The sequence below is a fragment of the Lipophrys pholis genome (assembly GCF_963383615.2).
Source record: "Lipophrys pholis genome assembly, chromosome: 15".
Taxonomy (NCBI): Eukaryota; Metazoa; Chordata; class Actinopteri; order Blenniiformes; family Blenniidae; genus Lipophrys; species Lipophrys pholis.
The window spans coordinates 27605762-27728354 of NC_137642.1; the positions used below are offsets into that span (position 1 = coordinate 27605762).

Genomic DNA, 122593 nt, shown 5'->3' on the forward strand with positions numbered 1-122593 from the left:
CTGAAGTCCTCCTCCTCAGAACGAGAGGCGGTGTCCTCTCCAAAAGACGACCCACGAGCCGGCAGAACTGGGTCTGTTGAGATGGATCTCATCCATTCTCCCTCCCCGGCCAGATCCTCCAGCCTAGAGCCACTCGGCAAACCCAAAGCTGCTGCCTCGGACTACGAGGGATTTCTGGATCAGCAGGAGCTCGAGGCTCTGAAGAGGGCACAGCAGCTTCGCGGTCTAACCAAGTCCATGAGGAGTTCTTCACCCACCACCCCTCCCAGAGCTCCCATTGGATCTCTGCCTGCTCACTACCTGCACCCGACACCACCGCTCAACTGGCCACTGGCTCTCAGCGCCGACATCTCCCTTCCTCAGCCCTCCACCTCCACCAGCCCGGGCGTTACAGCTCCTCTTGCACCTCATCCACCTCAGAAGAGACTAGGACCTCCTCCAGGTCCTCCACCTGGTCCTCCACCTGGTCCTCCTCCCCAGCGTCGTCTTGGACCTCCTCCTTTTGCTCCTCCAACCGCTCATTCAGTCTTGCCCTTTATTGGAGGATCTTCTTCACCCACCAGCTCTGGTCCGCTGCAGCCTCTTGCAACATCCACGCTGACTTTGCCTACATCGTCGATACCAGTGACTTCCAGTCCGGCTAATTGTGGCTCGGCCATCTCCACGACAGTGGCCCGATGTCTGAAGGTCATAGAGACGGTCAAATCTCTTGCGGCACAACCGTCAGGCAAACCTGCTAAATCGGTCCAGTTCAGTTTACCGACGGAGACCTCGCTGTCCCCCAGTCCTCTGACCTCTGAGACAGACGACGACGTGAAGGCCAAGCAGAAGGAGAAGGTACGACCGCTTCCTCTTCTTCTTCCAAGGAGGCTTCCTGTTACTGTTTTGGCGTTTGGTTGAGGATTTGTTAGTCGTCCCTCCACATTCTCCACGACCGCCGACCTGGTCTTCACACAGCGGTCGTTCCTTTTGTGTTGCAGCTGGATCGGTACAATCAGAGGATACTGGAAAAAAGGGAGCAGCAGTACAAAGAGATGCTCTCCCGAAGGAAACGAGGCGAGAAGATCCCGGACGCGTTGCTTACCTGTGCAGGTATCGGTCAATTCAGTCTTTCAAATTCAACTAACTGTCAGACTTTTACCTCCAGGGTTTCATAAAGGTTTTCTTCCTTTCTGACGGTGTCACAGTTTTCTTTCTCATTCACCTCAACAGGAACGTTGAGCCGAGTTAATGTTTGTTTCTTCTTCACATTAGAAGTCCAGGCGTAAGAACAAAGCCCAGAACTTCTGCATGGTGGCATGAAGGAAGTTCTCGTCAGGTTTATCAGCCTCACGGAGGATTTCTTTAAGATATCTGCTGCTTTAGCAGGAGGAGGCTTCAGCCCGTTTGTCGGTCTGTCCTCTCTAGACCACCGGAAGTCTTTACTTCAGTAGGTCTTCCTTGGCGGACGTTTGTCTCCCAGCGTGCTCGCTATAGCTAATGCTACAACTCGCAGACTTTAAGGCCTTTTCCCCATGTCGAAGTAATTTTGCAGCATTTACAAGCTTAGTAGTTTCTCCTGACCACTGGTTCCACTCGGCGATCAAGAAAAGAAGCCGACTGAAGTTTCATCTCCACACAGTAACGTCTTTCTTTTTTCCCCATATCATTTCTTCTCTGATATCTAGTGTTGGTTGAACTGGTCCAGCTGAGTCCAGAAAGCTTAAGACGAGGGGTGTCAAACTCGCCACGTACAGCGTAAAAGTAGAGATTTACTGACCAACGTCGCTCATCTTCTGGGTCGCTGCCGTGTTCTGTTCACTTTCTCTAGTTCTGCTGCTACTCTTTACAGTAGCAGTGCGACACCCAGTGGTCACGTATAAAATTGCATTGAAAAATAGTTAATGTTTTGTTAGTGGTCTTTAAATCTTACGAAGTTTGTTTTACAGTCCAGATTTAACCGTCTTGGTAGCCATGTTTGACACCCCTGTTTTAAATAGTGAAGATGATTAAAGGTTCATTGGTAATCTTGGAGTTTTACTGACACAACCCTGCTTAGTATGAGAGGTTTGTTCACTTTTTTTTTTTCTCTAATAAAACAAAGTTAATGAGTTTATTTTGTTCATCGATGAGTTTTAAACTGGTCCTTCAGCTTCAGCTCGGTTACACTCTGCGGTCACTGGACCTGTGAGCTACTAGCTCAGAATAACCTGGTACTGCTGAGTACTGAGTACTTGCTGCAGTTTGATCTCATCTGGGCCCAAGACTCACTTTTCTCTTTGTTTTGGTGCCCAAAACAAAACATCATGAAAATGCACTTTTAAATAATCAGCTATAAACGAGCTGAACTTTCCTCTGCAAAGCAAAGCACAGGGTAAAAACCCTGGTTCATGTTCTGCAGCTGGTTTTCACAAAACCCACGAGCCACTGTGATGTTGTAATCTAATATCACTGCTCTTTGAGTGAAAACGTGCAAGAAATGTTTAATACTTCTACTTGCACACCGACTTCAGACTGGAATATCAATCATAAGAAAATACAAAATGTTGTGGGGAAGAAAACCTGCAGATTGAGTAAAAATCAACCGAAGGAGGAACACTGGATCCAGTTAAGGAAGGAGCTGAACTCACGACGCTGACCGCTGAGTGTAAACGCTGTACGCTGTTTCAGCTAGCCGCGTCTGATCGGGTATGAAATAAAAATGCTCCCAACAAGTTGTGATGTTGTGAAACAACGTGAAGAGGAACGTCCGCTCAGACTTGATGCGTGTTGTCTCCAACGTACGATGGAATCTGCTCACACACACAGTAGGAGGTGGTTCTGATCAGGCTTCAGGGGTCCGGGACTTAGACCACCTCATTGATCAGGATGAATTCTGGAGTCCGGGACTTACCTCCACTTTCACTTAAGTATTTTATTCTCCAGACGTTTTTGTCACGCTGCTCAGGGTAAGTCACGTCTCTTCAGTTTCCCCGAACCCTCCGTGATATCCAGGCTGGTGTTTAGAAACGACTCCATGGTTCTCCGGCTCCTCGTTAGCCAGTTCAAACCCAGCTACGGTTATGAAGACGATTGCAGTTCACGTTTCCTCGATCTGTTTAGGATTAAGTGGGAATGCCAAGAAGACGCAGAGTCTCGGCTGAAATGTTTGAGCGTCACTCTGAAGCTTCAGGTTCAACCTTGAGGTCGTCCCTCGTTTCCTGGACAGATGACCACTTCCTGTTTTCAGTCTTTCCACACGGCTACTCTCGTGGGACCTGCTAGCATATTAGCAAGAACCTGTTTTAAACAGGAACTAAAATGAGATTTTATTGTAGCTAGCGCGACAGCTTTACCACAGCTAACATGAATGCTAATCTGTGATTTGTTCTTTGAAGAGTTGATGGGGAGGGCACGGTGCACTGTCAGCGATTTTATAAACTGCTTTATTCAACCTACGGTCTTTGAATGCCATGAGTCTTTATTTAAATTTAGTTGCAGTCATCTTGCTAATGTTAGCGGGAACAATGCTTATCTTCAGTTTTAATGCAAGCGAGCAGTTTTACCTGTGGTGCAGTAGTTTCTGAGTTTACGTTTATCTTTGTAATAGCAAACGATCACCTTAATTAGGTAGTTTAAACGGCTGACTGTGTCCTAGCACTCAACTAGCCAGTGATGCTAATGTTTGTGGATATGATGCTTTGTTTGATATTTTTTTTAACATTTCAAATGTCTGCTGTATGTTTTACTTGTGATGCAGCAGCTTGTCTGAGCTGCTTGTATGAATTAGCCTAAAGAGTTTAAAAGTTTTGAGTTTGTCTCTGAGCTGTTCACTTGTCTGATGCCTGTGTCGTACCGCGAGGCTAAAGCAGAGACGTTCTTTCAACTGTTTTGAATCTTTTCACTTTTGTTTTTGTCCTTATTGGACTCTTGAACCTGTTTTCGACCCTGCGACCTCCATCGTCCGGTAAAGTCGGTCGTCTTGCCTTCTCGTCGCTAACCAGGCATCGGAATGAGTCCGGTTTGAGACGTAGCAGAGCTTCAGCGTGGAGTTCCTCAGGGAACAGAAACCAAGTGTCACTCATAACGAAGGCGCAGTGGTTAGCGTTCTCGCTGTGTTGCCTGGGTTTCCTCCGGGTCCTCCACTTTCCTCCCACGATCCAACAAACTTAATTTCCCTCTTGATGTCGGACCTGAGATTCTGAGTCAAACATCGAACCACTCGACTTCTGATTTAGTTTCAAATCGCCTTCTGGGAAGTTCAGTTTCTAAGTCTCTCTGTGAGGAAACGCTGAAGCATCAAAGATCAGATCACCTTCACCCACATTCAGCATCGCTTAGCCTGTTTGGAGCGCTGGTCAACGGGAGCGCGGGTCAACGGGAGAGCGGTTCAAAGGGAGCGCGGATCAACGTGAGCGCGGGTCAACGTGAGCGCGGTTCAAAGGGAGCGCGGGTCAAAGGGAGCGCGGGTCAACGTGAGCGCGGGTCAAAGGGAGCGCGGGTCAAAGTGAGCGCAGGTCAACGTGAGCGCAGTTCAAAGGGAGCGCGGGTCAACGTGAGCGCAGTTCAAAGGGAGCGCGGGTCAACGTGAGCGCGGTTCAAAGGGAGCGCGGGTCAAAGTGAGCGCGGGTCAAAGTGAGCGCAGGTCAACGTGAGCGCGGTTCAAAGGGAGCGCGGGTCAACGTGAGCGCAGTTCAAAGGGAGCGCGGGTCAACGTGAGCGCAGTTCAAAGGGAGCGCGGGTCAACGGGAGCGCCCAGCCGGCTGCTTTCTGTTCCCTGAATGAAGCGCTGAACTCCACGAGGCTCGGCAGATGAACATGAAGAACAAATAGTTTTAGAAATAAAATAACTTCAGTTTTATAGTTTAGTGTTTCTTCTTTTTGCACGTTTAGATGAACCTTTAGCTGTATTTATTAGCCTGTTAGCTCGGGACCCGAAGCGCTCGTGTAGCTGAGCCGTTTGATCGGAAAATGGTGAGAAGCTTTAACGTGAAAGTGTAATGTGAGCTGAAGGTAGGTGGTCATTTTTAACTCCAACATTCTGAAGAGTTTCTTTGCTGTAAGAAGTTTTGAATTCTTGGTGTTTTGTCCTCTGTAGGCTTGATGTTAGAACTCTGGGTGATCAATCCATCAGAAAGCAAAGCTTTGAGGGTTGTCAAGCAGCTTATCACTTTAGTCATTTAAATAGTGTCTGATGTAGCGAGCTAGCTAACTTTAGCCACATGTTCAACCAATACGAGAAGCTTTAGTTCAGCTCTGAGTTACAGACGAAGAAAAAGCTTCTGATAATTGTGATTTTTCAGGCTGTAATGTTGTAAAGTTCAGATTCCAGAAAGATCTGCTGTTTTCCAGCTCGGACTTCCTGTCTGAGCTTTGGTTTTCACTAGTGATGATTGAAGCTGGTTCCGTGGTCCGAATCAGCAGGTCTTTGTGGAACCAGCCTGAGGTTCAGGAAACAGCTCGAGGTCCCCACCCTGACTCACAGACCATTTTGTCCACATTCACAGGGAAGTCTGCCAGCAGCGAACCCAAGAACGTTTGGATCTGTGGTCACTCGCTGGTGTACTGGGCCGAGTCTCGCGCCAAGTCTCCGGAGGTAGGTATGCAGCTGGGCATGGATCCCAGCCGGGTGACCATCTGGTGGAAGGGGACTCAGGGCATGACGTGGTCCCAGCTGCTGCCCCAGCTCCACCAGCTGAAGGTCACCTGGCCCAATCCAGACGTCCTCATCGTGCACCTGGGTGGGAACGACCTGAGCACCGACAGCCCCACCGACCTGCTGGCCTCCGTCAAGAAGGACCTGACCTCAATGCGAAGCATCTTCCCTCAGTGCGTCCTCATCTGGTCCAACATCCTCCCCCGGAGGGTGTGGCGCCACTCGACGGACAACCACGAGGTGGACCTGGTCCGCACTACGGTCAACCGCCGCATCCAGAACATCATCTCGGAGCTGGGTGGCACCTCACTGACCCACGACAACATCCGCTGTGGCGCCAACACGGGTCTGTACCGCGCCGACGGGGTGCACCTGTCGCCCAAAGGACTCGACCTGTTCAACCTCAACCTGCAGGACTTCCTGGAGAAGTGGGACCTGGAGGCCAGCGCCTCCCCTGAGGGGAGCTGAGGCCGGCGCCTCCCCGTCCCCTTGCCCACTTCAGGGCTCATTGTGCTTTTCTTTGTAGTTTCAGCTCCGACAGACGTCGGAAAGCTCTAGGAAAAAACCCTGAAAACGTTTCCTGTGAGTTCTTTGAGAAGGTAAAAGTCCTCGTCAGTCATTTCTGTGAAGACGTCTTTACTTTGTGCTTCTGATCAATAAAAAGTTCTTCAGTCTCATGCCTCCACCTGTTGGCTGAATCAATGATTGGTGTGTGGAACTCAGTAAGGATGCAGAGGAAGGAGAATCTGACTGCTGCAGTTCTAATGAAGAAGTGGAACCTGATTAAAAAAACATTTAGAGTTTTCATCTGGAGTTTACCAGATTTTCACCCGGCGTTCTTCACTTATTGCTCGTTTAGTTTTGTTGGGTTTATTGCAGAAGAGCAATGACCTAATGAGTTCGTGTGGAACCGCAACATGTCTTCAAACATTATTTCAACTGTAATGTTTAATATTGTTTCCATATTTACAACCATAGGTTCTCCCTGCTGTTCTGATCTATTCAAACAATCCAGAAATAAATCAAGCTGAATATGTAAAGGCCAGTGAAGAACCGCTCGGTTCTCTTGTTCCGCCACAGAACGCTCTGCTCCTCTTCTTCTGCTCCTCTTCCTCTTGGTGTTCTCAGTTTTTTACATTCTCGTGGCGTTGTTGACACCTGCCATGAAGCCACACCTTTGTTCCAGATTAGATGTTTATCAGTGGCTGAGAAGCTCCAGCAGAACTCCGGAGTCCTGGACTAGGAACCAGGATCAACATATCCAGGATCTCTCTGGTTCCTGGTTAACTGATCCAGAAACTTTGGATCCTGATCACCGTTCCTACCAAGCAGGTTATCAACTCACTAGTTCAACCCAGACCTACGTGTTCACGTTCACATGAAAAGGGGCGGAGCTTGCAGTGTCTGACCAATCACACACAGAGAAATTCTGTAGAACAGTTTACAGATTACTGAAGAAGCAGTTATTCTCTGAGATTATGAAGAATTCAAACACATCCAGCAGCTCAAAGCAACACTGCTGCTGCAGCCAAAGCCAGAACCTTCCTGACTTGTTAATGCCGACTTGGTGAGATTAGAGCAGATTAATTCATGGGACAATAGAAAGGGACTCACCTTCACTTCATTCCAGCAGAAACGATTCGGGCTGAACTTCCTCACTGCTCTTTTAATTAATATTTTCCATTCAGTTGTTTTGAGGCTGAGTTTCTCTTGTGTTTTGTGTTGGAATATTAATTCATCACCGTGACGACAGGACTAGTTCTGGTTCTATAAATTCATGTTTCTGCAGTTCTGTCAATTGTGATCATTAACCTCATTATTCCAGATTAACCCTCGTGGAGATAAACAGACCTGGAACAAGTCAAGAACAAAAACATCTTCCAAAGCCTCAGTGACCAGGATTTATTTTATTATGTCAAAAAGAAAGCTGTAAATGAATTTCTCTTCTCTCCGCTGCAGCTCGGCATTGAACCCACGCACCAGTCACCATCATTTAAGAATGGGTGGGTCATTTTCCAAGAAATCTGATAGGTCAGGAAGCGGAGCTCTGATCACTTATCCAGAACGTAACCTGCTCCGGAGCGGGTTAGACTTTCAGCGTCAGTTATTATCGTGGAAAACCCATTGTTAATCCTTGAAGTTACCTCGATAAGAGAAAATCCAGCATCATAGTACAGGCCTCATGTCCAGTTTGAGAAGCTCCTGGGCCAGTGAGAGCATGCAGTTGTTCATCACTGAGTTTTTGCAGGAGGAATGCAGCAACTGGGGGATGAAGAGAATTGAAGTGTTCATGGTGATAGTTGACCATCAGAAGGAAGATCTCCAGGTGAGAAACAGAGAATCCTGGATCAGCCATTAGAACATAAATGCAGTGCTTTCTGCATTATGAAAACATCTTGATAAAATGTCTTGAAAAATAAAAACAAATAGAAACAACTCTAGTGTGGAAGAACATTTATTATCCCTGTCCAATCCCGGCCCACAACCTGTGAGCTTGTTCCTCTGCTTTTAGGCAGTTGTTCCCTGACTGTCCAGCAGGGGGCAGCGGTTGTTCCCTGACTGTCCAGCAGGGGGCGGCGATGGTTTTCCGGCTGTCCAGCAAGGGGCCGCTGTTCTCCAGCTGTCCAAGCAAGGGGCAGCGGTTGTTCTCCAGCCGTCCAGCAGGGGGCGGCGATTGTTCTCCAGCCATCCAGCAAGGGGTCGCAGTTGTTCCCCGGCCGTCCAGCAGGGGGCAGCCGTTGTTCCGGTTGCTCGCTGCAGAGTCTTGCCGCAGAAGAAGCGCTGTGGTGTTAGCTTCTCTCCGGGCTTCGTTCAAACCTTCAAACCGGACAAAGAGCTCCAGAAGCCGGCCTGCGTGCTCCCCGCCGCGGCGTTCCGCTCTCCGCTCCGTCTGCGGGCCTCCCGGCGAACTCTGCCGGACGAGGATGTACCGCGGCCGGCCTCCGCCAAGAGGCGGCTACCCGCCGCCGTTCGTGGGCCGTCCGCCACCTCCGAGGCCTTTCCAGGCACCGGGCTACCGGCACGACCGCGGCCGGCCCAGGCCGCCCTACCGCCCCGGCTTCCACGACCACGGCCCCTCGGACACCTACCGCCGCTCCCCGCCGCGCAGGAGGTACCCGTCCCCGGGAGCCGGCGGCCACCGGGCCGGAGACTACCGGTCCGGAGCTCCGGTCAGAGAGGTGAGCCAGCCCGGGAAGAGCGGGTATGTGGGGGTCTGTTTGTATGAACTCTGTTGTGCTCCATCAGATGCGTGGATTGCTTGTTTCCACTGGGTTTTGAACTTTGACCGAAATATTTTGTTTATAATAATAAACTTTTCTAATGTCTGTGTTGTTAAATACCCATGTGTAGTTTAATGTGTGTATTTGTGGTTTAATGTGTGTATTTGTGGTTCACATGAGGATCGCTCTCCGTTTGGATTAAATCTCATTTCAATGAATTCACAGATTCATGTTTCTCAGATGGTACAATGAGATTCTGCTGGAACCAGCAGTTGATAAACATGATCAGTGAGATCAATGAGGTGATTATTAATGATCACATGAAGAAAAGAGATCTTTTTCATCCTTTTACATTTTCTCTGAGTATTTTTATTAATGCTGTTGTTCCAATGTTTACAGACAAGTTCCAGTTTAATCCAAAATACACGAAAGAACATGTGTAGTTTATTTACTCCTGTTAGTGACGGTTGTACTCGTTTGTTAATTCCTGCGGTGAAAATATGAAATCTGATCTCGCCTTTTCCATTTAGAGTGAGCTTTGAGTTTGGAAAACTTATTTTCTTTCACAGAGGTCGCCCTCGCCTCGCAGTGCCATTCCCATCGACCACAACCTGGTCATCACCGTCGGCAACGAGCTGACCGGCCCACCAGGCCCCGCCGCATCACGTCACCTCGACAGGTAAACAAAAGTGTCATCCCGTCACAGTAACACTGTCACAGTAACCGTCACCTGTCAACAACTGGAGGCGTGTTTTTACCATATATGGTTAATTGGAGGTGTGTCTGAAGGCAAATGATCCCAGAAGTGAACGAGCACGTTGACTAAGGGGCCTTTTACATTGGATATAATTTGGAGACCGGGTCAAACCATCTGTAAAATGTCACGCAGTTACACCAGCTGCTGGTTTGGGGGCGCTGTTGCCCAACACAAACACTGACCAGAGAGGAAGTAACGAAGAAACACGGCTCATTGATTGGTCCGGACCGAAACTGGAAGTCCCGTCTGCCCGCAAGATCTTTTCCAAGTTTTTCTTTCTGCGACTGCTTCTTCTGATTCGCTGTTTGTTTACTACCCAGAATGCATTGCACACGTCACGTCCTCCCCTGTCCTCTCACCCCACCCTCTAGAAAGATTTCTTGTAAAGGAACCACTTCTTCGCTACACCACGTCTGTGCATGAGACATTTTCCAGGACAAAACAAATGTTACAGGACTCCCGCTTTTTATTCCGCGTATTTTTCAGATTCGCGCTCCCAAAATGCAATGCGTTCCACGTCACGTCCCCTCAAACCTCACCCCGCCCGCTCAAAAGTCCATTTGAAAGAGGACCGACACCGGGGTTTTGAAGGGGACCAGATTCTGCTTGAAAAATCTGGAACCGAGTTTTGGGTGCGTTCACATTCCCCAAACGAAATGGACTTTCCCAGAAAGTCCCTGAAGAAAACTCTGGTCCATCAAACAGGGGAATGTGAACGAGCCCGAAGAACAAGTGGGATTTATCAACACTAACTATTTACTCATGTATTACTCACGAACGCATGTTTGATAAATACAGATTTAAAAAAAAAAATAATAATAATAATTCTAAACTGAATTCGTAGGGCAGAATTTAGGCCCTTGGTGTCTGACTCCTGGTCTGGTCTCTGGATTGGGCCTGTGACGATAACTAATTTTGCTAGACGATATGTTACCCTACTAATTATTGCTGATGAACAATATTATTGTCGAAACGCTTTTGCGACCAAATTAACCACAAATGTAATGATAATATATCTTAATAATGCAAGTATACCCTTTCAAATGCAATAAACTTTTTTCTCATTTATTACCATTGCAAATGGAAAGTCAGGAACTTTTAAATAATTAAAATAAATATAACAAACAACTGCACTTGAATAAAAATCGCAACCACAAACAATAAGATAGATTCTGCCTCAAGAAGCAAACCAACCAAATATAAAACCACACACACAAAACAATGAATAATATTAAATAATAGAACAAATTCATTTATTGATTATTGTCCCAGGCCTGCTCTAGGTTGTCAACGATTTGAGGCTGTAATAAAATGGTCCGTATATCCCGATCCTTCCACAGTCCGTCTCCATCAGACCAGGTTTCCCCAAAAACTGTTCCGGGTTTTAATGTAGCCACTGTTTTTTTTTTTATTGGCACGGTCTGGACCACTTGTCTTGAGGCTGAGTTTCCTCCATGTAAGTGTGTTTCGTGTTGGAATATTAATTCATCACCGTGACGACGGGAGTAGTTCTGCTTTTCGTAAATTCCTGTTTGTGCAGTTCTGTCAGCGTGAGCATTATTATTAAGCTCATTATTCCAGATCAACCCTCGTGGAGCCAAACAAACCTGGAACAAGTCAAGAACAAGAACATCCTTCAAAGCTCAGTGACCAGGATTTATTTTATTATGTCAAAAAGATTGTTCTAAATACTTTCTCCTCTCCGCTGCAGCTCAGCGCTGAACCCGTGCGCCAGTCACCATCATTTATTTTCTAAGAGATCTGATTGGTCAGGAGGCGGAGCTTTACACTGACTGTGATCTTATCCAGAACATATCCTGCTCCGGAGCAGGTTAGACGTTCAAAATCCGTTACCATGGTGATTTATCCTGGGAAGAAGTGAACCAGCGTCGTAGTACGGAAAACCAGAGTTAATCCTGAAGGTACCTCCATAAGAGTCAATCCAGCATCGTAGTCCAGGCCTCATATAATCAAATTGTCACTGGTCATTAATGTTTGACCTCTGGAGCTACGATAAACAGCTTGTGAATGACATCATCGTCCCTGTTACGTGTTTTCACCACAGCCTGTAACTGAATGTTCTGTTGTTACAGGGACTACCCTCCCCGACCCGAATACGAGCGCGGCCGAAGCAGGGGCCGCAGCCGAGGGCGGAGTCACAGTCGCAGTCCGGACCGGAGCCGGGCTAAGAGCCGTGGGCGGAGCAAGAGCCGGCCCCGCAGCCGCAGCTACAGTCCTGATCGCAGTCGGGCTAAGAGCCGGGGGCGGAGTCACAGTCGCAGTCCCGACCGCAGCAGAGCCAAGAGCCGGGGGCGGAGCAAGAGTCGCCCTCGCAGTAGATCCCGGTCCAGATCCAGAGGAAGGAGCAGGGGGAGGAGTCGCGGGCGCAGTAAGAGTCGGCCGAGGAGTCGGAGCCGGAGTCGAGGGCGCGGTCACAGCAGAAGCAGCAGCTCGAGTTCGAGCAGCTCGAGCAATGGCGCCGCTCCCAAGAAGTCCCGTAAAGGGTTTCGAGAGCTGGAGAAGGCTCGGCGGCAGAAGGAGCTGGAGGAGATGCTGAGTCTACCCACCAAATCCATTCTGAAGAAACGCAACAATTCCGAGGACTCGCCCTCAGTCCAGGTAGGACTGGACTCCTCAGTCTGTCAGGAGTACAGCATGTGTCAGATTGTCATAAACTGTTCAGGGGGTTCCTGCTAGTTTCAAGTCTCTCTGCTGTTCCTGTTTCAGAGCTCTGACTCTCCTCGAGGTCTCGACAGCTCCAACATGTCCCGCATGGCCGACCAGCTGCTGCAGGCCGTTAAAGGCATGGAGCCCCACATGGTGGCCTCCTTGCTGTCTGAGCTGGGCTCCGACCCTCAGATGGCCCACAACCCAGAAATTAAAGAGATACTCAACCTTCTGGGGGGTGCGGTACCAGGAGACCCCGTCCAAACCAAGGTAGAGAACGACATTGATGACGAGGAAAAGTTCTTGTACGGAGACTCTGAGGAACCCAAACCTACTGTGGCGCCGGAGTCGAGCCGCCACTTCAACCTGGACCAGTACTCAGACGTGACGGAGGACACTCTGTATGGGGAGCACCTGCCACAGAAGCCCACACAGATGTATGTTCCTCCGGGGCCATCGGCTTACCACCAGGCTGCTCCCTCCATGGCTGAACCAAGCTCCCGCTACGTCACCAGACCGACGGTCAGCCCCGACCAGAACGTCACGGTCCAGATGTCGAACGCTGCCTGTCCACCTGGCATGGAGCCTCTGGAGGAGAGCGAGCACCAGGCGCTGGAGGAGTATGAGAAGATCCAGGACCTGCTGAAGACCATTGGCCTGGACCTGGGTGTAGCAGACATCAGCAAGATGGCCGCCAGGACGAAGGAGCGTCTCCATGGAAACAAACCGGAACCCAAGACTCCCACCCGCCGCAGACGGTACTCCTCTGGGAGTTCGTCTGACAGCCGGCAGACTCGGGGTCGCAGGAGGCGGAGTCGCAGCGGCAGCTCCAGCAACAGCAGTGCGAGTGGCAGCCGGCGCCACGGCCGCAGCTGGAGCAGCGAGGACCGCGAAGACCGCAAGAAGACCACGGCGCCACCCAAAGCCCTGAAAGAGCGGCACGTCAAAGAGACCAAGGCTGAGCAGATTGAATCGAGGCCGCCACCGGGACCAGCCCAATCGAATGACCCCAACACTGCCGCCCCTCACGCAGGCGTACCCATCCCAACATACCCCCCCCCAAGTGTGCATGGCATGATCCCCCCCAACTTTCCACCACCCGCCTATGGCCAGTATGGGAACTACCTCCCCTACATGCACCAGCACTGGCCTCCTATCTACCCCCCTCCAGGCATGAACCTGCCTCCGCCGGCCACAGAGTTCCCTCCATCTGTACCCTACAGCAACCTGGTCCAGGAGCCTGGGGTCAAAGGTCAGCCTATGTTTGCTCACTTCATGCAGTGAGTGAATCAGTGTCGACGGCAGTTAGTTCATGCCTGATGGGTTTTTTGAATTTTTGAAGAGTTTTGTTCCGTTTCCAATGTTCAGGGTCAACGAAGGCTCACGACCAGGGGAAAGGAAAAGTTTCTGAGGCGGAGAAAGGAAAAGTTTCTGAGGCGGAGAACAACGAGAGCCAGAAACAGAAGGTGAGTTCTTCTGATTCTGGTTTCAGGTCTTTGTGAAAGATTCAGAGAGAAAACCTCCACAGCTGAATTGCTGCTTGGAGGAATGTAATGCTAGGCTAACAAGCAGCTACAACATGGTCACATGACTCCAGGACGTCTCGTCTTTTCATCTGAGAGGAACCGGTACATCTAAACGGTTCCAGGAAACCAGTCAAAGTCCAGGTATTGATGTGGAGTCTTTCCTCTGCAGGTTCTGGAGGAGCGGGAGAAGCTGAGGGAGGATCGTGAGATCCGAATGAAGAAGAAAGAGTATCTGATCAAAGAGCTGGAGCGGTTGAGGAAGCAGCAGGGTATGTAGTGAAGAGTGATTTCCTGTTTGTCACCGTCATGTCATGTTTGGGATGTGGCGGTGAGCTGTGGGTCGTGGCTTCCAGGTGAGCTCCTGAGAAAGAAGCGCCGGGAGAAGGACGGACACAAGGACCCTCTGCTGCAGGAGATCAACCGCCTGCAAGAGGACGTCATGACTCAGATCTCCAGCCTGCGGCGGGAGCACGAGGCCGCCGAAAAGAAACGCAGCGAGATCGACAAGGTGGCGCTGATCCTGGGCCTGAGCTTGTCTGACCGACCGCACAAGATTGCCAACCAGCCCGAAGTTCTGGATAGCCAGCCGGCGGAGAAGAAGAAACGGGAGGCAGAGAGGAGCCTGGAGGAGCAGCAGCAGCCAACGGCGAGCAGCTCCATCGCCAAGGTAACTGACCACCACCACATAGTCCAACAGCTGATCACAGCGTTTCCTTCAGACTGGCGTTAACGCAGCGTATCGTTAACGCAGCGTATCGTTAACGCAGCGTATCGGTCAGGTCCAGTAAGTCGAGGCTGTTGATTTAAAACTTGCCTTCAAGATCTGCTGCTTTCTTTAGCCTTGTGTTCACCATCCTGCGCCTGTTTTCACGTTTGCAGCTGAGCTCGATGACGCAGTCTGAGGAAAGACTCGTGTTCACAGTCGCTGCTCCGCCTCCAGCTCCGACTCCAGCTCCGACTCCGCTCCCTGAGCCCTTCGAATACTACGATGCAGGAAACCACTGGTGCCAAAACTGTAACGTCACCTCTGGTTCTATGTTTGACTATTTCACACACTTGCAGAGCAAATCACATCGAAAGGTTGGTCCCTCCACCTTCTTCTCTTCTCCACCTCCACCCTGACGCTCACACCTTCACTGTTTCTTCTGGCTCAGACTCTTGACCCGTACGACCGGCCGTGGGCCACAGAGCAGACCAAGAACCTGAAGGCGGCGTCGGAGCAGGAGAAGCTGACCAAACCAGCCAAAGGTACGGGAGCTCCGCCTCCACACCTCCTCCACCTCTGTCCTGTTGGCCGTCTCAGGGAAAACACTGATAGAGAGCACCTCACTTCCTGTGTGTTTTACTGTAGCAGTCACTTCCTGTCTGACCTCCTCCCGTCCTGTGTGTCTGCAGGTTCAGAGTTTCTTCTTCCTGTCAGAGGTTTCTTCTGTCTGCTGTGCCACCAGTTTTATGGCGACGCCATCTGTGCAGAGGATCACGTGACTTCTCACGCTCACAACGAGAAATATAAGGTAGAGTCACCTGACACACCACCAGGTGCTCACACACCTTCTGTCTGCTTCAACTCTACATAAACCCTCTGATCAGACTGGGAATGTTCCAGTTAACTAGAGGAATTAGTCTTGAAGCTTCAGGAATCCAGGTAGAAAAAGGATGAATTCTCTCACAGTGAGAAATTATCCAAACCATCTCCTGCTCAGGTTCTCCATTTTGTCACTCACGTATTTTCTCGGTTCTCCTCCAGAAACAGATGTATGAAAACCCACTGTACGAGCAAAGGAGGAACCTGGACCGCCAAGCCGGACTGTCGTCGGACACCAGCGGGAAGAAACGCAAGCGTGAAGACGACGAGAAGGGCGGCAAAGACGAGGAGAAATCCAAACACAAGAAGGAGAAAAAGGAGAAGAAAAAAGAGGAAGATGAGAAGCCCAAAGGGAAGGAGGGCGAGGAGGAGGAGGAGAAGGTCAAACAGAACAAGGAGGAGAACTTCAAAAACATGAACGCTCCAGAAGAGGAGAGCCCGTTCTACAGCAAGAAGAACGGGGACGACAAGTACAAGTACAGCAAGAAGGAGGACAAGTACCGGTACAGCCAGGAGAATGAGGAGCGAGCCGACCGGTACAGACACAACCGGGAGGACGACTACCGGCACCGTTACCGGAAGGACGAGGAGGACAAGTATAGATACAGTAAATATTCAGAGTCTAGATCCAAATACGAGAAAGAGCGGGATGAAGCAAAACTTAAGGCGGAGGAGGACTCTAAGAAATCTGGGCCCGTTAAACCAGCAAGCAAACCAGAGGCCAGCAAACCTGAACCAACACCACCAAAACCCTACGACCCCCCCAGGATCTTCTGTGGACCCAGTCCGGCCATGAGGGCCAAGCTGCGCAAGCAGAGCCTGGAGGCGGGAAAACCAGCACCAGCTGCCACTTCCTTTGGGAAGTTCATGTGGAGGAAGAAGGAGACGGTTCTGGAAAAGGAGGCGCAGAAAGTTGCTGCCGAGTTCATCAAGGACGAGGAGGCGGCGGCCAAGGAGCCGCCGCCCTCCACCGAAGATTCCTTTGCCAAGTCGATGGCTGTCGCTAAGGAGATTGCCCAAAAGCTTGCGGGGCAGCAGGGTGGGACGCTTCCCTGGGTTTCCAGCACCACCAACCGTGGACGGATCCGACCAAACCTCCCCAAACCAGCTGGAATACAGAACAAGCCCACCACTGCAGGGAAACTCGATCCCCTGAACACTTCCGTCTCCGTCACACTTCAGACCCCTGGCGTCCCCGGGGCCCCTCAGATGGGGGGCGGGACGTCTCCTGATGTGGTCTCAAATCCACCAAGTTTTCCAGCGATTGCTCATCCAGAGACATTTTGTCTGATGCCTCCGCCGCCGATGCCCAGACTTCCTAAAGCTGCTCCCATTCAGAAGAAGCCTGAACCAGAGGCCACCTTGACGAAAAGCCCCCTGCAAATGTTAGGACCACAACCTTCTGTCCAACCTTCTCCTCCGGTTTCTGGACCAACGACACCTGACGCAAAGCTTCTGACCACTAAAACCGCTCCAGCCCCCTCCGTCAAAGCCAAGGCACTGCCCATACAGGAGACCATGATCAGGATTGTGTCCGATGTGGCTGCTCCGGGAGTTCCGGAGGACGAGCAGACTCGTACGGTGTTCGTTAAGCCCCCACCTTTCATGAAAAAAAGTGAAGGACATCACAAGTTTGAAAAGTCCAAGTCAAACATGGCAGCAGCAAAAGCTCAGGACTTGCTTGGAGTCTTCTACAGGAGCATCGGTCAGTCTGGACCCCCGGTCACCAAACCGGCTGCAGACATCACCACTGACAAGAGCCGTCCTCTGTCAGACCCCCAACCGAACCTCCAAAAACATCCCCAACTACAGCCTGAATCATGTCCACAAACCAAGTCCCACCCGGTACCCCAACCACAGTGTGAACTAAAACCCCACACAGAGCCTAAACCAGAACCCAAACCAGAGTCTCTACCCAGGCTTGAATCACACCCCCTCCCAGAACCCAAACCAGAGTCTCTACCCAGGCCTGAATCACACCCCCTCCCAGAACCCAAACCAGAATCTCTACCCAGGCTTGAATCACAGCCCCACCCAGAACCTAAACCAGAACCCAAACCAGAGTCTCTACCCAGGCCTGAATCCCAGCCCCACCCAGAACCCAAACCAGAGTCTCTACCCAGGCCTGAATCACACCCCCTCCCAGAACCCAAACCAGAGTCTCTACCCAGGCCTGAATCATCACCCCGATCCCAGTCCGACCAGGAGCCTCAGACATGGTTCCAACCCCAAGCTGAGGTCCATCAAACTCCACATGGAGGCTTAAACGGTTCCCCCACAAGCCTCCTGACTCAGACAAATGTAGACCTCCAGATTTCTTCCGTCTGGTCGCTGCAGGCCAACGCCCCTCTGTTGGACCAACCGGACCAGTTTACGCCTCTCCAGGGCAAGGTTCAGAGCAGTCCTCCAGACCAGGCCTCCACTCCTCAGACTGAGTCCCTGCCCACATCGGCGCCTCAAGTCCAAACAGAGCTACACCTTGAGCCTGAACCAAATCATCCTGAGTCGACTCCAGAAAATGAACCCAGGCCGGGTCCTAAAACAAGAGCCAAGAAAACCCCTCCTGCTCCCCGCCCCACCCGACAAACCAGATCCCAAACCAGATATCAGACCCGGCAGCAGCGGCAACAGCAGCATCAATGCCCGTCAGAACCAGAACCTGAGTCGGTTTCAGAGGACTTGGACACGTCGGACCCGGGTTCAGAGTGCCAGCTGGAGCTGGTTCCGCCCAGCGAGGATCCGGAGCTAATGGAGATCACCGCGCAGACTCTTGGCCTCCCCGCTGACATGACCTCCCTGAACTTTGAATACACTTTTAACTTTGAGTAGTTTTCTTGTTTTTGAACCATTTGATGAGTCCACCATGTTCAGACCCCTCCCCCCACCCCCCACGGAGTCGCAGGCAGCTTAACGAGACGACTCCAGAACGTCCCCCGTCTCAGTCCACCAATCAAAAGTAGGATGTTCGGTTTGCGTTTCCCCTTCAGACCTTGCTGATAACTGGTTGAACTGTTTTCTCTGTTGATTTTGGTTAATAAATTCAGTTTTCAAGCAGAAGGTCAAAGGTCGTACACAGGATTTCCTGTTTGTTCCTGCAGGAGTGAAAAGACTACATGTCGTCTTTTGTTCAGCAGTCCTGTAAGATTCATCTCACTACACAAGCTTCAGCGCTAATTAGCAGCTAGCCGTGGAGATACAAGGAAAGTGGCGCCGTCCCCATGGCAACCTGTAGGCGTGTGAGAGAATAAAAGCCTGTGCAGCTCAGTTTGACCCAAACACAACACAAACTGCTGGACACCAATGAAAACCTTCTAGAAGGTTCTCACACACACACACAAGACCTCGGTGTGGTCAGCTTTAACACATCAGCAGCTTTTAGTGTACTTAGAGTACTGTTGTATAAGTAGACTCTTATTGTGTAGGAGCAGCTGTTATTTTGTGTGGGGTTACTTTTATATGAACTGTTGTTGAACAGACGATGGGTGAAAGAGGACAAAGAATGTTGTGGACCGTGGCGACCTTCAACCTGATGTCTTGCGGCAGTAATCCTGCTCGGTCCGAGAGGAACCGGCGCCCAGACGTTTGACGTGCGTGTTCTGCCGAGGGGCCAATGGGCCGAGGTGCCATCTGGGGGATTCTGACCGAACACCTCAGTCAGAATCCAACCTGGATGTGACCGTAGCGCCGCGGGACTTCAGTTGGTCTTTTGGAGCTGGGAAGCCGAGTAGTGAGGCGAGCCGCTCACAACGGGGATGGGCGTGGCCAGATGATGGCGCGCCAACCTGCCGTTCAGTCACTTACAGACGGCCTGATTCTGGGTCGGGTTTCGTACGCAGCAGAGCAGCTCCCTCACTGCCATCCGGCCAAAGTCAGGTTTTTTTGTTTATTTAGTTTGTTTTTTTTCCACTTTTTCTTGTCACGTTGTTATTGTGTCACTTCCTGTTTCCGAGTGGTTCTGTTAGTGGTCCTCCAGGGCAGAACTCAGACTTTCTCTCCAGTTTAGAACCGAGGTCAGATCAAGTCACTGCAGTAGGAGACTTTAACTTTCATGTAGATGTCGACGGCACATTTAGTTCATTATGACACACAGAAGGTGAATAAACACACTCATTATTCTAATCCGGGTCACTTCTGGTCCAGACATTGGTCATTGAACAGTTTGTCCTCTGGTGTCAGATCACTTCCTGATCACTTCCTGATCACGTTTCATTTACTTTAACTGGCTTTACGACGCCTGGGAAGAAATTAAAATACCTGAGATTCTGTCAGACGAGCTGCGACCAAATTCAAGGAAATAATCCGTCAGTATTGACTTTAGTTTCCTCTGGATCAATGGAAAGCAGCTGTCTTAGCATTAGCATTAGCATTAGCTCCATGGTAGAACCAACAACTGACAACATTAAAGCAGCGAACTTGAAATCTGGAAGAAGAAATGGAGTCGAACTCAAAGAGAAGTGCTTCGTTCTGCCTGGAGAGATGGTTTGTTCATCTATTAAAGACTGGAACTGTCTACTATTGATCGTTGATGGAAGAAAAGCAGAAGAACCCTGGGTTTCTCTTCAGCGCTGTAGCCAGACTGACAAACAGTGGCAGCTCTGTGGAACCTAGAACCCTTTACCTCTGAGCAGAATCACTAAACTTCAACCACTAAATTCTATTAGAGATCAAATTAAAGACACACTGTCCAAAGACGATCAATAACATCTTCAGATTGTCGGTAGAACCTGATTCCAGTTCTTCAGCCTCCATCCTGGAGAGTCTCTGAGTTCTTCATCGAACCAACATGTCTGTTAGATCCAATCCCCCCCGATTAGTGATCAATACTAGATCAGATCAACCTGATCAGTGATCAATACCAGATCAGATCAACCTCTCTTTGGGCCTTTAAGGTTGCCGTTTTCAAAAAGTATTGATCAGTTGTTTTAAGAGCCAAATCAATATCCAACGTTCCCTTTATTCCTGCTGCAGTCCATTGTTGGTCCAGCAGGAGGCAGTAGAGCTCCACTACACACTGTACACACTGTGTGTGTGTGTGTGTGTGTGTGTTCCTGAGGCCAACAGTTACTGTGAAGGTTGGACTTTGGGATTGTTTGTGTATAAAGAGTGGAGCTGAACGGAGTCAGAAACGTGGAGCCGGTCACTGTTGAAAAGGTTTTTATTTTTGCCTTCAGAATGTTTGTTTCACTACGACAAACTTCACATTGTGACGTATGTACAGCGAGCGAGCGGCTAACGGGAGCGCCGCCACGAAGCCGACACAGAAACTATCGGCAGGGTTTTGTTCTCCAGGCGAACACAATAAATTAACTTTCCTGCACTAACGGGTCTAAATAAAAAAAAAAAGTAGTAGCGCGCAGGCGAGTCTGGCCCCGCCCCCTTTATGGCTTCTCAAACTTTATTTACAAACTTGGACGCAGACGAAGAGCTGAAAGCTGCGAGACATCGGACAGTGAGCGGAAACGAGCCGAGCCGAGGAGGGAACAGTCTGTACAGCAGATGGAGGACGGTCCTGGTCCTGGTCCTGGTCCAAACTGATCTGACTTCACTGTGACAGGATCCAACCAGATCATCTGCTGCTGCAACTCAACACGAAGCGCCCTCCTGCTCAGCACTGAAGGGATGACTCAGCATTTCTGGAAATGACTCAGCAGATCTAAAGCGACTCAGCATCTCTGGAACGACAGCATTTTGGAAACGACTCGGCAGATCTAAAGCGACTCAGCATTTCTGGAATGACTCGGCATTTTGGAAAAGGCTCAGATCTAAAGCGACTCAGCATTTCTGGAATGACTCAGCAGATCTGAAGCGTCTGCTGTGCGGAGCCTCAGATCTGTCGTATGTCTCAGCGTCTGTTTGCATGTTTAGAATAGAAACACTAAGTTGACGCTGCGTAAGCCGAACTGACCAATCAGAACTGACCAATCAGAACTCAGGAGATTTCAGACGGACTCAAACTTCTTTTTACAGCAAAAGGAGAAAAAAGTGCAGTTTGAAGCTCGTTAGCAACAAAACCAGTTTAAAACTTCTTTTTTTTTTTTTTTTTTTACTTTTTTATCAAAACTGAACTTCGATACGTTTCATCAAATTAATTCTTAAAAATTAGAGTGTTCGATCTCGTGTGGCTGAACGCCACATTTTACATTTTACTCTGAATTTGTTGGATTTAACCACAAAAAAGGTCTATTCAATAAATAAAATTCCCACTTTCTGTTTGAAGCAGAAAAACATTTAAAAAAAAAAAGCAACAATTTTGATTGAAGTGAAAAAAAAGAAAACAAGCTGAATTTAATAAGTAAAAACTAGTAAAATAAAACTGAAACTTGGTTTCAGCAGTTTGTCACTAATGAGCCTCCGTACCACCACACACACACAGACAGACAGACACACACACACACACACACACACACACACACACACACACACAGAGAGATCGTTCTGAGACGTTCTCCACGATGATGCTCCGTGTTCCTGAAGTACCCGCAGGCTCCGCCCGCCCATGAAATGATTCTGTCACAAGGCGCAGCTGCTGATTGAACGAGAGCTGACGTGAAGGCGGAGCTCTCTTGGACGTGCGTCTCCTCTCGCACCGCCCCTGAACGCCTCAGGTCCGGAGGAAAATCTCCCCAACCAATCAGGAGGCTCGAACCCAAAGTCTCAGCCAATCAAGATGAGAACAAAAAGGTCAGAAGAGGATGTTTCCCATGATGCTCTCTGTGCGTCTCCTCGGCCGAATCCTGTTTACGGCGTCTCGTCCACACTATTGTTCTGTTTCTGAGGCTCCGCCTTATTAGGCCCCGTCTTCTGAGACTCCGCCCTCCTGGACTCCATCCTCTGAAGCTCCGCCCTCTGACTGCCAATGTTCTTATGGCTGCCGTCGCTCTTGGAAGATGAGGTCGTGACCTTCAGGCTCCTGCTGCCGCGGGTCTTCTCCTTGGCGGTGGCGTCCTGCGGCAGGGCAGGGCTCGAGTGCGCCCTCTGCAGTCCGCCGTCGTCAAACAGCCGCGACTCGAATGCGGAGAGGTCGTCAACACCGCTGGCCAGCTTCGCCCGCAGCAGCATGGCGTACGTCCCGTACCGAGTTTTCTATTGGACAAGAAGATGGTTAGTTCACTGACTGTAGGGAAATTCAGCCTCCGTTCTCTGAGGTCGGTTCAGTTTAGACATTAAAGCAGTGAACTTGAAAACTGGAAGAAGAAATGGAGTCGAACTCTAAGAGAAGTGCTTCGTTCTGCCCGGAGAGATGGTTTGTTCATCTATTAAAGACTGGAACTGTCTACTATTGATCGTTGATGGAAGAAAAGCAGAAGAACCCTGGGTTTCTCTTCAGCGCTGTAGCCAGACCGACAAACAGTGGCAGCTCTGTGGAACCTAGAACCCTTTACCTCTGAGCAGAATCACTAAACTTCAACCACTAAATTCTATTAGAGATCAAATTAAAGACACACTGTCCAAAGACGATCAATAACATCTTCAGGTTGTCGGTAGAACCTGATTCCAGTTCTTCAGCCTCCATCCTGGAGAGTCTCTGAGTTCTTCATCGAACCAACAACATGTCTGTTAGATCCAATCCCCCCCGATTAGTGATCAATACTAGATCAGATCAACCTGATCAGTGATCAATACCAGATAAGATCAACCTGATTAGTGATCAATACTAGATCAGATCAACCTGATTAGTGATCAATACCAGATCAGATCAACCTGATCAGTGATCAATACCAGATCAGATCAATGGGTTCTCGCCATATCAGAACATCCAACTACTGAAACACTAAATCAGGATTAAAGGTTCTGCACTGAACTGGATCAATCAGGTTAATCAGACGGGTTCCACTTCCTTCATGTTAACGACTCTTCAGCTCAGACTGAAGTTAAATCCGGAGTTCCTCAGTTCTCCGGTTGGTTCTCTGGTGAGTGCAGTTCCACAGATGGACCACCAGGGGGCAGCACAGTGTCTCCAGCTCTCCTCACCTCAAACTCCAGGTACTCCCGCCGCAGCTTGTGCTCCTCCTGTTCGCGACCTTTGACCTTCTTGTCGGGCGAGGTGGCGGCCAGCTCGGCCAGCTCCGAGGAAACGGCTCTGAAGCGACTTTCATGGGATTTGATCTGCTCGTCCTGTGGACACACACACACACACACACACAGAGAGTTACTGAGAAGTGGAGGGGGAGGAGGAGAGGTGGAGGAGAGGTGGAGGAGGAGTGGAGGACCTGGGACAGCTTGGTGTTTGATCCCGGTAAAAGCGGGCGGCTGAATCTCTTCTGAGAACCGATGGCAGCCGGGAATGGAGGAGCGGAGAACATGGCCGCCACCACATTGATGCGAGTGATCCAGGAGTGCATCTGCTCAGGGTTCCTGTGGGGGAAAACCGAGACCCCGTCACACCGAGACACCATGTTGAGTCACCATCGAGTCACGTGTTGAAAGTGTTGAGTCACGTGTTGAAACTGAAGTGTTGAATTACGTGCTGAAAGTAAAGTGCTGAGTCACGTGTTGAAAGTAAAGTGTTGAGTCACGTGTTGAAAGTGTTGAGTCACGTGTTGTGCCATGTGTTGAAAGTAAAGTGCTGAGTCACGTGTTGAAAGTAAAGTGTTGAGTCACATGTTGAAAGTGTTGAGTCACGTGTTGTGCCATGTGTTGAAAGTAAAGTGTTGAGTCACAGGTTGAGTCCCGTGTTGAAACTAAAGTATTGAGTCACGTGTTGAAAGTCAAGTGTTGAGTCACGTGTTGAAAGTGTTGAGTCACGTGTTGAAAGTAAAGTGTTGAGTCACGTGTTGAAAGTGTTGAGTCACGTGTTGAAAGTAAAGTGCTGAGTCAAGTGTTGAAAGTAAAGTGTTGAGTCACGTGTTGTGCCATGTGTTGAAAGTAAAGTGTTGAGTCACTTGTTGAGTAACAGGTTGAGTCCCGTGTTGAAACTAAAGTATTGAGTCACGTGTTGAAAGTAAAGTGCTGAGTCACGTGTTGAAAGTAAAGTGTTGAGTCATGTGTTGAGCCACGTGTTGAAAGTGTTGAGTCACGTGTTGAAAGTAAAGTATTGAGCCATGTGTTGAAAGTAAAGTGTTGAGCCATGTGTTGAAAGTAAAGTATTGAGTCACATGTTGAGTCACGTGTTGAAAGTGAAGTGTTGAGTCACTTGTTGAGTAACATGCTGAGTCACGTGTTGAAAGTAAAGTGTTGAGTCCCGTGTTGAAACTAAACTATTGAGTCACGTGTTGAAAGTAAAGTGTTGAGTCACGTGTTGAGTCACATGTTGAGTCACATGTTGAAAGTAAAGTGTTGAGTCACGTGTTGGTCCACTCACGGGGCCTGGAACAGGAAGACCCTCCAGTCTGCCGTCCTCAGGTAGAACACGTTGGGCCTCTTGCTGTAGTCGGCGGCTCTCATGGCCAGAGAGTGATGCACCGACACGGCGTTCTTCACGTCTTCCTCCGTCACCTCGCGCTCCGGCCGGTACTCCTCCTGCCAATCAGAGCAGGGTGCAGACAGAGGGGAGGAGCCTCTTTAAACCAATCACAGAGCAAGATGGGGAGGCGCCTCAGAGGGGAGGAGCCTCTTTAAACCAATCATAGATCAGCATCACTGCAGGAGGGCATGTCCACATCACCCCAGGACTTTGTAGTACACACTTCACTGTTCCACTGAGCTGTTCACACGTTTTGTGAACATCTACTGATGTTCTACTGATGTTCTCCATATGTTCCTCTGATGTGAGGAGACCAGGCTGATGAGGTTCTACTTACCTTCTGCAGGTAGAGAACCAGGCCCTTCAGCACACCGTAGAATGTCTTCCAGCCTCGTTTCCCCCGCGGAGCTGAAGAGAGCAGAGCATCATGGGAGATGACGAGTCATTGACGTGTCACCGGGAACACGTCAATAATTACGAGTCACTCGTAGCGCGCTAACGTCCGTGTGACTTTTGGAAGTGGGCGGGGCTTACTTCTCTTCCCGTCCGGGTCGGCGTGGACTTTGCGGACCAGAAAGCCGCTCTTGTACAGCTCGGCGTCCACCTGCTGGGCCACGCCCACCAGAAGGTTTCCACCAACCAGGCGTTTCATGGTGTGGGAGGCGGAGTCTGTGCGGGTGTCGGCCAGCTCAGTCATGGACTTCCTCAGCTCCTCTTCATCACTGTGGAGGATCAACAAGTGAGGAGGACCAATCAGAAAGCAGCTGCAGTCGGACCGGATTGGTCCAACACACACACACACACACACACACACACACACACTTAAACTCACATGGTCCACTGCAGCTTCTCGTTCTTGATGGAGCTGTAGAGGCTCTGCAGAGACACAAACATGTGTTACTGTGTGTGTGTGTGTGTGTGTGTTTTCCTATTGCCCCCTCCTTGCCCCAGCCGCCCCTTGTTGCCCCAGCTGTCTCCAGTTGCCCCCCTTTCTACCTTCTTCTTGTGCCTCTGGTGTTTAGGGGCGTCCTGAGTCTTCCCCAGAAGGTCGGGGAACGCCAGCGGTTTGAGGGAGCGAGAGCGAGGAGCTCGGGGGTACCTGAAGGGGTCCGAGTCCCGCGCCTCCCTCCCGCTCCTCACGGAGCACAGCGAGCGGGAGCGCACCCGGCCCGAGGAGTGAATACTGTTCACCCCAATCATCACCAGGAGGAGGGGGTGGCGGAGAGCTCGTCTTCTGTAGCTCCTTCTTTTTAGTTCCTCTGTAGCTCCTCCTTTTTTGTTCCTCTGTAGCTCCTCCTCTTTAGTTCCTCTTCTGTAGCTCCTCCTTTTTTGTTCCTCTGTAGCTCCTCCTCTTTAGTTCCTCTTCTGTTGCTCCTCCTTTTTTGTTCCTCTGTTGCTCCTCCTTTTTAGTTCCTATTCTGTAGCTCCTCCTTTTTAGTTCCTCTTCTGTTGCTCCTCCTTTTTTGTTCCTCTGTAGCTCCTCCTCTTTAGTTCCTCTTCTGTAGCTCCTCCTTTTTAGTTCCTCTGTAGCTCCTCTTTAGTTCCTCTTCTGTAGCTCCTCCTTTTTAGTTCCTCCTCTGTAGCTCCTCCTCTTTAGTTCCTCTGTAGCTCCTCCTCTTTATTAGAGGAGCACACACACACACACACACACACACACACTCACAGACAGACAGACAGACAGACAACGACGCGAGTGCGCTCATGCACACACACGCACACTTCAGCCTGTTTCCACGGCGACAGGCGTCTGTCCTGCAGCTTCTCCCGCTCTGTGTGAGGATCCTGAAGGCAGCGTCCTGCAGGAGGAGGCGATGGAGGAGGAGGAGGAGGAGGAGGAGGAGGAGGAGGAGGAGGAGGAGGAAGACCCCAATGCCCAAAATAAAGCTGCGTGACGGAGGAGGAGACGCATCAGCAGCCGACGAAGAATCCGATCGTCCAAAAAGGAAACGACGACGAACGGAGCAGAGCAAGCGAGGGAGGGAGAGACAAAAAGAGAGAGAGGGAAGGAGAGAGACAGAGAGAGGGGGGGGGGCAAAAAGAGAGAGAGAGAGAGCGAGAGAGACCCCAAAACTGACGTCACTTTCAACAGAGCCCCTCAAAGTGATGAAAAGGGGGGAGGAGAGAAAGAGAGGGAGGTAGAAGACTGTGGAGGAGAGTTTCTGCTGCAGGTGGTCTCCTCCTCCTCCTCCTCTTCCTCCTCCTCCTCCTCCTGCTGCTCGCTCTTTTTTCCCTCACTTTCTCAATGCGCATTTTCTCTCTGCAGCAGCCAATCACAGGCTGCGATGGTGGTTTGAGCCCGCCCCCTGATCAGCTTGGTGATGTCAATCGTCAGAGAATCACAGATCTGAATGTAAATTTATTATGGTGTGTGTGTGTGTGTGTGTGTGTGTGTGTGTGTGTGTGTGTGTGTGTGTGTGTGTGTGTGTGTTAGTTCGAACAGATGGACCAAACCTTCAACAGCTCTTTGGGAAAATCTTTGCCGTTGTTCAGTCCTTCAAGGTTGGAGATGAACTGATTGCAGGACATCCTCTTCCCCACATTCTGCAACACACACACACACACACACACACACACACACACACACACACACACACACACACACACACACACACACACACACACACACACACACACACACACACACACACACACACACACACACACACACACACACACACACACACACACAGTAAGGACTCTCTGATGGACAGCCAATCACATGACACAAAGTTTTTTAACATATCAGAGTGAGACTCACATTTCCATGGAGATCTGTGTTCAGCAACATGATAGCACACGTCAGGGTGTGGACGCTGTCTGAAGGACGACAGGTGAGACAGACAGGTGAGATCCAGACAGACAGACAGACAGGTGAGACAGACAGACAGGTAGACAGACAGACAGACAGGTAGACAGACAGACAGACTGATGAGACAGACAGACAGACAGACAGGTAGACAGACAGGTGTTGGTACCTTCAGTCTGGAGCCAGTCTGGGTTACACTGCCTGAACCTCCTGGAGAAATGAACCAAGACTCTCTCTCTCTCCTGAGTTTCTCCCATCAAGGCAAACTGTCTGAGGAACAGCCTGAAACACAGCAGCAGTTCACCTGGTTAACTCACCTGGTTAACTCTGAACTCACCTGGTTAACTCTGAACTCACCTGGGTTTAAATCCCTGAACTAATTACTACAGAACTAGTGTTTGTTTGGTGGAGAGGCTGTGGCTCAGTTGGTCGTCTCCCAGTTGGAAGGTTGCAGGTTTGATTCCCATCTCCACTAGCCCACATGCCGAAGTGTCTGAGCCTCAGACTGCCCCCAGTGGACGGACGAGGCGCCTTTTTACCATTTCATTGTGTGTCTGTTGTTGTTGTTGTTGTTGTTGTGTTACTGACCTGAGCGCCTGGTCGACCGTCTGACCGGTGAAGTTGAAGTTACACAGATACTCTTCTGCCACCATCTGGCTGAAGTCGTTACTGCACACACACACACACACACACACACACACACACACACACACACACACACACACACACACACACACACACACACACACACACACACACACACACACACACACACACAGTCAGTAATTTCCCATACATTACTGTCCACTCTAGTGACACACACACACACACACACACACACACACACACACACACACACACACACACACACACACACACACACGCGCACACACACACACACACACACACACACACACACACACACACACACACACACACACTGACTTTTTGCCCAGGTGGCGAGCCACGTCGGACTTCCTGAAGCCGTCCAGGCTGTAGAGGCGTTTGGCGAGCCGCTTGGCGGACTGCAGGTCGGCCTTCGTCCCGTTAGCTAGCGCGTCGTCGCTGCCGCCGGGCGCCAGACGCTGGGCTACGTCAGCCTGAGGGTAGATGAGCTCCGGAGGGTGATTCACTGGACGCTCCCTGAACACAACACACACACATCAGGCAGGTGCAAAGGGTATGCTAGCGAACATGCTGCCACACCATCTCCGACCAGCAGAGGGTGGAGCGAGTCACAGTGCAGCAGGGACAGACTGGAGGCGACAGACACTCCTCACAACACAGGCACAGCGCCAGAGAGTCAGGCCGAGGTCTGGTGACAGAATTCAAAGCTGTGACAGTTTTTTAGTGTTTGTGTTTGCAAGGTTTTCAGTCTCCTCCTCACACTCATCAAACTCATGGCTTACTCACATAATTGGAGTGTGCGTCACTCTTTGGGATCAAATATAAAACTTCTCTCATATATTTTACATCCTTCCAGGAGGAGGAGGAGGAGGATTAGGAGGAGCCTAACTCCAGACAAATGGACACGTGGACACCCCCGCTCTGTGTCCACATTGGTTTGCTCCAGAAACAGAAAACTTCAAAACAATGAGTCACCCAAAGGAAGAAAGACAGACGGAGCGAGAGAGAGAGAGAGAGAGAGAGAGAGAGAGAGAGAGAGAGAGAGAGAGAGAGAGAGAGAGAGAGAGAGAGAGAGAGAGAGAGACAGACGCAGGGTGTGTCACTCTGACAGTAACCACAACACAAACTTAACAAACCAACAAATCCACTGTAGAAACTCGATACTCAGAGTTCACTGTATGTGTGTGTGTGTGTGTGTGTGTGTGTGTGTGTGTGTGTGTGTGTGTGTGTGTGTGTGTGTGTTGAGGTAGCCTACAGAGGAGGTCTTGAGGAAGTCTAAATGCACGAGCTAAATAAACTAGAGCTACACTCGGTAGAGCGCAACCTTCGCCGCCACGTTTGTTTGCTAAACTGAGTTAGCATCGTGAGCATGATAGCCGCTAGCTCATATCGATGCTAACATCACTGCGTGAAACCTGACTTGTCGCTATGGGAACGGCTCAACTACCAGGATCGTCCGTAGATGATGACGAATCACCTCTGAAAATTTCATAAAACTCGTGTGAGTAGTTTCTGTGTTAAAGTTGGTAAAATATATACATAAAGAAACAATAAATAAATAAATACACGCAGACAAAAACAAACTTCCTGCCAAACTTTTGATGGCGAAGGAAATAAACAATCTGGAACTAAAAACCAAGGAGGAACTGATCTGATCCCAATGGAGGAGTAAGTGGAGATGTGTGTGAAGGTCCACACCTTCAGGATCCACCTCCAAACAACCAAACTCCACCTCCAACTGACCAAACTCCACCTCCAAACAACCAAACTCCACCTCCAACTGACCAGACTCCACCTCCAACCGACCAACCTCCACCTCCAACTGACCAAACTCCACTTCCAGCCAACCAAACTCCACCTCCAACTGACCAAACTCCACTTCCAGCCAACCAAACTCCACCTCCGACCGACCAAACTCCACCTCCAAACAACCAAACTCCACCTCCAACTGACCAGACTCCACCTCCAACCGACCAACCTCCACCTCCAACTGACCAAACTCCACTTCCAGCCAACCAAACTCCAACTGACCAAACTCCACTTCCAGCCAACCAAACTCCACCTCCGACCGACCAAACTCCACCTCCAACTGACCAAACTCCACTTCCAGCCAACCAAACTCCACCTCCAACTGACCAAACTCCACCTCCAATCAACTAAACTCCACCTCCAAACAACCAACCTCCACCGCCAAACCGACCAAACTCCACCTCCAACTGACCAAACTCCACCTCCAACTGACCAAACTCCACCTCCAACCGATCGAACTCCACCTCCAACTGAACAAAGTCCACCTTCAACCGACCAACCAAACTCCACCTACAACCAACCAAACTCCACCTCCAAACAACCAACCTCCACCGCCAAACCGACCAAACTCCACCTCCAACTGACCAAACTCCACCTCCAACCGATCGAACTCCACCTCCAACTGACCAAACTCCACCTCCAACTGACCAAACTCCACCTCCAACTGACCAAACTCCACCTCCAACCGATCGAACTCCACCTCCAACTGAACAAAGTCCACCTCCAACTGACCAACCAAACTCCACCTACAACCAACCAAACTCCACCTCCTATCGACCAACCGAACTCCACCTCCATCAGTTGGATTGACATGTTTGCCCCATGATGTTCTTGGCTCTTCCACCTTCACTGCACTTTGTCATGAGACCACTCACCTGTACACAGCCGGGTAGGGCGGGGCATACAGGTACCTGTCTTCCAGAGCCCCGCCCCCCCAGCACAGAAGGTAGCTCGCCATGGCGACGCGGCCACGCCCACTCGTTCAGTTCAGCCACCAATCACCGTCGTCAGGGCGTAGCCGTGGGAACCCAAGCGACATCTTCAAGGTGTCAGTCCGGTGACACTCTGATGTCCTCATTGCGCCTCCCTCCTCCTCCTCCTCCTCCTCCTCCTCCTCCTCCTCGCTTCTCCTCCTCACTGCTCCTTCCTCCTCCTCCTCCTCTCTCCTTGCTTCTCCTCCTCACTGCTCCTTCCTCCTCCTCTCTCCTCCTCACCGCTCCTTCTTCTATCTTCTCCTCCTCCTCTTTCCTCCTTCCTTCTCCTCTTCTCTTCTCCTCACTGCTCCTTCCTCCTCCTCCCTCCTCCTCCTCCTCTCTCTTCCTTGCTTCTCCTCCTCTCTCCTCCTCACTGCTCCTTCCTCCTCCTCCTCCTCTCTCTTCCTTGCTTCTCCTCCTCCTCCTCCTTCTCTCTTCCTTGCTTCTCCTCCTCTCTCCTCCTCACTGCTCCTTCCTCCTCCTCTCTCCTCCTCACCGCTCCTTCTTCTATCTTCTCCTCCTCCTCTTTCCTCCTTCCTTCTCCTCTTCTCTTCTCCTCTCTCCTCCTCCCCCTCCTCTCCTCCTCACTGCTCCTTCTCTCCTAAATGCTCCTTCCTCCTACTCCTCCTCCTCCTCCTCACTGCTCCTTCTCCTCCTCTCTTGTCCTCATTAGTCCTCCTCACTGCCCCTTCTCCTTTCTCCTCCTCCCTCCTCACTGCTCCTTCTCCTTGTCCTTCCTCTTCCTCCTTCTCCCTCCTCACTGCTCCTTGTCCTTCCTCTTCCTCCTCCTCACTACTCCTTGTCCTTCCTCTTCCTCCTCCTCACTGCTCCTGCTCCTTCCTCCTCCTCGGTCTGTAAAATCCTCAGCCGATTTCTTTCTCTCAGAAACTTTACTGCACTTTCTCTGTGTTCTGTCGGTGGATTGTCTCCTCCCTCCTCCTCCTCCTCCTCTTCCTCCTCCACGAGCCGGTTCCTCTCCGACTCTGAGGGGGAAGGAGGAGCAACTTTCCTCGCCCGTCTGACCCCCAGTGGCCCCTCCTCCTCCTCCTCCTCTCCTTCCTCTCTTTGTCTCCTCGTACCTTCCTCTCACTCTGTCCAGCTTCCTGGAAGTTTCTTTTTCTGTCTCAGCACAGAAAAACAAAGACAGCTGCAGAGATCCTCCAAGAGGATCTCCACCTAAACTCCACCTAAAACCACAGAAACCTCACAAACTCCACCTAAACCCCACAAACGCCACCTAAAACCACCAAACTGCACCTAAACGCACAGTAACTAACCACAAACTCAAGCAGAAACTCCACCTCCAGGCATCAACACTTCCCATAAACTCTCCAGACCGTCACCTCCACCCAGCCCAACTCCACAAACAGCCGGTGGAACCTTCTCAGTCAGACGGGACTTTGTGTCTCAGTCACAGGAAAATCAGTGCTTCCCCGACTCTCCTCAGGATGTCTGCTGCTCCACATTCATGCAGAGTTTCAGCTCCGATCTGAGATCTCAGGGGAACGCTCCCACCCCCACCCCTACCCCCACCCCTACCCCCACCCCCACCCACACCGCAGGTCACAGTTCAGAGGTCAGAGGTTAAGACAGCCACACAGCAGATGGACAAGATCTGCATGAAGAACGGGGAGGGGGAGGAGGACTCTGTGTGTGTGTGTGTGTGTGTGTGTGTGTGTGTGTGTGTGTGTGTGTGTGTGTGTGTGTGTGTGTGTGTGTGTGTGTGTGTGTGTGTGTGTGTGTGTGTGTGTAAGATGTTTACAGATGCTGCAGTGGTGGTGCCAAGTCATGGTTGTGACAGATGTGTCTGCTGAAGGTGATGAGCAGATTTCTGCTGACTCATGGCTCTGTCACAGCATGCCATCGGAGCTGAGTCGTCCTCTGTGTGGGAGTGAGTTTGGATGAAGCTGCGCCGCAGCTTCCTGAATAATCAGCAGCTGAGTCACAGTTAAACACAGGCTGTGTGACAGCAGAGCTGAGAGCTGAGCCGGAACTGACAGTGATGGCTGAAAATCTCTGAAGCAATGAACGAGCTCAGGGTCCAGCTGTTAGCCATCGGCTAAACATCGTGAATATAGAACGGCTGAAATGATGTCATGGTTACAGAGGCTGTAGTGCTTTTATTGTTATGGTTACAAAGGGTGTATTGATGGTGCTGAGTCATCTTTACAAAGGGTGGTAGTGATGGTGCTGAGTCGTAGTTACAGGTGATGTAGTGATGGTGCTGAGCCATGGTTACAGAAAATATAGTGATGGTGCTGTGTCATGGTTACAGAGGGTGTATTAATGGTGCTGAATCATGGGTACAGAGGGTGTATTGATGGTGCTGAGTCATGGTTACAAAGGGTGTATTAATGGTGCTGAGTCATCTTTACAAAGGGTGGTAGTGATGGTGCTGAGTCGTAGTTACAGGTGATGTAGTGATGGTGCTGAGCCATGGTTACAGAAAATATAGTGATGGTGCTGTGTCATGGTTACAGAGGGTCTATTGATGGTGCTGAGTCATGGCTAAAGAGGCTATAGTGATGGTGCTGAGTCTTGGTTACAATGGGTGTATTGATAGTGCAGAGTCATGGTTACAAAGGGTGTATTAATGGTGCTGAATCATGGGGATAGAGGGTGTAGTGATGGAGCTGAGTCATGACTACAGAGGATATAGTGAAGGTGCTGAGTCATGGCTACAGAGGATATAGTGATGGTGCTGAGTCATGGTTACAGAGGATATAGTGATGGTGCTGAGTCATGGTTACAGAGGGTATAGTGATAGTGACAGTCAGTGTCAGTGACAGTAAGCAGAGAAAACATGTCTGAGAAAACCAGTGAGTAACTGTCCTGTGCTGCAACCTGGTGGCAGATGTTGTTCACTGCAGGTGTTTTTTCTCTCTCTGTCACACACACACACACACACACACACACACTAACCTGGAGCTGCTGTGCAGCGCCGGCACTGAGCTGGCCTTCCTGAAACCATCTCTGAGGACGGGGCGACGCCACGCCTCCCTCTCTGACCTGGAGCGAGTCGGGGGGCCCGAGTCGTCCTGGGAGGCCCCTGGGGGCCCCGCCCCCCCGACACAGAGGCTGATCTCAGAGTGGGACGTGTCCAGGGGGCCGGATGGAGCGGGGTGGGACAGCGGGGCGAAGCTCAGCTCAATGATCTGCTTGGCACTCTCACAAATTTGACTCTGAACACAGAAAGACAACAGCAGGAAGCTGAGGAGGACAACTCTTCAAAATAAAACACACACGGACACTGACACACACAGACAGACTGCTAACAGCCACCACCTGGACTTAGCCTGGAAGCTATAGCAGTTAGCCTCGGTGCTAATTGCGTGAGCTTTAACCTGTTTTCAGCGCCTCAGAGGAAACCAGGACACTTTGGATGTGTACCAACAGTCCCTTCTATCTCCTAACAGTCCTTCCTATGTCCTAACAGTCCCTCCTATGTCCTAACAGTCCCTCCTATGTCCTAACAGTCCCTCCTATCTCTTAATAGTCCCTCCTAGCTACTTTCCTATCCACTTCTCCTTAACCCTGGAAGTATTTAAGTGGCGGCCATGATAAGGAGCGTTGGAATTCTCACTAATTCTCACTGCCTGATGTCACGTGACAGGAAGTGATGTCATCTTCCTCTGCAGCTCTGAAAACTTTAGCGTCTGGGCTCGGGACTCGGCCTGAAAGTCTGGACCCAGTCCACCGGCGCGATGTCCTACCTGGATCTCGGGCGTGAGCGTGGGCAGGTCGAAGGTAAAGACGGAGGTGGAGCCGGAGGTGAGCAGGTCCACGCTGTCCAGGCTGCTGTAGGAGGTTCCTTTGGCGCGGTGGGACTCCATAATGCTCTCGAAGTGTCGGCTGAAGGAGTCCAGATTGCTGTCAGATGGTCTGCGAGGGCTGCCCACCGAGATCGGAGACTTGAGACCCCCGTGGCAGTCGGACGAGGCCTCCAGAGACCTGCGGGGAGGAGAGTGGCAGAGATCAGCAGGAGGATCCTGGAGTCCAGCAGGGGCAGGAAGACCCCGACGTGGTCTCACCCTTTGAGCAGTAGGCCCAGAACCTCGGCCTCCTCCTTGGCAGCTCTCTGTCTCTGTTTGTCTCCCTGCATCCTGACGCTGGCCCAGCTCACCACTCCTTCTTCTTCTTCTTCCTCCTCCTCCTCATCCTCCTCCACCCCGTTCACCTCCTCCCCCCTGCTGGTCCGGCCTTTAGAGGATGAGTTGGCTGGACTGAAGCTGCGGTTACTGCTGAAGGCCGAGTCCGCCTCCTCAGCTGCCTCCGCCTCCGCCCGCATCACCTGCACCCAAAGAACCACAGGTTCAACATCCCAGACCAGCCGAGACCAGCAGAGACCAGCAGAGACCAGCAGAGACCAGCAGAGACCAACTCACCTCGTCCAGGTCCGTCTCCCGGTAGCAGCGTAGCGGCACGGCGTCCAGGTCTGTCTCAGAGTACTTGATGGTCCTCCGGATGATGCCTGTCCTGGGGTTGGCGTTTTGAGCGTTGGCGCTCAGCAGCTCCACTTCGATCTGCCGGATCTCGTGGTGGGACAGCTTCCGGCCCCCGCTGTCCCGCCCCCGCCTCTGATTGGCTGCCGTCAGACGGAGGGAGGAGGGAGGGGTGGGGCTGGGCGAGCTGCTGGTGGGCGGAGTCGCGGATGTAGTGTCTGCAGGAGGACAAAATTGTTCTGCTTAAAAGACTGAGGGCGTCCCACAAGGTCCAGTACCAGGACTTGTTCTGGTTTCATGTTTAATGAAGCTAAATTATGTTACCATGGCAACATCTAAAGCCAGTCTCCATGGAGACAACCTTCTCTATCGTATCGGCTCAATTCTGTCGCTACACTTTAGTTCATCACACCAAGGATTCAAACAAACTTTAATTTTTTCTTGTTTTTTCTTGTAAAAAGTGTGAGGAGGTGGTCTTGATGTGGACCTGTTCAATGTGAGGAGGTGGTCTTGATGTGGACCTAGCACTTGGCGCTAGCAGTAGTGTAGTGAGGGAGCTTACGCTAAGCTGCGTCTTCAGCTAATTGGCTTAGAGCTGCTGAGGTGGTGTTTACACCCGGAGAGGGCGGAATCGTCTGCGTACAGGCGGGTTTCAGGATGAGAGCTCAGAGTTTCCCAGAGGGACCCTGTAGACCCTCCAGAAAACTCCTCTGACTCAGATCACTGGGACCAGTTCTTCCTGGGTCACCAGCAGTCGCCCCCCCCATAACGCCGTGGTCAGAGCAGGAAGTGAAGTACCTCTGGAGCAGCGCTTCTCCTCCGTCGAACCTCCAAACAGAAACTCCCACTTGGCCCGAGCGATCCTCTGAGAGCGTGAAGGAGCGACGGAGGACTGCAGGAGCAAACAAACCTCCATGAACAGCCAGTCAGAAAGAAAGGAGGAGGAGGAGGAGGAGGTGGAGGTCTGGGAGGAGGAGGAGATCTGGGAGGAGCAGCTACAATCCTTCATATCCATCAAAACAATTGTTATTAGTTACTTTATTAGTCACTGCAGATGAAAAGTAACTAGTTACTTGGTGGACGTCCTTGTGCTCTATATTGTGGATTTTATCTGAAGTTACATCAGGAGGAGGAAGACGCTCTATAATCTGTCCAGACTTTGGACAATGCTAAGCTAACAGTTGTCTCAGCACCAATAGAGACTGTCAACTGGACCCGAGTAAGACATTACTTCAAAGTAATCTGTTACTAGCTTATTAGAGACAGTAGTAATTAGTTTGTAATCTAGTATTGACAACAATGGCAGCTGGGACTGTCACTGATGATGATGATGATGATGATGATGATGAAGACCCACATCAACATGTTCAGAAATCTTTCAGTTTATTGACCTCGTTATTGTGATGAAAAGACACGGGAGGAAGACGCCGCTTCTCTCTCAACTATTTATTGGAATCAAGGTCACACACACACACACACACACACACACACACACACACACACACACACACACACACACACACACACACACACACACACACACACACACACACACACACACACACACACACACACACACACACACACACACACACACACACACACACACTCACTCACACACACACTCACACACACACACTCACACACACTCTCCAACCTGCGTCCTGGGGCTGCCCTCTGTCTCGTGGCTGGACTGACTGGAGGTTTCGGGGGAGGGGCTGTGGTGCCGGTCGTCCAGGCTGCCCGTCACCCCGCTGGAGCTCTGGGACCAGGTCCCGGCCACCCTGCTGTGGTCCAGAGCGTCCTCTCTCTGGTCCGTGGCCCCGCTAACAACCGGACTCTGGTACTGGGAGGTCCTCCCTGCTCCGTGTCCTCCGTCCTGGCTGCCGTACTCCAGGCGGCGTGTGGGGAGGAGTCTGGATGGGTGCAGGTGGTGGTGGTCTCCATCCCGAGTTTGCCTGGCCTCCCTCCGCTCCTGCTGTCTGGAGGTCCAGCTCACAGCTGAAGCTTCTGCGTGGTGGTGGGACAGACCGGAGCAGTCCCTGGGCGGGCGGTCCAAGAGGTGCAGGTACGGCCTTTGGTCCACGCCGGGTGACTTGTGGTCTCCAGTGTACTGAGGTGGCTGGTGGCGGTGCAGCGTGGACACCTCCAGGGAGGCCGAGAAACGCTTCTGCCGTGGATCAAGCACCGGAGAATGAGAGCCGCCTGTGCGGTGCCGCGGAGCCAGTAGAGCTGGAGACGCCGGTGCCGAGACGCCTCTCTGGGAGAGCAGGGGAGAGATGCATCCTGGTTTAGTCTGAGGAGTGGATCTGTCAGAGCCAGAGCTCCTGCCTCCTGTCTGCAGGGGATCCGGAGAGCTTGGTGCATGCAGAGTCGCGTATGGTTGGGATTCTCTCAGGAAGGACCCTGTAGACTTTGGACTGTCAGACCTGAACGAGTCGGTGTGAGAAGAGGTTGGTGACGGAGTGCGTCTGTCAGCAAAAAGGCTGGACATTCTGGTAGCCTCCACGGCTAACTTACAAGCCAGCTCTGGATTTGAGGATGGAGAGACGCTTCTCCTGCCGGCGGTTGGACTTGTTCCATCGCCCAACCTCCTGCTGGAGTGAGACCACTTGCAGTGAGTGTTTCTGGATGAATCAAACTCGTCACTATTCATGTAGTGACCATCTGGAACGTTACGGCTGGAGATGGGGACGTTAGCATGATAGCCATTACTGACTCTGCTGCTCTTGTTGACTGAGGGAAAGGAGGCTGCTGGGACCCCGTGCTGGATGTCTGTAGGTCTGCCGGCAGGTAACGGTGGGTGAAACTTGTTGGTTGACCTTGGGCTCTCACCCCCCACACGTGGCCTCTGCTGGCCGGGGGAGTGAGGTGCTGAGGTCTTCGCGTGAGCTGGATGGCCGGTGTGGGCACACAGCTGGTCAGAAGCAGGACTTCTGGGTAATCCAGTCATTGAGCTGTGGCAGACTCCCCGGTCCAGCTCCAGTAGATGGGGCTTGGGCGGCAGAGTGCGGGCGGTGCGGGGAAGGACGGGCGACCCTCCCCAGGACCGGCAGCGAGGGTCCTGCTGCTGCCGAGGAAGAGTTGGACTGTAACTGTAACCTTCTGAACCGAAACCTGCGAATCTGCGCTTCAGTTCAGGGGATCCAAAATCATCCAACGTCCTGGAGGCTGCATCTCTGGTAACTGAATCCAAGGTGACTTTCTGCAGTGAGGGACAGTCCCTTGGGGACTGACTCCGGGACGGGCAGTGGTGACCATTGGACCACACTGGATCGCTCAGCCTCTTGCGGAGATGAGCCGGCAGCTGCCCCTCTATCTTGTTGAAGGAACGGTCGTATTCATTTTGGCAGGCAGAGGCACGACGCCCAGCCATGTTGTGAACATTTGATTTCTCGATGTAACCAAAGGACACCACAGACGTCTTCCCCTGCTCATCCTCAATCCCCTCCACCTCGTAGGGCCTGCGGGTGCGGGTTGGTGGAGAGGCGGCGTTCATCCCCCCAGAGGACGGAGATACCAGCACCTTTCGCTGATATGGATCCACATCGAGGGAAAAGGTGCGTCCAAGCGAGCCATGCCGGCCTGAACTGACAGTGCCCGGTGCAAGGACTTCAAGTAACTGATCGAAGCCGTCGGGCAACACGTTCTGTCGGTGGTACTGGGTGGGAGACCCCGTGGCATCTGGGTTCTGGAGGTGGAAGCTGACCGAGTGTCTGGAGGACTTTGAGGAGGGCAAGCTGTGGTTCCTGGACCCTGGGTGGTGCCGGCTGACCGGGGAGGCGGCGGGGCTGCGGTTCGGGCTGGAGTGGGTGGAGCTCCTCTGAGAGTGGGGGAGGACATCTGGACACTGAAGCACCAGGTGACTGGTGTCGTCGTCCCCCCTCCCCGACACCTTCCCCCCGTCCTCCGCCACAGAGCGCACCTCCACATACAGGTGCAGCACCTTACCGTCCTGAGACATGGCTCCTCGTTCAGAACCAGACAGCCAAGCTTTGGTGGACCTTTGCTGTTTGTGCAAACGGTCCTATACCCTCCTGGTAGCAAATGTATCAGAGGAGGGTCAGAGGAAGGACTGCAGGTCCAGGACCGTCCTCCATGGGTGCCTCATGTCTTAAACCTGCAGCAGAAACAGACGAATTGAGGATTAGATTACAGAGTTTCTCCTTCAGTCGTACAATCCAGAACCTTAGAAACCCTTCAGTCAGCTGTTTACTGGAACGTGTGCAGAACAATAGGAACCTCATAGCAGGACAAAACTAGTCCAAACTGATCCAGATCTATAGCAGAACCAGCCCCGACGCCACCAGTCTGGTATAAAGAAACAAACAGTCCAGAACTAAGATGACTGATCAGGTAGAACCAGGTCATAAACTATTTCAATAATCAGTCCAATCAGGACATCTAAACTCACCAAGTCGAGCTGAATCCAGGACAAAAGGTTTGTTCATTTGAAAAACAAATGTGATTGAAATAATTTGAAACTGAATGTTCAAGGTTTGATCCTGAATTAAAAACACTGTAATCAAAATAAAAACGAGTGCATTTTTTTCAACTCAAATCCAGTTTTGATTCGGCTCTGGAAATTTATTATTTATCTATTTTCATTTCTCACTCTTAAATCTTTTTTTTTTTTTTAATTTGTTATTTTTTTCAGTTGCAGGTTTTATATTTTCAGATTAGATTAATTTTATTCACATTCAAATCCCGTTTTGCAAATATTCCATGTTTCTAAGTTTAACTCCCCGTACTGGAAGAAACGATGTTTCCCGTCTGAAGGTGAAAAGAAAATCTAAAACCAGAAAGAAGGATATGAATGTGAAAAAAACTTAGGATCCTAATCTGAAAACATAAAATCTTCAACTGAAAAAAAAAAATAACACGTCAAATTAAAAATATATATTTGAGAGTGAAAAATTAAAATAATTCCAGAACTGAATCAAAATGAAATTCACGTTGAAAAAAAAAATTCTATTTTGAAAAAAAGTTATAAGATTCAAGATCAAACCTTGAACATTCAGTTTCAAATGATATTTTTTCAATCATATTGGTTTTCTGGTGAACAAACCTGGTCTGGACTGAGCTCCAGAACCAAACACTGAACTCCAGTCCATCCAGAACCACCGGGCTAAAGCCAGAACCAGACTAGAACCAGAACCGGATGAGAACCAGAACCATCACCAGTCCAACAAATCATGAAGACCTGGCAGGAAACCAGGACCCCTACATACGAGGACCCCTTCATACCAGGACCCCTACACACCAGGACCCTTGACCCGGGGGCCGGAGTCCTGGACAGTCTGGATCACTGCCACCAGAAACCAAGGAGCTCTTCATCCTTTATTCATCAGCAGGAACAAACACCACTACCCTCCTCCTCCTCCTCTTGCTCCTCCCCCACCTTCTGTTCCTCCTCCTCCTCGTGTGAGAAGAACAAGGTGAGGTAGCATATAGCAGGTAGCAGCAGGTAGCAGGCAGCAGGTAGTAGCGGGTAGTAGCGGGTAGTAGCGGGTAGTAGCGGGTAGTAGCGGGTAGTAGCGGGTAGTAGCAGGTAGCAGCAGGTAGCAGCAGGTAGCAGCAGATAGTAGCGGGTAGTAGCGGGTAGCAGGCAGCAGGTAGTAGCAGGTAGTAGCTAGTAGCAGTAGTAGCAGGTAGTAGCAGTAGTAGCGGGTAGTAGCATGTAGTAGCAGGTAGTAGTAGCGGGTAGCAGGCAGCAGGTAGCAGCAGGTAGTAGCAGGTAGTAGTAGGCAGCAGGTAGTAGCATGTAGCAGCATGTAGCAGCAGGTAGTAGTAGGTAGTAGTAGCGGGTAGCAGGCAGCAGGTAGCAGCAGGTAGTAGCAGGTAGCATGTAGCAGCATGTAGTAGTAGGCAGCAGGTAGTAGCAGGTAGTAGCAGGTAGTAGTAGGCAGCAGGTAGTAGCATGTAGTAGCAGGTAGTAGCAGGTAGTAGCAGGTAGTAGCAGGTAGTAGCAGGTAGTAGCAGGTAGTAGCATGTAGTAGCAGGTAGTAGCAGGTAGTAGCATGTCGTAGCAGGTAGTAGCAGGTAGTAGCGGGTAGCGGGTGGTCCAGAACCTTCTGGTGATGCTCTAATGACATGAGCCCCTCACTGCAACTTCTACCCACCTTGAATTATATTAACTAAGCAGTGATTTAAATACTTTCTCCTGGGATTAATAAAGTATTTTCTCCTCTTGAGGTACTTGGCCTCACTCCTGCCTCCTCTATTTCTGAAGTGATTACCGGACGGCCCAGGTCGCCAGCGGCCTCCAGCACGGCGGCGGCAGCATGTGGCTGCCAAGGTCTATAAATACAAGAGGAAAAGCAGCTTGGGGAGGTTCAGGTGAGACGACTGGAAGCACCTGGAGAGGAGTCCCTGGACCTCTGGGAGGAACCAGAACCACCGCTGATGTTTGAGGGTGTTGTCATGTTAAACTCTGAACTGTTCTCTTTACAGCCGGCGGATTGACACGATAACGAGCTTGGAGCCTCCGGGTTCAGCCGACTCGGCATAAAACACTTTAACCTCCTCAGAAGGTTTCCACTTTGAACCTGCTCGGCAGTTTTATCACAAACTTCTGTCAACCCAACTGAACTCACAGCAGGTGGGAGTTTTACCCCGAGGGAAACCGTCACATCGTCAAGAAAGAACTTTCTCAGGAACCAGAAGGAGCCGAGGACAGATCCCAGAGGGGACGCCACTTCGGGTCAACTCACACTGTGTGTAGTGAGTATCCATCAACTCACACTGTGTGTAGTGAGTATCCATCAACACACACTGTGTGTAGTGAGTATCCATCAACTCACACTGTGTGTAGTGAGTATCCATCAACTCACACTGTGTGTAGTGAGTATCCATCAACTCACACTGTGTGTAGTGAGTATCCATCAACACACACTGTGTGTAGTGAGTATCCATCAACACACACTGTGTGTAGTGAGTATCCATCAACTCACACTTCTAGAGGAACGGAGTTAACCTTAAATTCCTCTCAAGCATTTCAACCTCAATAGTTCAACACACAGACACACACCAGGAGAAGTACGTGTGTGTGTGTGTGTGTGTGTGTGTGTGTGTGTGTGTGTGTGTGTGTGTGTGTGTGTGATACTAATAAACACACAGACTGATAAGCACACAGTTAGCCCTACTTTTCTTGGACTCTGCTAATAGGATTCCCCCCCCCCTCCCCCCTCCTCCCCCCAACATGCAATGGTGCTTGCACACACACACACACACATAAAATCATTGGTATCTTACCTGCGTGTACTTGCGTCCTCGTCCTTGCGTTGCCGTGGTAACCACTCTCTCTCGATTACAGAGTAACCTGGATTGCTCTTCGCTCCCCCTCCTCGGTCTCTCTCTCTCTCTCGCTCTCTCTCTCTCTCTCTCTCTGAACACTTGTTGTCTGCAGTAGAGCCGGCTCATCGTGGATTTACCACAACACTCAGCTCCTCCTCTTCCTGCTCCTCAGCTCCTCCTCTTCCTGCTCCTCAGCTCCTCCTCTTCCTGCTCCTCTTATCACCAATCAGCTGATTGTCTTCCAGGCAGGCTGCCAGCCAATCAGGGGCTTCCCTGCCCTGTGCGCTCTTGCCAATCAGACGCAGCCATGCCAGGACATCAGAGGCCACCAACCAATCAGGGACATCCTCATTGGACCGCGACGAGCTCAGAGACGCCAATAGAGCGGCACAGTTCCAAAGAAGTTGGGATGGTGAGTAAAATGTAAACAAATAAAGTGACGGCAGGTTGACCACAGACTGGATGTATTGATTAACATCCAGATTATAGAGCATCTTCCTCCACTAACATCCAGATTATAGAGCATCTTCCTCCTCTAACTTCCAGATTATAGAGCATCTTCCTCCACTAACATCCAGATTATAGAGCATCTTCCTCCTCTAACTTCCAGATTATAGAGCATCTTCCTCCACTAACATCCAGATTATAGAGCATCTTCCTCCTCTAACATTCACATTATAGAGCATCTTCCTCCACTAACATTCACATTATAGAGCATCTTCCCCTCTCACTTCCAGATTATAGAGCGTCTCCCTCCTCAAACATTAAGATTATAGAGCATCTTCCTCCTCTAACAGTCACATCATAGAGCATCTCCCTCTTCTAACTTCCAGATTATAGAGCATCTTCCCCCCACTAACATCCAGATTATAGAGCACCTTCCTCCTCTAACATTCAAATTATAGAGCGTCTTCCTCCTTGAACATCCAGATTATAGAGCACCACCCCTTCTAACATCTAGATTATAGAGCATCTTCCTCCACTTTCATTCAGATTATAAAACATCTCCCTCTAACATCCAGATTATAGAGCATCTTCCTCCACTAACATCCAGATTATCGGGCATCACTCATTTTACAGAAGTAACTCTAATAACTGTCTACTAACTGTACTAAACATAGGAATGTAACTTTATCAAGTAACTTTACTTTTTTATTGCAGTTACTTATACTACTACTATTACACTACTTTTAAAAGAATTACCGAGTGAATTAATCTGATGGTAAGTAAGAGCTGGTTCCTCAACTAATATTTGGTGAAATTACTTATTGTAGAATAACTAGTGACTGTAATGAATTATCAGGGACACACGTTTGTGACTAACTAGTAAAGTAGTAACACTAACTTTTAGTATTTGTAACAAGAGTTTCTTTCCAAGTAACTTTCCTTACTTTTTAATCAAAGTAACTCCAATGTGTTTCCACGTAGTAACTTAAAATCAAGTACTTATTTTAGAAATGTAGATTTAAGTTTGTACTCGAATACAACCTGTCAATCACCCCTGAGTGACGCAATGACGTCATCGCCCCAAAATTAACGCGATGACGTCAGCAACCTTGTTTTTACGGAACAATTTTATGTTCTTTCAGTTTTTTGGCTTTAAACTTCCCTTTGAACTCTACGCGTTACACGTTACACTACCCAAGTCCACCGTGACATTATGTCGAAGTGACGGAGTCGTTTAATCCTGGTTTTTAACAGAAAGTCGTGTTTTGGCCGCTCTGCTGCGGGCAGAGTCACCAGCCTGAACTCCTTTGAGAAAAGCTGGATTTTAACACTGCTCTTGCTCTCTATCACCAGACGAATCACGTTCATTGACCAACTCTAGCTTTTGAACCTCGGCGGCGTGTGTTCTGATCTTCGGCCGTCTCATCGTGTCGCTCAGCGGTGTGAAATGAGCCGCTTTCCCCCGGAGAGTCGCGGTGCTCCGGGCGGCGCTCGGCGCGGCGCTCCGCGGCTGGACTCGGTGGAGGTGACGCGGAGGCGAAGGAAAGAACAACATTTACCACAAGAGGTTTCACTTTGGTGAAGTTCTGTCCCAGCCGGAGAGACGAGAAAGCCCCTCTGCACTGAGTCGTACTTTAAATATTATTCTGACGCGCTGGGTCGTTAGTTAAAACCACTGTTCTTTAAAATCTGCACTTTTTTCAAAGAGTTTCTTAGAGCGAGCACTCACCTCCAGGGGAGGGATGAAGCCGGTTAGAAACCAGCGGGGCTCTGCAGCGGCTCCGACCCGGACCCGGAGACGCCGGCTGAGGTCATGTAACGGTAACGGAGACGGCAACGGTAACGGTGGAGTACTGAGATGGGGCTGGATGAGAGGGGCTGCATGTCGGAGACAGAGAGGCTGCAGCCCGGGGGGAGCAGGTCGCTCCCTGCTGGTCCTGGTCCTGGTCCTGGTCCTGGGTCTGCTGCTGGTCCTGGTTCTCTTCTTCTTCCTCCTCCCTCTACTCCTTCTCCTCCTCCTGCCCCAAAGCTTTTAATTTATCTGCTTTACAGCAGCTCTTTCACATTTTAGTTCATCTTCTCCATGGTGACTCTAGCTTCCGCATCCGTGCTGTGACGCCACAGTGACGTCAGACGCGCCCTCCAAAAACAAAAGAATTTTTAGAAAAAAAATCAAATACACACAGAAGTCACGTGATGTTGATTCATTCAGTGTAATTGGTCTGAGGTGTCTTTTCTTCTCCCCTGTGGTTGTGTAATGTCTGTGTTTGACCAGGAATCGTTTTATTTTATTAAACAAAACAATAAACTCGACTTGATTTAAAAAATCTATATGAAAACAAAAAAACTAGTGAACGATTGGAAAAGTTAATTTCTGTCTCCAGAGGTCAGATCCAGATGTTTACAGTCTCCAGAGGTCGGATCCATACAGTTTCCCATTTCACCATCTTCAGATGTGTTTAATCTGAGTGGAAGTTCTCCCAGTTGATGCTGGACATCTGAATTTACCTTATTGGGGATGAATAAAGTACTTAGCTCTATCTATCTATCTATCTATCTATCTATCTATCTATCTATCTATCTATCTATCTATCTATCTACCTATCTATCTATCTATCTTGGACTCAGGTAATTGGAGTTTGATAACAGCCAACAGTCAAATATTCTGATTACATTTCTGCTTATTTGGAACCTGAAATACTTCTCAGTAAAACTGAAGAAACCTGAGATCAAGACTTACTTATGTAAGTTGTGATTATAGTATTGTTAATGTAATATCCTTCAATATCACCTGTAAACATTTAAAGTGATTCAGTACATTAAACGACATAAAGTTGGTGTAATACCAGCTCAGTACACTGGGTGGCAGCAGTGACTCTGTTCCTGGGTGGCACAGAGAATCAACGCACCCTCTGCTGGTACAAAGTGGTATTACCGGCTTAGTGGCTCCAGGAGAGTCTGCTCTGCTTACTTTGAATCATAATAGAAAACTTTCTCTGAAGTTTTTCTCTGAATTAAGGAGAAATGTTTGGTAATTTTTTTCAGAGTCCTTCTGTTTGCTTAAATCTTCACGAGTTACTTCCACAGGTTTGTTATATTTTAGAAGCAAAATTAGGTTTTGTGGGAATAAAGGGAGAATTTATTTGTTTCATTTCACATTGTTCCTGTTTTTCATTTCATTTTCGGTGTGATAATTTATAAATCTGCAGTCTGTCCGATACATGTAATGCTCAACCTGGGAGTTAGGGGGCAGTACTGAGTCACTACTGACTGTTTTACTGCTGGAGAGACATGATGTCCCCTCTAGTGGTAGAAGGTCGTATTATAGATTGAGACGAGCTGGTACTTGATTGCACCTTTAAGATTATTGTTACCTATATAAGTCATCCGGTGAGGTAGGGGGCAGTAGTGAGTCAGTGCCTGTGATTGAGAATTTCATCCTGTTTACAAATCAATTTGCAGGGCTAGCTGGTACAGGTACACACAACACGTATACATTAAAGGACGAGTTATTTTTACCCTTCAACTCCCACATTAAACATCTGAGAGACAAATTACTTTTTTACTTTTACATTTTTACATCACGATGAAGTACTCGCTGCTTTTTTTTATCTCATAAAGTAACTTTTCCTTTTTTTTTCTTAAATGTAACTGCAAACTGTAATCAGCTGCTGCAGTATTTGTCAGCAATCGGCAGATAGAATGAAGGCAAAACGAACAACATTGAGAATCTGCTTTTATTTTATTTTGAAAATTATAAACATGGTTAACATGAAGGAGGCGTCCCACAAAGATCTGTTGATGGTCCGGAATTACATCAAGGTAAGGCACCTGGCGTGTGCGTGTGCGTGTGTGTGTGTGTGTTAGTGTGTGAGTGTGTGTGTGTGTGTGTGTGTGTGTGTGTGTTAGTGTGTGAGTGTGTGTGTGTGTGTGCGTGTGTGTGTGTGTGTTAGTGTGTGAGTGTGTGTGTGTGTGTGTGTGTGTGTGTGTGTGTGTGTGTGTGTGTGTGTGTGTGTGTGTCAGTGCTCTGTCTGCTTCATGTCCCACCAGCTCTTCCACACCAGCAGGTTGCGACTCTTTCCGAGAGCGACGAGGAACCGAGGGAGCTGGTAGCCGTTGAACTGGCCGACGCCATCGTTCCATCCCATCGCCATCAGCATGGTGACGTTACCTAGCAACCAACCACAGACCAGATGAAGGACATCCATCTCAGGACCGGCGGGGAGACCCGGCCTCGCCACGTTACCTGTACGATAAGTCGTCAGCTCTCTGCCACACGCGCCGTTGATGATGTTGGTGACGGCGACCACGGCGTGCAGAGCAGCGTGGTACGCCATCTTGGGCTCGTTCACGTTAGCGCAGTCGCCGGCGGCGAAGACGTTGGAGAAACCCTCCACCTGCATGTGCTGGTTGACCTGCAGGGCGCCGTTCTCCGCCATGCTGGAACCTGAGGGAACACAAGGTGGCGTTAGCAGGAGCCGTCAGACCGCCGCAGCCGCCGCGACCACAGAGGAGCTAAAGTCTCCTCAGGCGGATTCCGCAGGAACAACGAGACGCCGTGTTCTCGTTCCCTCTGGAGGCTCGTGAACCAGTCAGCAGGTCTGGAGGAGGTTCCGGTCCGATTCAGTGACCAGTTCTTCAAACCAGCCTTTGTTCTCTCAGATACACCGAGACGAAGCGACCAAACACCGGGGGGAGTGTTTCCCACTCTGAGGTTGGACTGGTTCAGACCGGTTTAGAGCTGGCCTCGAGACGGCTGTAGGTCCAGGACCGGGTTCACGGTGGTCCTGGACCTGTTTGGGCTCCTGGTTTCGACCCTGGTCCAGGTCCAGGTTGGTGTTTAGAAATAGTTTTTGAGCTCTGGTGGTTTGACCTTTTGCTCTTGAAACACATCTTGAACCCCCCGTTAAGAACTGACCCTTGGTTCTGGACACTTCCTGGTTCTGGACACTTCCTAGTTCTGGACACTTCCTGGTTCTGGACACTTCCTCGGTTCTGGACACTTCCTGGTTTTGACCAGGACCAAGACCAAGACCAGGACCAGAGACCAGCAGAGCAACAGGAAGCTGCTTTCCTGCCACGCCCCCTGGGGGGACGAGACTGCGACTGTCATCGTCGTCCAGCTCGTCGACACAAGACAAGACGGAACTCTGACAGAACGTGAGACAAACTGTGACAAATGTATTTAATTGGTGGAACACCGGCCGTTACCTGGTGGTGGTCTGGAGTCCAGGTGCTAGAGTGGAGGTTTCACACAGCAGAGAACCAAGACCTGATTCTGGTCTGGTTGAGACCGTCTGACCAGTTTAGTGTCCAACTACTTCCTGGACTGGTCCCATGCTGGTTTGTAGTGTGTGTGTGTGTGTGTGTGTGTGTGTGTGTGTGTGTGTACTGACTGAGTGTGGACTGGTAGGCCGAGGTGTTGATCCGGAGTCCGGTGCAGGAGATGATCAGGTCTGTAGTGAGTCTGGTTCCGGTCTCAGTGAAGACCTGCATGTCCTTCTGGGTGGAGTTGAGCTGCAGCTGATGGAGGTCACACACCTTCTCTCCTGTAACACAAACACAGGGTCATGAAACCGGGTCAGGCGGACCTGCCTGAGTCCTGCAGTTCTTCCCGGGTCGCTGGTTTTCTGCCCGGGTCCCTCGGTCCTACCCAGCAGCAGCTCCACTCCTTTCTCCAGCAGGACCTTCTTGGCCTGGTCTCGGACACCTGGCAGCAGTTCTGCGTCCCCCAGGTCGGTTCTGGGATGGATGAGGACTACCTGGGGTGGCGAAAGGTCAGAGGTCAGAGGTCAGCCTGGCTCGGGCCCCTGGGTCTGAGTAGGGTTACCTTCTTGGTGGGGAACGCCGTCTTGACCTCAGCAGCCATCTCCACCCCGGTGGACCCGCCCCCCACCACGAGCACCGAGTCGGCGGCCTGGACCTGCACACACAAGGGGGGGTCAGACAAGCCGGACCAGCACTGGGGCTTCAGACCCCCCGCCGGCCCGGTCCAGACCTCACTGATGAAGTCCTCGTACTTCTGAATGGCCGTCTGATGAGAAGAAACCGTGTTGAACTTCCCAGGGAATGGCCCGTCGGTCCCGGTGCAGAGGACCAGGTGAGAGTACCGGATCTCCTGCACAGAACCGGGTCAGGGACAAGGATCACCTCCAGGCGGCCAATCAGCTGCTGCCTGCGGTTACCATGGAAACCCCCCCATACTCACACACACACAGACACACACAGCTTCCTCACCTGCCCCCCCTGAAGGACGACCGTCTGGCTCTCCAGGTCCACTCGCTCTACGCGACCCTGAACAAAGTCCTCTCCGAACGTCCCGGCGTACCGGATGAAGGTCCTCCGGGCGAAGCCTGGCCACAGGTCAGAGGTCAGGGGTCAAAGGTCAGGGGTCAGGGGTCAGGCTGCAGTGTGGCGGCGTTACCGGGCTGTACAGACGCTCGCAGTGCGCCCACGTTGTGATGAAAAGCGTCTCTCATGTCAATCAGAGTGAATTTAACTTGGTGGGATTTAAGGTGCTGAGCTGCTGCGATTCCTGCGAATCCTCCGCCGACGACCACGACGTGGAGGTCCTGGAGCTCCGAGGACACCTGGGAACCCATCTGGGAGGGGAGGGGAGGGGACACCTTATTTCATCACAGATACTTTTGATATTTTAATCAGGTTTTTGAATTTTTGAATTAAAATTATTAGAGCTCTTTTCCACTGAGACACTTTTCTTCATCTCCTGCAGAGAAATAAACAAACCATCAGTCTGATCGGTGGAACCGGAGGTGGACTCACCTCTGCTCCTCTGCTCCTCTCTGCTCCTCTGCTCCTCTCTGCTCCTCTTCCTCTCTGCTCCTCCTCCTCTCTGCTCCTCCTCCTCCTCTCTGCTCTCTCTCTCTGCTCCTCCTCTCTGCTCCTCTGCTCCTCTCTGCTCCTCTGCTCCTCTCTGCTCCTCTGCTCCTCTGCTCCTCTCTGCTCCTCTCTGCTCCTCTCTGCTCCTCTGCTCCTCTCTGCTCCTCTTCCTCTCTGCTCCTCCTCCTCCTCTCTGCTCTCTCTCTCTGCTCCTCCTCTCTGCTCCTCTTCCTCTCTGCTCCTCCTCCTCCTCTCTGCTCTCTCTCTCTGCTCCTCCTCTTTGCTCCTCTTCCTCTCTTTGCTCCTCTTCCTCTCTGCGCCCTCTCTCTCCTCTTCTTCCTCTCAGCTCCTCTGCTCCTCTTCCTCCCTCTCTCTGCTCCTCCTCTCTGCTCCTCCTCCTCTGCTCCCTCTCTTTGCTCCTCTTCCTCTCTGCTCCCTCTCTGCTCTCTCTCTCTGCTCCTCCTCCTCTCTGCTCCCTCTCTTTGCTCCTCTTCCTCTCTGCTCCCTCTCTCTCCTCTTCTTCCTCTCTGCTCCCTCTCTTTGCTCCTCTTCCTCTCTGCTCCCTCTCTCTCCTCTTCTTCCTCTCTGCTCCTCCTCCTCTTCCTCTCTGCTCCTCTCTGGTTCTGTTCTGTCACCGTGTTGTTCAACTCCTCGTGTTATTTCCTCCTCCTGACGTCACCAATTCTCATCCAATCCCAGCGCGACCCCCCGAGGGGCGGGTGCTCCTGATGCCTTCGCGTTCTGTCGGAGTTTCAATATAAGATTAGATAAACCTTTATTGGTCTCCAGGAGGGAAACTGCTGAGTCACGGTGAAAAGACACACAGAGAAACGTTCAAAACAACAGAAGGAATTAAAGAAAAGTTTCTTCTGAAGTTCTAAAGTTCTAGAGTGGAAGAGAAAGCAGCAGAATGTTATGGACAACATACAGTTAATGTCTGTGATGGACTGGACACCTGTCCTCACCTGTCCTCACCTGTCCTCGTCCATAGTTAGCTGGGATTGGCTGCAGCGCCCTGCGACCCTGACCAGGATAAAGTGATTTGGATGGAGTTTGTTACACACACACGCACACACACACACACACACACACACACACACACACACACACACACACACACACACACACACACACACACGGCTGCTTCGCTCCTGCGAAAACTTTAACTTGTTGTTTTATTTCCTGGTTATAGAGAACATCTCAAGAACCTCCACTGTCCCACTGAGATGTTCTCCAAATGTTCTCCAGATGTGAGGAGAACAGAAGAGTTCAGATGTTCTAACAGCAGGAGACGATTAGTGAAAACATAAAAAAAACATAAATCATTTCCTTCCACGTCACGTCGTGTTGGTCTGTTGACAGGAAATCCAATAAAACACGTTTGTGTTTTTAATGTGACAAAATGTAGAAATGTTCAAAGGGGATAAATACTTTAAAAAGATACTCTGGAAAGAGAAAGTACTTGAGTACTTTGACTCACTGTGGACCGAAGTGTTGAATGTGAAGTTTGTTCGGTTGTTCTGTTCACGTTTTAACTCACAGTCACGATATACAAACTTTAAAGTTCTCCTATCCTCCAGATGTTCTCCTCCTCCTCCTGTTCTCCTTCTCCTCCTCCTCCTCCTCCTCCTCCTGTTCTCCTCCTCCTCCTGGTCTGGTCGGTCCAGAAACCTTCAGTATTCTAAGTTTCTAGCTCCTCCTTGATTTTCCTCCATTTCAATATTGGATCATAGGAGCTGCATTCAGAATCTGCTGTGTCTGTGTGAGCTGGACTGGCTCCGCCCACACATGCCCATCTTGGGAAGAGGAGGAAGTACTTCCTCTCGTGGTGCCATGTGCCAGAGCAGAGCTGCCTAATTGTGGGAGGAGTCAAAGGGAGGGCCTACCTTGATTGGGATTGGCTAAACCCCCGATGACACTATATAGGGTTTGATCTCTGATTGGCTGGTTGGAGCAACACACTTTTTAAAACCTGAAACAAGCCAGGGACAGAGAGGACAGACTGTCTTCACTTCTGGGACGTCAGTCCAGGTATGGGGACGATTAGTACTGTTGAAAAACATTTAGGAAGTGGATTTTATATACGTAATATGACCCCTGTAAGTAAGAGTCCTGCTGTTACTCGGATACTTTTTCTGAGGTGAGAGACAAGAACCACACAACAGGTTGATGGTAAACGTGTGACCGAAGGACCAATCAGAGCCTTTGTTTCGTAGGAAGCTGTAAACAGTTTTATTGTTGTGACATCAGAGCAGCAGGACCAATCAGCAGCGCCGTAGCTACATTCATCATTGAACACGTGACGTCAGTGCGTGTGTGAGGGGGCGGGGTCACATCTCGGTCTCAGCCAATAAGCTCTCACCTACACCTGACGTCAGCAGCACCATCTGGGGGGCGGGGTCTGTGGGTCAGAGAGACACCAATCAGCTTCGGCCCGCCGGGAGCCAATCACAGCGCAGAAGCAGACTTAAAGGAGCTGCTTCTAAACACCCGCTAGCCGCTTCCTGTGTTTGTGCTAAGAAACACGTGGAACGGTCCGTCCGAGGCTCGTCAGTAAAACGTTCTGTTCTACTCTATTTACACTTGAATCAGAAAAAGCTTCAGTGTTTCCTCCGCGTTCGATCGTAAAGGAAAGTTCTGGTAAAGACGAGATGAAAACAAAACAATAAGAAACCTGAGAAATAAAACACGTTTTACTCGTTTAACTCGAAGATTTTAGTTTTCTAGCAGGTTCAGTTCAGATCCGGGGTAGGGTTGCCATGGTGATGACCAGGAACCCGGCAGGTGAGGTTGAACTCACTTTAAAGAGGCGGATCCAAACCCACACAGACTGGAGGAAAGTTGTGAGAGTCCAGTTTCATCGATATGATAAAACGAACGGATCAGCTCGTTTCTCGAACCTTCACAGGAAGCTCGTTAAAACGCTTTACTTTGAAGAGTAAATGTGTGACTGAGGAACTTCCTGTGGTCACTTCCTACAGACACAAGGTGACGTGGCATCGCCAAAGAAAGCAGATTAAATAGATTAACACCGTGTAAGTCGGTCCACAACGCTCCGGTTCTGTACTGGCGGATCTTCAGAACCACAGAAGAAGAACCGGCCGTCCATTAATACGGATTAATAAGAACTGCAGTCACAACTACAAACAACACAAACCTCCTACTGTCACCAGGACGTCTAAACACCACACAGGACCGAACTGGACCAGGTCCGCCAGGTCTACAGGGACCGCACTGGACCAGGTCCACTAGGTCTACATGACCGGACTGGACCTGGTCCACCAGGTCCACAGGAACCGGACTGGAACTGGTCCACCAGGTCTACAGAGACAGGAAGGGTGGGGGTGAGGACGGGGGACAGAGGCAGCGTTCAGCCCTTACTGCTGTGGGGGAGCCAGGCCAGGGGCTGGTACTTGTCTCTGATTGGTTGGTACTTGTCTCTGATTGGTTGGTACTTGTCTCTGATTGGCTGCAATGCGCTGCTGGAGGTGGGGCCTGGGAGCATGAGGGGCGGGGCCTCACGATCCTCGTCCTCCTCCCCCTCAGACAGCAGGTCACAGATCTGCTGCTGCAGCTCCGGAGTCACGTCGTTCTCCGTCAGAACCAGAACCTTCAGGCTGGTCGGGTAGTTCTCAACCATGTCCAGAAAAACCTGAGGACACCAACAGAACCACAAACCAGAATCAGAACCAGTACCGTGTCCAAGTCAAGAATCAAACTCTAACCAGAACCAAGTCTCCACTAGGAGGCACCAGAACCTCCAGTACCTTTAGAACAGTTACCTGGTAGCACGGGGACTCACCTGACCAGACTGGTTGGTCAGTCCGGTTCCTTCCAGGTCCAACACTTCCAGAGTTCTGCTGGACGCAACGGCAACCGCTAGCATCCCCGCGATCTGGTCACCTGGAGAACGTCAGAACCATTAGAACCATCAGAACCCTGTTGTGTGGCCGTGGTGTTCCTGTGGATGTGTTGCCATGGTTACCGAGGGGGTTGTAGTCCAGGTTGAGCACACGCAGCTGCGAGCTGTGAGCCACGGCGATGGCGAGTCGCGCCCAGCCCTTGGAGCTGATTCCTGGGTTGGCGCTCAGCGTGAGCTCCCTCAGACCTGCAACCCAAACCAACCATTAGTCACCCTGGACCTCCGCCAGGACCCGCCCTCCGGGACCAGGTCACACCTGAGCTGTGGGAAACCTGCGTGAGGAGAAACCTCAGGGACAGCGTTGAAGACACTGAAGGGTTAAAGACCAGAACATTGGCCGGCTGCCAACAGGTGAGCCGGAGACTTCAGGTCACCCGAGTCCTCTGACACCCTCGCTGAAGCGCCGCCCTCAGACTCATGAATTATTCAAATGGGTCTCATTTTGTTTCTACTGCGGAACTGTGTGTGTGTGTGTGTGTGTGTGTGTGTGTGTGTGTGTGTGTGTGTGTGGTGGGGGGGGGGAGGTACAAAACTCTGCGATCAGGTGGTTTTCAAGTGGTGCTCGCAGGGAGTCTGTTTTGAAAATGGGTGGATTCAGTTGACCTCCAGTTGACCTCCAGTTGACCTCCAGGACCCCGACATGACAGTGTTTCTCTTCCAAGCTGTAATCTTTGTTTTTGTTGCCACATTTTTTAGCAAAGTTTCAGCGTGACGTCTTCCAGACTGAAGAAGATTCTAGGTGGTCTTCAAGGCTCTATGTGGAGCTCTAGGTGGAGCTCTGGGTGGTCTGTGTGGACCTCTGTGTGGAGCGTACCTGACTTGGCTCCGTCCGGCGGCAGCATCCCACAGATCAGACCCAGAGCCTGGTCTCCCAGCATGCAGTCCCCCAGGTCCAGGCAGACCAGCGTCGGGTGGGAGGTCAGGGCGGCGTTCAGGGTCACCAGGCCGGCGTCCAGCAGGGGGCTGCCATGGAGGCTGGAGGACAAGTACGTCAGACCACGTGGTTACCTGCCGGCAGCGGCCAATCAGAGGCCAGTGTTCAGGCGTGTACTCACAACAGGGTTTGCAGGGAGCGGTTGGCCTTCAGGGCGTCCGCCAGGTGTCGCGTGCGGCTGATTCCGGAGACCACGCCCAGGTTGAGGTTGAGCTGAGCGAGTGAGCGGGACTCCGCCACGCTGCGGCAGACCCGGCTGAAGTCGCGGTCGGACAGCTGGCAGCCGCGGACGGACAGCAGCCGCACGCTGTCCTCCTTCAGGCTCTCGCAGATGTCCTGGACCTCGGCTGCCGACAGCAACTCACCTGTGATCTGGATGGAGGCCGGCAGCATCCTGGAACACCTGGAACCCTGCAGGGAAACAGCTGCAGCCTTAGAGACGCTCTGCCCTCTGCTGGTACACGCCAGTACTGCTGGTCGGGAACGGTACCTGGTCCAGGTGAGCTGTGGAACCTGATCCGGGTCAGGTTCCTGTTTAGACCACTGTTCTGAGGTCAGACATGACAGCACACCTGAGCCAACCGTTGACCAGCGACGTCATCCTGTAGCGAAGTTAAACCGATTACCTGATCGATGATGGATCGGCTCACGCGGGCAGGAGGCTCGGGACCGCTGACGTCATCGTTAGCCGCAGGCCACGCACCGGTTCCGACCCGCCACGGCGGACATCGGGAGGACCGAGCGAACCGGGACCAGCGGCGGAGAGGCGGGGGGTCGGTGTCCTGCAGCCGGCTGCAGCTCCGTCTGGCGGTCGGTGCGGCGCCGCGAGCCCCGGTGTGTTTCTGCAGGTGACCGTTACTACGAGATCCAGAGAGGGGCGAGGACAGAGCGCTCACTCCCGACCGAACTCCCGACACCAAACTCTCATTGCTCACTCTCATAATTAATATTAATATTATTGTCGCGATTAATAAACAATATGAGGAGCTCGGATAACTGATAAATGTCAATAACTGGTGACGTGAGTAATAAAACGTGTACTCTCCCAGAAATATTTAATGTTTCATTTGTTGTTTTCAGGTTTATTGCGTCACATATTTCCGACGGAGCCTCACTTCGTGTCATTAGACGATCTTTACAAGTTCTGCTTCATTTCCGGTCGAGCCTCTTTCATCCTCTCGGATAAGTGTTGCCATGGAAACAAAAAGCTCCATTTACTGTCTCAAGTTTCTGTTTGTGGAAACAAACAAACACCTCTAAAAATTAAGAATTATTCCAACACACACACACACACACACACACACACACACACACACACACACACTCTGAAGTGCTCACAAACATACACGCGGTTCCACGCATAAATAAACACATTAATAAATACACGTTTTCTTTTTAACAGAACTTTATTTGTTAAAATTGCATGATTTAGTTGAATTCTCTACTGCCCAACTTCTGTTTAAAGCTAATAAAAATGTGCTACCTGCAAGAATACAAATGCTTTTTGCACGCACAGAAGGGGGATATAACCTGAGGGGGTGTGGGGGGGGGGGGGGGGGGGGGTTAAACCTGAGGGGTGGATATAACCTGAGGGGTGGATATAACCTGAGGGGGTGTGATAACTTTAAGGTTCAAGCAGTGTCTTCCACTACGAAAAGTATGTGTGTGTCTGTATGTGGAGTTAAACTCTGGAACAAAATGGGAGTAGAGCACAAACAATGTCCAAATATTCATCAGTTCAAATCAAGATATAAAAAAATGGTATGGTCCAAATACCAGAAGGAGGAAATGGGTACTTGAACTGATGAATACAAAGTGATGTATACTTTAATACTTTAATGGTCAGATCTAGCTAATGATGAAGTCTGTTGTTGTTATTACTATTATACTATTGCAGTTGTTATTATTGTTATTATTGTTGTTGGTATCATTATTTTTATCATTATGGTTGTTATTATTGTAAGAGGATATAACATGTAATTCAGTTAACAAGAAATAACTAAGTGATTATATTGTATTAGTAATATCTTACATTATCTAACAGACTATATGTCATGGCTGTTTTTGTTGTTGTTTTATTTTCTGTTTTATTTTAACAGTGTTATTGTAGCAGCCACATTATCATTATTATTTAAGTTAATGAACAGGGGTGGGAGTTAATAAGCTTGTCTTCTTCCCGCTCCTTTTCGAGCTCGAGTGTTGATTTTATTTTTTCTTTTGTTGTATTTTTTTCTGGCTTTTATGCCTGTGTTGTGTAGCTCGAAATAAATTTGGAAATGAATGAATGAATTGAACAAAGAAGGTACAATTCTTCAAACACACTATGCGCTCACAATAATGTATAAAATTCAACATTTTAACTTCTATATGATAAAAGGGTTGTCAACCTTTTAAATAGAAAGCACAAATTAAATATATGAATTGAGAGGAAACAAGATAAATGCAAAGGGGGCAAAGGTAGTCATTGTTCTTTTTTGGAAAGGATTTGATGAATTTAATGTTTTTTTTGCGTGTTCATAATATTCAATATTCTAAGGTGTTCTTCAAATTCAATAAATAACTTAAACAGGCAGATTTTTATTTCTTTAGCTTCTTTAACAATCAAACACAACCAAAAGAAAAAACTCTAACAGACACGAATAACACAAGCATATGACAGGTAATTCTAAAGTTTTTTTAAAAATATTTTCAACATGATCTAATAAAAATGTAAAAATGACCAGGCGAGCAAAGGGTCTCAATATTCTTTATGTAAAAGTTCTTTAAATAGTTTACTGTTTATTTTTTTGTGTGTTTATGTTACGTAGTGTTTTAATGTGTTCCTTAAATTCAATATAGCACTTAACAAAATTAGGGTTTACCTTTGCCAAACGGCATTTGTTAATGTGAAATTTTCCAATTAGAATTGTGAAATCAACTATGAATGCTTTGTCTTTATTTTTGTAATCATGATATTCAATTACATTTTTACAATCAATTTCTTTATATAATTGTATATATATATATATATATATATGTAATTCCCAATTTTAGCCCATAGGGTAGTTGAATAAGAACGTTCACGTTGTTTTATTCTGAAAAGTTTGCATAGTGACGCTGCCGTTACGTGACGTATGCGGAACTGTCAGTGCAGCAGCTGCAGCTAGCAGCGGCTAACGGCTAACTGCAGCAGCTCTGCGCGGGCAGACGGACAGGTGAGGACGGGGACAGGTAAGACTGCGCACCGGTGGCCGGTTGGTCACCGGATAGATCAACACTCAACCGTAAAGTAGCGGCTGTCAGCCTCGTTAGCTGTTAGCCTCGGAGCTGCTCTCCGTCCGTGCTCCTCGGCGAGGTACCCGGATGTCAGTCAGACCGGGAATCGAACCCACGACCAGGGGGGGCTGGGATAGGGTCAGCTCCGGTCCGGTTCGGTGCAGTCAGGCCCGGTTCGGTCAGTTGCGGATAGCTAGCAGAACTTGCAGTACCGCGATGACGTCAGTGAAGTAAACTTATTACGAAACAGAAATTTTCAGTGAAATTTCTCTCTGGCAGTATTTCTCCATTTGATGTGTACATTATCATCTATCTGCCCCCCAGTACTGCCCCTCACAGGGTTTCTGCCCCTCAGTATTGCCCCACAGTGTTTCTACCCCCCACAGTGTTTCTGCTCCTCAGTACTGCCCCTCAGTATTGCCCCACAGTGTTTCTACCCCCCACAGGGTTTCTGCCCCTCAGTATTGCCCCTCACAGTGTTTCTGCCCCTCACTGTGTTTCTGCCCCCCACAGTGTTTCTGCTCCTCAGTGTTTCTACCCCTCACAGTGTTTCTGCTCCTCAGTACTGCCCCTCACTGTGTTTCTGCCCCTCACAGTGTTTCTGCTCCTCAGTACTGCCCCTCAGTGTTTCTGCCCCTCAGTGTTTCTACCCCTCACAGTGTTTCTGCTCCTCAGTACTGCCCCTCAGTGTTTCTGCCCCTCAGTGTTTCTACCCCTCACAGTGTTTCTGCCCCTCACAGTGTTTCTGCTCCTCAGTACTACCCCCCACAGTGTTTCTGCCCCTCACTGTGTTTCTGCCCCTCAGTATTGACCCTCACAGGGTTTCTGCCCCTCACTGTGTTTCTGCCCCTCAGTACTGCCCCTCCTTGGATGGAAGTGAAGAGCCGTGTGATGGGACCAGAACGAGTCTTGCCGAGCTCCGAGGACGAGCTGGGGGAGGAGGAGCGTCCAGCAGAGGCGGGGCTGGCGCCAGCAGGAGGCGCCATATGGCCCGGCGGGGAGGCGGGGGAGGACGGGGGAGGCATGGAGGTGGATGGAGAGGAGGAGGAAGAGGAAGAGGAGGAGGTGGTGAACAGTGGAGGTTACTACTACCAGCCTCTGAACCAGGAGCCCAGCGAGCAGCAGGAGGAGGTGGGGGAGGAGGAGAGGGGGGAGGAGCCTTCTCACACTGACTCGCTGCAGGAGGTGCAACACAGGATAGAGGTGAGATCCCCCCAGATACAGGTGACTTCACCTGCCACCGCCTCCGTCTGTGTCTCACCCGTCTGTATCTCACAGGTGATGGGGCTCCACCTCCCAGAAGCTCCGCCTCCAGACAGCGATGACGAGGACGACCCCGAAGTGGCAGCAGCTCAGCGGAGCCGAGTGTCCATACCGATGGATGCAGGTGAGTCTTCCTGAGCAACGCTGTGATGTCACGTCCAGGTGTGGCGACGTCACGTCCAGGTGTGGCGACACGCCGAGTGACGTCACCTCCGGGATTGGCTGACCTCTTTCTGCCCCTCCCACAGACCACGTGGAGCTGGTGAAGAGGACGATGGCGGCCGTGGCGTTGCCGTCTCTGGGCGTGCCGCCGTGGGCGCGGGAGATCTCCGACGACCAGTGGAAAGACATGGTGCAGCACACGCTGGAGAGCCGGCAGAGCGCCGCGGCGCCACGCCTCCCGCGCCGCTCCAACGTTCCCTGAAGGCGCCACGGCAACGTCACTGGGACTTGAATTCACTGCTTATGACCCTGAACTCACCGCGGCGCCTCACATTCTGAACACCTGGCAGACCGTCCCTGAACGCCTCATTTGTTTCGACGCCGCGTCTGAGAATCAACAGATTAGTTACTCGTCACCAAATTGGATGCGCCTGAAAAAGTCGTCCCCCCCCACAAAAGATGGAAGTCTTAACTCTTCACCCGAGTTCTCTGCTGGACCAACTGACTCTGACCTCACCTCTGGCGTTCGGCTTCTCACCCGTGTGAATGTGGACCAAGCAGACTTCCTGTGGACTGAAAGTGTTGAACGTGTGAATCGTGATGTGGATTAGAACGTTCCAGGAGACTCTCACCTGTGTGAGGTCGACATGGCCGCACAGGTGAAGAACATCGTTTACTCTCCGCATGAATTATTGTGTTTGTCATCAACTAATAAAATCTTTTTGGAAAAGGCTTCTCACCTGCGTGAGTCCTGCTTTTTAGAGAGAGAGTTAAGCCCCACCCACTCCGACCTCTGCATACTTCAAGATAAGAGCCGTAGTTTCTGTGGCGTTCAATTAAAACATGAAATTAAATCTTCAAATGTGAGAGAATCAGATGCTGCAGGAACTTTCCTTGTACTTTTATTTTTTCTCTGTACATGAACATTTTTACAAAATCCGACGGGACTTGGTGGTTCTGGACCTGAATAAAGGTTATTTACAGGATGAAGCAGTCTGTCCAGCGACCTCTGGGGGGGCGGGGCCTATTCACTATTCAAACGGCCATCCCTTTTGATTGACAACACGATGCAAAGTACAGGTGGAAGTGAAAGGGGGCGTGTCCTGAATGTAGAGGGCGTGTCCTGAATGTAGAGGGCGTGTCCTGAATGTAGAGGGCGTGGCCACGAGTCCAAAAATAAAATGTAAACTGTCGAGTTCAGAGAAACGAGTAAAAATAGCGGATCTGTTCTGATTTCATCAAACTTTTTCCAAAAGAAGCTTTTCAAAGTTTCTAGTTTCTGAATGTTTAACAAAAAAAAGAAAAGAATGAAAAACACTTTTGACCACTGAGAGTCCAGAGCAGGAGACCACGACCAGCCGCAGCCCCTCCCCCGACTCTGGTTCTGCAGGTTCCCCCTCCCCCGACTCTGGTTCTGCAGGTTCCCCCCTCCTCTGACTCTGGTTCTGCAGGTTCCCCCTCCTCTGACTCTGGTTCTGCAGGTTCCCCCTCCCCCGACTCTGGTTCTGCAGGTTCCTTCCATATAAAGCAGTTCTTTATTCCTCCTGTTGGTTTTTCTCAGTAACATTCAGGCGACTGTTGGATTTGAAGCCACAAAATTAAAGTTGGCTTGATTAACGAAAAGAAAATGAATGAAGGCGACCAATCAGATCGCAGACTGAAACAACCAGCCTTCATTAAACAGCAACGAGGATGGAGTGATGAGAGGGAGGATGGAGTGATGAGAGAGAGGATGGAGTGATGAGAGAGGATGGAGTGATGAGGGAGAGGATGGAGTGATGAGAGAGAGGATGGAGTGATGAGAGGGAGGATGGAGTGATGAGAGGATGGAGTGATGAGGGAGGATGGAGTGATGAGAGGAAGGATGGAGTGATGAGAGAGAGGATGGAGTGATGAGAGGGAGGATGGAGTGATGAGAGAGAGGATGGAGTGATGAGAGAGGATGGAGTGATGAGAGAGAGGATGGAGTGGTGAGAGAGAGGATGGAGTGATGAGGGAGAGGATGGAGTGGTGAGAGAGGATGGAGTGATGAGGGAGAGGATGGAGTGGTGAGAGAGGATGGAGTGATGAGAGGGAGGATGGAGTGATGAGAGAGGATGGAGTGATGAGAGAGAGGATGGAGTGATGAGAGAGGATGGAGTGATGAGAGAGGATGGAGTGATGAGAGAGAGGATGGAGTGATGAGAGAGGATGGAGTGGTGACGGCGCCCTCAGCTGGGGGTGAAAAAGTAACTGATTGAGGGAAAAGCTGACATCTGATTGGACGAGCACAATGACCACGCCTCCTCTGAAGCTGCCTCAGCTGCAGATCCAGGCTGACAGCCGATTGGTTGAGTCAGCTGCAGGTGGGCGGGGCTCCGGCTGTGGTGGTCCGTTCAGGTGTTGGACTGAGGACGTGGACTCGGGAAGTCTGCTTCAACATTCAAACGCCACTCTAAAGGTGAGGCGGCAGGGCCTGGTGGGGGCGGGGCCCAGCCTGATGGAGGGGCGGGGCCTGTCAGTCCTGTGCCGGAGAGGTGTGACGGAGACATGAAGCAGATGTCCAATCACAGTGGAGACACAGAGCGGACGGACGAGCTTCTAGTGTCCTACGTGTGGTGGGCCGGCGCCCCGGGGAGGGGGGGGGGGGGGGGGGGGGGGGGTGCGGTGTGGCCAGGACGGGGTCGCAGTCAGGCTGGGGACGGACCGCCCCCCGCCGGTCAGAGTGCCTCCTGATTGGCTGTCAGGTACTCCTCAGCTCTCTTATGAGCCTCCAGAGCTTTGATGGTGTAGACGTCCTGCGGCAGCTCCGACTTCTTCCTCACTAGAACCTTCTCCTTCTTCAGGTCCTTCAGACCCTGAACACACACACACACACACACACACACACACACACACACACACACACACACACACACACACACACACACACACACACACACACACACACACACACACACACACACACACACACACACACACACACACACACACAGTAAAATAACTGAAATCAAGGTTTCTTCTGACACAACGAAACAGCAGATTCCTCTAAAAGGCTGCTTGTGTGTGTGTGTGTGTGTGTGTGTGTGTGTGTGTGTGTGTGTGTGTGTGTGTGTGTGTGTGTGTGTGTGTGTGTGTGTGTGTGTGTACCTGTGAGGCCTCGCTCTCCACAGTCTTTTTCAGCAGTTGAATGTCTTCAGCTGTCGGAGTCTCAGTTTCCATAGAGTAAACAGCCACCGAGCTGTCAGTGTACAACATGTACTGCAAACAGACAGGTCGGTACCAGAGGTCAGTACCAGAGGTCGGTACCACAGACAGGTCGGTACCAGAGGTCAGTACCAGAGTTCAGTACCACAGACAGGTCGGGACCAGAGTTCAGTGCCACAGACAGCATGCAGTAATGTGAACAACGTGAGCAGGACTGACCTCTTCTTGTGGGTGGAGTCCAGGGCGAAGTGGGTGGAGCTTGTTACTCTGAAAACAAACAGGTGGGGGGGGTCAGACAGGAAGATGCTCCTGATGCTGTGGCAGGTGATCAGCTATTCTGATACACACACTATTGTTGCCATGGTAACATGTACCTGTGGGTTCTGACGGGCCAAGTCCTCGATCTTATGCCAGATCTCCTCCCTCTCCTTCAGCTTGTACTTCTCTCTACAGAGATAGAGAGAGAGAGAGAGAGAGAGAGAGAGAGAGAGAGAGACAGCGTGAGAGAGAGAATGAGAGAGAGACAGCGAGATAGAGAGAGAGAGAGAGAGAGAGACAGCGTGAGAGAGAGAATGAGAGAGAGACAGCGAGATAGAGAGAGATAGAGAGCGAGAGCGAGAGCGAGAGAGAGAGAGAGAGAGATAGTATTAGTCAGTACGCAGGTTGATGTTGCAGCGACTCAGTGAAACTTCAGTTACTTTTGCTTCTCAGCCTTGTACTGCTGAGTGCAGTCGTCAAACAGCTTCTGGTTCATCTCCATGAAGAGTTTCAGGGCGTTGTAGATCAGCCCGTGGATGGTCCTGAGGAGGAGCAGGGGGGGGGGGGGGGGGGGGGGGGGGGAGGAGGAGGAGGGAGGGGGGAGGAGGAGGAGGAGGAGGGAGGGGGGAGGGGGAGGGGGAGGGGGGAGGGGGAGGGGGAGGGGGAGGAGGAGTTTGTAACAATCTGAGGACAAAGTAAATCATTCAAGGCTTCAAGAGTGTGTGTCAGTGTGTGTGTGTGTGTGTGTGTGTGTGTGTGTGTGTGTGTGTGTCAGAGTGTCTCACTTGTTCCAGTGGCTCTTGGAGTTCTTGTAAAGAGCAGGAAACATGATTGGGAGAATCTTAGCAGCGTTGTCACTGATCAGACTCATGATGTACTCGTTGTTCCAGTAGTATAGAGCTCGTTCTGCTACCTGGAACACAGCACCTCTTCATCATCATCACCACCACCACTTCCATCATCATCATCATCATCTCCATCACCACAGGTCTAATATAAAGGAAGTGATGGAACATCTCCACCATCACACTCAGAGGCTGGGCTCAGGTCCAGGTCAGGGGTCAGGTCCAGTACCAGTACCAGTACCGGCTCAGGTCCAGTACCTGGAAGTGGGGGCTGGACACACACTTGGCCAGTTGTCTGAACAGCGGCTCTTGGACTTTGACGAACTCTGTCGGCTCGATGACATCCAGGATCTCCTCCAGCTCGTTGAGGAACATCACCTCCTTGGGACTGTGGGTCTTTGGCCAGAACTTCAGCAGGCCCACGATCACCTGCAGAGGTCAGAGGTCACAACGCTCAGCCAGGGTTGTCATGACAACAAAGGAGGCAACTCCTCGGCGGTGCTCACCGGCTCCGTCAGGCTGCTGTCCTTCTCCAGGAACTGGACCACACAGTACGCCAGCTGGGGGGGTGGGGGGGACAAGGACAGGGGTCAGAGAGTTGGGGAGGGGGTACAGGGGGGGTGGGGGCAGAAAGTGGAGCAGCACTGACCTGGGGGTATAAAGTTGTGGGGGGGGGGGGGTTACTGACCTGGGGGTGGTAGACACTCAGAGACTTGACTTTATGCAGCGGCAGTAGAACTCGGATCAGAAACATCTTGTGTTCTTCTTTCAGCGGCAGAGCGAAGCCGTTAATGATGCTGGAGAGAGAGAGCGGTCAGAGTGTGTGTGTGTGTGTGTGTGTGTGTGTGTGTGTGTGTGTGTGTGTGTGTGTGTGTGTGTGTGTGTTAGAGAGCGTTACCTTCCCAGGATCTCCAGCAGTTCAGCGATCCCGTTGTGATGTTCAGTCTCGTAGATAAACCTGAAGAACAAACACACAGACTGATCTGGTTCTGGTTCTGGTTCAGGTTCTGGTTCTGGTTCTGGTTCTGCTCTGACCTGTAGAAGATGTTGTTGATCTGGCGTCGGATGTAGGCTCTGAGTCCCAGGAACTTTCCGTAGATCCGGTGCAGGATGGTCTTGAGGAAGTCCCTCTCTCGGGGGTCTTCACTGTCGAACAGCTCCAGCAGCTGAAACACAGCCCGGCGTCAGAGACGCGCCCAGAGGCCCCCCCCCTCCTGCTCCACCCTTACCCCGCCCGGCCCGGCCCTCCAGCAGGGGGCGTCTTACCGACAGGACAAACTTTTGGTCGATGTACTTTTTGGCGACGTTTGGCTGGAAGTCCGGAGACTCGAGGAAACGGAGGAAGAACTCGTAGACCAGCTGAGGACACAAACAGAGTGGGTGAGACGGCGGCGGCGCAGTGGATCAGCGTGAAGACCGTACTGTGCGGCTGCCAGCGACCTGCAGGTGAGGCCAGGCCGCCTCCAGCGTGGGCTCGTCCTCCTCGGGGTCGAACTCCGCTCCGGTGGGGTTGGAGGACGGGGGCAGGGTCCGGAACAGGTTGATGGAGAACTGGAGCGATAAGATCAGCTGATGAGCGACGCCAGGCTAACCGTGCTGACTAGGCTAACCGTGCTAACTGAGCTATCTGAGCTATCTGTGGGCTCCTCACCATGAAGACGGCCTCGGGGTAGATGGACTCCGTCACCACGTCGCTGTTGTGTGTGATGTACTCCACCATCTCGTTAAGCCCCGCCCTCTTCACCTCCTTGTACTTCAGGTCGCTGAGCGGGTCGCTCACAAAGTCAAACAGCACGCAGCATTGACGCAACTTCTGCACAAAGAGCTCCTCCCGGTCCACCGGGGGCGCATCTGGGGGGGGGGGGTAACAGGTGAGTTACAGGTGAGTAACTGATGAGTTACAGGTGAGTCGCAGGAGGAGTTCAGAGCACCTTTGAGTGCCGGGAGTTTCTGCAGCTCTCTGTTCTTGGTCAGGCTGAAGCGAGAGGAACTCTGGCGTCGCTCCTTCTTCACCAGCTGAGGTCCTCCGGAGTATTTGATCTTATTGAGCTGAGTGGGAGGAGGCGTGCTGTTACTGGGACGCTTACTGCCACTCTGCTGCTGCTGGGCCTGCACACACACACACACACACACACACACACACACACACACACACACACACACACACACACACACACACACACACACACACACACACACACACACACACACACACACACACACACACACACACACACACACACACACACACACACACACACACACACACACACACACACACACACTTTCAGAAAACCTTCTTGACTTGAACAGCTTTTTGTGCCTAAATGTCACATAGCCTCACTGGTTGGTCTTGGTGGTGATGACATCATTAGAAGCCAGGTTACATTTTAAAAGAAATACTGTGTGTGTGTGTGTGTGTGTGTGTGTGTGTGTGTGTGTGTGTGTGTGTGTGTGCAGAGTGTGTGCGGCCCCTGACCTCCTCAGAGTTCTCCGAGGTTCCATCCTTGCTGCTGTTCTTCGTGCCGCTTTTGGCAGATTTGGTCGATTCCTGCAGGGAAAGAGGAAAACACGAGTCAGCATGCTAACATGCTAGCGCATCAACAATGCTAACACCATCACGGCGTCATTCCTGGTCGGAGGAGCCAATCACAGGTGTCGCAGCCTCTCCTCAGGCGTTCTCTGAGGGAGCAGTGATGGAGGAAACTCGCTGCTGTGATTCTATGGAGCTTGTTGGGCCTGTAGGAGACGCCGTGTCCTCCACACTGCAGCTGTTCTCCACACTGCAGCTGTTCTCCACACTGCAGCTGTTCTCCAGCTGTTCTCCACACTGCAGCTGTTCTCCACACTGCAGCTGTTCTCCAGCTGTTCTCCACACTGTCGCTGTTCTCCAGCTGTTCTCCACACTGTCGCTGTTCTCCACACTGCAGCTGTCCTCCACACTGCAGCTGTTCTCCACACTGTCGCTGTTCTCCACACTGCAGCTGTTCTCCATACTGCAGCTGTTCTCCACACTGCAGCTGTTCTCCAGCTGTTCTCCACACTGTAGCTGTTCTCCAGCTGTTCTCCACACTGTAGCTGTTCTCCACACTGCAGCTGTTCTCCACACTGCAGCTGTTCTCAAGGTGTTCGCCACACTGCAGCTGTTCTCCAGCTGTTCACATTGCAGCTGTTCTCCAGGAACACTGAAGAAACCAATAATCTGGAAACTCAAGTGAGCCAGCAAAAGGATCATCTGCAGAACTTGATCCGCATTTAAGAGGTAAACAGTGTTTTCACACACTGTCCATATTCATGTTCCCATGAGGAAGGTTCTCAGAGACGGACACCAGCAAAGAACTTGTGTTGGAAACAAACAATCCGTCTGTTCTTTGAAAGAAACAGGCACTTATATGTGCAGTTGTAGAACCAGAAACACCACGAATCTCCACAAACAGGAACCAGACCAGCACCCGACAAGTCGACAGTTCAGCCACCTCATCGGTCATCAGTTCCACTGGGTTCAGCTGGGTTCTCGGTGACGTGGTACCGTGGCTCTTAAGCTGGAACTTATATGAAGACCAGAACGAGTCCACCATGGTGAAAACCACCAGACGGAGCAGCCGGGTCAGGTCCCAGGGTTCTGGCTGCAGGTGGGAAAGTTCTCATCAAGAAGCACCAGAAGAGTCAAACGTCCGCCGGCTCCTTGTGTTTCCTCCTGTTTGACCTCCTGACCCCGACGCAGCAGGTCCAGCCTCCTCACTCCATCCTACTGCTGGAAATCAGATTTGCTGCTTTTATTTGATGGTATCTTACTTCGGTTTGAAACTGGAGAAGTGGCTCGAACCAGTGACCCTCTGCTCCCGCAGCGGGACTCGAACCAGTGACCCTCTGCTCCGGGCGTGTTGGAATGTCTTTCCACCGGGACCTCCTGCAGCAGTTCAACCTCCTCGGTTCCTCCCCCGGGCTCGGCCACCGCTGCCGCTCCGTGAGCCGTCACGTTTAATGAGTCACCGCGGGCTGCAGCGGCTCCGGGACCCGCCGGGCGGCTCTCCGGAGGAGGGTGGATAATTGAGGCGCTCCGGCGGCGGCTCGTCCCGGTGCTCCTGCTCACCGCAGCTCGCTGCAGGGTTACGGGAGTCTCCCCGGACCGACACCAGCCCCGGTACCCAGCCAACCACAGAACCGGAGCGTGTACCGTGAGGACTGGGTGCAGGGGGCCGGTGTGCGGCTCGTGGAGCGGAGACACGCGGAGGAGACGCCCGTCAAGCCGCTTGCGGCTCCGCGGTGAGCCGTTAGCGGGGCCTGGGCGCTCCGCTAGCCGCTAGCAGGGAGCAGCTCCATCCCGCCTCGAGCCGCCCGCTCCTGGGCAGCACGCCCCCCTTCACGCCCTCACCGCCGCGCCGCGACCGCCACTCACCTTCTCCTTCTTGGTTTTGTTCGGCATCTTGTCCGCGTTGCAGGGTTTTCCCCACGGAGGCTCCGTGATATTCCTCCCCGGGACTCGGACGCTGTCACTCGGTCTGCCTCTGCTCCCTGCGCCCGTCCCCGATCCTCGCGATCTGATTGGCTGCAGGCCTGCGCGTCTGCCAAGTGACGCCTCGAAGGATTTTTCTGATTGGCTGAGAGAGAATTTAATGTTGAAGGCGAGGCTGCGGGGAGGCGAGGCAGCGCGCGAATCTTCCCAGCAACAAAAACATCTCCAACCTGAGGATACCGGGCCGAACCGAGCCGTACCAAGGTACACCGAGCCGTACTGGGCCATACCGGCTGAACCAGACTCTCCAGCATCTTCCTCCCTATTGAAGTAACTTCAGCTTTCTCCCATTAACTAAAGTCATTTACACACAATGACTCAATCCAACACTTCAAGATTGTTTTTTATTCATTTCAATCACATTTACAATCTTTACTGGTGCAGTCACATGACCTCCCAGGGCTTGTGTTGTTTTTACATTAGAAACTGGACTCTTTGATTCATCGTCAGATTAAATGTGATTCAGACTGTAAACAATCAAATAAAGTCGACAAAGGAAACAAAAAAACAGTTAAAACAAAGTAAAATATAAATTATTTGAAAACGGCTGAAAACAAGATGATATGAACAGAAATATGGTGCCACTTGGTTTTCTGACTAACTCTTCATTAGAAACTTTCTTCACGCCTTAGATCGAGCCTCAGGGTTCCTCTTGCTCACACACCGACGCCCCCTGCTGGCTGCAGGAGAACAAGCCCCGCCTCTGAGGGAAAGCTCCTCACTGATTGGCTACTGGCCGCTCCTCTTCCTCTTCCATTGGTTGGCTGCCAAAGCCACTGTCTACCGTGACCTCTGATTGGACAGAAAGACACACACCAGGTGAGTGTGCTGTGTGAAGGTGAGGAATGTGTATTATCGTGTGTGTGTAATACTGAACGTGTAGTACTGATTGTGTGTATTACTGATGGGGTGTGTATTACTGATTGTGTGTGTGTTACTGATGGTGAGTGTGTTACCTGTGTTGTGTTTGTCTTCTCTCAGTTGTGTGTTCCTCAGTAATCGGACTCCTTCTGTCAGACCGAGAGACTGAAGCGCTTCAACCAAACCTTCGACTGGACCTCTACCCAGCTACACAAACACACACACACAATTATTGCGTTACTTGGAGTAAATGTATGTGGCGCTGACGCATGGTGTTGAGTGGTAGTTGTGTTACCTGGTAGTGGTGCAGCAGGCGCTCACAGGGGGCGGGGCTCTCCTGGTACAGGTGTGTCAGAGTCATCATTCCCAGTTTGTCGGCCAGTTTCTTCCAGGAGACTTTTTCCACACTGAGAACCTCCAAGAGCCGAGAGAGAGTGTCTTCATCCAGAACGGAGCTGCTGCTGCCTTCTATACACACACACACACACACACACACACACACACACACACACACACACACACACACACACACACACACACACACACACACACACACACACACACACACACACACACACACACACACACACACACACACACACACACACACACACACACACACACACACACACACACACACACACACACACACACACACACACACACAGTCAGATTTCACAGTAAGATGTTCTCCGTTCCTATAAAAGCAGTGTGACTGTAGTGGCATTCTTCCTCCTAGTGACCACCAGGAGGCAGCAGAATACAGCCTCCTGATTGGTTCGCCTGTGGAAACGGTCCAAACAAAGAGCCAGAACACAGAGGTTCTACCCGCTGTGTGTGTGTGTGTGTGTGTGTGTGTGTGTGTGTGTGTGTGTGTGTGTGTGTGTGTGTGTGTGTGTGTGTGTGTGTGTGTGTGTGTGTGTGTGTGTGTGTGTGTCTCACCCTGCTCATTGCTGGCTTTGATCTTTTTGCTGGTGTGACGACTCGACTTTGGACTGCAGATCAGCAGGTTCCTCACCTGGGGGAGGGGGAAATTGAGTCAAAATGGACAAAGTAACCTCTGTCAGTTGCTTTTCTTGTCCCGGTCTGTTACCTTCTGACACTTGGCGAGCTCCAGGGGCGTGTGGCCTCCGGCCGGCCTCTTCCGTGAGACGATGGGCGGGGAGGCGGCGTCTTGCTCCTCCTGCTCCTCGTCTGAGGAGGAGCTGAAGAAGAGCGGCTCATCGTTCTCCATGTTTTTGTCTGCACCTGGGAACCGGAGCACAGTGAGTCACCTGGGGACAGCTCTGTGTGTGTGTGTGTGTGTGTGTGTGTGTGTGTGTGTGTGCCTCTCACCTGCAGCGATGAGCATGGAGCAGAGGGTTGGGGATCCCAGACTGGCTGCCAGGTGCAGTGGAGTGTTTCCACTGAATGTGCAGGAGTTCACATCAGCTTTCAGCTGTAAACAAAACAAACTACTGTTAAATTAGGCCCCGCCCCCTTTACCCTGTCCCCCCCCCCCCTGCTCCTCAGATCACCAACCCCCCTTTATCCAGAAGCCCCGCCTCTTACTCGGAGGCTCCGCCCCCCTGTGCCTCACCTCTGTTATCAGCGTGCAGGCCACCTTGAAGAGGTTTTCTCTGACAGACAGATGGAGGGCGGTGTTTCCACTCTTCTGCTCAGGTGCATTTATCTTGGCTCCGCCTTCAACCAGCAGGCGGAGGCAGCGCTCGCCGTCCCTCCTCACCGCGAGGTGCAGAGGGTGGAGGCCTGGCGGTGAGACGGCGGGTCAGTTTGTTTCAGAGGGTCTCACCTGCACGGCCGGCCCGGCCTTAGAGGCGTCTGCTCACCGTGGAAGTCCGGCGTGTTGACCAGGTGGGCGTGGCGTTCGCCCAGGTGAGCCAGCAGGAGGCGGAGCGTCGTGTGGTCTCCGGCCGACGCAGCCAGGTGGAGGGCGCTGCGGCCATCTTTGTCTGGCACGGTGGGGTCAGCCCCCGCCCGCATCAGAACCTCCACCACCTTTACCTGCCTGGTGATCACCGCCAGGTGGAGAGGAGTCTGTGGAAGGGGCGGAGTCAGTGTCACCTGGGGCTCAATGAGGTGAACTAGTTAATTCAACATGTGTTGTAAACTGGACTTCCTGTCAATGACTGCTGGACATGGTTACTGGTGTTGACAGGACTAGTTAAACAGTGGCCTGTACCATGAAGCTGAATTTTCTCTTATCGAGATAACTTCAGGATTAACTCTGGTTTTCTGTACTACGACGCTCACTGAAAGTCTAACCTGCTCTGGAGCAGGATATGTTCTAGATAAGAGGTCAGAGCTCCGCCTCCTGACCAATCAGATCCCTTGGAAAATGACCCGCCCATTCTTACATGATGGTGATTGGTACACAGGTTCAGCTCTGAGGTGCAGCGGAGAGGAGAAATTTAGAACGATCTTTTTGACATAATAAAATTAATCCTGGTCTCTGAGGCTCTGAAGGATGTTTTTGTTCTTGGAATAATGAGGTTCATGATCACACCTGACAGAACTGCAGAAACATGAATTTATAGAACCAGAACTAGTCCTGTCGTCACGCTCAGATGCTGCAAACTCCGCCCCTTTCACGTGAACGCGTCTGGGTTGAACGAGCGAGTTGATAACCTGCTTGGTAGTAACGGTGATCAGGATCCTGCACATCTCGATAGGTTAACCCAGGAAACACAGAGATCCTGGATATGTTGATGTGTTGACTAGTTAGGCTGGTGTTGACAGGACTAGTTAGGCTGGTGTTGACAGGACTAGTTAAGTTGGTGTTGATAGGATTAGTTAGGCTGGTGTTGACAGGACTAGTTAGGCTGGTTACCTGCTGCAGGTGGTTGCTGGTGTTCAGCACGCCGTGCTGCTGGCTGCTGAGCATCGTGTGGATCAGCTGCTGGATGACGGCGGTCTGCTGGTGGATGATGGCGAGGTGTAGCGGTCTGGAACCACAAACCACAGCGTTGTCATGGCGACGCGAGGCTCAGCCCCCGCGCTGCTGACAGGAAGGTGGACTCACGTGTCTCCGTTGGCGTCCTGGATGCTGCAGAGGTGCCTCTGGAGTGCCAGAAGGACCCGGGCGTCTCCGGTGCTGCAGTACTGCAGCAGGGCGGCGGCGGCGTGCCGGGCGCCCAGCGAGGCTCTGCTGCCGAGGCTGGCGGCTGGAGGCGGAGACAGACGAACGACGTTTGGCACGGAAACTTGGGAGGACGGATCAGAACCGGCGCCAGCCTGTGGATTCTCACCGAGCCGAACCAGCTGCTGCTGCACGGCCAAACTGCCCCGTCCCCCCGGTGGGCCGGCGTTCTGCTGGGGGGTGGAGCTTGAGAGCTGCGCCCCGCCCCCGCCCCCACCCCCAAAGCCTGTGAAGTCTCCGGTGTAGAACACTCCGTTTCCCCCTCCACTTCCTGCTCCGCCCACTCCGTTCATCTGCTGGAACAGAAACCCTGACGGAGGAGAAAGTTTAAAACGTAAACACAGAGCCACATCTGTGCTCGTTCACCTCCTCCTCCACCTTCGCCTCCCTCCGCCTGTTCCCCACCTCCTGCTCACCTCCTCCTCCTCCTCCTCCAGCTCCTCCTCCGAACCCCCCGGCTCCTCCTCCTCCTCCTCCTCTCCAGTACTCATTGTGAGGCAGCGGCTTCTGCTTCTTCCTCATCACCTCCTCTTTGTCTGAAACACAGCAGATGAACAGGACCTGAAGGAACCACAGACCGTGTGTGTGTGTGTGTGTGTGTGTGTGTGTGTGTGTGTGTGTGTGTGTGTGTGTGTGTGTGTGTGTGTGTGTGTGTGTGTGTGTGTGTGTGTGTCTCACCTTGGACCTGGGGGAAGTAGGTGAACTGTTTGGGGTCGCTGCTGTCTCCAGCCTTCTTCCTCCTCAGCTGCAGGAAGACGGTGACGGGCCGCTCGATCTCTGTGCTGTGATAGGCCGGCGTCTTGAAGACGATGGCGTACTGAGGAGAGACGAGGGGGAGGAGCCACGTTAACTCTCGACCACCGTGACTCTACGGGAGGCGGACCCTCAGACCCAGAATCAATCAGAGACCTGCTTGTGGACGTCAGTGGGTGAGAAGTCCCCAAACGCCTCCCAGCACGCCTCGTCATCCTCTTCATAGAAACGGATCTCGATGTCGTCTGCGGAACACAGAGGCATGATGGGACGTCAGACGGACTGACGGCGAGCCCGCGTCCACCCTCTGGAGGACCGCCCTCCCTCACCTTTCTGGACTTTGTCACAGAGCAGGAAGATCTCGTCTCCTCCGAGCACTGAGCCGCACGTCTTGTCCAGCCGAGAGATCTTCAGGTTGGAGGCGTTCGGCGACTCTGGAGAGATGACAGCAGACGAGTTAGTGGGCGTGGCCGGGGAGGGAGGCGGAGCCTGCTTCTCCTCAGGGGGGACTCACTGCTGTCGTAGATGGGGTTGGACACCACAGGTTTCAGCGCTCGGGTGAAGGCGCCGTTGCTGTCCTGCAGGTAGGCGGTGAACTTCAGCCTGACGATGTTCAGGTCCATCACCTTCCCCAGCTCCTTGGCCTCCTTCTGGATGGAGCCGTCCTCCGTATCTGCAGGGGGCAGCGTTTCACCCTCAGTTCATGTCCTGTGGCCTGGACTACCAAGCTGGAGTTTCTCTTATCGAGATAACTTCAGGATTAACTCTGGTTTTCTGTACTACGACGCTCGCTCACTTCTCACCAGGAGAAATCACCATGGTAACTGACGCTGAGAGTCTAACCTGCTCCGGAGCAGGATATGTTCTAGATAAGAGGTCAGAGCTCCGCCTCCTGACCAATCAGATCTCTTGGAAATCACCCTGCCCATTCTTAAATGATGGTGATTGGTGGGCAGGTTCAGCGCTGAGCTGCAGCGGAGAGGAGAAATTTAGAACGATCTTTTTGACATAATAAAATAAATCCTGGTCTCTGAGGCTCTGAAGGATGTTTTAGTTCTTGACTTGTTCCAGGTCTGTTAATCTCCACGAGGATTAATCTGGAATAATGAGGTTCATGATCACACCTGACAGAACTGCAGAACCATGAATTTATAGAACCAGAACTAATCCTGTCGTCACGGTGATGAATTAATATTCCAACACAAAACACAAGAGAAGTTCAGCCTGAAACGTTTCTGCTGGAATGAAGTGAAACTGATTGATCAGCAGACCTGCTGTCCGTTTATATCACTGATTAATTAATCTGCTCTAATCTCACCAAGTCGGCATTAACAAGTCAGGAAGGTTCTGGCTTTGGCTGCAGCAGCAGTGTTGCTTTGAGCTGCTGGATGTGTTGGAATTCTTCATAATCTCAGAGATTAACTGATCCTTCAGTAATCTGTAAACTGCTCTACAGAGTTTCTCTGTGTCTGATTGGTCAGACGCTGCAAGCTCCGCCCCCTTTCACGTGAACGTGCACAAGTAGGTCTGGATTGAACTAGTGAGTTCCAGGAAACACAGAGAGATCCTGGATATGTTGATCACGGTTCGTAGTACAGGCCTCTGGTTACCTGTCAGGATCAGCTCTGGTTACCGGTCAGGTGTGGTTACCTGTCAGGTGTGGTTACCTGTCAGGTTCAGGTGTGCTCCTTTCTGTCTCTGCCGTTCTTCTCTCAGCCTTCGAGTTAAAACCTCTACGACTCCTTTCTTGGTGACGTGAAGAATCCCCAGATTACTGAAACTGCAGCACAAATATTATCTGTTTTCATTTTGTTTCTGCTGTGTGTGTGTGTGTGTGTGTGTGTGTGTGTGTGTGTGTGTGTGTGTGTGTGTGTGTGTGTGTGTGTGTGTGTGTGTGTGTGTGTGTGCGTGCGTGTGCATGCTGCGGTGTGATTGGTCACTGACGAGGCGGTCAGGTCGTTGGGGCCGATGTCCATGGAGCAGGTTCCGCTCTCGTTGCAGTTGCGTCCCACCAGGCTGTGAGCGTGGACCCTGGGGGGGTCGGAGTGGGTCACCAGCTGGACCTCCACCCGGGCGTGGCCCACGTAGTTATTGATCTGAGGCACCCGGAGAAACAACAACACGCTGATATTCACATGTTATGGTCTTTATTTTGCTTCTCGGGCTGAACCTTCTGACTCCTCCTCCTTCACACGACGAGCAGAACTTCTGATTTTACGCTTTATGGTTCAGTCTGTCTAGGCTGTGTTGGGGGGGGTCAGGTTGTGTTGGGGGGGTTAGGTTGTTGTGTTGGGGGGGTCAGGCTGTGTTGGGGGGGTTAGGATGTTGTGTTGGGGGGGTCAGGTTGTTGTGTTGGGGGGGTCAGGCTGTGTTGGGAGGGTTAGGTTGTTGTGTTGGGGGGGTCAGGCTGTGTTGGGGGGGTCAGGGTGTGTTGGGGGGGTCAGGCTGTGTTGGGGGGGTCAGGGTGTGTTGGGGGGGGTTAAGCTTTGTTGGGGGGGGTTAGAACAGGATATAAATAGTAGAATGGTCCAGTTGTACTGCAGTTCTTTGTTCTATTTGCACATACGTCAATAGGAACGATTAGAGAACCGAAGTTCACAGGTTCAAATCCCACAGCTGACGGTTAGCACTGTGTGTCCCTGAGCATGACCTTTGACCCCCGGCTGCTCCCTTCAACGCTTCAAAACTCAACGCGTGGTTATTTTGTTGCACACCTTCACCGTCGGGTAGGTTCTCCGGTTCTTCTCACTGGAGGCCCCCGGGAGCCCGCCGTGAGACGGACCCTCACACTCATAACGGAAACGAAAGCCCCTCTGAAACACACACACACACACACACACACACACACACACACACAGGATATGTCACTTCTTCTGACGTCACTCTCAGAGTGAGCGTGAGGATGAACTCACTGAGTGAGTCAGTGAGAATGTGAGGGGAGGTCAGAACAGGAAGTGTTGGGTCGGTTCTCACCTGTTTGGGCTCCTCGATGATCTGGACGTATGGCCCGTGAGCTGCAACACAAACAACCTTCCCTCAGTTTTCCCGGTTTCCTCCCAGATCTCTGATCACATGACTTCCAGACAGAAAAGTCGAACAGGAAGTGTTTGTCACTGTGGAGCGGCCGTGGTTGGTTTGTGTGAGGACATGCTTTTATTTTCTAGCAGTCCTCAGGAAGACGTCGACTAATGGTGCTTTTCCACCAGTACCTCCTCGGCCCTCCTCGCCTCTACACGGTCGTTTTCCATTACAATCTAGTTCGTGGGCGGAGTCACCGGGGATTTTCCCCGTCGTGCACAAGTGATGAACTCCCGATATGATGCGGAGCGAACATCCATTGGATTTCAGCATTAGTTTATATATTTATTAATAATATTACAAAACGTGGACCGATACGATGGTGCTTCACTGTCCGGTGTTTTGGTTTCCCTGGTGCCCCTGTTAACTGGTGACTTCTGCCACCAGCTGTGAGCAGATGTTTAACTGATGTTAAAACAAGACAAACAAACACTACGATACTTTAATGGAAAGGAGGTTATACAGCGTTCTCCAGGACGGCTTCGGGTTCTGGTCGGGTTTTTTTAAACATCTGCTGTGAAAAGGAGACGCTGGAGGAAGAAGGTCACCAGTTAACAGGGAAACCAGTTAATCTGGAACACTGGTGGTATCCGTGGCTGGGAGACCTCCTGATACTGGTAGCGTGTCGCTGAATCCTCTGGTCGCCACCAGACAACGAAACCTCTTGATTTCCGAGCGTCTCTCTGGTTCTGATCGGGTTTAAAAATGGCGGCTGAACAGGACGCCCTCTGACTCGCCGGCCAATCAGCAGCTGCGGTCTGCCAGCGTCACATCGTCTACTGGCCTCAGCTCGTGTCGAGTCGAGGAGGGACTAGTGGACAAGCGCCATTATGTGTCCCCAGTCAGGAGAAACTAGGCGAAGCAGGTTTTAGTTCCTACCTCGTCACCTGAGAATCAAACTGAACACCTGGCTCACGCACGTCTTTGAAATCAGACGTTAAAACACTTTCATCTGCTCGGGCAACGTTTTTCTGTCGTTTCCTTCTTCTGTGAATCATCTGGTGTCTGGATGGACTAGTTAGCATGTTAGCATGTTAGCATGTGCTACCTGTCTCGGGTATGTAGGGCTCAGTCTTGATGTCCACGGGAGGAATGTAATCATACGGCATCAAGTTCAGCTGCAGCTGAAAGACGAAGAGGAGGAGGAGGAGGATGTTATTTCTATTCAGGTCATGCAGACATTCATACAGCTGGTGTGTGTTTCTCACACACACACACACACACACACACACACACACACACACACACACACCAGTACAGATCTATAACGTCATAGTGATCCGTACGTCCACAGGGTTTACATCTTTGTGTTGAGAAATGAATTAAACGGGTGAAAACTGGAATAAAGTTAAAGAAGAAGCACATAAAAAGAAAACCAGCTTCATTAATCCAGGAAACAGAAGACATTTAATAGAAAAACAAACTAATTTCTCTTCTGTTTAGTTTTATTGTGAAGGTCTTTAAGAGTAAGAAAAGGAGAAAACTCACCTCATTGTCATACATGTTGATGAACTGAGTCTCACTCATCCTGTAAACACACACACACACACACACACACACACACAGTCAGTAACTGTGTTCAACGTGCTGTACTTTCTTTTCTTTTCCCCACCTCTCTCTGTAATCCCCCCCCCCCTTCTAGTTTTCAGTCACTTCCTGGAAGTTGTGAGTTGAGGAAATCCCCCAGAATCCCCAGCAGCGGGCGCGCGGGAGGAGGGGGGGGGGGGGGGGGTGCGTGCTAGACACGATGACGTCATCGCGCTGGAGTTAAAGAGACACAGGACTCAAAAAACAAAAAAGCCTTCAGACTAATTTCACAATTTAAATAAAGAGTTAAAAGGACCAAAAAAAAAATACAGTCACAGATTCAATCAAATTCTAACAAAACGTAAACAACAAAAGGAGAAAAGAGCAGAGAGAGCAGCCAATCAGGACGCAGCACTCAAGCACACCCACTGGAAACAGAAGCCAGTTGGACGGAGAACCGTCCTCCAGACTTTCCCTCCAGTTTAGAACCGAGGTCAGATCAAGTCACTCCAGTAGGAGACTTTAACTTTCATGTAGATGTCGACGTCACATTTAGTTCATTATGACACACAGAAGGTGAATAAACACACTCATTATTCTAATCCGGGTCACTTCTGGTCCAAACATTGGTCATTGAACAGTTTGTCCTCTGGTGTCAGATCACTTCCTGATCACTTCCTGATCACGTTTCATTTACTTTAACTGGCTTTACGACGCCGGGGAAGAAATTAAAATACCTGAGATTCTGTCAGACGAGCTGCGACCAAATACAAGGAAATAATCCGTCAGTATTGACTTTAGTTTCCTCTGGATCAATGGAAAGCAGCTGTCTTAGCATTAGCATTAGCATTAGCTCCATGGTAGAACCAACAACTGACAACATTAAAGCAGTAAACTTGAAAACTGGAAGAAGAAATGGAGTCGAACTCTAAGAGAAGTGCTTCGTTCTGCCTGGAGAGATGGTTTGTTCATCTATTAAAGACTGGAACTGTCTACTATTGATCGTTGATGGAAGAAAAGCAGAAGAACCCTGGGTTTCTCTTCAGCGCTGTAGCCAGACTGACAAACAGTGGCAGCTCTGTGGAACCTAGAACCCTTTACCTCTGAGCAGAATCACTAAACTTCAACCACTAAATTCTATTAGAGATCAAATTAAAGACACACTGTCCAAAGACGATCAATAACATCTTCAGGTTGTCGGTAGAACCTGATTCCAGTTCTTCAGCCTCCATCCTGGAGAGTCTCTGAGTTCTTCATCGAACCAACAACATGTCTGTTAGATCCAATCCCCTCCGATTAGTGATCAATACTAGATCAGATCAACCTGATCAGTGATCAATACCAGATCAGATCAATGGGTTCTCGCCATATCAGAACCTCCAACTACAGACACTGAACCACTAAATCAGGATTAAAGGTTCTGCACTGAACTGGATCAATCAGGTTGATCAGACGGGTTCCACTTCCTTCATGTTAACGACTCTTCAGCTCAGACTGAAGTTTAATCTGGAGTTCCTCTGGGTTCTGTCCTGGGACCTCTACCCTTCACGTTCTACCTGCTTCCTGTCGGAATATTCCACGTGGTTCTCCGGCAGCAGGCAGAACCACAGAACGTCTCCTAAACGTCAGATTCTGTTAAAAAAAATGTCCTGCGGAGGTGAAAAGCTCCGGATTTCCGAGTTTTTTTCAGGAACCTTTGGTTTGTTTGCGATGACTCTGCAGTTTGTGGACGTACCTCAGAGCTCCAGCCATGACTCAGCACACTGGTGGGAGGATGAGGGTGACTTGGTGAGGATGGTGATGATGGAGGGAGTCTTATCTTCCTCCTGAAGAGACTTCCTGCAGACGCAAGCAGTTCATCTCAGCTTCGTCTCATCAACTCCTTTCAAAAACTCTCGCACTCGTTTCTACGACGTCTTTCAGTGGAAGTGAAAACCTCCGTTATGTTTCGGGCGTCTGTTTCCACGACAACGGTGGTCGGAGCCGCTGAAAACGCGACAAAACAGCGCCAACCCGTGGGCGGCCCAACATGCTGCCCACACTGTGTTCAGTGTCGCTGCCGTTGTCATGGAAACGGACTTCATTCTCAAACAGTTGTGTGAAACTTTTCTGAAACACAAAAACTAAATGTTGTCGTGGAAACGAGGCCCGAGCAGGAGCAGCTAGCTTAGCTTAGCACAGGACAATAAGAGCATGAGAGGAATTTTCTTCAGGTAAACAACCTCAGATCTCCTCACCTCCTGACCTCCTCACCCTCAGACCTCTTCACCCCCAGACCTCCTCACCTCAGGACCTCCAGACTTCCTCACCTCCAGACCTCCTCACCTCCTGACCTCCCCACCTCCTCACCTCCAGACCTCCTCACCTCCTGACCTCCTCACCTCCAGACCTCCTCACCTCCAGACCTCCCCACCTCCAGACCTCCCCACCTCCTCACCTCCAGACCTCCCCACCTCCAGACCTCCCCACCTCCTCACCTCCAGACCTCCTCACCCCCAGAACTCCAAACCTTCAGACTTCCTCACCCCCAGACCTCCTCACCTCCTGACCTCCTCACCTCCAGACTTCCTCACCCCAGACCTCCTCACCTCCTCACCTCCAGACTTCCTCACCCCCAGACCTCCTCACCTCCTCACCTCCAGACCTCCTCACCTCCAGACTTCCTCACCCCAGACCTCCTCACCTCCAGACTTCCTCACCTCCAGACTTCCTCACCCCCAGACCTCCTCACCTCCAGACTTCCTCACCCCCAGACCTCCTCACCTCCTCACCCCCAGACCTCCTCACCTCCAGACTTCCTCACCCCCAGACCTCCTCACCTCCAGACTTCCTCACCTCCAGACCTCCTCACCTCCAGACTTCCTCACCTCCAGACCTCCTCACCTCCAGACTTCCTCACCCCCAGACCTCCTCACCTCCAGACTTCCTCACCCCCAGACCTCCTCACCTCCTCACCCCCAGAACTCCAAACCTTCAGACCTCCTGACCTTTAACTCTGCTTTTTTCTTTCATCTTCACTAGTTTTATTTCCTACTTCCTCACTGACTCTTGTCACTGTAGAGATTCTTCTAAAATGTAAAGTGTTTACAAATAAATGATTATTAAGAATAAGAGAAACAACAACAACAAAAGACCTACACCCATTAGACCCACAACAGGGCCACAACCAGACCTAAAGGACCCACAACTAGACCTATAACTAGACCCACAACAAGATCACAACAAGATCACAACAAGACCTACAACGAGACCTAAATGACCCACAACAAGACCCAGAACAGGACCACAAGACCTACAACTAGACCCAGAACAAGACCACAATCAGACTCAAAACAGGACCCACAACAAGACCCCAAACTGGGTCTTACCTGGTCTACCTTCCGACGAGCTCCTGGTTCCGTCTGTTTCCCAGAAACTCTCCGGAGTCTGAATCGAAATGAAGCAACGAGGAGAAACGCTGCATCCGGAAGAGGCTCTTCACAATAAAACCTCCGGGCTCCTCAGTTGTTTCCGTTCGCTTCTCTTCACTTTTCAGTTAAAATGTTCACTTTTCCAGTACATTTCCCCTCCGACCCAACTCATTATTATTCACACCACACTGTAAATAATAGAAACATTAATTCCTTAAATCTATTTGGATTTAAAGTAAAATATTTTCTGACCTGACATAAACAATATGTTTGACTTCTGACAGACTTTTAAACAATGATTGGTTTTTTTGTTTTTTATTTTATTAGATTAAAAAACATGAATAAAACAAAGATACATCATTTCGCAAACATTCATGTATTCTAATAATGACGTGCAACAATACCTGACTGCTATAAAATGATTCGTTCCTGTCCGCTCTCATCAGATTCCTCTGGGATTAAAGCGTTTCTCCTCTGAAAACGATTCTTCTCTTCTTGAACTCATTTAATTCTGAAATCAAACTCTGGTAACCGGAAGTCCGGACGCCGCGCGGCGAAACGCGCCTGACGCTCTGGCAGCTGGTTGCCCCTGGATACCGCAGCTGTCAGTCAGAGCGGAAAGCCCCGGAGCTCGCGGGGAATTCCGGAGCCACGTGTCACAGGCAGGCCGCTGATTGGTGGAGAGGAAGCGCGCCAAGATTGACTGAAGGAAAAACTACTGAAGAAGAATAAGGGAAACTTCTTCATTTATGAACATGAAAGGAACATGTTGAGTGTGTCTGGTGATCTCCACATTACTCACTGGGATGTCCGTCTCTTTTTTTGTTTGCTTATCTTATTTCCTTATTTTTTTTCTACATGTTCAGAAATAAATGAAAATGAATTTAAATAAAATCTGAAAGTATGAAGAGATTTGTCACGGCATGGATGAAAATAAAAATAAATCCATAGTGAGGAACACTTCTAACATCAGTGAACAGCTCAGTGGAACATTAATGTGTGTGTGTAGCGCCTCCTGCAGGCCACTCGGGAAACTCATTCTGGAGTGAACGTGTTTTGTTTTCTGAATCTATTTGTTCTTTTTCCTTCTGGTTTGCATCATTGAAACAACATGGCGTCACCTCGGTCATGTTCTCAGATCTTTTATTTCTTGGTTACAAAAAGCACAAAGTACAAAGAGGTTGAGAGCAGACGGACGTCTCACTCCCCCCCACACACACACCAGCGGGGGGCGCCGCAGCTCTGTTTGCATAGTTTTTATTTTCCAGCATCAAAATAGAAAAAAAAAGACCCGACCCAAGAGCTGGAAGCTGATTGGCTGCCGACAGTCCTGAGAAACTTTGGTACATCCTAGTCATGTGCAAAGAGAAAGTGCAGAGGGCGGCGTTTCCATGGAAACGTAAAGCTGCGGTAAGACCACGTGAAGCAGAAGGTCATCAGGCACGACGGACACGTCAGAGGACAAGAGCACGAGGACGTCTCTTTATTCCCTTTACAAAAATAAATCAACTTCTGTTGCTGGTTTTTTCGCACCATTTTCCTCTTGAACCCTGAAGACAGACTCCGCCCCCCCCCCCCCCCCCCTCCCCCCACAGGGCGAGAGCGTCCTTCTACTTTTGTCCACTTGGTGTAAAAACAAACTTCATTTTTTGTTGCTTTCTTACATTCAACTCTTTTTCCTCAGACGAGGGCGAAGCAGCGACGCCATGAACCCAGAAGAAGCAACCGAGACGTAAACAGTCGGCTTCCTTTTTTTTTTTTTTTTTAAACGTAAACACCTGGTGACGATGAAGACGTGGCGCCGCCGGCCACGGCAGGAAGTAACAGGAAGATGAGACTGTGGCGGCGGCGGAGGCGGCGGCGGCGGCTCTACGTGAAGATGAGGCCGGCCTCGTTGTAAACCTTGAAGACCTTCTCGATGGCGTTGACGTACGCCGCCGTGCGCAGGTCCAGACCCAGCTGGTACTGGTTGGCTGTTCGCATGATTTGCTGCAGGAGAGGAGGAACGTTCAGTGTGTATGTATGTATGTATGTATGTGTGTGTGTATGTGTATGTATGTATGTATGTATGTGTGTGTGTATGTATGTATGTATGTATGTGTGTATGTATGTATGTATGTATGTATGTGTGTGTGTTACCCTGGCAGAGCGCTCCATGGTGTAGGCCAGGCCGGAGTGAACAATGTCTTTCTCAGACGCTCCCTGAAACAAACACAAAAGGACGAGTCGTCAAACACCACCGCTACGCGAGTTTCCGGAAGTATCCAAGTATTCCAGAACAGAAACTACAAAGTACTTAGAGTAATGCAGAGTACTCACAGAGATTCGGGCCTGGAACTCGGAGGTGGGGACGACAGGAATGGCTCCGCCATGTTTCCCGAACTTACTCTCCAAACTCTCCTGAACCGACACTGAAACACCGCGGCAGTACTCAGTAACTAGTAACCACACCCTCACTACAGGGTCAAGTACTCACTCAGACAGTAACTAGAAAGTACTCACTCAGCAGGTGGTAGTTGGAGTCGCGCTCGTACTTGAAGGTGAGTCGACCGTAGCTCACATGGTTCAGGTTCTTCAGCCACTCGAAGTAGGAGACGGTGACTCCGCCGGCGTTCAGGTACAAGTCCTGAGGAGGAGGAGGGGGAGGTCAACACCACCACCAGGAGGAGGAGGTCACCCCAACCACCAGGAGGAGGAGGTCACCACCACCAAGAGGAGGAGGAGGTCAACACCACCAAGAGGAGGAGGAGGTCACCCCAACCACCAGGAGGAGGAGGGGGAGGTCAACACCACCACCAGGAGGAGGAGGTCAACCCAACCACCAGGAGGAGGAGGTCACCCCAACCACCAGGAGAAGGAGGTCACCACCACCAGGAGGAGGCTCGTGGACTTCAGGGGCTCACTGACCGGGATCACCATGATGTTCCTGTCCAGGAAGATGCGGTCGGCCTCTGGAGTCGTTGGTCCGTTTGCTCCTTCTGCAATGATCTGAGGAGAGAGACGGAGGCTCAGCGGGGAGTCGCCAGTCAGGAACCAGTACGGGTTCAGGTCCAGGGTTTAGGTTCAGGGTTCAGGGTTCATACTTTGGCCTTCACTTTGTGTGCGTTGCTTTTGGTCAGCTGCATCTCCCCGGCGGCTGGGATCAGGATGTCACACTCCGCCTCCAAGATACTTCCTTCGTACGGCGACGCACCGGGGAAACCTAGGATGGTCCCGTTGGCCTGGAGACGCAAAACAACCAGAGACCATCCCCGTTAGCTAACCAGCTCCGTTAGCTAACCAACTCCGTTAGCTAACCAGCTTGCACTAACCAGTTTAAACTCCTCCAGCTCTTTGGGGTCGATGCCGTTGGCGTTCCAGATGTTTCCGTCCAGTTCTCCCACTCCGACACACTTGGCTCCAAAACGATGGAGGTAGCGCATCGTGTGGAGACCCACGTTACCGAATCCCTGAGACAAAGGGGACAGACCAGTTAGAGGAGGAGGGGGGGCCAGGGTGGCCAGCAGGACCAGGAGGATCAGGAGGACCTGGATCACGAAGGTCTTGTCCTGGAACCCGGGATTCAAGCCCAGTTGGCTCATGAATGCCGCCTCGTTGATGAAGTTCTCGATGCCGTGGAAGACTCCGCGGCCGGTGGCCGAGATGCGCCCGTGGATTCCTCCCTGACTGATGGGCTTCCCGGTGACACAGGCGGAGGCGTTCATGTCCTGAGGAGAGGCAGGGGTCAGGGGTAGAGGACAGAGGTCAGGGGTCAGGGGTAGAGGTCAAGGGTCATGGGTAGAGGTCAGAGGTCAGGGGTCAGAGGTCAGCGCTGCTCCAAACACTCACGTAGTGACCCATGGTGGTGGAGAAGGTGTCAGCGATCCAGGACATCTCCCTCTCACCGGTACTCATGTCGGGAGCAGGAACGTCGATCCCAGGGCCTGAGGGGTCGACACCACACTAACTAACTCACTAACTAACTAATAACTGCTGAGAATGACTGAAACTCATGAACCTTCAAAATGTGAAACTTTCAAACAAACGGATTCACTGACCGATGAATCCTTTCTTTGACAACTCGATGGTCAACCTGCGAGTGATCTTCTCCAACTCCCCATCCTGGAAACACAGAGGAGGAGTCAGAGGAGAGGAGGAGTCAGAACAGAGAGGAGGAGGAGTCAGAGGAGAGGAGGAGTCAGAACAGAGAGGAGGAGGAGTCAGAACAGAGAGGAGGAGGAGTCAGAACAGAGAGGAGGAGTCCGAACAGAGAGGAGGAGTCCGGAAAGAGGAGGAGTCAGAGGAGAGAGGAGGAGTCAGAACAGAGAGGAGGAGTCAGAAGAGAGAGGAGGAGTCCGAAGAGAGAGGAGGAGTCCGAACAGAGAGGAGGAGTCCGAACAGAGAGGAGGAGTCCGAACAGAGAGGAGGAGTCAGAGGAGAGAGGAGGAGTCCGAACAGAGAGGAGGAGTCCGAACAGAGAGGAGGAGTCCGAACAGAGAGGAGGAGTCAGAACAGAGAGGAGGAGTCAGAACAGAGAGGAGGAGTCAGAACAGAGAGGAGGAGTCAGAACAGAGAGGAGGAGACCGAACCGAGACGAGGAGTCAGAGGAGAGAGGAGGAGTCCGAACAGAGAGGAGGAGTCAGAGGAGAGAGGAGGAGTCAGAGGAGGAGTCTTGAACCATGAAGGAGCTGAAGACACTTACTGAGTATTTCTTTGGGTTGATCTTCACCCCAGCTTTAGCTCCACCAAACGGAACGTCTGAAACACAGACACAGACACAGACACGTTACATCCAGACACTAATAGTATAAACATGTACTCTCAGTCTGGTTCTGGTCCAGACCCATAGTGTGGGTCCTGGTTCCGGTCCAGACTCACCCACTACGGCACACTTGTACGTCATGAGTGAAGCCAGAGCCTTGACCTCGTCCAGACAAACGTCAGTGCTGTAACGGATTCCTGAAAGACAGAGAACAGTGTTTAGGCCCCGCCCCCTCCATTGACTGACACTGCTGTTACCAGGACAGCCAGAGCTAACCAGCTAACCAGCTAACACTAGCCAGGTAATGCTAACACTAGCCAGAGGGGGGAAGGTGACGTTAACGTTAGCACAATGTAGAACTAGTCACATACAGACAGGATGATGGAGAACTACAGTAACTAGTAACATAGTTCTCTCTGTGCATGTGTGTGTGTGTGTGTGGTCCTCTATGGACACAAAAACATATGACGACATCCCACATTAACTAGAGAGAGAGAGAGAGAGACAGACAGAGAGAGAGAGAGAGAGAGAGACAGACAGAGAGAGCGAGAGAGAGAGAGAGAGAAAGAGCGAGACGGAGAGAGAGAGAGAGAGCGAGAGAGCGAGAGAGAGAGAGAGAGAGAGAGAGAGTTAGTCAGTACGCAGGTTGACGTTGCAGCGACTCAGTGTGTGTAGGAGTAAAGCAGCATTCCTCCAGAGGGAGGAGTCCTCATTACATCAAACAGTACTGCAGTAAACAAGTACAGCCAGACGGAGTCTGTCTAGGATAAATGTAAGAATGAAAAATTATCTCAGATCAGGAAAATTTTATTTGAACATTTGATTGACTGCCCGGTTACTTTCTAACTGAATTCTAGTATAAGCTGTTTACTGCTGAAGTATTTTGCTTTTATTGTTGTGATTTTTTGTTGTCAGATGTTTCACATCTGATTTGACAGTTTGTGAAGTTAATACATTTTATATTACCATAAACCTCTCTTATGCTTCATAGTTTTGCAAATAAACAATAACTTTTAGAGTAGTTAGGTATTTTCATCAAACTTTACTTCAGTCAAGTAAAAACTGCATGATTACTGGACCAGTGTCCGGCAAAAGATTTGGGCATTTCGCGATCCCTGCAACTACCACCGACATCATCTCCAACTACCACCGCCATCATCTCCAACTACCACCGCCATCATCTCCAACTACCACCGACATCAGAGATGATATTACATTAGACATTAGAGATGATATCATCTGACATCATCTCTAACTAGCACTCACATCATCTAACTACCACTGACATCTCCAACTACCACTGACATCATCTCTAACGACCACTCACATAATCTCTAACTACCACCGACATCATCTCTAACGACCACTGACATCATCTCGAACTACCACTGACATCACATCTAACTACTACTGACATCATCTCCAACTACCACCGACATCATCTCCAACTACCACCGACATAATTTCTAACTACCACTCACATAATCTCCAACTACCACTAACTTCATCTCCAACTACCACTAACTTCATCTCCAACTACCACCGACATCATCTCCAACTACCACCGACATCATCTCCAACTACCACCGACATCATCTCCAACTACCACCGACATCATCTCTAACTTCCAGTGACATCCTCTCCAACTACCACCGACATAATTTCTAACTACCACTCACATAATCTCCAACTACCACTCACATCATCTCCAACTACCACTAACTTCATCTCCAACTACCACTAACTTCATCTCCAACTACCACCAACATCATCTCCGACTACCACCGACATCATCTCCAACTACCACTCACATCATCTCCAACTACCACTAATTTCATCTCCAACTACCACCGACATCATCTCCAACTACCACTGACATAATCTCCAACTACCACTGACATAATCTCTAACTTCCACTAACTTCATCTCCAACTACCACTGACATCCTCTCTAACTACCACTCACATCATCTTTAGCTACCACTGACATCATTTCTAACTACCACTGACATCATCTCTAACTACCACCTGAACCTTAACCAGTTCTACGAGGGTCAGTGTCACATGTTAACCAGCTTAACTCAGGAAAGTGAACCTGCCACATATTAACCAAGTCAACATGGGTGAGTTAAACTGACAAATACAGCTGTAATTTCTTGGGTAGTTACTGCATTAACCAGGTAGTTACTGAAGTGACTGGGGTAGTTACTGGATCAAACAGGTAGTTACTGGAGTAACCTGGTACCAGATGTTTCTGATTTGTGGAAACTATGATTTGACTCAAAAACAAACAAACAGAATCCGCACTTTGTATCCTGACCTTGGACCGCAGAGGCAGGATGTGTGTTCCAGTTCTAACCTCCCCTGCGTTTGTTCTGGGTTCTATGGCACCGACATTCTCTTGCAGGGGGGGGGGGGGGGAGCCGCTGCGGGGTGTGGGTCCACTGGTTCTGGGTTCTCTGGTTTTTGTGGTACTCACCGCCCTTGCAGGGGGTCCGGTGCTGGCTGTGCTGCGCCCGGTACGCCTCGATCACCTCCCACTCGCCGCTGTCCCTCTTGATGGGGAAGTTGAGGCTCAGGACGTGGTTACACGGTTTGATGATTCGCAGAATTCCGCGGACGCGGCTCCGCCTCTGCTCCGGAGTCTCCCGGGTCTTCTGCTCATCCACCAGCTTGTCCTCCACGATGGCGGCGCCGCGGTCGAAGAATCCCTCCACCATGTTGAAGAAGTTGGGGTCGTCGTCCCGGTCCACGGCCTGGCTGTAGCCGCGGCCCCGCAGGGAAGCCGCCGCTGCGGGCAGCGCGGAGTCCGCGGCGGAGGCAAGGGCGCCGCCCGCCCCCCTGCCGAGGCGCTCTCCCAGGTATCGGTACATGGCTTGGGGCGGTGAGTGAGAGCGAGCCGGGCTGCGGTGGAGGCTTGTCGGGGGAAGACGAGGAAATGCTGCGGGGGCTCCGCTCCACTCGGGCGGCTCCGCCTCCCACCTCCCGCCCCGAACCGCGCCCGTCGAGCGACAAACCGCACCCGCGGCGCCGCCTCGTTAGCTTAGGCGCGCTACGCATCCGTATGAACGGGTGGAAAACGAGTCAGAAACGCGTTTAAAGGCGTCCAAAGCTCACAGACTCACACCGGGCGCACACATGCGTCTCATTGGGAGGAAAACATCCCGTAAACCGACGTTTAAACTAACTTTCTTACAAGTTTGCAGCCTGTGCCGCTAACGTCAAGTTAGCTCCACTGGAGGTACACATCCGGTTTGAACGGTAAAGACAAGCTCTCCTTAAAAATAAAGGAAGAAACAGTTTTCATTGTTAGGAAGGTTTATACATAATTATGACGTTTATAAAAAGTATCATATATTGTTATATTGGAGTTTAGTACAGGTATAAACACTGTAGAGGTCGGGCTTTCTCAGTTTCTGCCCCCAGCTCTTATTTTACTGTCGGTTTTTACTGGAAAGCACTTTGGTCACCTTTAGTGTTGTAAGGGGCTTTACAAACAAATGATTGATTGTGTAGGGGCCTTTTTCCTTTTTGGCTCTAGTCTTTCCTCCGAGGTTGTGTCTTGTTACCTCTGATATGTCCCCCCACCGGGGTCACACCACCCTACGTGAATCAGTTTTCTATGTGTGTGTGTGTCGGCTGTTTACGCATTGGAAACAAACATGGCTGAGAACTCTCATTCTGATCGAACACGAGTAACCTCAGTAACTTTCATGCACTCAGCATTTAGCACTTAGCATTGAACTATGGACAGAATTTTACTGTGAAGACAAACTGACCGTTCTTCACTTTGTGGTGCTTTTATTGTGAAAATCTTGGGTGTGTTTCACTTCCTCAGCATGTGTGCCCAGCGGAGGATCCACGTCTTCCTGGGGGCCCCGCCTCCCCCCTCCAGCCCCTCCTCTGGCCTCCCCTCTGGCCCCACCTCCGAGCCCGAATCTGGGCCCACAGCCACATGGAGACACTTGCAACTCATCTGGAGGGATGGGCGACTCACACCTGCAGCAGGTGAGGCATTCAGGCACCCCCCCCAACCCCAACCCCAACCCCACCCCAAACTCAATGAAAGACTGAACTGGTGACGTAGTTCCAGAGGAATTTCCTGTGGTCCTCTGGTCTCTCTTGAACTCTGAAAATGAAAACTCAAAGCCAAATAACTTCCCTACATTTTCAGGCCTGTCGGGGCTTCAGGCCTTCAGAGAGGCCGAGAGAACAGAAGTAGAGGGCACCCATCAAAACCAAGATCTTCTCCCAAACCCAGGAGCTGATCCAGAACCGGGACCTGAAGCAGGGCAGGATGGACCGGACATGTCTGACACTGAAGAGGAGGCTCAGTGCTCCACTTCACTGCACCACTACCTGGACAGCTGTTTCCCCACAGCCCATCCTGCACCTGCACCAGGACCAGGACAAACACCTGGATCTGGACCTCAGGCCGAGGACCAGCCACCTTCAGTGGTGGCTCCGCCCTCCACTCACAGTCACTACCTCACCACCTGGACTCTGAGTCAGGTCCTCATCCTGAGAGGCCGCCATGGTGACCAATCAGCGTCCAGCCCTGAGAAAACCCCGCCCAAAGGTCCCCTCTGGCCTCCGTCCGTCTCATCGGGGACGCCGGAGCTCTTCAGTCAGTCCTCCCCGTCACTGGGACCCTCTGCCGAGCTCTTCAGCGAGTCCTGCTCCTCCCCGTGGGTGGAGGAAGGAGGCGTCGTCCTCCAAGTCACCACAGAGGGCGTCCTCTGCTCGCAGGAATCCAAGACCGTCCAGGAGTCCCCCACCAAGTCCCCCACCAGATCCCCCAGCAGCAAGAAGTCTCGACTCTCTGAGGAGTCCAGGATTGGCGCTCCTGGAGGCCCCGCCTCCTCGGCCCGGATCCACAGTATTCTCACTCTCCTGCCCCGGTGCAACAGACTGGGGGAGCGGTACTCCGTCCTGGTGGCGGTGGTTCATCCCTGTCACCTGAAGGAGGTCAAGGTGAGTCTAGATGACTCGGTTCTTTGTTTCTTCCAAAATGAGATAAATCTGACCGCGGAGAGGCTGACAGGCGAGCTCGCTGCTGTCTGATTGGCTGCTGAGCTGCAGGTGAAGTCCGGGCCGTCGGCGGGGACCTTTGTTCCTCTGGCGTCCATCGTGGTGGTGGACCAATCAGGCGTGGACCGGAAGGTAGTGCTGTGGCGCCGGGCGGCGTTCTGGGCAGTGACCGTGAGTCCTGGAGATGTTGTGTTCATCACAGGTACGAAACATCGCAAACAAGACAACGCTTCTGCAGAGAGGCTGGACCGGGTCGGTCTGGATCGGGTCGGTCCAGATCAGTTCGGTTAATTTGGTGACATTTGGAACAACAATGCTTCACTGTGTGATTGTGATGTTTTTGTGTCTTTGTTGCTGCGACTGTTATTATTGTCGTCACTTTAATACCATAATTGTCGTTATTGTCATTGTTGTTTTTATCCTTGTTATTGTTGTTTTTATCCTTGTTGTTGTTTTTAACCTTGTTGTTGTTGTTTTTAACCTTGTTGTTGTCGTTGTTGTAGGGCTGCAGGTGACCGAGGACCGGTGGAGAGGAGAGACATTGCTCCAGTCGACCTTCAGCAGCAAACTGCTCAACCTGGGTCATGTCGCAAGCTCCGCCTCCCGGCCAGGTGACCCGCACAACTCGGACCAATCAGCAGCCAGCCGTGCTCAGGTGTGTTTACCTGTAACCCTTCTCTCTCAGTGACTCAGGTGGACTCTCGCTCGCTCTCGTCGCTATGTGACTTTGTCAGAGAGCGGCGCCCCCTGCTGGCCTCCCTGGTCCCGCCCCCTCCCCAGGACCCGGCGCGCCTACCCTACGCCCCCCTGAGGTCACTGCGGGTCAACACGCTGGTCCACGCTCTGCTGCGAGTCACACACACACACCTCTGCTCGGGTGAGTCCGGGACATGCCCACGGGGGGGAGGGGGTGGTGGGGGGGGGGCGGGGTCTGCACCTGTACAGTCAGCAAAGTTTCTAGGTTTCATCAGGTGAGCAGAGTCAGTGACGGAGGAAGTGAGTCAGTGACGGAGGAAGTGAGTCAGTGACGGAGGAAGTGAGTCTGTGACGGAGAAAGTGAGTCAGTGACGGAGGAAGTCAGTCGATCAGTTTACTGGGGTTCAGTTCAGTGAACCGGTTCAGTTGATTTGATCTGGATTATAGTTCGAGTTTAGCAGAATTTAGTTTAGTTGAACTTTAGTTTAGGTTGGTGTTGTTGTTAACCAGGAAGTGTGTGTGTGTGTGTGTGTGTGTGTGTGTGTGTGTGTGTGTGTGTGTGTGTGTGTGTGTGTGTGTGTGTGTGTGTGTGTGTGTGTGTGTGTGTGTGTGTGTCCAGAGTGGCGTGGTGAGGTGGAGTCCTACAGCCGCTCGGCTCTGAGGATGAACGTGGTTGTTACAGTGGAGCAGGCAGATGGTCAGCAGGGGGCGCTGCTGCTGTGGGGGGCTGCAGTGGACTGGGTGCCTCGGTTCAACAGAGACAGAAGTACGGACACACACACACACACACACACTCTGTAGACCATGTGTGACCTGTGTACACAACAGCAGTGTTACGTCTATTTTGGATCTGACCTCTGTTTGACCTCCGTCTTCTCCAGACACCGTGTGGGACTTCCACCTGCTCCTGGTGAGAGACTCCGTGACCTCTGACCTCCCGGAGCTGCACTCTACCCCCTGGAGCTGGGTCAGAGCCGTGGAGCCCTCGGAGCGCCGGGCACAGGACTTCCTGCGGCCGCGACGTCGCCCGTCCGAGCCAGAGGGCGCCTTGGAGCTGGACCTGGACACACTGCTGTCCCAGAAGTACAGTGGTGGGGTTCCTCAGGACCCGCCTGTCTCTGACCTCTGACCTCTGAGAACCTGACCTGAGAACTCTTCTCTCTCCAGGTGAGGTGGAGCTCCACCTGCAGGTCCTCGCCTTCCACTTCCAGGACGCTCCGTCTTCCCACAATGCACCTCAGCTGGTGATGGACAGCTTCACGGCGCCGGACGCCATCGTGGCGGTGCTGAGCGGCGACATCACATACACGGGCTGCGGCCGCTGCGCCGCCGAGCTCGACACCGACGCCAATGGCATCTATTGCCCCTGCTACCCCTGTCTGCCCCACACCGCCGTGCGGCGCTACTACAGGTGCACATCTGTGTGTGTGTGTGTGTGTGTGTGTGTGTGCACATTAAAAATTGTTGTTTCACTCGGTGTGTGTGTGTGTGTGTTTTAGACCTGCCGTGTTGACAGTGAGGGGGCGGAGCCTCTCTCAGGTGAGTCTTCATGTTCCCCCTGAGCCGCTACAGATGATCCTCTCGGCTCCTCCTGATAAACTACACAGAACTACAGGTAATCTTAAAGAATTACTAACATACTCTGCATGTAGTCCTTCCTGATGACACCAGGTGGCGCTCAGCCCCTCTTGCTCCTGATGACCAGTTGTTGTGAGGTTTTGTCATCTTGATGGTGTAAAAACCTCACCAGTGGGCAGTGCCTCTCGAAGTGTCCAGCAGGAGGCGCCGCAGGTTGAACAGGTTCTCTGTGTCTCAGCTCCGGGTTCCAGCCTGATGAACATCCAGCTGGCGGCCGATCGGCTCGGTTCCCTCCTCTCCCTCCCCCGGAGGACCTTCGCCGTCAGAGCGCAGAGCCACTTCCTGTTGGACGAGAACAAAGCCGCCGTCCATCAGGAGTTCACACTGCTGCACCTGCAGCTGCCAGAGGGGGCGCTGTGACCTGGTCAGGAGTGACGTATTGATAGACAAATGCACGATTTCCAGCTGATGTGTGTGTGCTGATAACACACACACACTGTCCTCATGTAAACAACAGATGTACAAAAATATAAATGTTTTAAAAAGTGTGCATTTCCTCCTGTGTGTGTGTGTGTGTGTGTGTGTGTGTGTGTGTGTGTGTGTGTGTGTGTGTGTGTGTGTGTGTGTGTGTGTGTGTGTGTGTGTGTGTGTGTGTGTGTGTGTGTGTGTGTGTGTGTGTGTGTGTGTGTGTGTGTGTGTGTGTGTGTGTGTGTGTGTGTGTGTGTGTGTGTGTGTGTGTGTGTGTGTGTGTTGGGGTTCCGTGACGAGCCCAGACCACCTGAAGAACATCATTCTGGACTTAACGAGACACAAGTTAGGAGAACATCCGTTAAAGATCACACATTCCAGAACACTTCAATTCTTTATTATTTTCACAACATGTTACGGCTTCATGTCATCAGTTTAAAAAAAAGAAATAACCTGGCGATTCAAAGAAAACTTCAAAAGAAACCTGTAACGGTCCAACGAGAACAATTTACTGATAAATAATGGAACCGAGCTGAAACTCAGGAGTCGGGCGGTGGTTAGCTTAGCACGCTCTGAGGTCGGGGGGGGGGGGGGGGGGGGGGGGGCGCGATTCTTCGTTTGAGGTCGACTGTGTGACCTTGAGGCCACGCCTCCCCTGGAGCAGACGACGTTGGCGGGAAACCGCGAGCAGGAAACGAAGAATAAAGTGTCGATGTTTGAAAAAAAAAACTCATTTTCTGGACGTTTCTTCAGCAACGTCCATCAAGTCGCTCATCAGATCTGCAGAGGAAAACATTTTGATTAAAGTTTGTCCTTCATGTTTAATCCAAAGAGCTGGAACATTTATCATCATCACACACTGTGTGTGTGTGTGTGTGTGTGTGTGTGTGTGTGTGTGTGTGTGTGTGTGTGTGTTCACGCTGATGATGGAATCACTTGCTCATGCTACTTATAGTGACACGGTTCATGTTGCTGTCACACAGAGTTAGCGGCGGGTTAACGGTGACCGCTGAGTTAGCAGCGGGTTAACGGTGACCGCTGAGTTAGCGGCGGGTTAACGGCGAGCTCGGAGACAGACGATGAGAGGACACCAAGTTCTCGTTTCTCCACGAGGAGGTCAGCTGGAAGGAAACTGCTCCTCACACGTACCTCCATCATTCAGAGAGAGCTGCTGTCCTCCTCCTCCTCCTCCTCCTCCTCCTCCCATGTACTGGCCACCTCCTCCTCCTCCTCCTGCACCTCCTGGTTCGTGCCACATCCCCTGGAACCCGCTGGACTTCTCCTTCCCATCATCATCGTCATCGTCGTCTTTATTGAAGATTCTGGAGAAGAAGCCTTTGTCGTCGTCATCATCGTCCTTTTGACCTCCTCCAAAGGAGAAACCTCCTCCTCCCTTCTTCTTCTTCCTCTTCTCCTCCTCCTCCTCCTCATCATCCTTGTTAAACAGTTTGGAGAAGAAGCCTCCTTTGTCATCGTCTTTATCTTTGTCCTTGTCTTTGTCTTCAACACCCAGAGCTCCCTTCACTGCGTCCTCCACCATGTCTCCTGCAAAACACACACACTTTGCATTTATGCTTATATCTGCAATGATTTCATGTAAACGAGTACACACACACACACACACACACACACACACACACACACACACACACACACACACACACACACACACACACACACACACACACACACACACACACACACACCCCTAGGAGGGTGGAGGTGAAACAGGAGTAGGAGGTGAGGGAGAAGGTGAGACAGGAGGAGGAGGTGAGGGTGGAGGTGAGACATGAGGGAGGAGGTGAGGGTGGAGGTGAGACATGAGGAGGAGGTGAGGGAGGAGGTGAGGGTGGAGGTGAGACAGGAGGAGGAGGTGAGGGAGGAGGTGAGGGTGGAGGTGAGACAGGGGGAGGAGGTGAGGTAGGAGCATGGGAGGAGCAGCAGAGCCTCCTGGATTATTTACTCACCTATTTTGCTCCCGATCATCCCGGCGATGTGATCCATGTTTGCGGCTCCAGCAGCTCCTCACCTGTTCACCCGCCGTCTCACTCTCAGGTGAGTTTCAGACTCAGGTGTGTCCGTGTTAACCGGACTGACCGGCTGTGCAAGGCAGTGACGTCAGCGGGCCCCGCCCCGCCCCGCCTGGCTTTATTTATACGCTCGCTTGATAGATTTTAAACCTTTTGGCCAAATACCATATTCACTGCTGCAAACAGAGGGGGGATGCACCTTCTTTCCCTGGTTTTATGAACGAATTTAAAATGTATTAAACCTCCCTAATAACTTTGAAAGACTGGAAAACTGCACGGATCACCAGCCACCAAATGCCGACACTGTCGTTATTTTAACGTCTTCGCTCCTTGTCTGAAGAATTGTTTTTGTCTTTAATTTCATTTTATATATACGTCTATATGGATGGTATTGCTGTTGTGTGTACCTCTGACGCCCCCTAGCGTTTGGTTTGGTTTCTGTATAGTCTTCGTCGAGAGACTGTATTATTTTGTATTCAATAATAATAATAAAAAATGAAATACAAAAAAAGATGCACTTTAAACTTTATTCAAAGAACCATTTTATACACTTTATTCATACAGATTTTTTTTATGTCAGATTTTGTCACTTTATTTCCACGGGCCTCAGGCATTCCTACAAAACACAGCTGCTCACCAGGGGCCTGAACTACACACTCGATCTTCTCTTATCTAGGTAACTTCAGGATTAACTCTGGTTTTCCGTACTACTGGTTCACTTCTTCCCAGGATAAATCACCACGGTAACAGACTCTGAAAGTCTAACCTGCTCCGGAGCAGGATACCTTCTGGATAAGACGCAGTGCGTGTAAAGCTCCGCCTCCTGACCGATCACATCTTATGGAAAATAAAAGATGGCGATTGGTGCACGGGTTCAGCACTGAGCTGCAGCGGAGAGGAGAGGAGGAATTCATTTAGAACAATCTTTTTGACATAATAAAATAAATCCTGGTCACTGAGCTTTGAAGGATGTTCTTGTTCTGGTTCTTGTTCTTGTTCTGGTTCTTGTCCTGAGAATAATGAGCTTAATTATAAAGCTCACACTGACAGAACTGCAGAAACATGAATTAATGGAACGCAGAACTACTCCTGTCGTCACGTGCGTCGGGACAAGTCAACCCAGGAAACAGAGAGAGATCCTGGTGGGTTCATCACGGTTCCTAACAGGCCTCGGGTCTCCCAGATCGTCACTTACAGTCACTTTGGCTGCGTCGGTTGGAACATGGAGGGATTTGTGAGGACCTGCCATCATGTCTGGGTCGTCTGGTCTCACAGGTTAATAACTGAGACACCGTTTGAGAAATGTTTCATGTTCACAACGACTGATGAGCGGCGTCGCTGTGTGAGGAAGAGAAGAACGACTTCCTGTAACTGGAGACGTGACTCACAGTGAAAGTATGAATCCAGGTCAGAGCGTGTGGAGGAGAAGCAGGAGAAGCAGGAGAAGCAGGAGAAGCAGGAGAAGCAGGAGAAGCAGCGCCTCCTGGAGGTCTTTGTGACTCCTGCAGGAGAAACAGCGCCTCCTGGAGGTCGTTGTAACTCCTGCAGGAGAAACAGCGCCTCCTGGAGGTCTTTGTGACTCCTGCAGGAGAAGCAGGAGAAGCAGCGCCTCCTGGAGGCCTTTGTGACTCCTGCAGCAAATCAGGAAGGATCCTTAGTGTTCTTATGGCTTCACTTTGACCAAATGAGAAAAACGAAGAGGAAGAGGAGGAGGAGGAGGAGGAGGAGGAGCTTCTCTCACTCACCTCCAGAGGGAGACAGACACAGTGAAACAGAGTGTGAAACCTGTACGGACACACACACACACACACACACACACACACACACACACACACACACACACACACACACACACACACACACACACACACACACACACACACACACACTTTTTCCATCACATTTTATTCATCAATATAATCCAATAATTACCCTTCCACAGGTAACGCCCTGAGTTTTGACTGTAGGTGTTTTGTCTCTTGCGTGAACCTCCGCCCTCCTCTCAGGTGGCGCCCCGCCCTCCTCTCAGGTGGAGCTCCATAACAATATTTCTTTGTGACTCACTCTCATCAACACGTCCGCCTCGATATTTCTTTGTGTTGTCTCACACTAGAGACCTGTCGAGCTTTGCAATGCCGCGAGGCACCGATTCCAAACTCCTCCTGTCAGTGGCTAAATAACTGCTGAGCTTAGCAGGTAGCGCTGAAGCTAAAGCAGGTAGAGCTGAAGCTAAAGCAGGTAGCCTCAAAGCTAAAGCAGGTAGCGCTTAAGCTAAAGCAGGTAGCCTCAAAGCTAAAGCAGGTAGCGCTGAAGCTAAAGCAGGTAGCCTCAAAGCTAAAGCAGGTAGAGCTGAAGCTTAAGCAGGTAGCCTCAAAGCTAAAGCAGGTAGCGCTGAAGCTAAAGCAGGTAGCGCTGAAGCTAAAGCAGGTAGCCTCAAAGCTAAAGCAGGTAGCGCTGAAGCTAAAGCAGGTAGCGCTGAAGCTAAAGCAGGTAGCATTGAAGCTAAAACAGGTAGCGCTGAAGCTAAAGCAGGTAGTGCTGAAGCTAAAGCAGGTAGCCTCAAAGCTAAAGCAGGTAGCCTCAAAGCTAAAGCAGGTAGCACTAAAGCTAAAGCAGGTAGCGCTGAAGCTAAAGCAGGTAGCCTCAAAACTAAAGCAGGTAGAGCTGAAGCTAAAGCAGGTAGCCTCAAAGCTAAAGCAGGTAGAGCTGAAGCTAAAGCAGGTAGCACTAAAGCTAAAGCAGGTAGCCTCAAAGCTAAAGCAGGTAGCGCTGAAGCTAAAGCAGGTAGCCTCAAAGCTAAAGCAGGTAGAGCTGAAGCTAAAGCAGGTAGCCTCAAAGCTAAAGCAGGTAGAGCTGAAGCTAAAGCAGGTAGCGCTGAAGCTACAGGACAGAGAGGTGAGGAAACAGCATCAAGTCTTCATTGGTCACGTTCAGTCTGATGATGCTCAACATTTTCTGACACTTTGGTCCTCTGTAGAAACCACAGTCTGGGGGGGGGTTATATTTATGTGTGTGTGTGTGTGTGTGTGTGTGTGTGTGTGTGTGTGTGTGTGTGTGTGTGTGTGTGTGTGTGTGTGTGTGTGTGTGTGTGTGTGTGTGTGTTATATTCATGTGTGGTTTATATTTGTGTGTGTGTGTCTAATATTTCTGATTTATGTGTTTGTGGGTGCGGGTGTGCGTGTTTTCTATTCATGTGGTTGGGTGTGTTTCATATTCACGTGTGTGTGTGTGTGTGTTCGTGTCTCCTCCCGGGAGAAGAATTTGGAATGACCTGCTGAGTCATGACTTTGGTGCTTATTAATGCGAAGAACAAAGAACGGCTGAGTTCAGATTGTTGACGAGTTCAGATTCTTTGACTTGTCCAAAGTGACGGGGGGAGGGGAGACGTCTTCATCAAATCACACACGGCAGAGCAGCAGACGATTCCTCAACCTTTTATTGATCCGCAAATACTGCCGACTCACTTTTTACATCAAACAGTCTTCAACAGTCACATGACTCAGCATAAGCATCAGAACATCCGGGAAGGGTTCGACCGCAGGAAACACCGAGCAGCATGTGAGGAGGAGCTGCACCTCCCGACAAGGAGGAAGGGACATGAAATGAGGAGGAGGACGAGGAGGCTCCACAAGGCAGAGGAAGGCGAGGAAGATGAGAAGGAGCTGCACCTCCCGACGAGGAGCTGCACCTGGTGGGGAAGAAGCGACGGGAGACGAGGAGGAGGACGAGGAGGCTCCAGGAAGAGCTGCACCTCCTGCCAGGCTTGCTCCTGTTGATGGTGAGACTCCTCCTGCACCTCCTGCGGGGACACAGAGGAGGAACGTGGGTGGAGGAGCGGTGAGGAGAACATTAACCCTGGTCCAGCAGGTTGTGCTCCTCCTCCAGGAGGAGGTGTCCAGTTCATCACATCCCAACTGGTTCATCTCTAAAACCCAGAGGTGAAGCTGGAATCTTTCTAAAGATTCCAGCTTCCTGACCTCCGGTCCTCCAACACCTGAAATCTGTGGATTCCTCCACCTCTAAAGGGTGGAGGAGGTCCAGGATCCCAGCTCATTGGTTTGTTCCCACTTTGAACAGGAACAAAGGAATCTGATGGATGTTCACAACGTCCCAGACGTTGTTCTGACTGACCCTGTTTACACCACAAATGTTTGTGGTTTAAACGGTAAAATTCCATCGGTTTTCGCTTCAGAAAAGTTTCGCAATGTCCGTTACCGTGGGAACGGCAGACACGGAAAAGGACGTAGTTTTCATGTTGGTCCACTAGTTGGTGCTGTTGTTAGTTTTAGTACTGAAAGCACACACACACACACACACACACACACACACACACACACACACACACACACACACACACACACACACACACACACACACACACACACACACACACACACAAAAACAATGAGCTCTGAACATCAACACTGGGAGAACATGGACGTTCTAGTGGACAGACCACCAAGTTGGATTGTTAATACAGAGACAGTCAAAATAAAACTACCAAGTTGGATTGTTAATACAGAGACTGTCAAAATAAAACTACCAAGTTGGATTGTTGTTACGGTGACTGTCAAAATAAAACTACCAAGTTGGATTGTTGTTACGGTGACTGTCAAAATAAAACTACCAAATTGGACTGTTATTCCGGTGACTGTCAAAATAAAACTACCAAATTGGATTGTTGTTACGGTTACTGTCAAAATAAAACTACCAAGTTGGAACGTTATTACGGGGACTATCAAAATAAAGTGGACTCACCCTTCTCTTCTCACTTTCCACCTCTGACCATGCTGAAGAAGTCGCCAGCATCAAATCCACCGCCTTTACTTCCTCCAGCACCAGACACCAGGTCCATCACGTCTCCAGCATCGAAGCCTTCCTTCTTTTTTCCTCCACCTGTGACCAGGTCCATCACGTCTCCAGCATCGAAGCCTTCCTTCTTACGACCTCCACCTGTGACGAGGTCCATCACGTCTCCAGCATCGAAGCCTTCCTTCTTTTTTCCTCCACCTGTGACGAGGTCCATCACGTCTCCAGCATCGAAGCCTTTCTTCTTACGACCTCCACCTGTGACGAGGTCCATCACGTCTCCAGCGTCGAAGCCTTCCTTCTTTTTTCCTCCACCCGTGACGAGGTCCATCACGTCTCCAGCATCGAAGCCGCTGCTGCTTCCTCCACCACCGAGAAAGCTTCCGATATTGAAGCCCCCTTTCTTCTCCTCCTCCTCTTCGTCTTTCTTTCGACCGGTGATTTTGTCCGTCAGATCATCGACTGCAGCAGAAAGGGGGAGGAGCCAGATCAGGACACGAAGCCACATTAGACAGAAAAGTCACTGCAGGTCTGATTCTTCTGGTCTGACCCGTCGAGGCCACCCAGGCCTGCCGGGCCTCCTACCGGTGGTGCCCCACAAGGTTTAACCTGGGCCCCTAATTGACTTTCTGTCTTTGTGCTTCCTGTGAACCAATTCAACCAGTTTCTTTTCTCTGCTACGCTGATAACATCCACCTTCACCTCCCAACAGAGAACCGGGCTGCTGGTGGACGTCACCAAATGTTCTCAACACCAATACAAGTCTAAGATCCTGTTACAACTATGAAACTTTCTGATCCCTCTTATGACTGTAAATATGTCCGTGCTACCTGAATTTATTCAGTTTTAGTGTCTGGAGAATAGTTACCCTCGCCAACAAAAGTTAGGGGAACATGATGTTTCTGTCTATACGTCTGTGTATTTCATCAAATTTTTGTAAAAACTATTAACCGGAATTGCATGAGGGGTGATTTGTTGTCTTCCAAGGACCAATCTATTAGATTTTGGGACGTTAACGGCAAACCGTTTACGAATAAATCCCCAAAAACTGCAAAAAACAAAATGTTCCATACAAAGCGGATGGGAGCAACACCTTGGAGAAGATCAAAGGATCTCCTTTGATCTTCTCCAAGGTGTCTGTTGGCAACAGATTCCAACAGTGTCTGTTGCCATGGAGATGCTCTGGAGCTCGCAGCTAATATCTCGGTTTGGTAAGTATCCAGAAACAACGGTGTTGAGCTCAGTGACTAGGGTAGTGGTGTTTCACAGTGACGTAGCAACCTGACAGGCTAGTTAGCATCGATATGAGCTAACGTGCTAGTGATGCTAACTCGGTTCTGCGCTCTACCGAGTGTAGCTCTAGTACTTGTGTGTCTTTGTACTCTGGAGTTCCTGGTACTGAACCGTGACTGGACGTCCTGGAGGTTGGTGTGATAACTATACACACACACACACACACACACACACACACACACACACACACACACACACACACACACACACACACACACACACACACACACACACACACACACACACACACACACACACACACACAGGAGATGTGGAGCTGTCAGACAGTGCTGACTCCTGTCACAGACTCAGGTCAAGAATATAAACGGTTCATGTTTCAGACCTACTTTTGATTATGAGTTTAACTTCCAAACATAGAAGCTCAGTTACCAACAATCTCTAAAATTAGCTGAACCCTTTGGAGGTTTATAAGCCTCCATCACACTTCTCCATCATGCTGGAATCCTCCGATTACTGATTTAGGATTAAAGTTAAAACCAGAGAAACATTCAAGAGTAAATTTAATCTTTGAAAGTAGCAGCTGTCGTCTGATTGGTTCACGAGCCCGAGGACAACAGCGCTCACACCTCCATATATGGACGTTAGACTGGGAGGGCGGCTCCGCTGGCAGCCAATCAGCTGCTGGATCTGAGAGGCCGGTTACCACGGTGACCCCTGTGGGTCTCCATCACCACGTTAGCTGTGAAGACCAATCAAACGGCTGTGAGGACGTCCTGCTGTGCACGGAACCAGAACCAGAACCGGAACCTCGGGAACACGTCTGCGAATCTCTCAGGACCCGAACGGGGAAAGAAACCTAAACAGATCCGCGGCTAAAAGCTCCGTGGGTTTTATTGAAATTTCGATAAAAACATGAGTCACTACTGAGGAACGTGGGGAACCAGAAAATAACCCATTGGTTCAGTTAAATAAATAACTAAACAAAAACCCAGAGAGCACAGATCTATTTGAATGTATATTTGTAGAAATACAACTTGGATAATTAAAACCACAAACAGGATATTTCCATAGATCGCACTTCTAAAATCTAGAAAAACCAAAATCACTTTCTCCATGAGGATGAATTTACAGAGTTTATGACGAAGAAGAAAAAAAAATTGAAAAATGTTGAAGCTGAAGAATCATCTGAGAAAAATCTATTTGTATTTGTTGGAATTAGATTTAGAATTTGATTCAACACCTTGAATGTGTTAGATTAACTGTGAAACGACGTCTTAAAGGTTTCAGGCAGACACAGTCCAACACTTCTGATCTGCTTCCTGTTTTTATTTCAAAATATCAGGATGGAACGCGAAGACCGTCCAAAAAGGAGGGATGGACTAAAAATAGAGGACATGAGCTGCGTTAGAAGTAAAGACTCGTAAACGTCCACATCTGGTCCGAGTTCTCCTGAAATGATTCTGTTCCTGAGATAAGTCCGGTACTCACTGGTGTTCTCAGCCTGGTTCTTGATGGCCTCCCGCAGGATCCTCTCCTGCATCTTCTCAAATAAGTCCGACATTTTCAGCGGTGAGAGAGAGAGTGTGTGTGAGAGTGTGTGTGTGAGAGTGTGTATGAGAGTGTGTGTGTGAGAGTGTGTGTGAGAGTGTGAGAGAGAGTTTGTTTGGGAGTGAGTGTGAGCACGTGTGTGTGTAGGAATGTGTGTTCCCCACAGATGATCTGTGTGTGTGTGTGTGTGTGTGTGTGTGTGTGTGTGTGTGTGTGTGTGTGTGTGTGTGTGTGTGTGTGTGTGTGTGTGTGTGTGTGTGTGTGTGTGTGTGTGTCCTCCCTGCTGAGGAATCAGGTGTGGCAGCAGCGAGCTGTTCTGATCAGACTTGTTTCTCAGGTCCCACTGAAGCTTTTTTATCATAGGAACTAACTATACTGTGTTGACAACTAACTGGGAAGTGGGAATATTCCCACTTCTTGTTGGGAAAACTTTATCTGATTGCTGTCAAACTGGGAACTTCCCACTTTGAAATGGGAAAATTCTGAAAATCCACCGCTGGGTTCAGTAAACCGCTGTGTGGCTGACACTTTTTAACGCGTACACACGATGCTAATGCTGCTAATCCGCTAGGCTGCTAATGTGCTAGGCTGCTAATGCGCTAGGTTGCGAATGCTTTAATGCTGCTAGGCTTCAAAGGCTACTAAGGCCCCATAGGCTGATAAGGCTACTAATGCTGCTTATGCTTCTAAGGCTAGTGCTTAGGCTAGTGCTAATGCTAATGCAAACACTGCTGCAACTGTTAATGTCACAGTTACAGGTGGTTGGTTTTACAGCTCAGCTCTGCACCACCACAGTCCAGTGACCTGAGACCGATCCCACCTTTGCTGCCCCATACTTCCCCATCACTCCCCCACTGCTCGCCCTTCACTCCCTCATAGAGTGCTGATGCTAGGAGGACATCATGCACCAGAAGCAGAGATGCCCCACCCACACATGATGCCCTCCTGGCCTCAGCTGCACCTCGACACCCAGTCCTCCAGAAGGGGGTACAAGGTACAACCTTGGGGAAGTCGAGACGGGAGACTCCTGAGGTCGGAGTCTCTCCTCCAGCATGCTGCATAGACTTTCCCATTGAGGCTCAATAGTCAAAGCCAAAAATCAAAAGCTTCCGTCCGGCGAGCAAACTTCTAAAAACGCTGCGTGGAAACAGAGAATACCTTTCTGAAGCTCTGAGTTCTGCTCAGGAGCTCTGTGGTTGTCATAAAGTGTTTCTGATCACCGGTGAGTAGATGAAAGAGAAAAATGGAGGATTTATTTCCTACCGTTTACTCCACCATCATCTGCGTGCAAGGAGAACATTTCTTCATGCAGATACTGAGTTGACCTCGACCAGGAAGAACAGAGCCGACAGGTTTGCTTCATGTTCTCTGAAGAACACAGCACCTCCTAGTGGCCTGATGTACGGACTGCAGCCTTTTTAGCGTTTGTCATAATTTATGTGTCGATCATTATCGAGACTTTCCGAAAGAGAAACATGACTGAGATTCCAGGCGATGAATGTGGCCTGAGCAGGACATGAGCACTTTGGAGTTTACAGTCTGTCGTGAGGACTTCCTTCACCACGTCTTCACCTTTCCTCAATAAATTATACGTATTAATCAACATTGATGACTGAGGTCTATATAATGCATCTAAACTACAGACTGTTGTCATGAAGGTTGAGATGAAAAACGAAAGAATAAAGGGTTAAATGTACATATTTTATCAGGTGTCAGTGGCTCATCAGGGTGTTTCACGCTATGAATTCAAAGTACTGAAGCAGCCTGAATGAAAGAGACTTTCATCATCATCACCATCATCATCACTGCTGATGTTCTACTTCAATGAAGAAACCAGGAGCTGTTAGAACATCTTTATTACTGATCACACACACAGACACAGACACACACGCACACACATACAGAGCTTGGATAGAGTTGAAGAGTTTTTATCCAGAAACTTCCCGGAGGGTCTTTCCCACATCGTCCAGAACTGAAAGACACAAACCAACGTCACCATGTGATACCACAGAGGGGCAGCAGGGGGCAGCAGCAGACACTCATGGGAAATGTGGTTTTTAGCCCTGCAGCTGAAATCAATGTTTACATTTCAAAACACTCACCTTTTCTCACCAGCCTTAACCAAACGCACTGGCCAGGTCCAAGGCGCCTTCATCTCCTCCTCCTCCTCCTCCTCCTCCTCCTCCACCCTGGTTGTCATCATCTGCAGAACACACAGGTCCATTTACTCGCATTTAATCCAGTCCAAATTTAAAAAAAAAAAAAAGAAATTCCATTTCTTGAAAAACTCAATTTAGTGAGAAAATTCTGGTGGCGACAATTACAAAATAAAATCATCTTTAGTCTGTTTTGTTCCTTTCTTTTTTCGTCATGTTATCTTTCACATTCATGCTCACATCTACATGTTGAACTTTAGCTGGTATAGCGACATGTTTGCTGTTAGCGTTATCTGGTGGCTACATGTGTGACGTGAACAGGTGGCTCCTGGAACTCTCCTGGAGCTCCTCCCCCTGCCCCTGGAGCCCCTCCCCCTGCCCCTGGAGCCCCTCCTCTTGCCCCTGGAGCTCCTCCCCCTGCCCCTGGAGCTCCTCCCCCTGCCCCTGGAGCTCCTCCCCCTGCCCCTGGAGCTCCTCGGTCGCCCACGTGACGCCGATGACGCTTCAGTCACATATTGTGAAGTAAATCATCGTTAATGGAGACTCGTCGCTGCGTATACGTGTAAATGCAAGAAACACAGAGAAGTATCACAGTTTTTTTAAGAAGGCCTAAGACGTCCCGCGTTGGTTCACAGACAGCGTGTGATTAACCCTTCCACTGCCGCTCAGGACTGTGTGACGGTGCAGACGAGCTTCGTGTTTCACTCAGCCCGTCGCTCTGTTATTGACACTGTGACGAAGACCAGGGTGTCTCGGTAAAACTTTTAAACTCACCTCCTCCTCCCACTGAACTGCTGAAATCCAGTCCTCCTCCATCTTCTCCGCCTCCTTCGCCTCCTCCCATTAAACTGCTTAAATCCAGTCCTCCGCCTCCTCCATCTTCTCCGCCTCCTCCATCTTCTCCGCCTCCACTGCCTCCTCCACCTCCTCCCATTAAACTGCTGAAATCCAGTCCTCCACCGCCGCCTCCTCCTCCGCCTCCTCCTCCGCCTCGTCCTCCGCCTCCTCCTCCCATAATGTTGGAGAGCCCCCCCATGAGGTCCATCCCTGCAGGACAGACAGGTCTCTTAGTTCACCTTCACTCAGTGTTTTATCAATCAGTGTGTGTGTGTGTGTGTGTGTGTAGAGCAGTGATTCTCAACCACTGGGTCGTGAAGGGCAGTGAGAACAGCAATGACTCTTCCCACCACTTGGGGCAGTGACACGCTCTAATAAGCAGCAGAAGAAGAAGCAGCCTGACGTAACCGTCTGGCTGAAGTGACGGAGAAGCTTTTAAAATGGAAAAAAGATGATAAAGTGAAGCTTCACCTCCACTTGGTTTAGTTATTGAATATAAATCAAACCAAGACTCGAATCAGTTGTAATGAAAGAGTTAATATTTAAATGAGTCACTTCATACAGGGTCAGAGGTCAAAGGTTGAAACCTCCTGGTCTAGAAAATCTGGATCAGCTCAGACTCAAGTGAGCTGGAAGAGATGCAAAGTTTGAAGAAATGAATCTTTAAACTCACCTCCTCCTCCTCCTCCTCCTCCTCCTTCTCTCTGCGGCTCCTGCTGTCCTCCTCCTTCTCCTCCTCCTCCTCCTCCTCCGATGACTTTGTTCACTAAATTGGTCGTTGCATTTGCCGCAAGGTTACCTGAAGAACAGACATCGTCACTACCTGGAACCCGGCTCCAGAAAGCGGGTCATCTGAAAATTCAGAGTAGGTTAACCCCGAAACGAGGGAAACTCTGAGTTATCGGCTCCAGAAAGAAGAGCCGAGTTAATCTCGGGGTCTGTCGTCACGGTAACAGACTCTGTGAACTGAACCTGCCGGCAGGTTCAGTAGAGGAAACTCTGAGTTTCTATTGGCTCCTCCCACCTGAAGCTCCCAGAAATTATTTGAGTTGATTTACGTCATGAGAGGATCGTCCGCGGAGGAAACTCCTTGCTGAAATGACCTGTGCCTCAAATCAGAGTGCATTTTATCTTTGTACAAAATGGTAGTTTTCTTTACAATATCGGCAAAGCAACAGTGTGTAGAGTGTTTACAAAAGTCACTCTTGCACTGAATCAACCGTTTTTTATTTTATTAAAAGAAATTTACGGGTGTCGGTTACTATGAATAATTAAATATGTGTGTGTAGTAATTTTAGTATTTTATATATTACATATTTTAAATGACTCCACTTTAATTAAAATGTCTAAACACGGTTAATCTACTCAGTGGGATTTTAACAGAGGACGAGTTCAAACAACATTTTGTTACTGGTTTAAATTACTACTTGAAGTAGCTACTGCACGAATACTTTTTTTATTTAATAGCCTATATCATTTTAAACATCAAAATCAAAGTGAGGCGCAGTCATAGCAGATATCCCTTTTAATTCTGAATTACGGTTTCATTTTTAGCTGCTTTCCAAAGGACGACCACCACGCCTCGTCAGGAGGTACAGCCAACCCTCACGAGTCACGACGGAGGAAACCAGCTGACCTCCCCTCCGAGAGGGCAAACAAACGCCAATGAGAGGAAGAGCCAAGGATCTAAATGAAATTCAGATTTTACACCTATTTATTATTTCTACCCGTCTGCTGCCATCTTAAGTTAAATGTTAAGTCAATAGATTAATGTGTTCAAACTTAAACGTTGACTCCGGCAGCAGCTTCCTCCCGCTCGTCTCTCTGCTGCGGCAGCGCCGGGACTTTTATTGTGAAAGAACTGGGTTTTTGGGTCTGTTGCCATAGTGACCGGTGGTATTGGGGCTCCATTGATGACGGCTTTTTGTTGTGGTTGTTCAGGATTTGTTTGCGTCGGCAGAACTTCTGTAAAAGCTTTTACTCTAAACTTAAAAGGAAAGTTAATTCTCTAACGGGTTCATCGTGTGTTGAGGAGGACGTCGTTTGATTCGGAAAATAATTAAAGAGTACATTAGGCAAAAGGTTAAAACCATTTGATTTGCAGTAATCTTCAAAAAGGGGTTTTATTATTAAGGTAATTTCAAAAGTATTTCAGTTAGACCTTCAAAAAGGTATTTCAATTAAAAGATATTATTTCATTTTAAAAGAATCTTATCTTATTTACGAGTGTTTTGCTCTCATATATTTTTAATTTCATTTTGAAAGACATCAAATTGGTTTACTTTTTTGTTTCTTCATTCTACATAAATACTTGTTAAATAGTCAGCACTTTTGAAAGTTCAGTTCTTTTGTTCTTATTGTCCAACAACAAAACGCCCTCCGCCTGCTGCGTCCTCCCGTCGTGGCATTCTGTTGGTGTGTTGTGTGGTTGGCCCTCCTGGGCCACCGTACTACTGGGTTAAGTGTACAATTAAACTGACGCTCCGTCTCATTGTACTAACAACTCCAGGTACTTTGATATAACTAACTGAGACAAAACAACAATCAAATATTAAAAACGGTTCTAGTGGCCGTTTCTGGGAATGCGACCATTTGAAATAAAACAAATAGAGGAATATCGATCATTCTCATAAATGTACAAAAAGTGAGTTTAGAGAAGAAATAAGAAGTGTCCAGGTTCTCCTTTAAGAAGTGTCCAGGTTCTCCTTTAAGAAGTGTCCAGGTTCTCCTTTAAGAACCGCAGGAGGTTCTGGTTCTGCAGCTTTAAATCGCCTCTGAACCCGGAAACCTCACAAAAGAGTTTTTCTGTTCTTACTCACCGATTGTCTGACCAATTTGATGTGAGATCCCTCCTCCGCCTCCTCCTCCGCCGCCGCCTCCTCCTCCTCCTCCTCCTCGCCCTCCTCCGTCACCTTCTCCTCCTCCACCCACAAACTTTCCAAATAAACCTCCAAGGTCCATGTTTGCAGACGCCGTCAGAGCCCCGCGGTGTCTCGTTCTCAGGTGAGCAGCAGCTTCATATGTGCACGTGAATCCTTCCTGGAGGCCACGCCCCCTGCAGGCCACACCCCCGACCTCTCCCTGCTGTGGAATCGAACCGGAGTTTCAGGTCTGACTGAAGCTCCGCAGAGTTCAGAGTGTTTGTTAAGCAGCAGTCAGACCCAGAGCCGTTTACCGCCCTGGAAAATACATTCAAATGTCTAAACCTCCATCAGTCTAAACCTCCATCAGTCTGAAGCTCCATCAGTAAAAACCTCCATCAGTCTAAACCTCCATCAGTCTAAACCTCCATCAGTCTGAACCTCCATCAGTCTAAACCTCCATCAGTTTGAACCTCCATCAGTCTGAACCTCCATCACTAAACCTCCATTAGTCTGAACCTCCATCAGTCTAAACCTCCATCAGTAAACCTCCATTAGTCTGAACCTCCATCAGTCTAAACCTCCGTCAGTCTAAACCTTCATCAATAAAACTCCATCAGTCGAAACCTCCATTAGTCAACCTCCATCAGTCGAAACCTCCATCAATAAACCTCCATCAGTAAACCTCCATCAGTCGAAACCTCCATCAATAAACCTCCATCAGTAAACCTCCATTAGTCAACCTCCATCAGTCGAAACCTCCATCAATAAACCTCCATCAGTAAACCTCCATTAGTAAACCTCCATCAGTCTAAACCTCCGTCAGTCTAAACCTTCATCAATAAACCTCCATCAGTGAACCTCCATCAGTCTAAACCTCCATCAGTTCTGAACCTCCATCATTCTGAACCTCCATCATTCTGAACCTCCATCACTTCTGAAGCAGCTCTGTATCACCTGGTATCTGAAAGCTCCGCCTCCATTCTACTGGTAGATAACCTAGGAACCTCCAGGGGGCAGCACTGAGAACCAAATGTTACTGGTTCTACCGTAGAGCTCACCTCTGAGTTCCTGGTTTATCTTCAGAGGATCAATAGAATCAAGTTTGGACTGAAGTGAAGCGGCTGCTCGTCTACGACCAAATCGACTTGAGCAGAGCTAATGCTAATGCTAATGCTAATGCTAAGACAGCTGCTTTCCATTGATCCAGAGGAAACTAAAGTCAATACTGACGGATTATTTCCTTGAATTTGGTCGCAGCTCGTCTGACAGAATCTCAGGTATTTTAATTTCTTCCCCGGCGTCGTAAAGCCAGTTAAAGTAAATGAAACGTGATCAGGAAGTGATCAGGAAGTGATCAATGACCAATGTCTGGACCAGAAGTGACCAGGATTAGAATAATGAGTGTGTTTATTCACCTTCTGTGTCTCATAATGAACTAAAGTTAAAGTCTCCTACTGGAGTGACTGGATCTGACCTCGGTTCTAAACTGGAGGACGGTTCTCCGCCACAAACAGAAGTCCTGTGTGTTTTCCAGTGGGAGTCATGAGGTTCAAAGAATGTGGAGCTGTGGCAGACAGTAGGATGATATCAGAGTTCTGGACGGACGCTCCTCCTCTTCCTCCTCCTCTTCCTCCTCCAGTTTCTCCCGGAACACGAGAACCAATACGCTTCATTCAACATGAGATATTTTTCCCCGAGGAATCTGGTTTCACTCAGGATCAATAAGTCTAGACTGTGATCAGTCATCAAACCGGTTCAGATTTGCATATTTAACAATCCACACATTGTGTGTGTGTGTGTGTGTGTGTGTGTGTGTGTGTGTGTGTGTGTGTGTGTTCAAATCTGAACACATAAATGTGACGAGTTCACTGAGATACTAACAGGAGACCAGAAACTGTTGGAACATGTTTATTTCTTAAAATCTGACCAAACACACACACACACACACACACACACACACACACACACACACAAAGGTGGTGTTTGGATGGAGCTGACGGAGAGTTTCTATCCAAAAAGTCCTCCGAGGGTCTTTTCCATGCCGCCCAGTCCTGAGGGACGGAGGAACAGAGACACCAAACATGATTTTACTTCTTGAACTCACTCAGCTCTCGGTCAGGTGACATTTTGGGCTGCAGCACCTCCTCCAATAGCACCTCCTCCATTAGCACCTCCTCCATTAGCACCTCCTCCATTAGCACCTCCTCCAATAGCACATCCTCCATTAGCACCTCCTCCATTAGCACCTCCTCCATTAGCACCTCCTCCATTAGCACCTCCTCCAATAGCACATCCTCCATTAGCACCTCCTCCATTAGCACCTCTTCCAATAGCACCTCTTCCAATAGCACCTCCTCCATTAGCACCTCCTCCAATAGCACCTCCTCCAATAGCACCTCCTCCAATAGCACCTCCTCCAATAGCACCACCTCCATTAGCACCTCCTCCAATAGCACCACCTCCATTAGCACCTCCTCCAATAGCACCTCCTCCATTAGCACCACCTCCATTAGCACCACCTCCATTAGCACCTCCTCCAATAGCACCTCCTCCATTAGCACCTCCTCCAATAGCACCACCTCCAATAGCACCTCCTCCAATAGCACCACCTCCAATAGCACCTCCTCCAATAGCACCACCTCCAATAGCACCTCCTCCAATAGCACCACCTCCATCCCAGTTTGCCTTCACTGCTGCTGTCATGGACGTGTCGTTTCCAGCTCACCTGATTTTTTCTCTCCCTCACTGTTTCCTCCCACCATCGCCATCATGTCTCCCACACCGAACGATCCTGTTCAACGAGTACAGACAATAAGTTTCAATAAACTAATGTCACACACACACACACACACACACACACACACACACACACACACACACACACACACACACACACACACACACACACATACACACACACACACACACACACACACACACACACACACACACACACACACACACACACACACACACACACACATACACACACACACACACACACACACACACACACACACACATCTTGTCTGTCTTTGTGTGTGTGTGTGACTCTGTGTCAGACTCTACAGAGGATTATGGGAAACGCAGTCTTCAGCCCTAAAGAGCTCCGCACCCGATGAAACAAACATGTTTGGGCGTTTTGTAACTCACCTTTTCCTTCTCCACCTCCATCTCCACCTGCTTCTCCACCTCCTTCTCCACCTCCTCCTGCTCCTCCCTGCTCCCCCTCCTTGCCTTTTCCACTCATGGCTTTGTTGACGACGTCTTCCACGACATCCCCTGCAGACGTTAGAGCACGAGGTGAGATTATCATCTGACCGTCTTCAGTTCCTCTCATCCTGAAGAGAAACACTCACCGACTTTTTCACCAATCATTCTTCCAATTCCTTCTCCTCCTCCACCTCCTCCACCTCCTCCTCCTCCTCCTCCTCCGAACATGTTCGTGATATTGTCCATGTCTGCAGTGTGAGGTGTTCCTCAGGTGAGTTGCAGTCTTATACTTGCAGGCCACTCCCCCCCCATAGGAATCGAACCGGTGTTTCAGGTTTATGGATGTAGAACAGCCCTTATTGACACCTCCATGTTCTCCAGAATTAAATCTCCGTTCTCCAGGTAGTGATCATTCTAAAGTTTGTATTCCTCATTTGTTATTTATCCATTTACCTGGTACAGACAGGTTGGTGAATGCTTTAATTGGGCCGGGATGCACCTGAGCAGCACTTTAAATTTGACCCCTCAGCGTACCGGGACTTTTTTCTATCGTACGGCGTACCGGAACCTTTCGTAATGTCTGGACTGTCAGCCGCTACGTTTTTCACACACTTTGAACCCGGCGGCTTAAATAATGAGGCTAATTTATGGATTTTTACGGGTAAACGAGCTTCGTGCCGACGATACATGGGTGATGCGTTCAGGTGCATCACGTAACTCTACCCTCCGTTCATTTTTCACACTAAAAGCACAACTTATTGAAATATTGCTTTCCTTAAAAAATCTAATTGTTTTCAGCAAACTGCACCACATTCTTTTTCTACATGCCCCCAGGTTCCTCCGCGTCAATTTTCAAATTAATTCACTGCAGCTTTCTTTCACAGTTACACGCTGAAATTACACCCAATACATGTACTGCTGTACAGGCTGATAAAAATATATTAAAAGAATAAAATAAAATCCCATAGGGACATCCACTCATATCTCTCTCTTTCTCTCTCTCATTCTTTCCTTTGATTTATTTTAGGGAATTTTTAAAAGTCTGTCAATACTTAAATAAATATGCAATTACTTACTACATGTACTCTTTTTATTTTATTTCTTTATCTTACACTACAAGGCAGCCGGTGGATCCACACGCTGCACTAGCTGCCTTTATTTTACACTGACCACCTGCCATACAAAATGTCTGTACACGCCACTGAATATTATGTTGTCGTCCATATTAGCAGCAGAGACGGACAGCAGGTCACTAAGAGGAGAACCGGCACTTTTGTTTTTCCACTTAAAGCTCTGGATTCATGTGAGCAGCAGCAGAGCGACGACAGACTCTGTTCCATCATGTTCTGCTGCTAGAAGCTTCATTACTGAGACACAAAGATCCCCCCCAACACCACCTCCCCCTACTCGTCCTCCACCACCACCCCCCCTCCTCCTCCACCACCACCACCTCCTCCACCACCACCTCCCCCTCCTCCTCCACCACCACCACCCCCCCTCCTCATCCACCACCACCTCCTCCTCCACCACCACCTCCCCCTCCTCCTCCACCACCACCACCCCCCCTCCTCCTCCACCACCTCCTCCTCCTCCTCCACCACCACCACAACCACCACCTCCAGCTTGTTGCCAGGTTGTTGTCAGGTTGTTGTCAGGTTGTCGTCGGGTTGTTGTCTGGTTGTTGTCGGGTTGCTGTCAGGTTGTTGTCAAGTTGTTGTTGGGCTGTTGTCAGGTTGTTGTCAGGTTGTTGTCAGGTTGTTGTCAGGTTGTCGTCGGGTTGTTGTCAGGTTGTTGCCAGGTTGTTGTCAGGTTGTCGTTGGGTTGCTGTCAGGTTGTTGTCAAGTTGTTGTTGGGCTGTTGTCAGGTTGTTGTCAGGTTGTTGTCAGGTTGTTGCCAGGTTGTTGTCAGGTTGTCGTTGGGTTGCTGTCAGGTTGTCGTCGGGTTGTTGTCAGGTTGTTGCCAGGTTGTTGTCTGGTTGTCGTCGGGTTGTTGTCAGGTTGTTGTCGGGTTGCTGTCTGGTTGTTGTCAGGTTGTTGTCAGGTTGTTGTTGGGCTGTTGTCAGGTTGTTGTCAGGTTGTTGTCAGGTTGTCGTCGGGTTGTTGTCAGGTTGTTGCCAGGTTGTTGTCAGGTTGTCGTCGGGTTGCTGTCAGGTTGTTGTCAGGTTGTCGTCGGGTTGTTGTCAGGTTGTTGCCAGGTTGTTGTCTGGTTGTCGTCGGGTTGTTGTCAGGTTGTTGTCGGGTTGCTGTCTGGTTGTTGTCAGGTTGTTGCCAGGTTGTTGTCGGGTTGTTGTCAGGTTGTTGCCAGGTTGTTGTCGGGTTGCTGTCAGGTTGTTGCCAGGTTGTTGTCAGGTTGTTGTCGGGTTGCTGTCAGGTTGTTGCCAGGTTGTTGTCAGGTTGTTGTCAGGTTGTTTTCGGGTTGTCGTCAGGTTGTCAGACGAGTGGTGACGCCCCTTAGACGGTTGCTGGCGGTGATGACGCAGATCAGCAGATCAAGTGACTGTGCTGCTCTCTGATTTTTCACCCCCGCCGCAGGTAAAGGTGTGTGTGTGTCATTGTTGGTGTCTTTGTGTGTTTTATTGGTTTTATGGACTCGACTCCACCCAGCAGTCATGAAACATCTCACAAGAAATTGAAATGACGCTCTGGAATGCAAACTGACCAGATCAACCAGGTGAGTGGAGGAATACCTGAGGTCTGTACAGTCACCTGCTGCTCCTGCTGCTCCTCATCCTCCTGCTGCTCCTGCTGCTCCTGCTGCTCCTCATCCTCCTGCTGCTCCTCCTTCTTCTCCTCCTCTGATTTTGAAATCATCATTGACACATGTGATGTATAATGAAGGTGTTTTCAGAACCAGGATGTGTTATTGACGAGTCATTAACGACTCATCTGTTGTTGTCTATTCTTCAGAAGGTGTGACCACTAAAAGAGCTCCGGGTACTTTCCAAAAGAAATCAAACAGGACGTTCAAAGGAATTGCACCACACCCAGGAGGAGGAGGAAGAGGAGGAAGAGGAGGAAACAAAGACTGAATATGTTGATGTGACAGCTGTCAATCTGAAGTCCTCAGGTTACATAAACACCAGAGTTGACCTGTAAACACATCAGGTGACGTCCTCTGGTCGTCTTTAGGATAACAAAGTGTCAACATGGGCTGATAAACAACACAACAAATCACTTAAGACATAAAAACAACAAACATTCGGACGAAGAAACATCTTATCCCGCAGCCGTTAACAACGCCTTGACTGACTGCTCCTGGTTGTTTTCTCCTGAAACCTCCTCACTTGACTGGGAATCCAAAACCCCGTTGACGTGCCCTCGCACCCTCAGACTGATCCGGGAGTCGAACCAATCACTCCGTCTGCGGTTAAAGAAGCGATAAAAGCCTTTCGGAGTAATAAGCCCCCCGACTCCAATCCTTTAGCCTCGTGTTAAACGATGCCTGGGTTTACTGCCGCCCACCATGTCAGAAGCTTCAATTACTCTATTAGCAGTTATGGATTTCTCTTCTAAATGTAGAATTCAAAATTCTGGCAAAAGTTCTGGTTGTCCGTCTCCAGTCAGTTCAGCTGGTTTTCATTAACAGACTCTTCAACATTCTTTTCTCGCTTCCGACCGACTCTCCTGAACACGTTTCGTCACTGGATGCTGAAAAGGCATTTGATCTATTTTATACGCTCCGGAAATTAAGTCTTGCCTCGGTTCTGTTAAATGAATAAAGCCGGTTTGCATCCCGGGATGCATCCCCAGTAACATCGGTAACTACTGACCGTATAAAGTCACACTTGTTCCATTTGCATCGGCGTACCCGTCAAGGTTGCCCCCTTTGTTATTTGCCCTGGCGGTTGAACCCCTCGCCATCTGGCTGCTTAGTGAACTTCATAAGCTCTCCTTATACGCAGATGACCTCTTGTTATATATCTCAAATCCTGCTTTCGGTATTCCTGTAATCTTGCATATACTTAAGGAGTTTTGAAAGTACTCCGGTTATAAGTTCAACGTGGTTACGTTCCTATCAATCATGCCACTGACTGCCTCCCTGAAGATCTCTTTCCTTTTAGAAAGTCTACAGATGGTTTGAAATGTCTCGGGGGTTCAGGTGACCACATTTGTTTCACTGAACTGTTCTGCAAAAACTTTAATCCATTGCTTGATCGCTGTAAGTCGGACCTTACTGGGTGGTCTTCACTCACCACCTCATTAATTGGGCCGGTCAACCTCATAAAAATGTCATTATTACCACAATATCTTTTTTCGACATGTACCTACTGGCAGGAAAAATTAAATAGGGTACACATATCTTCTATTTGGGCAAGACTTAACCTCTTAGAGTGTAAAATGTTGCATCAAGTATACTGTATTTTGCCAACGCTGAACTGGCCAGAATCGACCCTGACAGGAGTGTGTTATCAGTTTAAATATCTCCTGTACTGATACTGACGGCTCTTGTAGGTAGAGCAAGACATCGTCTGCATATAAGTTAATTTAATGTTCTGTTAAAGTAATGCCTTTAATTTTGGAATTCTGGCAAATAGCTATTGCAAGTGGTTCCAGCAGATGTGTTACTGTGGAGAGGATGAGGTTCTCTTTGAAAGGTTCATTAGAACACTTCCACAAGACATGGAAGCCCTTTTTAAACATACAGTGACAATCGTTGCAGAAAGTAATTGAACGTTTGTCAAATTGTCTAAGGTGTGTGTTGGTATGAATGGAATGTGTGTGTGTGATAATTCGGGGAGGGCTGGAATACTGTAGGATGGGAGAGTTAGGCCGATGTGAAATACTGCTTCGCGACGGAACTGCTGTTTATTATGGCCGTCCAACAAAAACTTTTAAAGCCACACAGCAACAAAAAGTGACAAAAGATGAAAACACATTTAAACTTTTAATGCACTTTGTTTATAAAATAGGGACAAAGCTGTGTGTGTGTGTGTGTGTGTGTGTGTGTGTGTGTGTGTGTGTGTGTGTGTGTGTGTGTGTGTGTGTGTGTGTGTGTGTAATTTCAGGGTGTGTTGAGCTACATGCATTTTAAAGGCTTTGGGTTTCTCTTGGTGGGCGGGGTCAGGCAGTTGACTGACGGGGTGATCTCGATGGGGGTGGGGCTTGCAGGTCAGGTCACCTGTCAGTTATGACATCACAGTTCTGTCGAGGTTGAGACGTCACCAACGCTGTCTGGGACAAACAAACAGTGAGACAGAGCTTAATGTAATGCTAATGCTAATGCTAACAGGGACAGGCTGAGACAGCAGCTTAATATAATGCTAATGCTAATGCTAAGAGTAGACAGACTGAGACAGCAGCTCTGCAGCTGTTCTCACGTGACAAATGTAACAGACTCACTGAGACTTTAGTTACTGTAATTGAGTTACTTATGCATTAAAGTAAATAGTTACTGAAACATCATCATGAAAAGCAGTTGCGATACAGTAAAAGTTACTTTATGAGGAGGACAGACATGTTGTCCAGCCTCACCTACTGCGCCTCCTGCTCTGGCTGCTCCGTCGGCTCTCCTCCTGCATCTGAGCTCACTCGCACGCTCTGAGGAGGAAACAGGAGGAGACGTCAGCACGTCTCTGGGGGTCTGGGAGCGCGTGATAATGTAGGAACATGTAGGAACATCTGGTCATGTAGTAACATGTGATAATGTAGGAACATGTAGGAACATCTGGACATGTAGAAACATCTGGTCATCTAGGAGCATGTGGTAATATAGAAATATGTGGAAATGTATTCACCTGTGGTAATGTAGGAGCCTATGGTACTGTAGGATCCTATGGTAATGTATGAACATGTAGGAACATCTGGACATGTAGGAACATCTGGTCATGTAGGAGCATGTGGTAATATAGAAATATGTGGAAATGTATTCACCTGTGGTAATGTAGGAACCTATGGTAATGTAGGAACATGTAAGAACATCTGGACATGTAGGAACATGTGATAATGTAGGAACGTGTAGGAACATCTGGTCATGTTGGAGCATGTGGTAATGTAGGAGCCTATGGTAATGTAGGAGCCTATGGTAATGTAGGAGCCTATGGTAATGTAGGAACCTATGGTAATGTAGGAGCCTATGGTAATGTGGGAGCATGTAGAACCATGCGGGTTTAGATTGAGGACATTGTTAGTTTTGTTAGATTCTGCCACGGCGGTTGAAACATTCATGTTAACAGATTTTTTTTCCAGAAAGCTTCTGGAGAAAGAAAACCAGCAGCTGAATCTAAAAGGTTAATGGTTCAGAAATTCAGCCACGTCATCGTGCAACCCTCCCAACCAATTAGGCACCTCCTCGGTCGCTGGTCCCGCCTCCTCCTGCTCACAGCCAATCGTCACACACCAGACGAATAGTGACAATCGTCAACAAAAGAACACAGAATTACAGATTGTTGTGATGAATGGTGTCATAATAACATGAATCGTGAAAAACACAGCTCTTATTATTTAAATGTTTTTTTTATTGGATTCAACAAAGCAGATTGTCTCATGTTCAGCTTGATTAGATTAACTTTTAAATAAGGTAAAAAAAAATATTGAAGACATTGCAATTCTAAGAATAATTTAGAATAATTTGTCAAAACAAATTCCAAACTTTAATCTTCCAACATGAAAGAAAGATCATTTTCTGAATTGTACTGTCGTTATGTTTCGGTCTTATTGAAAAATCACGACATGTAAAGTATATATATATATATTGAATCACTAATATAACAACTAAAGAAGTTATGAACGGTGAATGAATGAATGAATAATGGCGGAAAAAAAACACACAATAAAAAGAAGATCTAGTTTGAAACAAACATGTAAGATAAAACTAATAAGACGCATTGAATAAATCTAAAGTTAAGTGACTCACCGTGCCGATCAACCCGCTGGCGGCAGTCTCCACGCCCTCCACGGTGGCCTGGGCCACCTCGTTGGCTCCGGTGACGGCGGTGTCCGCCACCACGTTAGCCTGCTCCGTGGTTTTCTGTGCCACTGCCAACAGGAAGCACGTCAGAGAGCAGGTGTGTGTGTGTGTGTGTGTGTGTGTGTGTGTGTCGATGTGCAGGTGGACTACCTGTGTTCACGCCGGTCACCATGCCCTCCATCGTCTTGTTACCTGGACAACAACAAACACCACACACTCATTTAGTTCTCTGCCGTTGTTATAATCTGCTCCTGGAGTTAAAGTGATAAGATTATAGATCGCCAAACGGCATTTTTCAAAGCTTAAACAAACATTTTAAAAAAGACTTAAAAGTAATATTTGAATCTTTTCAAATCAAACTTATTTCAGTAAGAATGCCAAAGCTGAGGGGGCGTGGCCATGGTTTGATTGACACTTTAACTATCCAGTCACGTTGACTGTGTTCAGCCGCTGCTGCCCCTTAGTGCTGATTACATCATCACTCTGTCGCTCAGGACGTGAACAGACCCTGGGTTCTGGAGCAGCAGGACCCTGGGTTCTGGAGCAGCAGGACTCTGGGTTCTGGAGCTGCAGGACTCTGAGCTCCGCTTCACCAGCGGCACCAGGGAGGAGAACAAACCCTGACGTGATGCATTTTTAATGTTTCAGTCTTTTATTTCCTCTGATGGACTCGACGGCGGCGACACGGCGTCAAACATCATCCTGCTAGACCCGGAATCTGGACCTGTTCCAGAGACCAGACCACAACCTGGGTAAACCAGTCTACAACCATCCTCAGACCAGACCACAACCAGACCAGAATGAGACTGAACAGAACCAAATCAGAACCAGTCCAACTGGTCATGAACCTGAGATGTTTCTTCTCCTCTGGACTCCAACAGGATCATTCAGGAGAGAACAGGCAGCCTCCGGGTTCCCCTCCCTGATCAATCAGACTGATCAGACGGGTTCCACTTCCTGATCAATCAGACTGATCAGACGGGTTCCCCTCCCTGATCAATCAGACTGATCAGCCGGGTTCCCCTCCCTGATCAATCAGACTGATCAGACGGGTTCCCCTCCCTGATCAATCAGACTGATCAGCCGGGTTCCCCTCCCTTCATGTTAACGACTCTTCAGCTCAAACTGAAGTTAAACCTGGAGTTCCTCAGGGTTCTGTCCTGGGACCTCTACTCTTCACGTTCTACCTGCTTCCTGTATCATCAAGTTCCATTATTATGCAGATGATCCACTAATCTATTGATCAGTGGAACCAGATGATATTGATCAACTTGACTTAAAAGACAAAAAAAACCTTCTGGTGAATTCGGATAAAACAGGTTTTTGTATTTCAGAGAGAAATGATGCAAAAATGTAGAACCACTGGATGGTATTACTTTGACCTTTGACCTCCAGTACCACTGGATGGTATTACTTTGACCTTTGACCTCCAGTACCACTGGATGGTATTACTTTGACCTTTGACCTCCAGTACCGCTGGATGGTATTACTTTGACCTTTGACCTCCAGTACCACTGGATGGTATTACTGTGACCTTTGACCTCCAGTACCACTGGAGGAACCTGGGAGTTACCAGGACCCTTCAGCTCCACCATTAAACTAGTCTGTAGGGCTGAACCTGGACCAGGACCAGGACCAGGACTGCTTTCTTTCACCTGGAATCAATCAACATCTCTCTCTCTCTCTCTCTCTCTGTTTCTGTCCTCTATCATCCAACCTGAACAGCAGAAAGTCTCCACCCATTTATTCCTCCATCCATTTATTCCTCCATCCATTTATTCCTCCATCCATTTATTCCTCCATCCATTTATTCCTCCATCCATTCATCCCTCTCTCCTTTTCTCCCTTTTCCTCTCACCCCTCCTCCTCTGGACGTCTTCAGATTTATTGCACGGCGTCATGATGGATTGCGTCTCTCTTCCCTCTTCTCATCCTTCTCCTCCATTTTTTCCTTATCACCCTGTCTAGCATCCATCCATCCATCCATCCATCCATCCATCCATCCATCCATCCATCTCTCTTGCACTTCACTTCCACTCTTTTTCATACATTCACTTTACTTTCAACATATCAGAACCCAAGAAATTCCCTCAAGTCATCATCCCTCCATCCATCCATCCCTCCACCCTTCCCTCCATCCCTCACTCCCTCCACCCTCTCACCTACGAACATGACCCCCTCCTTGGTCTTGTTAGCGGCCTCTCCCACCCCGGCCTTGGTCTTCTCGGCGGCAGCCACCACTCCGTCCTTGGCCATAGAGAATCCCTTCTTCAGAGCGTCCATCCTCTCTTCTTCTGTCCTTTTCTTTTTTTTCTCTCGTTCTTTCTCTTTGCAGTAGCTCTGTCCTGCTCGGCCGCCTCGTCTCTTCTCGTCTGCCAGCGATCTGTTCTTCCTCCTAATGGATGAGAGGAGGAGGGGAGGAGGATGTAGAGGGGAGGAGAGAGGGCACGTGAGGAGAGAGAGAGAGAGAGAGAGAGAGAGGGAGGGGGGGCTCAAAAGTATCTCAGGACCGTTGTTGTGCAGCAGAGTAATCAGGGAAAACAGGGCTGAGGAATGAAGGGGGTGATGGATGGAGGGATGGTGGAGAAGAGGAATGGAGTGATGAAGAATGAGAGGAGGAAGAAAAACAGTTCATTCAAAGTGAAAAGACAAAAGGCCTTTTTTACTGAGTCCAACAAAGGGTTCTCTTTCAGCTCAGGACAACTTCACTAACCAGTCTGAGTGCCACAGCACAACTAGTCACTAGCTCAGCTAGTTTAACTAGTCACCAATTTAACTAGTCACCAATTTAACTAGTGACCAATTTAACGAGTCGCCACTTTAACTAGTCACTAGTTTATCCAGTGGAAAAAAACAGCCTTAAGCCAATAAAAGAATGAGCTTGAGAACAATCGTCCAAATCCAGCTTTGACCCGGTCCAAAACCAGTTTCAAATACAGCTTTATACCAGCCCAGAACCAACTTGAAAAAACATCTTCAAACCGGATCACAACCAGTGGTAAACCAGACCAAACCAGTGGTAAACCAGACCAAACCAGTGGTAAACCAGACCAAACCGGTCCAACAGCCGGCCAGTCCGGTTCTAAAAGCAGCACCAGGTCTGAAACCGTCTGAATGTGTTCCAGAAACATCCTGCATCATGAAGTCACATGGTCCCTCCCGCTACCCCAGGTATCCCCTCCTGACCCGCCTCCTGATTGGTTAGTTCGGTACAGGTACTAACGGGTCGGTTAGCTTCCTGTATGAGCGGCGAGGACTGGTTAGTGTAGACGGGCGTCACCATGGCGAAGTTTCTACTTCAGCCATTTCAAGAGCAATCGCAGCAGAAGACGTGAAGTCC

General features: G+C 50.0%; 15 protein-coding genes across 23 annotated transcripts in view; 4 read left to right on the plus strand and 11 right to left on the minus strand.

The window, feature by feature from the left end:
* The window catches only part of LOC308120529 (uncharacterized protein), a gene marked incomplete at its 5' end in the record, with an annotated part of 15381 nt that extends 9084 nt beyond the window's left edge, over positions 1 to 6297 (plus strand). Inside the window, 3 exons of the mRNA XM_080481170.1 lie at positions 1 to 837; positions 981 to 1092; positions 5466 to 6297. The exon at positions 1 to 837 is cut by the window's left edge and continues 1465 nt beyond it. Of these exons, the coding sequence (XP_080337296.1) occupies positions 1 to 837; positions 981 to 1092; positions 5466 to 6082 (1566 nt within the window). The 3' untranslated portion in view covers positions 6083 to 6297. The remainder of the gene's footprint in view (positions 838 to 980; positions 1093 to 5465) is intronic.
* Positions 6298 to 7862: 1565 nt separating this feature from the next.
* Positions 7863 to 18427, plus strand: znf318 (zinc finger protein 318). Its single transcript, XM_080481134.1, has 12 exons — positions 7863 to 7940; positions 8127 to 8793; positions 9405 to 9514; positions 11686 to 12211; positions 12320 to 13511; positions 13628 to 13725; positions 13955 to 14054; positions 14139 to 14452; positions 14665 to 14865; positions 14940 to 15033; positions 15181 to 15299; positions 15533 to 18427. Exons 2-12 carry the CDS (start codon positions 8194 to 8196, stop codon positions 18197 to 18199), a joined length of 6021 nt encoding a protein of 2006 aa, XP_080337260.1. The 5' UTR covers positions 7863 to 7940; positions 8127 to 8193; the 3' UTR covers positions 18200 to 18427.
* A 2942-nt stretch (positions 18428 to 21369) lies between these two features.
* On the minus strand, positions 21370 to 45201 carry psda (pleckstrin and Sec7 domain containing a). 2 transcript variants are annotated; one of them, XM_080481139.1, is made up of 19 exons: positions 44904 to 45201; positions 44565 to 44684; positions 36230 to 36323; positions 35375 to 35649; positions 35021 to 35280; positions 34703 to 34940; positions 33912 to 34171; positions 28525 to 28722; positions 28168 to 28248; positions 27749 to 27861; positions 27532 to 27590; positions 27225 to 27314; positions 25606 to 25649; positions 25308 to 25495; positions 25111 to 25181; positions 24672 to 24829; positions 23581 to 23725; positions 23342 to 23485; positions 21370 to 22453 (listed from the first exon to the last, which is right to left on the minus strand). In XM_080481139.1, the coding sequence occupies exons 2-19, from the start codon at positions 44598 to 44600 to the stop codon at positions 22109 to 22111; spliced, it is 2799 nt and encodes a 932-aa protein (XP_080337265.1). In that variant the 5' UTR covers positions 44601 to 44684; positions 44904 to 45201; the 3' UTR covers positions 21370 to 22108. The 2 variants fall into 2 exon arrangements, with proteins under 2 accessions (XP_080337265.1, XP_080337264.1); XM_080481138.1 differs by lacking the exons at positions 44565 to 44684; positions 44904 to 45201 and adding an exon at positions 37089 to 39551.
* Positions 45202 to 46893: 1692 nt separating this feature from the next.
* On the minus strand, positions 46894 to 50647 carry aifm2 (AIF family member 2). The gene is made up of 9 exons (XM_080482414.1): positions 49958 to 50647; positions 49599 to 49776; positions 49412 to 49527; positions 49173 to 49292; positions 49005 to 49097; positions 48828 to 48936; positions 48571 to 48723; positions 47421 to 47621; positions 46894 to 47345 (listed from the first exon to the last, which is right to left on the minus strand). Exons 2-9 carry the CDS (start codon positions 49774 to 49776, stop codon positions 47194 to 47196), a joined length of 1122 nt encoding a protein of 373 aa, XP_080338540.1. The 5' UTR covers positions 49958 to 50647; the 3' UTR covers positions 46894 to 47193.
* Positions 50648 to 52225: 1578 nt separating this feature from the next.
* On the minus strand, positions 52226 to 55741 carry lrrc73 (leucine rich repeat containing 73). Its single transcript, XM_080481176.1, has 7 exons — positions 55497 to 55741; positions 54992 to 55281; positions 54751 to 54911; positions 54000 to 54122; positions 53817 to 53917; positions 53396 to 53666; positions 52226 to 52415 (listed from the first exon to the last, which is right to left on the minus strand). The coding sequence occupies exons 2-7, from the start codon at positions 55261 to 55263 to the stop codon at positions 52345 to 52347; spliced, it is 999 nt and encodes a 332-aa protein (XP_080337302.1). The 5' UTR covers positions 55264 to 55281; positions 55497 to 55741; the 3' UTR covers positions 52226 to 52344.
* A 2224-nt stretch (positions 55742 to 57965) lies between these two features.
* mea1 (male-enhanced antigen 1) lies at positions 57966 to 60535 on the plus strand. Of its 3 annotated transcripts, none has more exons than XM_080482101.1 (4): positions 57966 to 58080; positions 58980 to 59328; positions 59404 to 59512; positions 59637 to 60497. In XM_080482101.1, the coding sequence occupies exons 2-4, from the start codon at positions 58996 to 58998 to the stop codon at positions 59810 to 59812; spliced, it is 618 nt and encodes a 205-aa protein (XP_080338227.1). In that variant the 5' UTR covers positions 57966 to 58080; positions 58980 to 58995; the 3' UTR covers positions 59813 to 60497. The 3 variants fall into 3 exon arrangements, with proteins under 3 accessions (XP_080338227.1, XP_080338228.1, XP_080338226.1); XM_080482102.1 differs by having other exon boundaries at positions 57967 to 58064; positions 59637 to 60535; XM_080482100.1 differs by having other exon boundaries at positions 57988 to 58619; positions 58751 to 59328; positions 59637 to 60535.
* Positions 60536 to 60725: 190 nt separating this feature from the next.
* ppp2r5d (protein phosphatase 2, regulatory subunit B', delta) lies at positions 60726 to 68352 on the minus strand. The gene is made up of 17 exons (XM_080482099.1): positions 68239 to 68352; positions 66319 to 66390; positions 65771 to 65948; positions 65491 to 65690; positions 65280 to 65390; positions 65106 to 65198; positions 64875 to 65005; positions 64738 to 64797; positions 64528 to 64636; positions 64346 to 64399; positions 64098 to 64268; positions 63780 to 63907; positions 63435 to 63536; positions 63111 to 63183; positions 62956 to 63003; positions 62680 to 62790; positions 60726 to 62387 (listed from the first exon to the last, which is right to left on the minus strand). The coding sequence occupies exons 1-17, from the start codon at positions 68263 to 68265 to the stop codon at positions 62250 to 62252; spliced, it is 1806 nt and encodes a 601-aa protein (XP_080338225.1). The 5' UTR covers positions 68266 to 68352; the 3' UTR covers positions 60726 to 62249.
* A 328-nt stretch (positions 68353 to 68680) lies between these two features.
* nfkb2 (nuclear factor of kappa light polypeptide gene enhancer in B-cells 2 (p49/p100)) lies at positions 68681 to 81146 on the minus strand. 2 transcript variants are annotated; one of them, XM_080481189.1, is made up of 24 exons: positions 81082 to 81146; positions 79449 to 79552; positions 77675 to 77714; positions 77235 to 77310; positions 76082 to 76122; positions 75823 to 75921; positions 75053 to 75204; positions 74776 to 74888; positions 73623 to 73781; positions 73438 to 73542; positions 73265 to 73353; positions 73034 to 73172; positions 72772 to 72891; positions 72465 to 72665; positions 72239 to 72380; positions 72047 to 72161; positions 71046 to 71253; positions 70796 to 70965; positions 70552 to 70654; positions 70310 to 70464; positions 70159 to 70234; positions 69512 to 69684; positions 69312 to 69423; positions 68681 to 69147 (listed from the first exon to the last, which is right to left on the minus strand). In XM_080481189.1, exons 2-24 carry the CDS (start codon positions 79463 to 79465, stop codon positions 69074 to 69076), a joined length of 2679 nt encoding a protein of 892 aa, XP_080337315.1. In that variant the 5' UTR covers positions 79466 to 79552; positions 81082 to 81146; the 3' UTR covers positions 68681 to 69073. The 2 variants fall into 2 exon arrangements, with proteins under 2 accessions (XP_080337315.1, XP_080337316.1); XM_080481190.1 differs by having other exon boundaries at positions 79449 to 79548; positions 81082 to 81117.
* Positions 81147 to 82249: 1103 nt separating this feature from the next.
* On the minus strand, positions 82250 to 89097 carry LOC308121061 (glutamate dehydrogenase, mitochondrial-like). The gene is made up of 13 exons (XM_080482110.1): positions 88343 to 89097; positions 85981 to 86061; positions 85805 to 85860; positions 85161 to 85224; positions 84952 to 85046; positions 84651 to 84830; positions 84435 to 84572; positions 84207 to 84344; positions 84031 to 84111; positions 83626 to 83749; positions 83443 to 83534; positions 83263 to 83325; positions 82250 to 83112 (listed from the first exon to the last, which is right to left on the minus strand). The coding sequence occupies exons 1-13, from the start codon at positions 88734 to 88736 to the stop codon at positions 82993 to 82995; spliced, it is 1626 nt and encodes a 541-aa protein (XP_080338236.1). The 5' UTR covers positions 88737 to 89097; the 3' UTR covers positions 82250 to 82992.
* shld2 (shieldin complex subunit 2) lies at positions 88851 to 93716 on the plus strand. Of its 4 annotated transcripts, none has more exons than XM_080482106.1 (11): positions 88851 to 89124; positions 89702 to 89871; positions 90038 to 90837; positions 90946 to 91096; positions 91398 to 91505; positions 91580 to 91771; positions 92210 to 92356; positions 92472 to 92681; positions 92758 to 93001; positions 93090 to 93205; positions 93407 to 93716. In XM_080482106.1, exons 2-11 carry the CDS (start codon positions 89703 to 89705, stop codon positions 93586 to 93588), a joined length of 2319 nt encoding a protein of 772 aa, XP_080338232.1. In that variant the 5' UTR covers positions 88851 to 89124; position 89702; the 3' UTR covers positions 93589 to 93716. The 4 variants fall into 4 exon arrangements, with proteins under 4 accessions (XP_080338232.1, XP_080338234.1, XP_080338235.1 ...); XM_080482108.1 differs by having other exon boundaries at positions 89028 to 89124; positions 92472 to 92678; XM_080482109.1 differs by having other exon boundaries at positions 89028 to 89124; positions 90125 to 90837.
* A 301-nt stretch (positions 93717 to 94017) lies between these two features.
* LOC308121012 (uncharacterized protein) lies at positions 94018 to 95701 on the minus strand. The gene is made up of 3 exons (XM_080482029.1): positions 95604 to 95701; positions 94786 to 95181; positions 94018 to 94416 (listed from the first exon to the last, which is right to left on the minus strand). Exons 1-3 carry the CDS (start codon positions 95638 to 95640, stop codon positions 94367 to 94369), a joined length of 483 nt encoding a protein of 160 aa, XP_080338155.1. The 5' UTR covers positions 95641 to 95701; the 3' UTR covers positions 94018 to 94366.
* A 1859-nt stretch (positions 95702 to 97560) lies between these two features.
* LOC308121094 (uncharacterized protein) lies at positions 97561 to 103453 on the minus strand. Its single transcript, XM_080482163.1, has 3 exons — positions 103218 to 103453; positions 100425 to 100937; positions 97561 to 99465 (listed from the first exon to the last, which is right to left on the minus strand). Exons 1-2 carry the CDS (start codon positions 103288 to 103290, stop codon positions 100435 to 100437), a joined length of 576 nt encoding a protein of 191 aa, XP_080338289.1. The 5' UTR covers positions 103291 to 103453; the 3' UTR covers positions 97561 to 99465; positions 100425 to 100434.
* Positions 103454 to 105115: 1662 nt separating this feature from the next.
* On the minus strand, positions 105116 to 109269 carry LOC308120534 (uncharacterized protein). Its single transcript, XM_080481175.1, has 5 exons — positions 109090 to 109269; positions 106944 to 107069; positions 106208 to 106480; positions 105380 to 105480; positions 105116 to 105249 (listed from the first exon to the last, which is right to left on the minus strand). Exons 1-4 carry the CDS (start codon positions 109229 to 109231, stop codon positions 105395 to 105397), a joined length of 627 nt encoding a protein of 208 aa, XP_080337301.1. The 5' UTR covers positions 109232 to 109269; the 3' UTR covers positions 105116 to 105249; positions 105380 to 105394.
* A 1757-nt stretch (positions 109270 to 111026) lies between these two features.
* Positions 111027 to 112598, minus strand: LOC308121113 (uncharacterized protein). The gene is made up of 4 exons (XM_080482191.1): positions 112494 to 112598; positions 112288 to 112416; positions 111860 to 111925; positions 111027 to 111185 (listed from the first exon to the last, which is right to left on the minus strand). Exons 1-4 carry the CDS (start codon positions 112591 to 112593, stop codon positions 111142 to 111144), a joined length of 339 nt encoding a protein of 112 aa, XP_080338317.1. The 5' UTR covers positions 112594 to 112598; the 3' UTR covers positions 111027 to 111141.
* Positions 112599 to 117138: 4540 nt separating this feature from the next.
* On the minus strand, positions 117139 to 121647 carry sncga (synuclein, gamma a). 2 transcript variants are annotated; one of them, XM_080481074.1, is made up of 6 exons: positions 121416 to 121647; positions 119404 to 119445; positions 119200 to 119321; positions 118632 to 118658; positions 117819 to 117884; positions 117139 to 117518 (listed from the first exon to the last, which is right to left on the minus strand). In XM_080481074.1, exons 1-5 carry the CDS (start codon positions 121534 to 121536, stop codon positions 117819 to 117821), a joined length of 378 nt encoding a protein of 125 aa, XP_080337200.1. In that variant the 5' UTR covers positions 121537 to 121647; the 3' UTR covers positions 117139 to 117518. The 2 variants fall into 2 exon arrangements, with proteins under 2 accessions (XP_080337200.1, XP_080337201.1); XM_080481075.1 differs by lacking the exon at positions 118632 to 118658 and having other exon boundaries at positions 117219 to 117518.
* Positions 121648 to 122593: the final 946 nt, after the last annotated feature.

Bases quoted from the DNA above. Each gene is read 5' to 3' on its own strand.
- aifm2 (XM_080482414.1), bottom strand. From the start codon at position 49,776: ATGGGTTCCCAGGTGTCCTCGGAGCTCCAGGACCTCCACGTCGTGGTC. The intron at 49,293-49,411 runs GTGAGGAAGCTG...GGTTCTGTGCAG, and splicing joins TCGTCCTTCAGGGGGGGCAG to GAGATCCGGTACTCTCACCT. The intron at 47,622-48,570 runs GTCAGTACACAC...GTGTTCCCTCAG, and splicing joins GGCCTACCAGTCCACACTCA to GTTCCAGCATGGCGGAGAAC.
- LOC308121094 (XM_080482163.1), bottom strand. From the start codon at position 103,290: ATGTCGGACTTATTTGAGAAGATGCAGGAGAGGATCCTGCGGGAGGCC. The intron at 100,938-103,217 runs GTGAGTACCGGA...TTTCTGCTGCAG, and splicing joins GAACCAGGCTGAGAACACCA to TCGATGATCTGACGGACAAA.
- LOC308121113 (XM_080482191.1), bottom strand. From the start codon at position 112,593: ATGGACAATATCACGAACATGTTCGGAGGAGGAGGAGGAGGAGGAGGT. The intron at 111,926-112,287 runs GTGAGTTACAAA...CTCGTTGAACAG, and splicing joins TGGAGGTGGAGAAGGAAAAG to GATCGTTCGGTGTGGGAGAC. The intron at 111,186-111,859 runs GTGAGCTGGAAA...TCCGTCCCTCAG, and splicing joins TGAGGGAGAGAAAAAATCAG to GACTGGGCGGCATGGAAAAG.
- sncga (XM_080481074.1), bottom strand. From the start codon at position 121,536: ATGGACGCTCTGAAGAAGGGATTCTCTATGGCCAAGGACGGAGTGGTG. The intron at 119,446-121,415 runs GTGAGAGGGTGG...GTTGTTGTCCAG, and splicing joins GGAGGGGGTCATGTTCGTAG to GTAACAAGACGATGGAGGGC. The intron at 119,322-119,403 runs GTAGTCCACCTG...TCCTGTTGGCAG, and splicing joins GGTGACCGGCGTGAACACAG to TGGCACAGAAAACCACGGAG.
- ppp2r5d (XM_080482099.1), bottom strand. From the start codon at position 68,265: ATGCCGAACAAAACCAAGAAGGAGAAG. The intron at 63,537-63,779 runs GTGAGACACTCT...GCTCCTCCTCAG, and splicing joins TCCAAGAGCCACTGGAACAA to GACCATCCACGGGCTGATCT. The intron at 63,184-63,434 runs GTAACTGAAGTT...CTATCTCTGTAG, and splicing joins TACAAGGCTGAGAAGCAAAA to AGAGAAGTACAAGCTGAAGG.
- znf318 (XM_080481134.1), top strand. From the start codon at position 8,194: ATGGTTTTCCGGCTGTCCAGCAAGGGGCCGCTGTTCTCCAGCTGTCCA. The intron at 9,515-11,685 runs GTAAACAAAAGT...CTGTTGTTACAG, and splicing joins GCATCACGTCACCTCGACAG to GGACTACCCTCCCCGACCCG. The intron at 15,300-15,532 runs GTAGAGTCACCT...GTTCTCCTCCAG, and splicing joins CTCACAACGAGAAATATAAG to AAACAGATGTATGAAAACCC.
- nfkb2 (XM_080481189.1), bottom strand. The intron at 72,162-72,238 runs GTGAGTCCACCT...TTGTGGTTCCAG, and splicing joins CAGGACGCCAACGGAGACAC to ACCGCTACACCTCGCCATCA. The intron at 71,254-72,046 runs GTAACCAGCCTA...CCCCTTCCACAG, and splicing joins CCAGCAACCACCTGCAGCAG to ACTCCTCTCCACCTGGCGGT.
- LOC308121061 (XM_080482110.1), bottom strand. From the start codon at position 88,736: ATGTACCGATACCTGGGAGAGCGCCTCGGCAGGGGGGCGGGCGGCGCC. The intron at 86,062-88,342 runs GTGAGTACCACA...TCTGTCTTTCAG, and splicing joins CCGGACCCCCTGCAAGGGCG to GAATCCGTTACAGCACTGAC. The intron at 84,345-84,434 runs GTTAGTGCAAGC...TTGCGTCTCCAG, and splicing joins AGCTGGAGGAGTTTAAACTG to GCCAACGGGACCATCCTAGG.
- mea1 (XM_080482101.1), top strand. From the start codon at position 58,996: ATGGAAGTGAAGAGCCGTGTGATGGGACCAGAACGAGTCTTGCCGAGC. The intron at 59,329-59,403 runs GTGAGATCCCCC...TGTATCTCACAG, and splicing joins AGGTGCAACACAGGATAGAG to GTGATGGGGCTCCACCTCCC. The intron at 59,513-59,636 runs GTGAGTCTTCCT...CCCCTCCCACAG, and splicing joins GTCCATACCGATGGATGCAG to ACCACGTGGAGCTGGTGAAG.
- lrrc73 (XM_080481176.1), bottom strand. From the start codon at position 55,263: ATGCTGCCGGCCTCCATCCAGATCACAGGTGAGTTGCTGTCGGCAGCC. The intron at 54,912-54,991 runs GTGAGTACACGC...CTTGTCCTCCAG, and splicing joins CGCTCCCTGCAAACCCTGTT to CCTCCATGGCAGCCCCCTGC. The intron at 53,918-53,999 runs GTAACCATGGCA...GACGTTCTCCAG, and splicing joins CCTGGACTACAACCCCCTCG to GTGACCAGATCGCGGGGATG.
- shld2 (XM_080482106.1), top strand. From the start codon at position 89,703: ATGTGTGCCCAGCGGAGGATCCACGTCTTCCTGGGGGCCCCGCCTCCC. The intron at 89,872-90,037 runs GTGAGGCATTCA...CTACATTTTCAG, and splicing joins GCGACTCACACCTGCAGCAG to GCCTGTCGGGGCTTCAGGCC. The intron at 92,682-92,757 runs GTGGGGTTCCTC...TTCTCTCTCCAG, and splicing joins GCTGTCCCAGAAGTACAGTG to GTGAGGTGGAGCTCCACCTG.
- psda (XM_080481138.1), bottom strand. From the start codon at position 39,395: ATGTCTCAGGACGGTAAGGTGCTGCACCTGTATGTGGAGGTGCGCTCT. The intron at 34,172-34,702 runs GTAGGACATCGC...TTCTGTGTTCAG, and splicing joins CGCTCACGCCCGAGATCCAG to AGTCAAATTTGTGAGAGTGC. The intron at 28,249-28,524 runs GTCAGTGTGTGT...GTGTGTGTGCAG, and splicing joins GCTCGCCACCTGGGCAAAAA to TAACGACTTCAGCCAGATGG.
- LOC308120534 (XM_080481175.1), bottom strand. From the start codon at position 109,231: ATGGACCTTGGAGGTTTATTTGGAAAGTTTGTGGGTGGAGGAGGAGAA. The intron at 106,481-106,943 runs GTGAGTTTAAAG...TCTGTCCTGCAG, and splicing joins AGGAGGAGGAGGAGGAGGAG to GGATGGACCTCATGGGGGGG. The intron at 105,481-106,207 runs GTGAGTTTAAAA...TGTGTTCTGCAG, and splicing joins CAGTTCAGTGGGAGGAGGAG to ATGATGACAACCAGGGTGGA.
- LOC308121012 (XM_080482029.1), bottom strand. From the start codon at position 95,640: ATGGATCACATCGCCGGGATGATCGGGAGCAAAATAG. The intron at 95,182-95,603 runs GTGAGTAAATAA...TGTGTTTTGCAG, and splicing joins GATGATCGGGAGCAAAATAG to GAGACATGGTGGAGGACGCA. The intron at 94,417-94,785 runs GTACGTGTGAGG...TTTCCTCTGCAG, and splicing joins GCTCTCTCTGAATGATGGAG to ATCTGATGAGCGACTTGATG.